The sequence below is a fragment of the Solanum verrucosum genome, unplaced genomic scaffold, assembly GCF_900185275.1.
Source record: "Solanum verrucosum unplaced genomic scaffold, falcon-dt-bn FXZP01000064.1, whole genome shotgun sequence".
NCBI classification, from domain to species: Eukaryota; Viridiplantae; Streptophyta; class Magnoliopsida; order Solanales; family Solanaceae; genus Solanum; species Solanum verrucosum.
This window is the reverse complement of record NW_026020144.1, coordinates 714925-839725: the sequence shown is the minus strand read 5'-3', so window position 1 is coordinate 839725 and position 124801 is coordinate 714925. Positions and strand designations below refer to the sequence as shown.

General features: G+C 33.8%; 16 protein-coding genes and 1 pseudogene across 20 annotated transcripts; 8 read left to right on the top strand and 9 right to left on the bottom strand.

Annotated features, from left to right (window-relative positions):
• Positions 1-445: 445 nt before the first annotated feature.
• LOC125827925 (mechanosensitive ion channel protein 8-like) lies at positions 446-4980 on the top strand. The gene is made up of 5 exons (XM_049507256.1): positions 446-2188; positions 2835-2958; positions 3346-3639; positions 3727-3929; positions 4399-4980. The coding sequence occupies exons 1-5, from the start codon at positions 465-467 to the stop codon at positions 4682-4684; spliced, it is 2631 nt and encodes an 876-aa protein (XP_049363213.1). The 5' UTR covers positions 446-464; the 3' UTR covers positions 4685-4980.
• A 4125-nt stretch (positions 4981-9105) lies between these two features.
• Positions 9106-10698, top strand: LOC125827952 (uncharacterized). Its single transcript, XM_049507284.1, has 3 exons — positions 9106-9377; positions 9615-9879; positions 10275-10698. The coding sequence occupies exons 1-3, from the start codon at positions 9239-9241 to the stop codon at positions 10495-10497; spliced, it is 627 nt and encodes a 208-aa protein (XP_049363241.1). The 5' UTR covers positions 9106-9238; the 3' UTR covers positions 10498-10698.
• Positions 10699-11968: 1270 nt separating this feature from the next.
• On the bottom strand, positions 11969-14138 carry LOC125827941 (F-box protein SKIP23-like). Its single transcript, XM_049507275.1, has 2 exons — positions 12913-14138; positions 11969-11986 (listed from the first exon to the last, which is right to left on the bottom strand). Exon 1 carries the CDS (start codon positions 14123-14125, stop codon positions 12917-12919), a length of 1209 nt encoding a protein of 402 aa, XP_049363232.1. The 5' UTR covers positions 14126-14138; the 3' UTR covers positions 11969-11986; positions 12913-12916.
• A 729-nt stretch (positions 14139-14867) lies between these two features.
• On the bottom strand, positions 14868-17026 carry LOC125827931 (uncharacterized). 2 transcript variants are annotated; one of them, XM_049507265.1, is made up of 3 exons: positions 15744-17026; positions 15251-15657; positions 14868-15160 (listed from the first exon to the last, which is right to left on the bottom strand). In XM_049507265.1, exons 1-3 carry the CDS (start codon positions 16889-16891, stop codon positions 14994-14996), a joined length of 1722 nt encoding a protein of 573 aa, XP_049363222.1. In that variant the 5' UTR covers positions 16892-17026; the 3' UTR covers positions 14868-14993. The 2 variants fall into 2 exon arrangements, with proteins under 2 accessions (XP_049363222.1, XP_049363221.1); XM_049507264.1 differs by having other exon boundaries at positions 14868-15657; positions 15744-17025.
• Positions 17027-21549: 4523 nt separating this feature from the next.
• On the top strand, positions 21550-24421 carry LOC125827889 (lysine histidine transporter 1-like; annotated as a pseudogene).
• Positions 24422-25115: 694 nt separating this feature from the next.
• LOC125827888 (uncharacterized) lies at positions 25116-26384 on the bottom strand. Its single transcript, XM_049507229.1, has one exon. The coding sequence runs from the start codon at positions 26382-26384 to the stop codon at positions 25116-25118; it is 1269 nt and encodes a 422-aa protein (XP_049363186.1).
• Positions 26385-27810: 1426 nt separating this feature from the next.
• LOC125827887 (uncharacterized) lies at positions 27811-29155 on the top strand. The gene is made up of 4 exons (XM_049507228.1): positions 27811-27983; positions 28069-28311; positions 28453-28685; positions 28959-29155. Exons 1-4 carry the CDS (start codon positions 27811-27813, stop codon positions 29153-29155), a joined length of 846 nt encoding a protein of 281 aa, XP_049363185.1.
• Positions 29156-38376: 9221 nt separating this feature from the next.
• On the top strand, positions 38377-42816 carry LOC125827940 (probable alpha-amylase 2). Its single transcript, XM_049507274.1, has 12 exons — positions 38377-38421; positions 38550-38700; positions 38987-39024; positions 39210-39336; positions 39443-39669; positions 40429-40574; positions 40707-40819; positions 41306-41394; positions 41655-41777; positions 42038-42073; positions 42250-42348; positions 42434-42816. Exons 2-12 carry the CDS (start codon positions 38667-38669, stop codon positions 42623-42625), a joined length of 1224 nt encoding a protein of 407 aa, XP_049363231.1. The 5' UTR covers positions 38377-38421; positions 38550-38666; the 3' UTR covers positions 42626-42816.
• A 10161-nt stretch (positions 42817-52977) lies between these two features.
• Positions 52978-57475, bottom strand: LOC125827932 (rop guanine nucleotide exchange factor 1-like). The gene is made up of 5 exons (XM_049507266.1): positions 57038-57475; positions 56252-56368; positions 55626-56164; positions 54242-54595; positions 52978-53589 (listed from the first exon to the last, which is right to left on the bottom strand). Exons 1-5 carry the CDS (start codon positions 57324-57326, stop codon positions 53239-53241), a joined length of 1650 nt encoding a protein of 549 aa, XP_049363223.1. The 5' UTR covers positions 57327-57475; the 3' UTR covers positions 52978-53238.
• Positions 57476-61913: 4438 nt separating this feature from the next.
• Positions 61914-68169, top strand: LOC125827929 (uncharacterized). Its single transcript, XM_049507262.1, has 12 exons — positions 61914-62113; positions 62443-62662; positions 62798-62998; positions 63115-63185; positions 63409-63571; positions 64754-65350; positions 65896-66276; positions 66907-66982; positions 67073-67136; positions 67263-67401; positions 67490-67603; positions 67756-68169. The coding sequence occupies exons 1-12, from the start codon at positions 62001-62003 to the stop codon at positions 67819-67821; spliced, it is 2205 nt and encodes a 734-aa protein (XP_049363219.1). The 5' UTR covers positions 61914-62000; the 3' UTR covers positions 67822-68169.
• Positions 68170-68171: 2 nt separating this feature from the next.
• LOC125827961 (uncharacterized) lies at positions 68172-76033 on the bottom strand. The gene is made up of 15 exons (XM_049507294.1): positions 75827-76033; positions 74114-74472; positions 73767-73887; positions 73396-73510; positions 72612-72775; positions 72407-72478; positions 71401-71469; positions 71232-71312; positions 71032-71151; positions 70843-70917; positions 70648-70728; positions 69711-69784; positions 69568-69628; positions 69357-69412; positions 68172-68520 (listed from the first exon to the last, which is right to left on the bottom strand). Exons 1-15 carry the CDS (start codon positions 75974-75976, stop codon positions 68436-68438), a joined length of 1683 nt encoding a protein of 560 aa, XP_049363251.1. The 5' UTR covers positions 75977-76033; the 3' UTR covers positions 68172-68435.
• Positions 76034-76798: 765 nt separating this feature from the next.
• LOC125827934 (L-ascorbate oxidase homolog) lies at positions 76799-81799 on the bottom strand. Its single transcript, XM_049507268.1, has 8 exons — positions 81530-81799; positions 81320-81429; positions 78975-79245; positions 78397-78499; positions 77953-78298; positions 77500-77862; positions 77323-77401; positions 76799-77243 (listed from the first exon to the last, which is right to left on the bottom strand). The coding sequence occupies exons 1-8, from the start codon at positions 81665-81667 to the stop codon at positions 77031-77033; spliced, it is 1623 nt and encodes a 540-aa protein (XP_049363225.1). The 5' UTR covers positions 81668-81799; the 3' UTR covers positions 76799-77030.
• Positions 81800-88731: 6932 nt separating this feature from the next.
• Positions 88732-89295, bottom strand: LOC125827958 (uncharacterized). Its single transcript, XM_049507289.1, has one exon. The coding sequence runs from the start codon at positions 89239-89241 to the stop codon at positions 88906-88908; it is 336 nt and encodes a 111-aa protein (XP_049363246.1). The 5' UTR covers positions 89242-89295; the 3' UTR covers positions 88732-88905.
• A 2056-nt stretch (positions 89296-91351) lies between these two features.
• On the top strand, positions 91352-103840 carry LOC125827927 (ubiquitin-like domain-containing protein CIP73). Of its 3 annotated transcripts, none has more exons than XM_049507257.1 (18): positions 91352-91598; positions 95162-95313; positions 95633-95750; positions 96711-96815; positions 96929-97053; positions 97146-97214; positions 97468-97617; positions 97711-97780; positions 97858-98012; positions 100319-100483; positions 100566-100637; positions 100753-100876; positions 100999-101172; positions 101338-101489; positions 101580-101729; positions 102590-103174; positions 103256-103411; positions 103493-103840. In XM_049507257.1, exons 2-18 carry the CDS (start codon positions 95185-95187, stop codon positions 103553-103555), a joined length of 2562 nt encoding a protein of 853 aa, XP_049363214.1. In that variant the 5' UTR covers positions 91352-91598; positions 95162-95184; the 3' UTR covers positions 103556-103840. The 3 variants fall into 3 exon arrangements, with proteins under 3 accessions (XP_049363214.1, XP_049363216.1, XP_049363215.1); XM_049507259.1 differs by having other exon boundaries at positions 101017-101172; positions 103493-103781; XM_049507258.1 differs by having other exon boundaries at positions 91399-91598; positions 95129-95313; positions 103493-103781.
• A 1457-nt stretch (positions 103841-105297) lies between these two features.
• Positions 105298-108059, top strand: LOC125827943 (alcohol dehydrogenase-like 7). 2 transcript variants are annotated; one of them, XM_049507276.1, is made up of 9 exons: positions 105298-105368; positions 106039-106175; positions 106261-106307; positions 106525-106850; positions 107030-107112; positions 107192-107332; positions 107480-107575; positions 107656-107820; positions 107900-108059. In XM_049507276.1, the coding sequence occupies exons 1-9, from the start codon at positions 105314-105316 to the stop codon at positions 108014-108016; spliced, it is 1167 nt and encodes a 388-aa protein (XP_049363233.1). In that variant the 5' UTR covers positions 105298-105313; the 3' UTR covers positions 108017-108059. The 2 variants fall into 2 exon arrangements, with proteins under 2 accessions (XP_049363233.1, XP_049363234.1); XM_049507277.1 differs by lacking the exon at positions 107480-107575.
• Positions 108060-108256: 197 nt separating this feature from the next.
• On the bottom strand, positions 108257-113778 carry LOC125827886 (neutral ceramidase 3-like). The gene is given in 9 exon segments (XM_049507227.1): positions 108257-108835; positions 110544-110713; positions 110823-110886; positions 111269-111394; positions 111493-111751; positions 111858-112293; positions 112617-112733; positions 113179-113387; positions 113471-113778. Coding segments are annotated over 9 exon segments (2268 nt in total).
• A 2715-nt stretch (positions 113779-116493) lies between these two features.
• LOC125827951 (phosphoprotein ECPP44-like) lies at positions 116494-118103 on the bottom strand. Its single transcript, XM_049507283.1, has 2 exons — positions 117603-118103; positions 116494-117101 (listed from the first exon to the last, which is right to left on the bottom strand). Exons 1-2 carry the CDS (start codon positions 117852-117854, stop codon positions 116724-116726), a joined length of 630 nt encoding a protein of 209 aa, XP_049363240.1. The 5' UTR covers positions 117855-118103; the 3' UTR covers positions 116494-116723.
• Between the last annotated feature and the right edge of the window lie 6698 nt (positions 118104-124801).

The window sequence follows — 124801 nt, the reverse complement described above, 5'->3', positions numbered from 1 at the left end:
TAATTCAGATCAAACTATAGAAATACAATATATTTTACGTTCATACAAGATTTGAAAAACATACTCAAATTCTATTTTAATACTATGTATTAAATACTATTTTTCTGGCTCGAACTCGTGATCGCAAAACAGAGATAGTAGTAATAAAAAACTCAATAGTGAGCATCCTCACGCATCCCTACTCGCGCAACTGTACGGTCTCGATTCACCAGTCTGATTCCTCCATTAATGGAACGGAACACAAACTCAATTCTCTTTCCGTTTCGTTCCAATTTTCAAAGTTGCCAACTTTTTCTCTCGTCTTCTACCAAAAAGCTCACTTTTTTATTCACGCACAATAAAAACTCAACTGTGTTAATCTCTCTCTGTCGCTCTGTTAATCTCACCGCCATTGCCGTATTAAAATATTCATTTGTTTCTGACTCCAGTTTGTACTGATCCTTTTCTTTTTTTTCCCTGTTTTAATGGAAAAGTTGAGGTCTTTCAAATCTCTGTCTCCAGTTCATCATCTTCATCGTGCTAACTCTCCTTCACATCCAATAGAAGAACGTCAAAATTTATTGAAAGAAACCCCAATACCCAGTGTTTCTAGTATGGGTTCTCAAGCTATGGATGGAACTGAGGGTAAAGAAGTAGTCGTCAAAGCGAATATCAGAGAAACCCCAAAAACCTATAAAGAAACAGAGCTCTCTTCTTCTTCATCTTCTTCGAAAACCCAGTTGAGTAACAATGCCAGTACAGATGAGAGTATACAGAATAAGGTATATAGAGATTCCAGTTACGATTTCTCTAACGATGCAGCAATGAAACGCATGAGGGATAACAGCAAAGATTTCGACTTCGTAACGGAATCGCCATTTTCACAGCCGTCTCCGTTATCTAGGGTGGAAGAAAGCCCCAACCACGGCGTCCTTACGCCGAGGGAAGTTCGGGTTTCTTTCAATGAGAAGCTTGCCGGTAACGGATCGATTCGCCGGCGGTCCAATTTGAGTACTGGACCGGGTTTACAAGATGAGGTTGTGCTCAGTACCAGCTCTTCATTTAGGAGAAAATCGAATCTTTTAGCTGCTACTAGAACAAAATCGAGGTTAATGGACCCACCTGAGCAAGATCAAAGGTCACAGAAGATTACTATGAAATCTGGGATTTTAGGGAGAAGTACTGAATTTGAAGATGATGACCCTTTTTCAGATGAGGATTTACCAGAAGAGTATAAGAAAATGAAGTTTAATTTATTCTCTGTTCTTCAGATGGTGAGTTTGATTTTGATAATTGCGGCTTTTGTTTGTAGTCTTACTATTAGAAAATTTAAGGGGAGGAGTATATTTGGGCTTGCATTGTGGAAATGGGAGTTAATGGTTTTAGTGTTGATTTGTGGAAGATTGGTTTCTGGATGGGGGATTAGATTGGCTGTATTCTTTATTGAGAGGAATTTCGTGTTGCGTAAAAGGGTGTTGTATTTTGTGTATGGATTGAGGAACTCAGTGCAGAATTGCATTTGGTTGAGTCTTGTTTTGATTGCTTGGCAATGTATTTTTGATAAGAAGGTTGAGAGTATTACGAATACGAAGGTATTAAGGTATGTGTCTCAGATTTGGGTGTGTCTCTTGTTGGGAACATTCATTTGGTTGCTGAAGACACTGTTGGTGAAGGTTTTGGCTACGTCGTTTCATGTTACTGCATTTTTTGATCGGATTCAAGAAGCTTTGTTTACTCAGTATGTGATTGAGACGTTGTCTGGACCGCCATTGGTTGAGATTAAGATGGAGCTGGAGGAGGAGGAGAGGGTTATTGCTGAAGTGCAGAAGCTTCAGAGTGCTGGGGCTACATTGCCTCCTGATCTCAAGGCCAGTATATTTCCAAAGAGACCGATTGGGACTCCACGGAAGTCCACTGCTGCTGCTACTCCTAGGAGTCCTGTATTTTCGAGAGCTGCTTCAAGAAAGGAAAAAGAAGAACAGGGAGGCATAACTATAGATCATCTACATAGGCTGAATCAGAAGAACATTTCAGCTTGGAATATGAAAAGGTTGATAAATATTGTTCGTAAAGGTGTGCTGTCAACTTTGGATGAGAAGCTTGAGCAGTCAAATGGCGACGATGAAGCTGCAGTTCAAATCACAAGTGAGAAACAAGCAAAAATTGCTGCCAAGAAGGTTTTTATTAATGTGGCGAAGCCTGACTCAAAGTAAGTATCGTGTTTAGGGGGACGGTTAGAAAGTGATTGATTCACGTATTAAAATCAGTATAAGTAATACCATGTTTGGTAGATTTTAGTTGCTACTTATCAAATTCAGCACACCAAGTATCGCATTTGCTTACCAATTTACACTCCCGCATAACTAATACATGAATACGTTATAAGAGAATCTATGTATTATTTTATGCATGTTAGAAGATGGAATAACTAATAAAGTACATGAATAATTAAACCCTGCATAACTAGTACATGAATAACTAGACTATGCATTACTATTACTTGCATAACTCTAACCATTAACCAAACGACCCCTTAAGATGTAAGAGTTAAGTTCCTTATTGTATCTTATTTAGCATTTTGTTTGCTGATTTAACGAGATAAATCATAGCTTAATTGTTTTGTTGATAATCTTCAAGTAGCATAAAGTGGAAGTGCAGTTTAGATGTTTGGCTAGATGTTTCCTTCTAATTTTGTTGTATGGTTTCATCAACTTGCTGCCCTTTAAGTGCTTACTTTTATGTTCATGCTTATTCCCAACAATTCCCTTTTACTTTTACCTTTTATGACCTTTCTGTGGCATCTAATTTTCGGATCTAATTGATTTACTTATTTTGTTGTTTATCGCTGCCATCAGGTTCATCTATCTGGAGGATATAATGCGTTTTATGAGAGAAGATGAAGCTTTGAAAACAATGCAGCTCTTTGAAGGTGGAACTGAAGCCAAAGGAATTAGTAAACGCGCGTTGAAAAATTGGGTGGTGGGTATATGGCCAATTTTCTTCGATATTCTCTTTCCTCATATATGCAATCCCTTCTTTTTCTTTTTCCTCCTTTTGGTGCATAATGTTTGTTGCAAATTAGTTATGGAGTTTTGAGAAGCTTATATTTCTCTTATCTCCAAATTTCAGGCCTATATGCATAGGTTATTCACTTTTACTGTTCATTTTGGAGATGTTGTGTTTCCGAATAAATTGCCTCTAGTTGAGTAGCTGTGTAAAACAAAAATGAACTAACAGTTGTGAAATTTAGCAACCGGGCAGAAAGGGGAAAGCACTATTGCTCAAAGTTAGATTGTGAAATAAAGATTAGGACATAAAGATTTCTATTTCTAGGTGATTCCTATCTTTGATCTTTATTCCTTTCAGGTGAATGCGTTTAGAGAACGGAGAGCTCTTGCTTTGTCTTTGAACGACACAAAGACTGCCGTTAACAAACTACATCACATGTTGAACGTCTTAGTAGGGGTTATCATACTGGTCGTCTGGCTTCTTATACTCAAAGTTGCCACTACACATTTCCTGGTCTTTATGAGCTCTCAGGTTCTTCTGGTCGTATTCATGTTTGGAAACACTGCCAAGACAACATTCGAGGCAATCATATTCTTATTTGTGATGCACCCATTTGATGTAGGTGATCGTGTTGAAATTGATGGAGTTCATGTAAGAAATTCTTCCACAGTTATATAGATCATTGGATAACATTCTGATTTGTATATTAAAAGACCTTTTCTGATGTTTGTATTTCAGATGATTGTAGAAGAGATGAATATATTGACTACGGTTCTCCTGAGATTTGATAACCTGAAGATCACATATCCCAACAGTGTCTTATCTACAAAGCCCATAAGTAACTATTATCGCAGTCCAGACATGGGAGATGCAATCGAATTCTGCATTCACATCTCAACTCCTATGGAAAAAATAGCATCGATGAAAGAGAAAATAACAAGGTATATACAACTATTCATCTTCCGTTAATTTTTTTTAGCTGTTTCCTTTTCGTATCTCGAGTTATAGTGGTTGACTTGCTCTTTTATGATACTCAACATAAGAATGCACTCATCTTAGTAGTCTGTCTACACACAAATCAGCTATCCTTACTCTTTTTTCGGAAATATTACTGTTGGTAAAATAGACGCAACAGAACGCCTTTTTGACTTGCCTCTCAGCTTAAGCAAGAAACTAATTACTCCGCTTTTAATTTGTTTTTCCTTTTGAGTTCGTCTAAAAAAGGAGGTCTTTCCTTTTTGCAACTCTTTAATTTCAACTTTCCACATCACATTCTTAAGCCACATGATTCAAAAGTATCTTTTAATTCCTAAAACTCCGTACCAAGTCAAAACCAGACAAACAAATTGAAACCAAGCGAGTAATATTCTTTTGTTATAATAATTCATGGTTTGGCTTCTGGACTGTCAGGTATATTCAGAACAAAAGTGATCATTGGTATCCAGATCCCTCAGTTGTGATGAGGGATGTTGAAGACTTGAACAGGATAAAGTGGTCGGTATGGATTTCACACACAATGAATTTCCAAGACATGGGAGAGAGATGGGCAAGGAGAGCTCTTTTAATTGAGGAAATGGTTAAGATATTCAGAGAGCTAGCTATCGAATATCGTATGCTCCCTCTCGATGTCAATGTTCGTAATATGCCACAGATATCATCGAGCAGAGTCCCTTCTAACTGGTCTCTTTGTGCTTAATCAATGATTGAAACGTCTACTCATCTGATAATTCTCACCAGAGACCATTGAAGAAAGGTGTGTTTGTTAATGAAAGCATTGTAAACTTGAAAATTGCCTATGATTTCAGATGGTAAAGTAGTTTTGATCAGTCAATATTTGGCGAGTTAATGTACATAATGAGCTGGTCTCTTTTTTTAGTTGAAAATTTAGGAAGTTGACAGTGAAATTCCATAGAAATTGCCACAATTATGTAGTTATGAGTATCTTAATTACTTTTTATTATCTAATCTTAAATCTTATAATTGTCCTTAGAATTGCTATCTTTTTATAGTTTTATAATTGTCACCATTAGCAATTGAACTTTTGCCTAGCATTGCATAACTTGTGGGATGTTATAATGCGGAAATAAAACAATTTATGCCCCGTGATAAATACGGGGGCAGAAATTAAAGACCAGCACAAAATAGGAGAAGTTCAAAATGATCCATTAAATGGATTGGGAATGTTGAGTGGCTCAATCTTTTGACGACAAATTGATATGGATGATGACAACGATGACGTCTTTCTGCTTTATTAAGGTCTGATGAAGGATGTGTAAAAATTAGACTGCTATACATTCCCTTGCTTCTATTAGGCAGTTTCTCTAATCACATGACTGTAAATAACAAGTATACCCTGTTTATATGACTGTTAATAATTGAATATTGATATGTCTTATCTTGGTTGGGTCTTGAATCTTGTGATTTTCATTATGGAATTTGTTTGGATAAGTGCCCTGTGCTTATTGATGTTTTGCATATACGTTTGTGCTGCTGGGTTGTATATATGTGATGAATTTATTCCATATTTTCTCGCTGAAGGATATCCTCTCTATGTTGCTTCGTTTGGACTAGGATGTCAAAATGCCAGCCACTTTTTGGCTTTTGTTTTCATGTGCTTACTAACTCTGCAAGTTTCTTTTTATTATTTACCCTATGGTTGGTTTGGGTGAATAAGGTGGTCCATAGGGGGGAAGTAACAGAGATGGTTACTTCAGTACCCCTATAAGAGTCAGAAATGAGATAAACTAGCTGCATGATTCCTAAACTAGATTGTTCCTACCCCTTTCTCCCCTTTTGGCTTTATTGAACAAACAAAACGTTTTTGTACCACTGTACTATCATGCCAGAGTTTATGTTTTTGCTGGTTCATCTTGACATTATATTCCTGTTGTGAACTTGGGAAATCGAGTAGTAACTTGGTTGGAATGAAAAGCAGCTATAGATTCAAGGGCTGTCAACCTTTTGAGCTGGAATTTATTGTTTTTCTTTAACAAGCAAGCCAGTGAGCATGACTGGCGATGCGATGTAAGCCAGTTGGTTTTGTTGGGGAATCTTTTGGATAAGCAGCTCTAGAACCTTGCTTGATTTTGGTTTTGATTGAAGGAAGTGTGTTGCTGGCACTTCATTTGAAGGTCAGATAGTGGCTTTTCCTACTTACCACTTAGGTGACTTGGTCTGAGGTTTAGGGGCTTATCTAAATGGGAACCTAGGGGTTCAAGTGAACACAGTAGCTTTTACACAAGCTTTCTATATGCATTACGATTTCACTAAATATCCATAAATATTTGAATGTGGATACAACTATTATTGTATAGTAACTTGAGGACGTCGTAGGAACCTATAAACTTAAAATCTTGAATTCGCCTCTGCAGTGAGGTTAATGGTCCTTTGCACTAAGCTCATCCTTACTGTTACCATAGGAGCAAGAGAAGCTGATTACTAGGATTGAACAACAGGTAAATCCCATAGTTGGCAGTTGCCTCTGTCTAGTCTATTAAATCCTGCTTAGTTGTGATGAAACTAGTATCGGGCCCATAAATAAAGCCCACCCAATGAATTTGGGCTAGCTGGAAAAAGTGTTCATGCATGGTAGCCCCCCTAATGTCAACTAGCGTTTGATCAGATCTTCAAATATTTTCAAGTTCTCGATAATTGACTTGGACCAACTTTGGAGACTCTACTTACAAAATTTCAAAAGTTCCAAGTAAAATGCATGTCCAAACATAACTTTGAAAACTCAAAATTTCAATTTTAAAATCTATAGTCATATCACATATGAGAACTCAAATCGAAATAATGTGTCACTTGTTACATTGCTCATAAACTTATTATTCTTTTTTCATAGTTGAACTATATTTTTATATTCTTGACCATGACACTCTTAGCTTTGAAAACATAATATATGTGTTGGAATTATATTCGAGAATCACTTTTACTTTTGCTTAAAAAAATAAGAAAGGTATCCATATCTTAAAATATTTTCATATCAAGATAAGATGAGATACAAGGCCGGTGGACCAACTTAGCCAATCAAACCAAAAACTTTGTGCTTTGTCTTAATTCTAATATTTTATTTTATTCATTTTGCTTAACCTTTTTCTTGTGCACATTTGGATAATATTGTTTCTTTAAATTCAAAACTAAAGTGAATTTTAATTAATTAGGTTAAAATCTATTGTTTTCATTTGACTAAAAATTTAGTCAACTCTGAATTATTGCCAAAATATAGAACAAATAAGATATTAATATGTGGTAGGTATTACTAAGGCTTCATGATTGCATCATCTTCTCAATCAATTTAATTTATTTTTGTATTTTTTGTAAGAAATTTATTATAATGAAATATGTTTACTCTACATTATCGCCCACGTTTATCTTCAAACATCATGACATCCGGCCCATTCCAACAATAATGCAAAATAGATGGATTGGTAAAGTAAATATACATCAAAATATTGTCGTGAAATAATAAATAAATAGTATTTCATCTTTAATTAAAAGTCTCACAATCGAATTCTGATAATGACTTGCCTTTAATATGAAATGCTTAAATGAAACTTTTCAGCAAAATCTAAATTAGTCGGACTTCAAAATGAACAGTACTGCCCAGAAAACTGCAAAAAAACATAAGAAAGATACTATAGTGCTTATTTCATGGCTTAAGAAAGAACCTATATGAATATACTTAAAAATATGAACACTTACAATTTATAAGTATAATTCTTTCCCGAGGGTCCATTAGTATCAATAAAAATTTTAAAAAAATGGCTCTTCAAACGTCAGAGGATCAACTAGTTATGGCCGTTTCATTATCCTTGTCCCTACTCTTTCTATCAATATTATTCAATGATATATGAAAATAACTAAAGATAATCGATAAGCATTATATCTCTCTCAATCTATTATGAAAAGGGCCAAGACATTAAAACCCCGTGGGCCTTACTTTGTTTTTCTCTTTATTTTTAATCAGACATTTTGCATTTTTATAACCAAAAATATACTCAAAGATTGAGAACCATGAGGTTTCAGGTTCAAATCACCATGTGATTCTTTCCATTTGTTCCAAGTTTGAAGGAAAGAGTTTGTGGGAGGTGTGCGAAAGCTGATCCGGATTGCGGGATCATTAGAAACAACAACATGCAGAAACACATACACACAATCTAAGAATAGGCATAACTACCTGTACGTTGTTGCTAATAATTAATTTGAGCCAAATGATTACGGCAAAGCACTGAATGCAAGATACATATCACTTATTATATGATTCTTTTTGTCATTTAACTATATTTAGTTTAATTGTAATTTATACATTCTCTCTTTAAATTGTATATAACTCTTTACGTTTGAAGTACTTCAATGCTTACAAGTTATAAAGCTATGGAGGAATGGGAAAAGACAGAACTCAGAGGATCTTTTCAGCTTCTATCATTCCCATATTATTATTATTATATAGAAAAAATCCAAGTAATCTCTTGTTAAATCATCCAAAATCTAGTGTGAGACGTGGCAGATATAGTAAGCTATTGTCAGCTGCCTCAAAGTCCCAGAAAAAGGAAGATGCCTTAGAATATACCATCCTCTCATCAATCGGTTTGGCTCTAACCTTAAACAGATAAGACACCCCATGCACAAATTATTAGACCAACCACTCCCTAGAAGGTAACTTATCCTTCCATCGAACCCAATAGATTTATTCCATTTCTTATGCTATATAGTTGTATTTATATCATATTAAAATTAAATATTTACTAACTATAAATTTAGATCTCAATTATTGAGATTTTTAACTCATTGTTGTATAATTCAAAATTCATAAAATCTTCTGTCTTTGGTAGCGAACAAATGGGCTATAACACAAAATGATTCATTAACTATTGAGTCAAAACGAATTAACTAGTGTAATCCAACAGTCAAAGTGCAACCCAAATCTAAACGCACAAAATAAATTTTGGAGATTGAGAAAAAGGTAAATTTGGATGAATATTAAACTAATAATTAAGAAAAATATTTTATTATTTTCAAATAAATAAGAAAAAAACATTTAAGACGGATAAAGTTATAACCCGTTATCACTTCTACCTGCTCCTATATAAACTTGCATTTTGCAAGAAAACACCCAAACCAGACAGAATGAAAGCAATTCTCAACTACCCCATAGGCCCCATACTCTTTTTTAAAAATAGGAACCTGTAGTACAAAAAACTGTTTTCTATCAACTTTTTTTGCCTAAGTGGTCTGAAAAAAGAACACCATGAATTCTCAAGCTTCTTTGATGACCATCTCCCTACCAGAACAAGAAAAACTCATACACAAACTCCAAATCTTCAAGATTCAAGGTAAAGATAAACGTGGATGCTCCATCCTTTGCGTCATCGGCAAACTTTTCCCTGGTTAGTTAATTCTTTGCTTTTTCTATGTGTATGTGTTTCTGCCCGGCTAAATCAACCCAAAAATACTCTTTTAACATGATGTGATACTGTGTATTTTGGGAAAATCCGCACGTTTTTCACCAAAAAATGGACATTTATCACACCATTAAGAGTATTGCTACTTTGTTCTCACATCTATCATATCTCTCTTTGTTATTCTAATTCTGATCTTTTTAATTGTACTGGTTAATTTATCAGCAAGGATTGTAAGTGTGGAGGCAGTGAACAAGTATCTACAAGAGAAGATATATCCAAGTTTAGAGCAGAGACAGTTCTCAATAGTGTACCTGCATACAGGGGTTAACAGAGCTGAGAATTTCCCCGGAATAGCTGCTCTCCGGTCGATCTGTGATGCTATGCCGGAAAACGTGAAGAATCATCTGAATGCTGTTTATTTCCTTCATCCAAGCCTACAGTCTCGACTCTTCCTTGCGCTTTTCGGCCGGCTCATCTTCACCGGAGGGTAATTCACTTTTCATAAGTCACTATTCATTTCACTTTCTTACAAAAATCATAGATTTACGGTCAAGATTCTGGTGGTACCAAACTTCCAACTGCCCATTTTCCAGCACTAATCACGGCTATCATCTTGATCCACATGTCTAATTGAACAACTTTTAGAGTAGTAATGAAGAGTTTCACCTACTGCCATAAAAGTAGTATAATACATACAACGGTCTTTGAAGACCTGCCAACTTAAAATACTGAATTGGAGAAATCCCCTTTTATTCTTAAAGGAATACCCCATACTAGATAATAGAAGGTTCTGAAACTAGCAGACTATACAAATCGGACCAATTAGTATTACTGCAGTATTGTTTGATTTAGCTGACTTTAAGAGCAATCACTTAATTGCAGGGTGTATTGGAAGATGAATTATGTGACCAGGCTAGAGTTCTTGTGGGAACACGTAAAGAGAAAGGAGATAGAAATACCCGAGTTCGTGTATGATCACGAAGAGGAGCTGGATGACTACCGTCCGATGATGGACTATGGAATGGAGGGAGATCATCCAAGGGTTTATATTGATTCTACTGTTGAACCTGCAATTTCTATGTACTCAATGAGGTGTATTGCTTAGTTAAAAATGAGGAAGAACTGTTTTAAGGTGGGTCTTAGATGGGCTGAACTGATAATGTTTGCCGGCCTCTTAGGCTACTATGTTTTATCTTCAAGCATTACTAGTTTTACTGTTAGAAAAGCTGCAAAATGCTTAGTGGTTATATGTCGCATTCCCAATTCTAGGTTTTGTTTAGACTGTAAAACGAAAAACCAAATGAGCATCAATAGATTTTTTTTTTTTTCTTTCGACGAAACAGCAAGAGATTTAATATTCCGGCTTGTAGCTGAACTCAACAACTCTTTCTATCATTTCCAATGGACAAAGTGTTGTTTCCTCATTTCTTCTCTAAAACCAGCAATATATTTTTAAGAAGCAGATGTTAGGAAGTGGTTATGCATATACTGAACATTGGAGGCTTAGCTAAGTGGTTATGCATATACTGAACACGAAAAGGCATCCCTTTAGGATCATTTGGATTCCAGGAGACATGAGAATAAAATTGAAGCACAAGGCAGTCAGAGGCAGATGTCGCATGTTTGCTACAAGTTCAAGCGAACCCAACATTTTGGACACATAGAGTATATCTATATGCAAGAATTACTAAAATTTCAATAAAGATTAAATTCAGAACCAAATACCAAAAGGGAAATAGGTTCAATTGCAAGATCTTAAAAAGAATCCTCAACTGGAAACGCACGACTTCTATAATGTCTTTGGTCAATCCATTTGGTTAAAGTCAATTGGCATCGTACTGATACCCACTTGGCCGCTCCCAAATAAACACAGACAAGTTCTAGGCTATCTCCAATTCCATCAGTTTTCTCCAGTGACTGTCTTAAATTGCGGAGAAATATTCTTATCAATGTAACTATGATGTAGTAACATTTTTAATCTACAACCTTGCCAATACAATCATTCTATTTTTCCAAAATTCCAAACATTTCACAAGTTAGTTAAAATAAGTCACCCATAGGCTATACAGACTTAGCTTCTGGTTAGTTTACTCATCTGAATGATACTCTTTCTGGTTAGTTTACTCATCTGAATGATACTCTTTCTGGTTAGTTTACACATCTGTATGATATTACAAGAGTAGACCTCCAGGCCCTGAATCCTAGCTAATGTTCCGTTCCAGCTAATTAGTTGTTCACAATAAAAGTGAAGGTATTTACAGAAACACAAAGCAGATGCAGTAAGATCATGCAATTACATAGGAACGTTGCAGGCAAAAATATATATGTTGATACAGGTTTATTTACAACACATGAATATTTGATTAATAGGAATGTTGCGGTCACCCAGATAGCATCAAGAAAATGTAGGTACATGTTTACTTACAGCACACCACTAATTGATAATTTGCATCTCATGTACAAATTAATTCCATCCATCAAATTGAACTCTGGCCAGAAAAACATATTCACAAACCACCTCAATGGAGGAATCCACCCAAGATCCACTGCAAGTCTGCAACAAGATAGCAGCATGATTCAAAAGGTATTATACACTGTAAGCAGAGATCAAAATAGAGGATGGATGAACAGGTCTATTAAAAAGTTCCTTCTTTTACCTATTTTCCTAAATCAACTTTTCCCCATCCAAACCGTAAAAGAACAAAGAATTTAAGAAACATATGCATTTATGCAAATTTCAAAATGACATGTTCATGGTAGAGCTAGAGATTTCCATTAAGTTTGCCCAGTTGTTGGAGGGAAAAATTGGAAATCACATGAATTGCCTAATCAAAGAAAAACAGACAGATGAAACATCAGATAACAGTTACCCAAGAAGTTGGAATAACTCAATATCAAAGCCCTTTTGACATGTAAATTAACTTAATTCAGATAGATGAGTATCAGGACCCACAATTACAACTGAATAAAATGATAACTGCTCAGTTCTTTATGCATAATATAAACTTAAATTTTTCTAATAGGACTATTGCAACTGGTATTACTTCATCTTAACAGAAGACTCTCTATATCTAGCATATTCACAACATCAACACAAGCTAATATTCTAGGCCGAAGGAAGCAATTTATTTGCCATGAAACAGTCAAAATGTATTGTTTCATTGGGGAATAACTAACGCTCATCGATGTGTTGTCCCTAAAGTCTCTCCTGACTGCAATCTTATTATTGGCACTATAGGGTCTTTCAGTTGTATTGGAGGTACAAATATCTCCATACAAGTTTTAAAGAGTAAGCTGTGCGCAGTCTATTTACACTTAAATTGAATTGTGCTTCATCTATAACTTCAAATATCTTATAATCGATCCAATCAAGCTTCTGGTGAAATTCAAGAAGTTGACTGTTAATCTCTCTAGAGTTGTCAAGAGAGTAGTACAATATATTACATCAGTGACCAGACTAGAAATACAGTTCACAAAGTAAAACAACCCAACATACACAAAAAAGGATAGGCAGACTTACATTGTCAACATGGATTTGGAGTGAACCAAATTGGAGGAGGCCAACGAAGCACAGAATGTGAATTGCGAGGACAGCAGGACAACGCTTCAATACTACCATCCGCTAAATTGTAATACCCTAAATCATGATTTCCATCGACACCATCATAGTTAGCCTCACAATAATCATCAGTAAAGTAAATCCTGTTTCCTTCACATCCAGGAAAATCAGAAGCCGACAATGCCAACGAAGAATTTTCTCCTAAAAACAACATTGTCTCACCCAAACTGTTAATCTCCTCCCACTCACACCTTGGTCTTTCTAAAACCAACCTAAAGACACAAAATTCAACTGTCTTATACACCACATCAAGCTGATGATACGCGGCGTCAATATCAAGCTCCAAAAATCTAGTCACCAGTAAAAACTCATCATTTGTTTTGACCAAATACTGCATATCACCACCATTTTGCTTAGGAGTTTCAATAAACGAAACACTAGGTGTGTCACCACTAACATCACAAACTGCAATTTCTCCAGATTTATGAACAGCATAGAACAATCCTTCAAAATAGATAACATCCTCATCGTAAAACCGCGCATCATCGATAAATTTCCATGAATGTTCTCCATTTTTGCAGTAAGCAAGCTCACCTGTTTCATTAAGGATCACCATCGTAATAAAATTCAGATCACGTGAAGGACTACTAGAAATGACAGCCTTCCTAATAAACGAATCACGCATTTCTTTCAAATTACGAGCGTAAACCTCGCCATGAGGAGATCGGAGGGTAAATTCCCGACCGACGCTATAAAAATTGAAATTCACCACATTAGGAAATTGAGAAACCGGTGGAAGATTAAAAGTTACTTTTGTAAGTGGATTAATAACGAAAATTGACGGCGATTCGTCGACGATGATGAGCCAGCCATGGGAAGAGCCGCATCGTCGGCGGCTGTTTGAAGCCTCAGGAAGATTGAGGAAGTGAACCTTGTTGTCAACGAAGTTGAAAAAACCACGCCGGTTTGACTGGTTTTTTGGGAGCATTAACCATGGGAGTTGACATGGTAGGTTTTTGGGAGTCGCCGGCGTTGAGGAACGCCAGCTGGGACAAACTGCCCGGAAATGGAGGTAGTCACGGAGGTCAATTAACTTATTCACGATCGTGTCCAGAAGCTCCGGTGGAAGTTCCGACCAGTCATTGTCAACCGACATGGTTTTAGATAATACCATTGAAATATATTAGTGATAAATGCCCCCCAAAAAAAGAGAGAGACTTGATATATTAACGCTTTAATGAATATATTATCTAGCGAATATATATGATGTACGCATAAAAATGTATATATTAGCTTAGGAATATAAATATTTTTGGTTCAATGTCAACTTAATTAGACAATTGTTACTATTATTTTATTATTAATTAGACAAAACAAAACAAATTTGTAATCAAGTGATGAACCTTTGATTTTTCATTCAAAATTATCAAACATTATCTGCTTGAGGCATTTCATTAATTAAAATCGAAGAGATTTACTCCAAAAGTTCCACGCAGCTTCATTTATACAATGGCATGGGAGGATAGGGAACTTACATCTTACCCCTACCTGTTCGAAAGGCTGTTTTTAGAGATCCCAATTCGAATATCACATTATCAAAGTAGGTATGAAAAAGGTAAATAACAGTGAAGAAAACAAAACAACTAATAGGGAAATATTAACCATCACATAGCAACACAGAGGAACATACAACTATATAAAGTTTGAACAACCATTGCTAATAGCTACTTCAAAAGTTTAGCTTGCCATGTCAAATTATCAATGTTTAAATAAGAACATGTAATTTGCCAAATTACAGTTTGTTCACTTCAGCAAACACTAAAGCGTATTGCTTCACTTTGACCATAACATTTGAAGCACTATAACAAAATTAACAAAGTTTCAAGATTTAAATTTTGACATATCCTAGAAGGATCAAGAGCTTTCTCTGTCTTTGCTCCATGGAGTTCCCTTGAAAGAATAGAACACCATATATGATAGAAGTAAAAAGTTTACATGATATTGGTGCACGAGATGCACAGAGTTGTTTGATAGAGCATAGCCTATGAGTTGACCAAATCAGCATCGTGCCCTGCCTCACCATTCTTTGCATCGGTGCTCTCACCATTGTTGAGAGCAACTAAATCAGCCTCAACAACAGTTTTAACAACTTCTGAACCATCACCAGCAGAATTAACATTACCAGTGCTCTCACCATTGTTGACAGCAACTAAACCAGCCTCAACAACAGTTTTAACAACTTCTGTACCAGCACCAGCAGAATTAACGCTATCGGTGCTCTCACCATTGTTGACAGCACCTAAACCAGCCTCAACAACAGTTTCAATAACATCTGGACCAGCACCAGCAGAATTAACATTATCAGTGCTCTCACCATTGTTGACAGCACCTAAACCAGCCTCAACAGCAGTTTCAACAACTTCCGGACCACCACCAGCAGGTTTAACAATATCCACAGCACGCAGATCAGGGTAATTACGATGGTTCAGGGAATGCAGCCACACAGCCATTGTCCCTTCTTTTTGTTCTGTCGATGCAATATGACTATAGATATACTTCATTTTGAATTCTTCTGCCTCCTCTAAATAAGCTTTCAGAGACACTTCTTCATGAGTGTCCTTCCACTTACTGTTATATGAGGTGAAAAAACATTCGTCCAAATACAAACCAACCTCAGGCGCCATGGGAACATTGATGTTGACATCCCTGATATGATCAAATTGTATCAGATTAAACCATGCTTACCTACTCAAAACTTAAAAACAGAATAACTAACAAAGAGTAACACATACCTTCGGAAGGCAGTTACAATTAACGATTCAGGAGCACAATTTCTCATGATAGCTACAGCAAGACCAATCATTTTACGGATTTGATGAAGCATGAAGCTCTGACCAACAACCTCACACTTCACAAAATCAATGCCATCAACATTAACTACAGTATTTGCATTAAAGGAAATGATATATCGCTTGGCAGCAGGGTCATCAGCTTTTGTTCTAGTTGTGAAATTGTGAAAATTATGAGTTCCTTCATAGTACTTCAAAATTCTGTTAAATCTCTCTTTTTCTTTCTCTCCATAGCAAAACACACTCTCTTCCACCTGTTCTTCCATTTTAGCATTTTCATTGCTTCCTTCAACTTCATCATTCCTTTCTTCAACCCTCTCACTCAAAGAAGCTTCATTTTCAATTACCATATTTGTATCAGTAGTCGGATCATTTGCATTAACTACTGGTGCATCAACAATAATAACTGACCGAGTTATTGGATCGAAAACACGTCTACCCATTACTCCAACGACTTTACGACCCCTTTCTGGACAATTTAAACACTTAACAAGCTCTTTTTCAGATCCTAAACTAGCTAACACGCTTTCTCTATCACGATGTGCATATGGATCAAGAGCAAAAACAGGAACCAAATACACATACCTACGCTTATCACAAAACTTCTTAGCACTAAACGCATTCGTTACACGTTTAAACCCAAAGATCCGGATTTGAGGAACGAGAATGGAGTTAAGCCGATCAATAAAACCAGGCGGATCGACGTAAAACCGACCCGAAACAACTTGACCGACGGCGCTAACGCCCTTATCAGTACGAGCAGAACGAGCCCACTCGTACTTTCTGGGTTGACATTTATCATGGTCAGGCACACCACCTGCTTGATAAAGTGCTTCTTCTAAATCTCCTTCGATTGTTTTTGCTCCAGGATTCTTCTGCATACCCTGATATCCTACTCCACAGTAAGCAAAGAATATTGCTACTTTCCGGCGCTTGTATCTAGGTTTCCTCTCCGGAGCAGAACCATCTCCGGCACCAGCACCGGCGCCGGCGGCGTATTCTTCGTCGTCGGAAGTAGTGGTGGTGGACATTTTCAGCTTTTTGGGTTGTGGTTCTTCGGTAATTGATGAAGGAACTGGTTCTTTCTCCATGTTTGATTTCAATAATCAGAGGGAAATGGAAATTTGGGAATGAAAGAGATGGTGGCCATTACAGAGCAATTTGTTGATTGGGGATTTTATCAAACCCTAATAAAACCCTAGAACCAACTGCCCGGCGCCACGATGGATCTGAAAATGGTATGCTGCTCCTGATTGTACCATTTGAATGGACTATAGTACTTGGAGGATTTTGGAAATTAAAAAAAAAAGGGGATGATGCTAGACATTTTGGACATACAAAAAAATGAAAAATGATATTTAAATCTTTTAAAAAGAAATGATATTTTAAACAAACTTTAGAAAAAATCATATTTGAAAGTCAAAGTTATCTTTTCTATATATGAATTTAATTTGCAAAAAGACTAGAAGTAGCGAATAAAAATTCACTTTAAAAAATTGATCAAAATCACTTTTTCAAATTTAAAATTTTTATCTATAAAACAAGTTACAATTTGATCAAGTAGTATCATGATTCAACCGACATAGACGAAATTACATTAAAATTGGGGAGGAGGATTGAGATTAGTTAAATATAATTGAGCATGATGGTGGTTTATAACTATAACAAAAAGTGAAATGATCAATAATTTAGGGTGTTGATTTGAAGAATATATATGAGCCAAAAAAATAAATCAAAGATATTTTTAGATTAATAGATGGATGCGGGGGGGTGTTTAGGAAAGGGTGTCACGTGACATTGCTTTGTCCGAAAAAAATTGCTAAATAGGTATATGAAACAAAAGCAAACTTAAAGGGTATTTATATTGTAAGTGACACAGCTTGAACAAAAGAAGTGCATAGCATAGTTGGTTTTCTGCTGAGATTCCTTAGGCTAGGTCGCCTGTTCTATCCTCCTTAGCCTCATTTTTTATGTTTTTTTTTCTTTGACCTTCTTTGTTTAGTAATTATTCAGTATTTTGTTTGTATAAACAAATATTTAGTATAATATTCTCAAGGAGATTAATTTGAATACATTTCATAAAAAAAAAAAAACTCATCGATAAAAATTATAATGTGTTTTTTTTTTTAACAAAAAGATATATGGTTTATATTATTTTATTTATTTTCTCATTTTAAAAGGTGACTTTTATGTTTTTTTTTCTTTGACCTTCCTTGTTTAGTAATTATTTGGTATTTTGTTTATATAAACAAATTTTAGTATAATATTTTCAAGGAGATAAATTTGAATATATTTCATTAAAAAAAACTCATCGAAAAAAATTATCATGTGTTTTTTATTTTCTCGTTTTAAAAGGTGACACTGCTTACGAAAAATTCTGCGTACGCTACTGGATGGATGAAGATTATTTGTGAACCATTTTCTATATGTTGAGATATTTATATTCCTACAACTATCTTTTGAGATTTTTCTACTCAAAAACAATATAATTACGAACAATTTAAAATAAAGATGCGTTAAAATAGATGAAAAATTCAAAAGAAAAGGAGGAAAATATAAATAACTTCTCTCCGAGCACGGGGTCAAGGCCTAGGCGTCGAGCCAAAGAGCTTAACCGTGCTTTAATAGTTTGATTAATAAACTATATTTTTTTAAAAAGAAAATTATTAGAGTACATACATATTTTAGTGTAGTTAAATGGGAATTAAATCTCATTGTCCTTTTACATATTGAATATAAAACAGAGATAGATATCTTAGATGAAAATCAAACAAACTTTATGTAGAACATTACCTAAAACATTGATCACGAAAAAGAGAAGAAAATAATTTTAAAAAAGAAGAAGCAAGGAGACCTAATTAAGCTACTATTGGGAGGAGGGTCTTTATATAAGTTCCAAAAGGACGTAACTTGATCATTTGTGGGAGTAGAACATGGTTGAGGGTTTTATGATGTAAATCATAAAGAAATAAATGTCTATCAGACTTTATGTAAAATACAAATAGACCGTCTTGGATGTAGAGAGGTTTCATGGACCAATGCAGATATTTGGGGTTACGGCCTGGACCATAAGGAAGTAGATTGATGTTATATGTTTTGTTCCATGCCCACTTTTTATAGTCATCCAAGACCCATATATCTAGTGCTAGTGCAGGCTGAGAGGCAAGCAAGTGACAGAAACACAAATTGTTTTCCATGACTAAGAGAGTCATCATGAATTTATGCTCATTGTCAAGGTGGGAGACGTTGCAAACAATTCCAGGATGAGGTTTAGCATAGATTTGTTCCTTATCCATTTTAAAAATGATGATACCATTATTCTCTTGTGTTATGGGGTTCAAAACATAATAAGTGGTAGGACAACATGTATCATTAACAAGCAGAATAACTCCTTGACATGAGAATCTAATATGAGGAGGGTGTCCCGGGTTTGGTCCTCGGTACTTTTTATTATTCACCATAAGCTTAGGACGGAGATAGAGATTCTGGATCTTGAGTGGTTTAGTCATATAATTAGTAACATAGAGTTTTTTGTTGCGCTTTTCATGATCAGTAGTACTATCATGGAGAGGGAGCATGGGTCCTCTAGCTTTAGCTTTATTGAGATGTAATGTCATAAAATCGCGTGATGAGATCAAAGCTCAAAAATAATCCCATTTACTTTGACATCTAACAAGGACTTGTATCGGAAGTCTATTCAAGATATCAATCAGGCAAACGTACTGATATAAAGCCTTCCTCCTCCTCCTCATCATCACCTCTGCATAATATTGAAATAAATACTTGTCTCAAGCATTCAAGTGCCATAGATCGATACCTACAAGAAAAATATTATACTCATTAATAATATACGACATGATTATCAATTATTGGGGATAAAGAACTTACAAATTGATCCAGAGAGGTTTGAAACCAACTGAAGGACTATAAAATTACTAGGAGTTTTTTCATATATATATACACAACTGATTTCGGTTTAACAATTCTTTTTCTTTGAGAAACAAGTTCAAAATGGTCCTTATTTCTTTCAATCGAGCAGTTTTAATCTAATATGTAAGTGGAAAAAACAAAACAACCCATATATGATTTATGCAACGTTTTAAAGCAAATTTCTCAAAATCCTAATCAATTATCGAAACATATATATTAGGCAGCAAATCCAAAACGATCCATAAATATATACTTTAAAAATATTAAAGTATCTTACCACTAATTAAAAATTTCCTACCGTATATTGAGCAACATACATATAGATACATGTATTTTTGCTACCATATACACTAAAAACAAATCAGAAAAGATTCAATCACAATTCATATTTTAATAATATACTGTATTAATGTTATATTTTATAGTGTGTGTATATACGTTTCCTTGTGCAGCTAAATTTTAAGGGATATTTGAAGGAAAAACACATATTTCACTACGATATTTATAATTACTACCTATATTTTCAAAATATTACATATCTTACCACTAATTAAGAATTTCCTACCATATATATTGAGAAATATACACTTAGATTTGCTACCAAATATACTAAAATAGGGGGAGAGAGACGAGCAATATTGGCGAGGAAAGAGAGCAAGATTTGTATGTATAGTATTCCAGATACATGTGTATCACATTCTACATGCATATGTATGTATCTGGCGTGATTAATATGTATGAGTGTTGTATCTAAGTGATTAGCTCCTAAACTAGTGAGATTTATGTAAGTTCCCAATATTTGAATGCCTCATAGCTAAGTGAAAAAGAAACATTTTTTAGATTTTTCAATTAAACAAAGATATTATGGTGTAAATCATTAAAAATATTGTGTGAGATAGGGTGGTGCTAATTGTTAGGGTACAATTTTTAAGATTAAACATCTAAATAGGAAATTGTTATGATATATATACTATTAACCATGTGGTTAGAATAAATATTGATAAAGATGAAAATGAATCCCATGGTAGTTAATGGGTTTGCAATTCTCTCTCCCCCACACACCCCACCCCACTCCACTACCAATTAAAATATGTTATGCTTATAATATTCAAAAAGTTATTTCTTGTATTTTTACTGAAAGAAGGAAAGATTGTTAGATACAAAGTTTAAAAGGAATAGATACATTTAAAATTTGTTTGGATAAACTTATAATTTTTGGTTTATAAATTAAAAATCATAAGTTAGATATTTTATATATTTAACTTATTTTATCTTTTTAGTTTAAAAATCTAGTCCACAAGTAAAAGTTCATCATTTGTTTTGACCAAATACAACAGGTCTACTAAGAGGTGATACATTTTTCCTCTTAACATAAAACAACAAGTCAGCTAAGTTGATGGCATGACACGAATACATTCAGAATACCCTTATTTTTGGTCAGTGTATTAGTATTACTCTTCTTCTTTTATAGGAGTATAAGTCAATAAGTAGTGTACGACCACTGCAATTGATAGTTGTACAAAAAGTAATATGTATTGTACTATAAATTGACAATTTGCTTAACACGTGTATTGCTCTCAATACGCAGCTGTTTATTTTTCTTTTTAAATAAAGGTTACACGTGCTTCCTTTGGAATATTTACTTCAATTTTCACTTCTTCTTCCCTCTGTTCTTCACACAGTGATTCTCTATTTCTCTTTGTTTCTTTCATTCATCACTTTTAGTTTTCAATTTTGCATCTCACTTTTCTTTTGTTTCAGAATAATTTGTATGTTATTTTTGGATTTTTAGTCGGTCGTTCGTGCTTTTCTCTGGATTATGACCAACAAGGTAAGCTTTTCGATTTTGGATTTTGGTCTGTCTCTTTCGATATCTTATCGTAGATGATATTATTTAAATGTGAGATTTAAGAGGATTGTAATAGATTTTGTTTTGTGGAATGTTTTCGCTTCTCCTTAAGATTGATTTGAAGGCTACTGTAAAAAATTTATGCCTATTTTGCACATGCATGTATTCATCCATTATTTGTGGCAATGTTGTAGCTATGGAGAAGAATACAATGAATAGAGAGAGACTGTGAAAAAGTTTTCAAAGGTCAGTAATTAATGTATTTATGTCCTGTTTTAACTTACTTGTGATCTTACAATGAAGTTGGTTGGTAAGTTGATTTGTTCTAATTTTGGAGATTTTACTGGAAAACAGATTAGGCTAGCCGTAGCGCGGTATCGAAGCTGATGGAAGTCGAGGTGAGAAGTGAGCAAGGTGAAGAAGAGTACATCATTCATAGTCACCGTGAATCAATTAATTTGTATTGTTAAACATGATTTTTCCACCCCATTTTCATTGAGCTCCATAGGAAAACGCATGGTGAAAAACATATCCTCATTAAAATACTGAGGAACTTTCTAAATTTTTCGTGTGAAAACACTAGTATGTTTTTCTCTCACCGATTCAATTCAATCAAACTATCTGTACATTTTTTAATGACGAATTTCAAGGGGAAATAGTAACTTTAGTAGTGATTTTATCCAAAGAAGTTCCTTTTGAGCATTTTAGCTGTGTATTTGTGTGATAGATATATTTGAAATTATAGTTGGAAGAATGACCAACTTATATATTTTTACCTAATTTGGTGATGGCTGGATTAAGTTTTGATTGATTGTTTTAAGCTAATTGTGATTTGATTGATAAAAAGATTGTGATCAAATAAATTGAAAGCAAAAGACCTTATTGCATTGAAGTCTACTATTTTTTAAACCTTACATTATGTTAATTACTATATCATTATCTCATTTCACATGTTTGTTTATAGCTTTACAGTGTCATATTTGATATTCATGTTTACTCATGGAGCTAGGCACCTTTGTACCCAGCACTCAACAAATAGAAAAATTAGGTCTGCCACAAATTTTGAATTCTCAGGTGAATGGTGCAACTGCAAAGGAGACCGTGTTAAGATTGTATGTATTTCTTTCGATTGCAGTGATGTCTCTACTTGATTGTAAAGAAGGAGAATGAGCATATAAGAACAAAGTTCCAAGCACTAAAAAAAGAATATGTACGTTGAGAGTGATTAGCAAGGTAATTAAAGGAGCCAGAAGCAACCACATAGGAACTTTTGAGTGTGCCAAGTACTATTCAATAGCACTACTAGGGAAAGGAGGAGATCGCTTCAATGCTCTCCCCAACGAATGAGGCTACGTATATAAAAAGAGTTTCCATGCTCTGACGATTTCAATCTGGTTTTTTATAAATAAATACAAAAAAATGCTTGGCCTATTATGTAGGAGCTTGCTAGGCTCTCAATCATTTTCAGCAAATTTTTGGACAATTCTTTATGTCATATATCAATTTTATTTGTTCAATTCACTTTTAGAAAATGAGGCAGATCTGCAGAACAAAAGACAATTTACGAGCGTAACTTCTTCTAGGAATGCAAAATGGTGGTGTTCAACATTCCACAATATTATAACTATGGTTGGAACCGGTCTCCTCAATCTTCCTTATACTATGTCTCACCTTGAATGGTACGTGTTCGTTTATAGAGATTTATATGTCCATATATAGAAAATAGAGTGTAACTTGGGGCTTCTATTATGAAAAAATCATTTATTTTGGATGTAAATCAAATTTTATGGGACCTGGTGTGTTGGTGAATATCTTGGATTATAACTTTGTACCCTTAATATCAAATGATTGAGATGCACAAAATGGTCCCAGTAAAACACACTTCTATATATATCATGAGTTGGGCAGTATGCTTTTGGGAAAAGCGGTGCCCCAACAGGTAATTGTCGAAGTTGGCGTTGACATTGTTTACTTGACGACTGCGGTAAAATCACTCAAGAAGGTCCATTATTTAGTGTGCATACAAGATTACACAAATATGAAACTTAAACACTTCCTCTAACTATTTTGTGCTCTCTCATTTTTCCAACTTAGATTCTCTATTTGGTGCGTCTTTGGTGGCTGTTGTCATGTCCTTAAGGTATCCAAAATTATTAGTACTGCTATTTATTTTCCTTTCTGCCCATTAATAATATTTAAGTCCCGTCTTTCTGACTATTGTATATGTGACAATTAATTTAGTTACTCTACAATTGGCTGAGGGGATTCAACTAAGCGTGGAGCTAGACGTGGACTATAGCTACTCCGCTAAAATCAATTTGCGAGTCGTTTTCAACTTTTTCACATTGAGAGATGTGGATTTTGCTTACGGTGGTTATAATGTGGTGTAGGAGATTCAAGCTACAATCCTTTCAATGCCAGAGTAGCCTTCCAATGGACCTATGTGGAGGGGGTGTCGTAGTCGTTTACTCACCAAGTTTAAGGTAGTTAGAATGTTGCTTGACTTGAGCTTCAGTTCATCCTTCTAATCAAGCTACTCTGCACAAGTTCTACTTCTGAAATTATACGTGCAATCTCTTTATTACTGAAAAATTGGTATAATATATTTACTTATATAATCTATAAATTATGTTGTAAAATTAAAGGTAATTGAAGTTGAATATTTTGTTGCTGGAAAAGTGTAAAGGAAATATTATGCTCAAGTAAAAGCAAGGTATTTGACAAAAGGCCAAGAGGATCTATTTTTTAATGTTAAGCAATTTTGATACAGATCCAAGAAAGGTACAAGCAGAAAAATAAATGTGGAAGAGAACAATATGCTTATAAGAAGAGTGCAGCGTAATATTGAATTACATGTATTAATTCTACATGTAGGCAATAGGAACTGAGCCAGTACTTATTCATTATCTTTGTAAAATATATATTAATTATATATGTGAATATATATACTTGGTTTGTGTAAGGTTTATAATTGACTTGAATGTCTGCTTGGCACGAGAGGATAAATTTTATCAGTTCACAGAAAGTATCCGAGATCTTACACATGTACACTATTCTACCATGATTAGTGCGTGAGAGAGAGGGCATCAAGCTTTGCATCTACCAAAATATAGCAAATGCAATTTTAAAATATCTCAAATGTTGGGCCGTGCCTTGACCCTCTAGTTTAATTAAAAAGAAGCAAAAAAAAAAGGGTGCTGAACAAAATCAAGTTTTATATAATAGATTTTTCTGATATGTAAAAAAATAGCTTTCACTGGATCTTAGTTGCAGTCCTTTTTTTCTATAATAGTGTGTTTGAGCCAATTTTTGCACACCTCTTGTAGTCTTACTACTTGTCTATTCAAAGAAAAAGTGGAACAACAACGAATACCAATGAATATATCTTTTACATATTGAATATAAAAAAGATATAGATAGATACCTTAAATGAAAATTACTTGTATAGAACATACAAGTGTAGAACATTACCTAAAACATTGATCACGAAAAAGAGAAGAAAATAATTTTAAAAAAGAAGAAGCAAGGAGACCTAATTAAGCTACTATTGGGAGGAGGGTCTTTATATAAGTTCCAAAAGGACGTAACTTGATCATTTGTGGGAGTAGAACATGGTTGAGGGTTTTATGATGTAAATCATAAAGAAATAAATGTCTATCAGACTTTATGTAAAATACAAATAGACCGTCTTGGATGTAGAGAGGTTTCATGGACCAATGCAGATATTTGGGGTTACGGCCTGGACCATAAGGAAGTAGATTGATGTTATATGTTTTGTTCCATGCCCACTTTTTATAGTCATCCAAGACCCATATATCTAGTGCTAGTGCAGGCTGAGAGGCAAGCAAGTGACAGAAACACAAATTGTTTTCCATGACTAAGAGAGTCATCATGAATTTATGCTCATTGTCAAGGTGGGAGACGTTGCAAACAATTCCAGGATGAGGTTTAGCATAGATTTGTTCCTTATCCATTTTAAAAATGATGATACCATTATTCTCACAACTAGGAGGAGGATCATGTGGCTTGTTTTTATTCCTTTGTAAATCATAGTGCATGATCCAATGCAATGCTCCATTAACAATTGCTGGAGATCCTTTCTTGTATCGAGGAACCAAGTTGACACTAGTACCGCGTATTTCCCTCCAAGTCTGTGTCTTGAATGTATATACTAAATACTGAGCTAAAGAGCCATTAATTACTTCCACAGAAAGAAGTTTGAATTGATGATCAACTGGACAATAATAAAGAGCACATAATAAATTGTGCGACAATTGATTTGTACGTTGTACAATAACTTCCTCTTGTGTTGTGGGGTTCAAAACATAACAAGTGGTAGCACAACATGCATCATTAACAAACAGAATAGCTCCTTGACATGAGAATCTAATATGAGGAGGGTGTCCCGGGTTTCGTCCTCGGTACTTTTTATTATTCACCATAAGCTGAGGACGGAGATAGAGATGCTGGATCTTGAGCGGCTTAGTCATATAATTAGTAAGCACATAGAGTTTTTTGTTGCGCTTTTCATCAGTGGTACTATCATGGAGAAGAAGCATGGGTCCTCTAGCTTTAGCTTTATTGAGATGTAATGTCATAAAATCGCGTGATGAGATCAAAGCTCCCAAATAATCCCTTTTACTTTGACATCTAACAAGGACTTGTAGCGGAAGTCTATTCAATATATCAATTATAATACAATCAGGCAAACGTACTGATCTAAAACCTTCGTCTTCCTCCTCCTTATCATCATCACCTCTGCATAATATTGAAATAAACACTTGTCTCAAGCACTCAAGTGCCATAGATCGATACCTACAAGAAAAATATTATACTCATTAAAGATATACGACATGATTATCTACTATTGGGAATAAAGAACTTACAAATTGATCCAGAGGGGTTTGAAACCAACTGAAGGACTATAAAATTACTAGGGTTTTTTTCATATATATACACACAACTGATTTCGGTTTAACAAATTCTTTTTCTTTGAGAAACTAGTGCAAAATGGTCCCTTGTTTCTTTTAATCGAGCAGTTTTAATCCCAAACAAATCAAACCATATATAGTTTATGCAACGTTTTAAGGAAATTTCTCAAAGTCCTAATCAATTAACAAAACATATATATTATGCAGCAAATCCCAAATGATCCGTAAATAACTCTACCAATTCCAATAGATCCCTTAAAACACTCAATTTAATTTATTCCCTATTCTTTTTCTTTTTCTCTTTTTTAGGTAGGGTCTTATTTTTTTTATAGAAAAACTACATAATTAGACATATTTTACTACCATATATATACTTTAAAAATATTAAAATATCTTACCGCTAATTAAGAATTTACTACCATATATTGAGCAACATACATATAGATACATGTATTTTTGCTATCATATACACTAAAAACAAATCAGAAAAGATTCAATCACAATTCATATTCTAATAGCATACTGTATTAATGTTATATTTTATAGTGTGTGTTTATACGTTTCCTTGTGCAGCTCAATTTTAAGGGATATTTGAAGGAAAAACTACATAATTCACTACCATATTTATTATTATTACGTATACTTTCAAAATATTACATATCTTACCACTAATTAAGAGTTTTCTACCCTATATTGAAGAATATACACTTAGATTTGCTACCAGATACACTAATCTCGTGACTTGTGAGCATTTGACTCTCTTCCTTCAACTGATTTTAAACAAACTTTAGAAAGAATTATATTTGAAAGTCAAAGTTATCTTTTCCGTGTATGAATTTAATTTGCAAAAAGAGTAAAAGTTGCGAATAAAATTCACTTGATCAAAATCACATTTTCAAACTTAAAATTTATCTAAAATTCACTTGATCAAAATCACTTTTTCAAACTTAAAAATTTATCTATAAAAGAAGTTATAATTTGATCAAGTAGTATCATGATTCAACCGGACAAAGATAACGAAAAGCGAGCAGAATTCTGGAGACAGTGAGCAACAACAACCATACAACAATATTAGTAATGAAGATTTAGAAAAACCTGGTACTGAAGAGGAAGATAATTTGGCTGACCATGACATTTTAGAAAGTTTACCAACTGATGAAATAAAAAATCTCAAGGGGACACAATTAGTTGTTGAACTGAATCGGAAAATAGTTGAAGAACAGGTTGCCCAATCATTTGAAGAGATCTAGTGGTGATCAAAATTGCAAGAACATGGAATGGCTGCTTGAATAACTACGGAATGGTTGACCTGGGGTTCTATGGCTCAAAGTATACTTGGTGCAATAACAGAAGACCAGGTAAACAAATATGGAAAAGACTGGAAAGACTCTTTATTAATGCTGACTGGAACCAGCCATTTCAGAATAATAATATCGAACATCTTGCTAGAACGGCTTCAGATCACAGACCTTTGTTTATAAAATTCTACAATGACCATCATGCCCACGTTAGTTATTTCAGATTTCTCAGTCTTTGGGTGGATCAACCTGAATTTCAGGAGGTTGTACAACAAAGTTGGAATGAAACCATTGATGGCAACCCCAATGTGGATCTTACAGACTAAGTTAAAGAGACTTGGAAGGAAATTGAGCCAATGGTCTAGAAGTTCACTAGGGGACATACATGATCAAGTCATAAAACGGGAAGCAAAAATCCAAATGCTGGAAGATATTGATCTAATGTATAGCAATGATCAAGGCAGGGAAGAACTCAACAAAGCTCCCAGTGAATATACTAGATGGTTGAGTATCCAAGATACTATGTACAAGCAAAAGGCTCAAATCAAATGATTTGAAGAGGGAGACAATAATACTAAATACTTTCATGCTATACTTAAGAGCAAACGGAGGAGACTACAAATCCAAAAAATACAACATAATAGGGGCAAATGGGTACACAACAGCGATAAAATTGCTAAAGTGGCAGTAAGGCACTTTAAGAAGTTGTTCAACCTGCACAATCCAAATTCCTATGGCAACACTCTGGACTACATCAATTCTTGCATTACTGATGATGACAATGAAGGGCTTATTAAGTTACCAGAGGAAGATGAGATCAGAAATGCAGTATTTGACATGTCACCTGCAATCTGCAGAGCACCTGATGGATTCAATGGTAAGTTCTATCAAAGCTAGTTGTTGGAACATCATCAATGCAGACATCATTAATTTTGTGCAGTTCTTCTTCAAAGGAGGTAACCTCACTAATTTTTTCTCTCATACATGTCTCATTTTGATCCCTAAAACTGAATCCCCATATACCTTCTCCGACATGGACCTATTAGTCTTCCTACCTTCTCTAATAAAATCATCTCCAAAATAATGGCTGCTAGACTAAATCCTCTTTTAAATTCTCTTATTTCTGATAATCAAAGTGGTTTCATTAAAGGCAGACTTATTACTGAAAATATATTATCAGCACAAGAAATTGCTCAGGATATTACTAAGTACAACAAAGGTGGTAATATAATTATTAAGCTAGATATGTCTTATGATAGGATGTCTTGGTCCTTCCTTCATGCTGTTTTGCTTAAATTTGGTTTTGCCTACTACTTGGGTAGATTGGATAATGAGATTGATCAATGATGTTTGGTATTCGATTATAATTAATGGTTTTTTTACCTCTTCTCAAAGTTTAAAACAAGATGATCCTATATCACCTTCCTTGTTTATATTAGGTGTTGACGTACTGTCTAGAATGCTAAATAATTTGACCCACAGCCCGGATTTCTATCCTTTTTTTATGAACAAGAATTGTCCCATTATTACCCATCTGAGTTCGGAGCCAAAAGGGCAAAAGAATTTTGCCAAAAATTACGAAAGGGCAACAAAATTGATTTTAGAACCAAAATGGCAACATTTTAATGCCCAAATTAACGCCGTCCAAATCAGGTTAAACTCAGCAAGGCTCAAAATTCTATGCGCCTTGTAAGGCGCACCGCTGTCAGCGTCTTGTAAGACGCACGGCGGCTGTGCCTTACAATGCATATTCTGTTATACTGAACATTGGAGGCTTAGATTAGAGAGCTCTCGCGAAAAAGCATCGCTTCAGGATCAGTTGGATGTAGCATGCTTGCTACAGGTTCAACCGAACCCAACATTTTTGACACAGAATAAATTTCTATATGTACGAATTACTAAAATTTCAATAAAGATTAAATTCAGAACCAATTTCCAAAAGGGCAATATATTCAGTTGCAAGATCTTAAAAAGAATTTTCAACTAGAAACACACGACTTCTATAATGTCTTTGGTGATTCCATATGGTTAAAGTCAATTAGCATCGTACTGAAAGTGACTTATTTTCTGAAACCTGCTCCCACATAAACACAGCCAGGTTCTAGGCGATCTCCAATTCCATCAGTTCTCTCCAGTGACTTTCTTAAATTGCAGAGGAATATTCTTTCCGATGCAACTATGATGTAGTAACATTTTTAATCTACTTAGTTAAAATAAGTCACCTATAGGCTCTATGGACTTAGCTTTCTGGTTACTCATCTGTATGATATACAAGAGTAGAACTCCAGACGAGAGCTATATTCCATTCCAGCTTATTAGTTGTTCACAATAAAGGTGAAGGTATTTACAGAAACATAAAGCAGAAGCGGCAAGATCACAATTACATGGCAATGTTGCAGGCATAAAAAAATATGTTGGCACAGGTTTATTAACATCACATGAATACTTGAGTACTAGAAATGTTGCGGTCACACAGATTGCATCAAGAAAATGTATGTACATGTTTACTTACAGCACACCATTAATTGATAATTTGCATCTCATATACAAATTAATTCCATCCACTCACTGGAGGAATCCACTAAGGTCCACTGCAACAAGAAACAACACGATTCAAAAGGCATTATACACTGTAAGCAGAGATCAAAATAGAGGATGGATGAACAGGTCTATCAAAAAGTTCCTTCTTTTACCAATTCTCCTAAATCAACTTTTCCCCATCCAAACAGTAAAAGAACCTTTGCCAAAAAAAAAGAATTTAAGAAACATGCATTCATGCAAATCTCAAAATTACGTGCTCATGGTAGAGCTAGAGATTTCCATTAAGTTTTCCCAGTAATTGGTGGGAAAAATTGGAATTCACATGAATTGCCTATTCAAAGAAAAACAGACAGATGAAACATCAGATAATGGTTTCCAAAGAAGTTGGAGTAACTCAATATCTAAGCCCTTTTGACATGTAAATTAACTTAATTCAGGTAGATGAGTATCAGCACCCACAATTGCTACTGAATAAAATGGTAACTGCTCAGTTCTTTATGCATAATGTAGCAAAACTTATTCTCTATTTTTCTAACAGGACTATTGCAACTGGTATTACTTCATCTTAATGGAAGACTCCTTATATCTACCATATCCACAACATCAACACAAGCTAATATTCTAGGCCAATGAGGCAATTTATTTGCCTTGAAATAGTCAAAATGTGGGTTTCGTTGGGAAATAACTAATGCTCATCAATGTCTTGTCCCTAAAGTTTCTCCTAACTGCAATCTTATTATTGCCACAGGGCACTATAGGGTCAGATTTCAGTTGTATTAGAGGTACAAATATCTCAAATCAAGTTTTAAAGAGTTAGCTGTGCGCAGTGAATTTTCACAAAGGTGAGTTGTGCTTCATCTATAACTTCAAATATCGTACAATCGATTCAATCTAGCTTCTGGCGAAAATCAAAAGTTGATAGTTAATCGCTAGTGATATCAAGAGAGTTGAACAATATATTACATCAGTGACCAGACTAGAAATACAGTTCACAAAGTAAAACAACCTAACATACACAAAAAGGGAGAGGCAGACTTACATTATCAACATGGATTTTGGAGTGAACCAAATTGGAGGAGGCCAACGAAGCATAGAATGTGAATTGCAAGAATAGCAGGACAACGCTTCAATACTACCATCCTCTAAATTGTAATACCCTAAATCATGATTCCCATCGACATCATCATAATTAGTTAGCCTCACAATAATCATCAGTAAAGTAAATCTTGTTTCCTTCACATCCACGAAAATCAGAAGCCAACAATGCCAACGAAGAATTTTCTCGTAAAAAAAACAATATCGTGTCCCCCAAACTGTTAATCTTCTCCCATCTTGGTCTTTCTAAAACCAACCTAAAGACACAAAATTCGACTGCCTTATACACAACATCAAGCTGATGATACGCGGCAATTCAGGGCCGGCTCTATGCTTTCAAAAATAAGGCCTTTGCCTTAGCCCCCAAATTCCGGGGCCCCAAATTTTTGTCAAAGAATAAATTATGTGTTAAATTTTTTATAGAAAAATTAATTATTTATGATAAAAAGTATAATTTTTTTAAAAATAAATTATTTTATCCACTTTAACATCTTTTGTACTTTGTTAAAAATAAGAATTAACAGTGAAAAGTGTTGAACAAAGTGAATTACAAATTCTTTTTTATTTCTTTTTAAATTTTAGTTTCAAGCATTACTCTAAGCATATTAAAATGAGGTATACCAAGTCATCAACTTTTTGAGTCAAATTCTATGATTCTAAACTTCTAACTCTTATCTTTAATTAATATTTATCAACTTATTACTTATATCATTATGTTAACAATACATATAATAATTGTCTCACTTAAAGGATGTTTTTCAATGTTGAGTTGATAAAATCTTACCTAAAACTAGTAACTCAAAAAACAATATTAAGTACTAATAATTTTCATCTTAATAGTGTAATTTAATTTTTTTGAATAAATACGTATATGAAGTGTATTTATATTTTAGGCCGCAAATTGAAATTTCGCTTTAGGCCCCCAATTACGTTGAGCCGCCTCTGCGCGGCATCAAAATCAAGCTCCAAAAATCTAGTCACCAGTAAAAGTTTGTCAGTTGGAAAAAAACGCCCGGAAATGGAGGTAGTCACGTAGGTCAATTAGCTTATTCACGATCATGTCAAGGATCTCCGGTGGAAGTTCCAACAAAAAATGGTCAACCGACATGGTTTTAGATAATACTATTGAAATACAACAGGTCTACTAAGTTGATGGCATGACACGAATACATGTTACTTGTACGTTCAGAATTCTAATTAGGAAAGTATTTTCCTGACAGAAAACGACACATAAAACAGATTATAGCAAAACAGAACATTTGAAGGTAAAACAGATCATGTTTATATAGAAAAGTAAATGGTAATGACATATAAAGGACTAATAAATTAATGCCAAGAAATATAAGCATAAGAGTTAGACAATGTGATAGTACACGACATTCTGCCCTCACAGGAGAGGTTCATATTATCTCTAAAAATCAAATAGGTATGAAATCATTTAGCAGCCTCAGCGTGCGGTCTGAAGCATTCTATACTCTACTTAACACAATCCTTAAATGATTTTCTTAACCCTGTCATCTGTAGATTTACATTACAAAGGGAGTATTATAAATAATATATGAGCAAACAAATGAACTTATCAACAGGAAACACTGGGGTGATCAGTGGGAACATATATAGTTCCCACATCTTGAACAGTAGAGCCAAAATCACCAAGATAAGATTTGACTTTACTTATCAACAGGAAACTTGAAATAAGTGAACTGAGGCATATTATCAAACAACTTAGACGCACAATCCACTTTAAAATTTAAGGCATAAGCATTGTTGATATCTTAATTAATTGGCTATAAAGATAAAATTCATCAAAGAAACACATTGTATGTGCAAATCAACCGGTTTGTAAAAAGCTTAGCTAGAAAATATATCCAAAAGAGTAGAAAAGACATACCAAATTGTGATTACTTCTAGTTCCCAAAGGAAGAACTACTCAGAGAAAACATCATAGTGAAGTATAAGAAGAAAAAGAACAGATTCCGATCTAAATTTTTACTCGTACAATTTAAATTGCGCTTTGTACAATTTCTTAGTGCTGCATTCGTCCTTCATCTGTGGCTTGTGGGTTATTCTCTCTTTATTTCCTTTTTTGGAAGAAAATATTTATACTATTTTTATTCTAAATTCTCTCTTTATTTCCTTTTTCGTTTGTAGTTTTACGTGACAAAACAAAGTTCCGTGATTTTAGTGGCAAAAAGAAAAAAAGTTTAATGACTATTTATGAAATTTATACTAATAAAATATCATATAAGTGAGGTTTGATTAGAAGTTCGAACGATGTGTAGATAATATTTTATTATATAAAAATTGTTTTTCAACTAAATTTCGGCTCAAATAAAATTTATAAAAATTAATAAGAAAAGTTAAATAGTACTCTATTAAATAGCCAGGTAAAAAATAGTGGAGAAATTAAAATAAAAACAAACAATATAATAACTAAATAGAATTGATTAACTCGATATTTTAAAGTTTAAATTTGAGTAATTGAAAATTATACAAAAAATAATATAAATGGCAAAACAACTTATTTGTAAATTGAATTAGCGCGACATGATAGAATTATGTTTTATTAGACATTTTTTATATAATCTTTTTATTTTTCTTTGCTGGTGTCTACGAGCACATATTAGTGATATTACATAAGTTAACACTTAATTATTGTTTTTTTTTTTAAAAAAAAAAACTATATACATTAACTTCAAATGGTTAACTTATCTACGTAATTGAATACTTGAAAGTATGCACAATATTCCTTGCAGTGTTTTAAAAGATTCTGTTGGGACTCGCCCTGGGGCGGGACTCTAGCAAAATGCCCTGATACTCAAGTGTGAGACTTAGTTCTATAAGACTTACGCCCTAAGCACCGGACTGTACACACTAAGTACGCTCAACTCCTAATACTGAGGCTCGCCTAACAGATCTTAGACAAATTATGCGTTAAAATCTTTATTTAACATTGTTGACCCTCATAATTCTTGAATGAATGAATGAATGATACTTCATAATTTTTTTAATCTATACATATAAGAAGATGGAGAGTAACTCAAATAACAAGTTGTAGTATCACATCTTTACTATTTGATAACATTATGAAGGTGATTATACATTACGTAACATTTCTTTTAAAAATATGTAACGAAATTTTACTTTTTAACTTATCATTGATCTTCATGGTTTTGTCATAAATCTCAAATTTATCATATTTTATATAGCTATTTGAAAGTAATTTTATTTTTACTCATCATTGAGTGATGTTTTTATTATAATACTAGTAAGTTTTATTTATTATTTTCTTCTAGGGGTGAATTGTATAATATAATAAAAAATAAATTAGAAATAATGATTCTTTTATTATTAAAAAGTTAAGATATTAGATTATTTATGCTTGTATAATAATGTTAGAAGTTTTATTTTCTACGAGTTTCTTTAATCATGTTTGTAATTATTTCAAACTTTGATGTATTTTTATAATTTTATATTATTATATGCGAACAACTTTAAGGAACTGCATATGACTTAAGCCCTTCCGGCCTTCCCTAATCACCATACTTTTTCCATCTAGCTCAGCTCTACTTTTATTTTTTCAAAGCTTCAAATACTACTTTATGATAAAGTTGAAAAATGACGTCATATACTTTTGATTATTGACTTCTTCTTTTTTAATTTATTCGGAGGAAACTATGCAATTCAGATTGTTTTTTCTTCTTTGCAAGAAGAAAATTATGTTCTATTCCTCAAAATTCTTGTTTAAAAAAACCCCATAATTTATGCAAGGTTTTAAGAAAAAATTTCAAAGTCCTAATGAATTAACAAAACAACCTATGCAGCAAATCCCAAACGATTCATAATTAACTCTAGCAATTCCAATAGTTCCATTTAGGGGTGTTCATGGTTCGTTTGGACCGGTTATTAGTTAAAATCAAAATCAAACTAATTTAAATCGAATTTTAAATTTCTAAAATCAAACCAAATCAAATCAAAAAATAACCGTTGGTTTGGTTATCATCGGTTTGGTTAGGTTTTTCCGGTTCGAAAGTAATAAGTTTGTTGAGAACATATGCATCTCGATAGACACAAACACTTAGTACATGAATAATTCACAAATAAGCTATTACACATAAGCTATTACACGAACAAAGTGATTCATCCAATGTACCAAGTTTCAAAAACTAAAAAACTCATTGTTAGTAGTATAAAATTGGTTCAATATTCAGGAGATCTCAACATCTATCTTATCAATAAACTTTTCTATAAAATTACACCTTAAAATATTGAGAAATTATTTCTCAAAAAAACAACAACCAATATTTCATAGTCAAAATTAATCAATTACCATCTTCTTTAGCTTGAGCTTTAAATTATTCAATGTTGCCTTAGAAAAGTTTATAAAGAACAGAGAAAGTGTGATCTTTAAAGTAATGAATATTGAGGGATTTAGGGTTTTAATAGTTGGGCTAAAATTTAAGTGTTTGACTTCAGAAAATAGTAAAATTAAAGACTTGAGTTAATTAAATTTATCAAAATAATTTATTTATAAATAATTATAAAATTTATATATATGACTTCTCTGTTCGGTTTGATTATTTTTGCGGTTAATTTTCAGTAAAATCAAAACCAAATCAAATAATATCGGTTTTTCAAAATTTAAAGCCAAACCTAATCAAATCAAACCAAATATTGATTTTTTTAATCGATTTAATTCGGATTGCGAATCCATTTGATTTTATAACCATGAACAACCCTAGTTCCATTAGAACACTACTTATTCCCTATTCTTTTCTTTCTTTTTTTTGGTAGAACGGTTTTTCTTTTCACTCCAAAATTATGGCTATTCAAACACAATTCATATTCTAATATGTTACTTTGGTTCCATTGAGTACTTTCTATTTTATATGGTGATTAAGAAGTCATTAATAGATTGATTAAATTTACTATTTTATCCTTTATTCATATCAATGCACATAAAAATAAGTTAGAAAAAATATATATAGAGTATAGGAATAGCTAGTATTGAAAATTAATTCTATATTAATTTAGCAGGTGATCAAGTAATTGATCTTCCCTCTGCCTAATCTCCCAAAATAATTATTTTTATGAATTCTTTATAGATGTAGAAAAAACCTCAAATAAAATAACTGAGTCAAAAATAAATTGGAAAACCAAAACCAAACGAAATTTTGATTTCCGCGTGAACAGTGCTCGTCCAAATTATGCGCGTCTTCAATTGTTGCTGCCTGACACGTGCCGACAGGTAAGTTTCCTGTTACAACTCTAATTCTCCTTTCAATTCATACATTTATATATTACTCTATTATATTCAATTTAACTCATTAAACGGAATTTTGATTTCCGCGTGAACAGTGCTCGTCCAAATTATGCGCGTCTTCAATTGTTGCTGCCTGACACGTGCCGACAGGTAAGTTTCCTATTACAACTCTAATTCTCCTTTCAATTCATACATTTATATATTATTATATTCAATTTAACTCATTAAGATGTCTGTTTGTTTTTTCTTCTTCAATCTTTCATATTTAATTCGTTTTAGCTTTAAACTTTTTCAACTTTACTCCAATTTAATCCTACAAATAAAATACACTATTTAGCACCATTCATAAAATTCATACTCAAAAAAGACAAATATAAATAATAAATGTAAGACAAATAATGATTAAAATATATATATTTTTTTGGTCTCACATCCCTCATAATTCTTGAATGAATGAATGATACTTCATAATTTTTTAATCTATACATATAAGAAGATTGAGAGTAACTCAAATAACAAGTTGTAGTATCACATCTTTACTATTTGATAACATTATGAATGTGATTATACATTACGTAACATTTCTTTTAAAAATATGTAACGAAATTTTACTTTTTAACTTATCATTGAAGATCATTGATCTTCATGGTTTTGTCATAAATCTCAAAGTTATCATATTTTATATAGCTATTTGAAAGTAATTTTATTTTTACTCATCATTGAGTGATGCTTTTATTATAATACTAGTAAGTTTTATTTATTATTTTCTTTTAGTGGTGAATTGTATAATATAATAAAAAATATATTTTTAGAAATAATGATTCTTTTATTATTAAAAAGTTAAGATATTAGATTATTTATGCTTGTATAATAATGTTGGAAGTTTTATTTTCTATGAGTTTCATTAATCATGTTTGTAATTATTTTCAAACTTTGATGTATTTTTATAATTTTGTATTATTATATTATTATACTATATTATAAATTAAAAATTTAAAGATCCATAGGGCTTACACCCCACGTCTCGAGGCTTACGTCTATCCCTAAATTAAGTAAAATGCTTCGCCTCACGACTCCGCCTTTTAAAACATTGATTCCTTTCCTCGTATAACTTGAGGTGAAAATATTTAATAAAAACACTTCTTAATTTGTTTATATGTTCAATTGAACATGTCCGTGAATAGAAAATTAAATTAAATTCAATGACAAATTTAATGATTTGACACAAAATTTACGAAAAAAATATCAAAGTATAAAGAAATATTCTTTTTGAAATGGATTAAAAAGAAAAACAAAACAAATAAATTGAACCGGGATAAGTTGGTTGTTTAATTGATTATTGATTATTGATTATGATCTCAATTTGACATTTTGCGCCCTCTTTCGGCCGCAATTCGTATGAACTGTCACTACGCCAATGGACAGTCGCCGTCGTCACCGCCACCGCACTATTCTCGACGCGTCGTCTATCTCCTCCACCCCACAGCCGTCAGTTCCAACCTTCCAATGAACCGTTGCCATGTGTCACTGCCTATTCACCGCGAAACATGGATATCACTGACGAACGATTTCGGAGCGGAACGAATCCAGAAAATGGATTACTTTCTATAAATTCCTCGAATCTCAACTACATTTCATAAAAATAAAGTTAAAAATATTGTTTCTTTTTGTATTTCTGGTTTATGTGGTGATCGAATTTTCAATTTTTTTACTGGTAGAGATTCCTACTTTTCTTCAATTGCAATTCTCCTTTTTCCGTTTCACGGTTGAGAATTTATGATTCCTTATCAGAGGAATCGATCCGATTTGACTAATTTCACTTTTCGTCTGTATAAATACCAGAGTATCTAGGTTGAGGAACGTAATTTCAAGCTGCGATCGGCTTTTTCCCCTGAACGAGCAAACACAGGTTGTGGGTTCGAGTTAGCAAGGGACGTCTAATCTCAACTACAATCCATTATGGGGCTTGATGAAAGTCAGCAGTCTGATCCATGTAAGGTTCTCTTTTCCTTTATATATGCTTCATAATTGAGAAGGAAGACGGAGATTTGAACTTAATAAAGGCGAAGATTTGAACAAAATATTTTGGTAGTTCATTTAAAACTTTACCAGTTCTAAGAGTAAATGATTGGGATGTGCATGCCCTATTTTCTGTTAAGACTAGTATAATTCCTTACATGACGAGCTCTAGCAATCACTGTATTTCATAAGACTTAGATTTTTGAAGGGGGATTATACTGATGAATGCTAACTGAACTATTATTTTCATGTGCTTGTAGTGGTTGTGATACGCAATGGAAAGGAGATCATATTGCAGGTGATATTATCTTTCAAAGAATTATTAGTTTCATATTACAATTTGTTGAAGGCTGAATGTTGATGCATTATCCGTCAGAACAATTGTTTTGAACATAAAGAAATGGAAAATACAATTGAGAAGTAAACATTGATCAGTGTCAATTCTGTTCATAAGTAGAAAAGTCTTATATATTGTCCACGCAGGCATTCGACTGGGAATCTCATAAACATGATTGGTGGATAAATTTAGATACGAAAGTTCCTGATATTGCAAAGTCTGGTTTCACAACTGCTTGGCTGCCTCCGGTGTGTCAGTCATTGGCTCCTGAAGGTTGAAAGTAAAAGTGTTTAGTCATTTGAGTTGTTGTCTCTGCGCTCTTTCAGCTTCTCTTTTGATAGTTATTAATTATCTTTTGTGTTGTTGTTTTTCATCATAGGTTACCTTCCACAGAACCTTTATTCTCTCAATTCTAAATATGGTTCTGAGGATCTCTTAAAAGCTTTACTTAATAAGATGAAGCAGTACAAAGTTAGAGCGATGGCGGACATAGTCATTAACCATCGTGTTGGGACTACTCAAGGGCATGGCGGAATGTACAACCGCTATGATGGAATTCCTATGTCTTGGGATGAACATGCTATTACATCTTGCACTGGTGGAAGGGTAAGGATGCTGTAACTGAAATCTTGCTTCAAGGATATGCAGCTTTAGACATTTATTTATCCTTTCATCTGCATCTACTTGATCATAGAATTAATGAGTACAATTTTCTCTAGTATATGATGTTCATTTTTCGTGTACACTTTTATTTTTGCTAGAGTGGCATAGATGATAGATTCCTCTCCTGGAAATGAACCACCTACTTCTATTCGCCAAGCCAAGATCAAGAAGCTCTGATGCTAACATTAGTTAACATTAAGCTTGGTTTAATGTATTAACCTTACTAAAACTTATGATTCCTTCAGTAAGTTTCAAATAATTGGAAGTAAATTAGATAAACCTTATTTTTTATCTTCCTATTTAAGAAGACTCATTTTGATAAATTTTCAGTATTAAAATTTAGAAGAGTTGTCCCCTTTTGCAAATTTTGCTGCCTATTTTTACATATCGAATATCAAAGACTACAACTTTGAGTTAATAGCTTGAATTCATGTGGCTTCAGTTTCAGGCTACCTTCACCATTAGTTCTTTTAACTTCTGGAATTCAGTGTCTAGTATTTTGAGTGGTTTATACTCATCAGTCTAATAATTGGTGTTCTGTAGTTTAGCTCATTTCTGCAGCGAATGAACTTTCAGATAATCAATTGAATGTGATGTCTGAAAATAGATATTATGGATAAGTGATTTTTTCTTCTTGCATATTTTCAATTTCCAAGTAAAACACCTTCGGAGTATACTCTCATACTTAAGGATATCTTCCAGGGTAACAAAAGCACTGGAGACAACTTTAATGGAGTTCCAAATATAGATCATACACAATCCTTTGTCCGGAAAGATCTCATTGACTGGATGCGGTGGCTAAGATCCTCTGTTGGCTTCCAAGATTTTCGTTTTGATTTTGCCAAAGGGTAAATGTGCACTTGCTTTCTGAAGTTCTCTATGTACCCCTTTCCCTCCAAGGCAGGATTTCCATTTTCTTTTCGTTTGTTTGATGTCTTTCCATTTGCAAAGAGCTGAGATTTCCTTTCTCTCAACTTTAGTTATGCTTCGAAGTATGTAAAGGAATATATCGAGGGAGCTGAGCCAATATTTGCAGTTGGAGAATACTGGGACACTTGCAATTACAAGGGCAGCAATTTGGATTACAACCAAGGTATTATGTGACTTAGATATATTCACCTTTCTAACAGTTGGCGCCATCAATGTTGAATTTCTTTAAGCAAGGAGAGATGAGCAAGTTTTAGGAATGACCTTTCGAGACAAGAGAACTTATTGATGTGAAAATCTGTCTTATGCTGTGTCATAATTAAATGTCTTTAAATTCTTAACCATCTAAGTTCCATTAAAAAAAAGAGAGAAATTGAAGGACAAATAAAACATCTGCAGACCATATGAAGTGCCTCAAAAAAGTCAACTTCTGAGGTAACAGGAAGCTACATATCTTCATCCAAGTTTTACAATCTTATTAAATCATCAGTGTTGAGCTACAATCTACATAATGTGATCCAAGTAGTTGACAATTTCCATGTATCTAGTAACACAATGTGGAGGCAGAGCATATCCATACCTTGGTTTCCCCCTTCTGTAGATATCTTTGTTCTGTCTATATATTAAAGGTAGCTTTATTTGTTATATGCAGATAGTCACAGGCAAAGAATCATCAATTGGATTGATGGCGCGGGACAACTTTCGACTGCATTCGATTTTACAACAAAAGCAGTCCTTCAGGTATCCATTTAAACACGAGACTCTAGATTTATTGACTATTAAACTTAAGATCCTAATAAAAATGATGGGCCCTTTTCATCTGATATTAGTATCAAAGACTACACGATTTCAGGTCAAATTTAGTAATGGTAGCAAATCCAAATGAATTTTGATGACATGTATATTTCTTGTTCAAGTTATTTATTCGGAGATTTGTCTGTGACTCAGTGAGGATATACCAGAAAATAGTGCTAACCTATATTATGTATATGCATTGACAGGAAGCAGTCAAAGGAGAATTCTGGCGTTTGCGTGACTCTAAGGGGAAGCCACCAGGAGTTTTAGGATTGTGGCCTTCAAGGGCTGTCACTTTTATTGATAATCACGACACTGGATCAACTCAGGTTCTTGATGTTGTCTGATTTGCATCTAGCTGATTATTAGTCTCTGCTTTGGTTTCGCTGCTTCATTTCCTATGATGCTACATGACCATTCTACTGTATGATTTCGTTAATGCAGTCGCATAGGTTATGCAATTCATTCATTTGATCTGTTTTTGAATTTAGCATCTTGGATCATTTACTCTCTTTGATATTTTTCTTATCACGGAAACTGAAATATTTTCCCTTGATTACTCAACTAACATAATGAGCTCACCTTGTAGGCGCATTGGCCTTTCCCTTCACGTCATGTTATGGAGGTATTTCCAACATCTATCCGTCACATTTAAATGCTCGACTTGCGAGCTTATTTCTACTTCTATATTGTATTCCTCAAGTTCTTCTAGTTTACATATTTCTCCTACTATACAAATGTTTAGATCTTATTTTTCATGATCATCTTTTGTGCAATCTGGTCTTATACTTATCACTCCAGGGCTATGCATACATTCTTACACACCCAGGGATACCATCAGTTTTCTATGACCATTTCTACGAATGGGATAATTCCATGCATGACCAAATTGTAAAGCTGGTATGTCAATATCTATTAACTATTGACACAAATTGAGTGAACAGTCAGAGTTGGACGATCCTAATGTTTGAAATGTATGTTTCAGATTGCTATTCGGAGGAATCAAGGCATACACAGCCGTTCATCTATAAGGATTCTTGAGGCACAGCCAAACTTATACGCTGCAACCATTGATGAAAAGGTTAGCATGAAGATTGGGGACGGATCATGGTGCCCTGCTGGGAAAGAGTGGACCCTCGTGACCAGTGGCCATCGCTATGCAGTCTGGCAGAAGTAATCTTGCAGCTATTCCGTTACTTAATATATTAGTCGAAATATATATGTTTTAAACCCGAGCACCTACTTCTAATACTAGATCCGCCTCTACAGGCTTGGATGGAGTGATGAGTTTTTTTTTCCTGTTCATTAGACATTGCAACATGGGATGTAGTTTTGGTAATAAAAGTGTTCTTGATCAATGCAATGTAATAAGGAGGTTTAGGTTTATTTATTCAATTATCGTTTGGTAAGACGGAAGAAGCTATTTTCATGTCACAAGATCGAAGGGTTATCTTTTGTTTCTTATATAAAAAAATGTGGCAATACTCTGCTATTTACTAATTTTCTACCCGATTTCTCGATCAGTATACCTTCCTATCTAGGATCGTTTAGTAAGCTGAAACTTTGTCATGTCCTATCTAAGCACCTTCCCCAGTTCTTCTTCGACCTGCCTCTACCACTTTTAATTCATACTATAGTCAGTCTCTCATACCTTCGTACTAGCGCATCTACAAACCTATTCTTCACATGCCCGAACCACAGGTTTGCTTCCTTAATTTTGCCATGAACGCCACTCCCACCTTACCTGTTTAGCTTCGCTCCTAACCTTCCTTCTCCTAGTATTCCCTCACATTCATCTGAGCATCTACGTGAACGTTCTTGACTAGTCAATACTCTGCCTTATACGACAATAGATACGAAGGTACCCAGAAATCACCTAATGACTGTTTAATTGAAATGAAGGGATAACATGGAGTTGCGTCGAAAAAAGAGAGATTCCTCACATCACATCATAGCAAATCGTCATACATCTCATGATTTATATCTTGAAAACTCAAAGCCCCTATCAACATCTCAAAAAAAAATAAAAAAATCTCTTTTATCATACAATAAATAACCCAAAATTATCATTATATTTTCATATTTCTCCCTCGTGTCTTTATCACGTGATGCACACTGTTTTAAAAAACATATCATCCATCATTTAATTAAAGTTGGTTTTTTTTTAGTCCATAATCATCTCCCCTAGCTTCTATTCCCAATGTCTTTTTACCAATTTACGTTATCTATAGGAAAACTCAACTTTATTAATATTCACCTTAATCATAATTTACCTAGGGTTAAAAGTCAAAAATGTAGAAGGTAGGGTTGAAATTTTTTTGGTTTACTTTTGGTTGAAGGAATAATTCAAAATTTCAACTCAATAGTATATATATATTCCAAAAACAAAAAGTACATAACCTCAACTCTAGTTTTTCCAACTATTAACTCAAATGATTGACTACCAAGCGATGTAATGAGTCTAACGACATAGATAGATAAAACTTCTCTATTCTTAATCAGATATTTCATTCGAATTATGAAATGAAGTTTATTTTCATAAAAAGTGTTTTAGCCTCTTAATAAGCCTACGTGATACAAATTCGAATATTAGTCAACCCAATAAATTTTCGATTAACACACACAATTAATAATAATAATTACATGCATAAGCAAATATTTCTCAAGACATACAAATTACAATTACATGCAGAGTTACATGATCATGTTGTGTCTTGAAGTTGAAGAAGATGCTCTTAATTAAATTAATCAATAATATTGTTCAATTACTATATAGAATCATTAATTAAACATAATTCATTATTTCCACTGCATGCATGGTTTCTTTAAATTAAGGCACTACCTTTTAGCAAACCCCTAATCATTATGTGCACTAAATTGGTAAGATGATCTAAATCATACGTATGATTATCTTATAGCAAAAAATAAAAAGGGGGGGGGGGGGGGAGGGGGGGAGCACTGAGCTGGTAGATCTAAAAATACTATTTGTCTCTTCTTGTCAAAGACGAACTATAATATAATGTAATCTATGAATCCACATAAAAATTATTAAACTTTTATCAAAATTGGATATATATTTGATCGAAAATTTAATTATTATTATATCAACTTGAAAAATTGTTATAAGAAAATTCAAAATTTTAAAATTCTGAATCCATCTTTATTTCTTAATTCGTCATTCAACAATCTCTCTATGTATATATCCAGAAAATGACTTTGAAAACATTGATTAGTTAAACGAGATGCATTTTGGTGAAATTAAAACAAAAAAAGACTCATTAATATTACCAATAATAATTAATAACTATTCTCATTAATGCATATTTTTTTTGTTTATGCAATAATATGATAGTTCTAAAGTTTAAAATACAATTATATTAATTCACAATGTACTACTTTAATTTTAACTTAGAGAACTTTGCGTCAAAGTTATTTATTAATCAAAAGAATTCAGCATCAGGACCTGCAAGAACCCCAGTAAATAGTAGAGTGGGTACTTCATAATCATGAAAAGCATATGATATATTTTAAGAAAAATTATATGATTTATTTTGTTTCTTACATTACTAAATTAGGCCTACATTACAAAGTGATTTGTTGTAATTGACAATTTTTTGAAGAAGGAACGTAACACATGTTATATCTAAGGCGATCGAATTCTACATGGAGATAATATTATTATATACATTCACAATATATACATATTTTTGGATTCGATGAAAATCACGTAGCTTAAAAAAATAAATTTATAAAATCTAATAACACATGTCATGAATTTAGATGGTTCTGAAATGATGTTTTTTTTTCCATCCGATGTCCCACTAAATCTGGATTTGTGCCGAAAAGTCTCACATTGGAGTGTAAAGTACTCACAAAGACGACTCCATACACAAGGAAACTTAAACCTAAAACATTTTGATTAAAAATGAAGAAGTACTTACTACTCCCCACAACCCACTACAATTAATAGAGGAAAAAGGCAATTTGCATGCTGAACTAAAGTGGAGGCACTTCATAATATCATAAAGTGAAGAATTAATGGACCAACAACCATAAATAATTATTATACTAGTAAGAAAATCCATGTCTAAAAAGTTATATAATTAAAGTTTTTCATGTCACCAAAATTGCCTCCCCAAAAAATTAGTAAGTACTGATTAATTTCAAAAGGTCAAAATCTATTTTCTCCAAATGATACCCTTTTTATTGTGGTAAGCATGATGCTAGGATATTATCAAAACTATACCAAAAAAATGACATTTTAATAATTTTGGGGCTAGAAGGTGTGGATCTAGAATTTGAGTTTACGAATTCTAAAAATATTTTTTTCCTAATACAGGCACATATAATAATTTGATTAAAATTATTGAATTTTATCAATTTGCTAGCTTGAACGCTAACTCCAACCCTACTTGTGACAAAAAAATTTTTGGTATATTAAAGGCATAAGGTAAGGAAGTAGAAAAATAAATATTTGTATGGTCAGACTTTCCTATAATAATTCTCCTCAATTATAACATTTTATTATAGCGATGAACTTTTTTTTTTTTGAATTATTTTTCATGTATATTATATCATACCCTGTAACAATATTTTCTTATAGCAACAAGCAAAAAAACAATTTAGACAAACAATACCATCACAAAAAAATAAATTTTTTATTTTTTTATTTTTTGTATTATTTTGAGGTTAAAAACTCAAAATGACTTAAATATCCCAATGATTCAATCATGGCTCTATCTGACAAATGCCAACTGGGTTATGTAGTAGACCTTCAAGAAACACTTAAATGGCTTAATATTACAGAAAGTAAAAGAGAGAATTAAAGGAGAAGAAACAAATATGTCAATTTCAGGTGTTGCCCTAATACTTTACTGCTCCCGTCTCTATTTATTTGTCAAATATTTTTAATTTGATTTTTTCTTTTGTATTAGTCATTTTTGACAAATTAAAGAAGAATAATTTTATTCTTTCTATTATACTCTCAATTTATTAAAATTGAGTTAGTATCTTTAAAAAATATAGTGAGTAAATATGCTTAAGACTCTATTAATTAATATGGATAAAATAATAAACTCATTATACTAATCATTGTTTTCTGAATAGGTGTGTTAAGTTAAAACTTGACAAATAAAAAAAGACGGAAAAAGTATCATACTAGTGTGTACAAAAGCTGATCTATTTAGTTTTTTCAATAGATTCGATATTCGTATTAAAGATTTTACAAGGAAAGAAAAAACTTTTCTAGTGACTAAAGAAATTTAACCGTAAAAAAATATTATTATATAAAATATTAATCTAAAATTATTATAAAAACTTATAAATTTCAATTTTGAATACATGTGATACTGTATATTTGGAGTGGGCTTCTGATTCCCCTCTTTGTGCTTCATGTTTTGCAATAAATAGTGCACCCAAATAAAATGAGAGTTTGGTAGGCTGCTCTTTTCAAGGGTGTTAATGGGATGGTATATTCCACATCTACCCTTTTGTTTATTTTTATTTATTCACTATTTTAAAATTAATATTTATTTTTATTTGTTTTAATTTAGAAGTTCTTTACTTTTAGTATATCAGAAGGCAGAGCTTAAAAAATAAGATTTTTTTTTTTAAAAAAAGGGATAATTTATCATTATATATACCTGTTTTATCTTTATTATTAAGTATTAATTATTTCTAATACATTTCCAAAATATAATAATTAGGACTAATCATATAATAATTACTCTTTTATTTGTTACCTCTTTTAAAATGTGTTGTTATTTCAAGGCTTCGTTTTATACCATATTTATTTTAGTTCCAAACTTACCTTATACGACATCAAATTTACTAAAATAAATTTTGAAAGTCATAATCTAAATATTTTATCACTAATGATAAAATAAAAAAATTCCAAGTACATAGTGAAATTCGAATTACTAAGAAGAGAGAGCTGGTATAATGAGTGCGACGTATCACTCGACAAAAGGGTGGAAAAGGATTATTACTCTTTCGATATTTTTTATTTTTTACAATATAGTAAATTAATAAGAAAATGTGATGTTGGAAAATGGTTTTGACAAGAGAGAACACTGCAGTAAGGTGTGAAGCAATATAATTGAAGTCATTGACCATTTATTGGCTCTCTTTTCTAAATTCGTCAAAACTTTATCACTTGTTATTCAAAAATAAATTTTATTTTTACTTATTTTTGAAGTTATTTGTCTAAAATATAAAATTATACGTCAATTAATTTGAATATCATGATAAAATACTTATAAATATATAAATTTTAAAATAGACGAAGAAAAAAAATATTTGTTTTAGCAGCCGCGCATATATACTTAAGATGCCACCTCCAGTGACCGACTACCTGCCCCACAAACAAAATCTGTTAAATAAATAATGATATACTTATTATTTCATCACAAATTTTATATTATAGGTAATCCACAATTCTATATATCAAAAGTTAACCGACCAAAAGTTTTGTTATATGGTGAGTAATAATAAAAAGTTATTATGCGGTATTTAATAATGAAACTTGTTTTTTTTTTTATATACCTCAAAAACATATATCGATCTTTTGCCTTTGAGTATCATATATCCTATTTGGGGACACAATAATCTCTAATTAATGTGCCTACTCATTATGGGAGCATATTTTTAGATTCGTAACTAAGAAGATTTTTACTGTGATTTATTATTAGGTTAGTAATAATAATATTTATCTCTTTGAACATTGAGTCTAGCCCTAACACCCAACTCCTTTTTAGTCCTATAATAAAAGTTTAAAATTATTTTCTGAAATTTATATTTATTTATGATATTTGAACAAAATTTCAACTTCAATTTGACATATTAATAATAAAAGGTAGTTCAATTTCATGTTTGTGATTTTACCTTTTTTTAAAAATTAAAATTTGATTCATAAATTTATATTTTATAAAAAAGGATTCATATTAGATATAAATAAATTGTTTGTACCATACGAAAGAATGGTATTAAAGAATAGTCAGTTCTTCTAGGGTTGATTTGTTAAATCAATGAATCATTATAAAATTGCCTCTATGTCCATGCATAAGGAGGCCGCCCTAGCGGGCTGCGATTTCATAAATGAAATTGAAACGACGTTCAGGGTATGGCATAACATAGTATCACAAACAATTATATTTTATAAAAGAAATACAAAAGTATATGATTTATAATGTGATGCCTTATGATATTTTCATATTTTATTTATGAATTATAGTATGATAAATATTATATAGGAGTTGGATTTTTTTTATTAACTTTCATAGATTGCTAGATATTTTACAAATTTCAACAAAATTTTGACTTTAACTCTTACGTATTCAAATAAAATTTCAATTTCAAATCAACATCATAACAAGTTAGGTGTCTTGAAAGGAGGGGCAAAAATCAGAATAAAGAGAAGAATGAAACATCCAATCTGATTTATGATCTCTCCCCTTTCCTTTTCTCAAAAATACCATTTCTCTCTCTCTATTAATTATTTTTTCAGCCACCATCTTAAATAGTGCTCAACTGCCCCTCTTTTGAAACTATATTATTATTATGAGTACAGAAATTAAATAGTGAGTATCGCAGATTATTGAGAGACTACAATCTTGATTTTCATGAAGATTTCTCAAAGGGTTCCTTACATAGTTCTTTGGCATTCTGTCCACCTCCAATTAGCTTCATGATCTTCTATTTATTTTTTTTAGAAAATTATAATTTATTATTTAGAAAAAAAAAATGGAGGTGGGCATACTGTCAACAGATTTGTGTTGGTTTCTCTTTGTGAAATCTTCTTGATATTAATTGAACAACAGATTTTGTGTTGATAGTGATGATGATGATGATGGCTCTTTAATTTTTTTGGAAATTCCAGAGGTAATAAAAAGACGAATCTTTATATTGTTTGGATTTATTAGTTTTCTTCAATTTGATTTTTTTTCTTGTTTCAATCCTCAAAAGACACATTCTTGATCCATATTCACTTTGTATCTTCTAAGTTCAAACTTCTTTCTTGCAATGAAATTGATAAAACTAACAACATATTCTTGATCCATCAAAAACCCTATCTTTTTTCATATTAAGTTCTTCATTTTGTTACATTAATTTCTAATCTTTGCTATACTTATAATTACTATATATACCTAGAACTTTTTGTTATGCATATTTGTTCCTTTTTGAAAAAGATCAATTTAGCACTTGTTTGGACTATCCTTGAGTTGTTGTCGGTCTATCAGAAACCACCTCTCTACCTTTCAAGGTATGTACAAGATCTGCTACGTACACACCAGACTCTTCGGACTTCACTTGTGGGATTGTACTGATATGTATGTACCATATGTTGTTGTTGTAATTAAAGGGATCCAGAAAAATGGAGGATGTCTCCCATTTTAGAAAATAGTTAGTTTACTTGTTATTCCAGTACTATTTGTATCAAACACTGATTTGAAAGTTTTGTATTTATGTAATATGTATGTTGCCAAAGGATGGTTCTTTAATTTGTTGTGTCATTTCTTTTGGGTATGTAATGTATACTCCTAATTAGTAGCTACAATCTTTAGTTAATCTTTTGATAACTTGCTAATATCGTGTTTTAGAGTTATATGCTATCGAGGTAATAACATGACATCCAAATCAAAGAGCGTTGGATGTGTACGTAACTAATTAATTATTTGTCCATGCCACGATGATAGTGTTATTTATATCTGAATAATTGAAAGACAATTGGGTCAAAAATGTCATGGACGGTTCGTTGGTGAGATCTAGTTTATGGGATCATTCATGGACTAATTGAAATCGACAAGCTATATCTCAAGTCTAGCATGAAAATAGTAGTAGTAGCTAGGTTTTGACTTTGGATTCAATAATAAAAGTGCAACGCTGTCGTGTGCTACAAGTCATATTTTTAAGTGAAGATATGTAGAAGATCACTCTCATTATATTTTCTGCCTAGTTAACTAGCCCTCGAGAATTTTTCGATTATTGAATCCGGGCTTGGATAGTCGGTGATGGTAAGGGCGGAGCTAATTAATACTTATCACACTCTAGTTCAAACTCGATATATATTATACATATAATAAACTCAAAATCTATAAACTTTGAATACAATTGCAATGAGCATGCACAGTGGATTAATGAAGAGGGAGAGGGGAATAGCTAGGCTCATGATTGATGTCTGACATTTTCCCAATAAATTATGGCAACTTAAAGTTTCTTTTTCTACGCTCCTTTTAAAGCGGGCCTAGGACCTACTTTTTGTTACATGGTAATAATTAATAAACCTTCCTATATGGTGTAAAATAAGTTTACGGCAAATCACATGGGAGAGGTAAATCACATTAGGCAGCATTGAGCTCGACCGAGAAAACATGGGGAATTTTGAACTTGAGATCTAAAGATCATCTTCTCAACCAAATCTTTTTTTTTTTTTTTTTTTTTTTTTTTACCGTGGTTTCCGGGCGTCGCTTTGCGAACCCGACTAGCTGTACCCACCGGGTCCCGCTGTTTCAAGGCGGGTCCACCACGGTTAGTTTCACGGGGCCCTGGAGACGCGGCCGGTTTGTAATGCCTCCAGTGGCCCTGCTGGGGCTCGAACCGGCGACCTGAAGGACTTTGTCCCAGGCCTTTACCAGCTGAGCTACCCTTCAGGGTTAGTTCTCTTCTCAACCAAATCAACCACCACCTTTGCGGGTTTTGTATTTATTGTTGTTTACTTAATACTTATAGTTAACTGTGTCTCTTTTCCAAGTTCATAGACCTTGTCAGTTAATATTGTCCTTAAAGGTTACCTACTAGTACTAGTACTGCAAGACGAAACTGCAATGAATAATTTCTGTTCTCACAGTAGTAATGGTACCTTCTTCCCTACGGCATATTTGATGCATCAATTAATTTCTAGCAACTCCCTTAGGTGTACTTAATGAGCATACTAATACAAAACATCTAACCATAAATGCTCATGGACTTTTTTTATTTTCAGGATTGGAACTCGAAATTTTTTGATTATGAGTGGAAGAAATCCATCTATTTCACCACATCCTTGGCGGTTCTTAGGCAAAAAAATGTGTTTTTTGCTTCTCCGTGTAGATTTTTGCAAATTTATTTGTGTTCTTTACTAAATTTAACTTATTCACCAATAGTTCTCTAATATTATTTTAATGTTAGATAAAACAAGAGCCAAGGGTATTTCGGAAACAATCTCTCTACCTCCACCAGATAGACGTAATGTCTGCATACACTCTACCCTCTCTAACTACACTTGTGGAATTTTACTAGGTATGTTGTTTACCGAAGATAGAGCAAGTGTGACAAATTTCTTCTGATTACCCTCCCCAAGTTCCCATGTTTTCCTCTAGGAAAAATAGAGAGCAAGCAAATGGAACTTTGGGTATTTCACTTGTATAACAATTATAATGATGTTGAAGGGAAGACAATTGGTTCTAAAACTCAAAATCATTTCAATACTAGAACTCATGACTTATGACATCCCACTCAGTTAAATGATGTTTGTGTTATCTTTTTACTTCAAATGCGAAGAATTTTACTCTGCCCAATAGATATTTAATGATGCTTAAAATCTCCCATTTCTCTAAGCCCAATTGGGTCCCAAGCAAAAATGTATTCGATCCCTTTTGATGTAGATCGTAGGGATAATTATTTCTATGTTATTTTCTTATGACTGGGAACACCAACTTATTTTTCACTGACATTTTGAATATCTATTCATAAGCCAAGGTTCTATCGGAAACAACCTCTTGACCTCTGAGGTAGGGATACGATCCATGTATACTCTACCATACTCATACTCACTTTATAGGACTACACCAAGTATATTGTATTTTAAATATTTGTTCGACAGTTCAGTTGAACAATTCATAAATGCAATGTCACCAAGCCCATTTTTTTTCCATTCAGAAAAAAATGGATTGTTAAAACTTGAAATGTAAATTGTGCTCATAGAAGTTAGGATTTTAGAACTGATCTTGGCGTCCCAATTTGTTTGACATCATTTGATCCCAGTGTAATTGCCCACAAACCAAAACCACACATGAGAGATAAACTGTACTAAGCAAGTCCTATGCCACAAACTCGACCGAGAAAGCATGCAAGAGATTTCGAACCTTAGACCCCCATTTGAAAGATGCCTTGCTCAACCAACTCGGCCACCCATGCGAATTTTTAGCACTACTTTATGAATATAAGTACCCTTCCTTGGTGGTTCATAGAGATCCCTTCAACCTCTAGGCACTGGAAGAACATCTCATTGTAGGCAAAGTTGGAAGTTAAATTGACTAGGAGAAGACCATTATATTTGCAAACAAAAACACATTTTATCTTAAGATACAGAATTTTAAGCCTCGGCTAGAGTGGTGAGGACCCAATGCCACAGCCTACAAGAACAACCTTATTGGTTATGCTTCAATAAAACAAATTCAGTATGTTTTTTTACATAAGGTAAAGAAAATTACCCAGATAGTTGCGTTTATTGGATTATAAGGTCCAAGTTTATATGGATATCATACAAGCTCTTTCTAACAATATACAAATAGTTGTCCAAATCCAAAATATACCTTCAAGAAATTATCACAGTACCACGTCTAGGATGTTTGGATTGTGCATTATCTAGATACTTTGAGTTCCAGCTAACTACCCAAAGAATTAGACTGATGTTGGAATAGCCATTATCTTAAGTCTAATGACCCCTAAATTTCTAGAACTGATAAGCATCAAAATCGCAGTCAATTGTCATTGTATTCTACACCTACTTGGCACTACCATCCTTCAGATTCCTTAAAAACTGAGTGCTTTGTGTTTCTCAGCTCGTGGGCTGCTAAGAACTGTATGCCCAATTGAATGAGCTGTTCTCTCTGGGCTTTCAGCTACTATATCCAAGGAAGTGAAAGCTTTTGAGGAAAAGGGGAGAGACTTATTTCGGGCAAAATTGGAAGCACAAGGAACCTGATTCTGTAGGGACTGCGCGTTAAAGAATCCTCGCTGGTCGAGCATTGCTGCTGACTCTTCAGCTGCACGCCGCCTTGTGGCATCATCTACATATAGTAGATCTTCAATCCTTGCCATCAAGTTAAAGGCCAAACTCTCCAACACTCTAGAGTAGCTCTCAAGGATTGAATGTCCCACATCCTGCATACATGAACATGAAAGTTGCAGCTCAGTTTCTTTAATCCTGATGTAATTGGGAACTTTTTGTAACACATGAACTAGACACAATAAAATAAAGTGTATTCATGCAGCACGTTAACCTACGTTAATAATGGCAAACAGTTTTATGATTGTCCTTCTAGTGACCTTCTATATCAAACAAAGGATGACCATATTAACTACTTTAGGAAGCAATTGTTGCATATATATAAGCTTTCAATGTTGATCATATTGCAAACATGAGAGAAGCTTTTGAGGCTTCATGCAAATATCAAATAAGATAATTGTAGCATCGACCCTTTTTTTTAATAAATTTTCATAAAATTGTGGCAGCAACCTTTAAAGGTTAATGTTTTGTGATCTTGTTTTTCAGGTTATACTTAGAGAGAAGGGTTATAAGCCCCATCAGGCCCCATGTTCGCCAACTCGAATAATAGCTTCAGAACTTTTGGTGTCTGCAGTGATCATCTTCTGATTACATGGAATAAGCAACTTAACCAGGCTGTTCAACTAAGTTTGGTGATCAGCTCCTTAAGCTTTTAACCGTTAATAAGCAAAAAGCGACTTGAAAATCTGGACATGATGGCAGTGGTCACAAAAAGCAAAGCAGTAAAGAAGACGCTCATGAGTATACCTTGTTATACTGAATCTTGGTCATGTCCAATGCAGTTTGTGGAAGGCCGGGGAAATTTAGCTTTAAGTTCCTCAGTAGGTTCTCAGCTCGCTGTGACAAGAGTTGATATCTTTCCACAAGACCAACAAGTCCCTTTACCGTTCCACCCCATGATGATTTTCCAGATTTTGACCGGTTCAAGTTCTTCTTTTCACATTTTTGCTTCCATACATGCATAGCAGCTTCAATTCTGTTTGCAATCTCCAAAGTCGTATACTCTGATGAGAGATCCAAGTAATCAAAGAGGCACTCGGGAGAGAAGTGATCAGCAGTAATATATCGGTGGAGAATTTCCCCTAGGGATGCCTTCCCACTCTGAGAAATTACAGGCCAATGATGAATTAAACAAAAGCATGTCTTAAAGTTTTTAGAGAACTATGGAAGAAACAAGATATTTGGGGGAAAATTCAATAGCAAGGTTTTTCGAAAAACCAAAGGGGTGAGCACACAACAAATAAAAATCAGAGATTATGAAGATATTGGAAGACTCGTCTTTCTAATGTTAGATGAAGCATATATAAGTTCCACATCAAGATGCTCTATTTCTGTTTATAACCAAGAAGTACTTAATTACATGAACAAGTGACCAAATTTGAAAAGATGAAGAAAAAGAGAAAATGGTATATACAGCCATTGACAATGCTAGAAAAATAACTTAGCTGAATTCATAGAATGAAGTAGTGTACATTAGTTCATTATGTAATCAGGGTTCCAAAACCAAGTTCAAAGGAGATGGAGGGGGAACAGAGCTGAAAGATAATCGGGACAAGATTAATCGTGATATTATGCTGATTCAGCAGAAAAGATCTCCGAATAAAATTTGCTAGCGGGCAGTCTTTATGAAATTGCATTGTACCAGAGTGCCATAGCCTGGACATATACACTAGGAACTGATTTAAATCAAAAACACAAATCCAAGAAGAACAGAAACAGTGGATTTAGCTATCTGTATGCTCATCAAGCAGTCCAAGTTATTGGTTTGTCTGACAATGCAAAAATCAGAAATTGAAGGCATGCTTTACTATGACAAAGAACTATATAAAAGAAGTGGTAGAGAAGAAACTCAGCTGCACCCACGGTATCAGAGGAAAAGATTATCATGCCACGGACGACATGAAGCAGGGTGGACAATAATAAATGGAAAAGAAATGGGACAAAATTGGAGATTGTACATAATAACCTTGGAATAAAGATACGGTGTGCCTAGAAACTAATGAGTCACTGGTCTTTCTTGCAGATGAATGAAAATGACCATATGAGTCCAGGTAAAAAAATAGCTTATTAATTGATAGGAAAGAGAAAAAGGCTATAAAAGATAAATCATTTCAATTGTGAGCACACTTACCTTTGGCAATCCCTCCAGGTAGTCTTTTGGTACTTCCATTTCAGATAGTGTGCTGGCATTGATCGCCTGAGCTGCCTTGAAAATTTGATTTGTGCATTCCCTACACTGCCGCAATCGTTTCCTTGTCTCTTCTAACAGACCTTTAGGTGGGACCTTTGGGAATGGTAGCCACCACTTCTCTTCAAGCCTACTGGAAGGTCTATGAGAGGACGGGGAACAAGGATACGCTTCAACATCTTCTCCATCAGCGACCAGTATCCCTCGGTCGACATAATGAAATTCACAGCCAGAAAAGGCATCCAACATGCCAATTAGCATCGCATCTAGCTTCTTGAGTGCTGGAAGATTTACATAGAGGTCTGACCGTGGTTGAGTGACCATAACCTCAAAAGTCCCACCACCAGGAAACTCTTGCTCAGAAGGTACAAGTTCTACTATTGAATCACTCACAGATAGAAGCCAATCCATCTCTCGACACCACATCGATTTCTTTTGTGGCGCTAATGACTCCAACTTCCATAGTTCCCCGAAGACTGTAGCTGCAAGTGGAATGAGAGAATACACACAATGTTAATCCTAGCGAAATTTGCCTGAATCTCATTAAAATGTGAAGTGAAGTGACATACCAGCTAGATTAGTGATGGCATTGGAGATGGCGAAAGCAGTACAGACCCCTTTTCCTCCTCCAGACATATCTTCCCCAAGCAGTAGTTTAGCAAACCGCTCTTTCATCAATTCAACTTCTGTAATCACAAAAAACATCGTTCAGTGCCTGATGAAATCAGGTAAAATTATATTACATAAACACAGAACTTATTGACAAGAGTTAAATTAGTCATAACTGCAACAGCTGGCATCCTTTCTAATCCATTTTCAGCCTAAGAGAACTATTCAAACGCCTACACTAAATCACAAGAAATAACATTCTTCCAACTTCCAAAAAAGGTCATTAACATCGATAGCTACCTTAACAAGCAAAACGATGTGGGTCTCATTTTAAGATAACTTCTCTTAAAATAACAGAGAGAGGAAGACTCTCTAGGCTCAACGCATATAAAAGTTCATCTGGAATAACTCAATTCTCCTACATGATTTACTTCAATGTATTTAACATATAAAGAGACTTTCTAAGCAAACTAACAGCCTAAAATTATGTAACAATGAAAATCGTGCCATTGAAATCACAGAAGGAAGACAAACAAGCCGTAATTAGTGTTGAATTTCATGCTCTAGGTAACAAACAAAGACGCATTTCAACATGTATACATTAACAAGCTAAAAATTATCACTATAAGTTGCATTATAACTTGCTTAGTATGCATAATTGCCTACTTCAACCAGACGGTCCAAAAAACTGCAGCAAAAAAGTTACAAAATCACACAGAACACAGCAGAGTAAGCAAATTACGCACCTGTTAACTCGATCTCAGGCTTATTCGGTTTCTCACCCGGAATGATGACGTGTCTACCTCCGACGACCGGCAACATAACAGTAGGCAGTTCAGCGAAACCGGAATTGGAGTTGAAATGCAGCGTAGATGAAGAGGATAGAGAAGTGTAAGCGTCCTGTTGACGGCAAGAGAAAGTACTCGTGCTACTACAAGTTTCCGATTCGCTGATGTCAGCACTGAGACTGTAACTGTCGTCAAAACGCTCACTCTGCAAATCGAACTCATCGTCGGTCGACGGTGCACTCTCCATTTTTCCGGCACCGGCGATTAGAAGTGAATTGTGATTTACAACGGGAAAATGTGATTCGTGTGATAAAGCGGAATTATATAATGGAGAATTATGGAGTTTGCTATGATTGTGACGGAAGAATTGTTGAGGAAAGTGGAATTAAAGCAAAAGCGTTTGTTATAAAAGCAGCTGACATTTTATTTTTCCACAGCCCACTCACACTCTCTTTAGATGATTGTTAGTTCCGCGAATTCATTTTACTTGTCATATTTTATTTTACAAACGTCTAATAAATATTTTTATTTACTATTAATTATATTTTTTTGAGAAATATCAAATAGCAAACTATTAATTCAAATTAAATGTTATAACCACAGTTGATTTAATTGTAACCCGTAGCAAATTGTTGTCATTCGCCTCTCTCCCTAAAATTCTCGCTCGCCACTCTCGTTTTATCTCTGGGAGTCTCTCCCTCGGGCCTCGCCTCTCTCAATTTTATACAATCACAAATGTATAAAAGGTGTTTGTGTTTGTATAAAGTGAGAAAACTATATATATACATATATTTTCGTTCGCCTCTCTCCCTAGAGAATCTCGTTCGCCACTCTTACTCGCCTCTCTCACTTTATACAAACACAAATGTATAATTTGTGTTTGTATAAAGCGAGAGAAAATTGTATATACAAATACAAATATATATATTTTTGTCATATACACTTATAATTATACAAATACAGATCTTCTCCTGCTCAGTTTTTTTTTGTCTTTCTCTCTTTTTCGCTTTATACAAACACAAATTATACAATTGATTATTTTGTATATATATACTGAAACATATTATACAATTAATCTTTTGTATATGTATACCAAATATACATATTAATAGCCATAACAAACATAAAATTTGCTATGAAGCGCAATTATATAAACTATAGATATAGCATACAATTATAATTTTTGTGTTTGCAAAACCTAAAATTTACTCTATTTCTTTTGCACCACTTTAATACTTATTTGTATTTATGATTAAACATAAAAGTAAGAATAAATGACTAATTATATCTTAATTTTGTACCTTGACAATTATTTTAAATTATCCGTTTTTAGTCAGAATGATGAGATTATTATTGTTTATAAGGTATCATATGATATGGTATTGTGTATGGTGTTTGATAGATTATGATATTTTTCATTTATATATAAAGTCACACACCAGTAACTTTAAAGAATAAAATGATATTTTGATTGATTTAAAAGTTAGTCAAATCTACTTTTAAATCAGTGTCTGATAAATATAAAAATAATTTAAAATATATTTTTTATTTAAACTAACACAATATAATACAATAGGTAACAACCATCCAAACACATTGTTATTAATATAATAGCACTCAAAAACCATAGGTTGTTAAAATATAATTCACTAAGTCTGATTAAATCAGAATTTGTGCATTATAAGAGTTATTTCTGATGTTTCAATAAAATTTTATTTGTTTTTAGAAACTCGTCTTCAAAATCTCTAATTAAAATAGAAATATTTCGAACTATTCCATCAGAATCGGCAGGTTGTTATTAGTTGTTGTAATGAAAGTGATCATTGCTATTTCATACTCACTTTTTTTCAATGTGCATCACACTTTTTCATTCTCAAAATGGAACGTTTGGTTTTGTGGAAAGCATGGAGACCCTACAATTCACATGGTATTAGACATATTTTTGTTTAATTCGAGGAATGACAGTATTTAGTGGCGGAGCTAGAGTAACGGAAAGGGTTCATTGGGAAAGTATATTGTATATGTAAGATCAAATTTGACATTTACGTACAAATACTACACGTTAAACTTCCTTGATATAATTTGAGAAATGAATTTCTTTGATGAAAATTCTGACTCCGCACGAGTGTGATTGAAGGTTTTGAACTTAATGGCAAGGGGTTTGCCAGAGTAGGTGTTGCTATATTTAATTTAGTTTGGTGTTTGTCCCTTCTCTTCTGGAGTTTCAGACAATAAATCATATTGGTATGTATGCCAAAATAGCTGCCAAGGCTAATTAATAGTGTCATTTATGTGTGCAACCTACACCAACAACATTATATTGATGATGATGAATTATTATTTCTTCTTCATCAAAAATTTAATTTGCACTATAAAGTACACCCCTTCAATTAAACTATATAGGAGTATTCAATTACTCACTTTATTTCATATTACTCGATCACATTTATTTGATACAATTCTTAAATAAAATTTTATAGAGATGTGTATATACTTTGGATTTTGGAATTCTATTTTTGATTACTACTCCGTGTTCATTTCTTTTGTTCACTTTAAAATTTACACTAACCTTGAGAAATAATGATTAATATGAGTATTTTATCATAATACTCCTAGCTAGTAATTGATATAAAGTCTTAGGTCTTGAAAAAATGATTTGAGAGATAAGTAATTAATGTTGAATTTTTTTTTCTTTTAATATGTTAAAAGTGAAAAAAATAATATTTTTAATATAATGGACGATTAAAAGCGTGAGAAGGAGTACTACTTGTATAATTATTTAATATTAAAAGTAGTATAAGAAAGAAAAAGAAAATCTCCTGATTTTTATTAAAATAAATAAGTAAAAAAAATAATTTTATTATAAGAGTCTAAGTAAAATATAACGTAGGATTATTTATTAAGCGTATGTGATTGGCACATGTACAATTTAATTTGTATGCAAAGTTATGATATGAATGCATTTTAACTATCCAGCAAACTTACTATTATGAAGAAATTGATTTATTTTTAGTATAGCAAAAGTAATTTCGAAAACAATTTTTCTATATTCACAATATTTAAGAATTTTGATTTGTTTTTAAAAAGAAAAATATTTTCACACTAATTTCATATCATGTCTAAACAACTAAACGAGATCTTAATAAACAACCCTCATCTGTTTCAAAAAAATTATTCTATGGAATTCCTTCTTGAGTCAATTTCTTCTCTTCTTTTTCGTTTTGATTAAGAAGGGGAAAAAAAATATAAAACTAGTTAACATGTTTCACATACACGAGCAATGTGCATCATATTGTTTTGTGATTTCACATTTAAATACTGATATGACAAAAGCTAAATTATCCATGGGTGATGTTTGCACCAAATCAAGAAATGTTGACTCAATAAAAGCATTAGACACAAATTAAGGATAAAATACACATTAATTATAACAATAACATATACTATATTATTTCTCAAGTAGAGCCTGAGATAAAATACGCATTAGTAAATCATAATTAAGTGACATAACTTAGGTACTTTAAGGTCGTTTCTGATTAGTAACTAAATTATTTATGTATTAAATTTTGCATAAGTAATATCATATTTAATAAAATTAGGTATAAAATTCAACACATTTGATTTGCAATTTATAGAAACATGTATAACTAGTATATGCTAATTTATCAAGGATTCTATATATTATTGATGCACGATTCTATGACTTGCACTGTTGCACAACGAATAATGGTATAAAATCATAAATAGCTTCACTCTCTGTATTAGCTCTCGCCGTCGCATATTAGTCGTTCCCTTTTGCCTTTATATGCCCCATAAAGAATCGTAAATAAAAATAATAGTTTTACTAATTTACTCCTTAATAAACATTTTTTAGAATTTTATAAATTTATTTATACTTTCAAAAGAATTAATTATACGAGTAAAATAAGAAAAAAATAAAATTAATTCTATCTTGATTTTATAAAGAAATTGACAAGTACTCCCTCTAGTCCATATTAAGTGAATTTTTGAGTTTTTTTTTCAATGTTAAAATTAAGTGATGAATTGTTCAATATTTTAGAGAGTTCTTGAAAATTTCTTCCATTTTTGTCCTTCATTTACATTTTCTAGGTGAAAAAGTTCAAGAGTAGTTTGAAAATAACTAAAAGGGCAAAAGTGGAAAGTTATGTTTAATTTATGTCCTAAACTTTTTTTCTTAATAAATGCTTATTACCTCTCAAATTTCCTTAATATGGGCTAGAAAGAGTAATTTGGAACAACTATTTTTAGTAATATAGACAACTAATATGAGTAGGAGTGACAAATGAGCGGGTCAAGTCGAATATGAGTCGATCGAAAACGAATTAAATGAAAATGAGTAAAATACTCGACTTGACTCATATATATGAGAAAAAGTATATACATCTCCAACGTGGGACTTTTCAGTGCAAATTCAAATTTAGTCTTGCTCTAATATAAATACTGAACATCGGATGAGAAATTCAACAACCAAAAAAAAAATCGAAAACACCTACCAAACTATTAGTCGGTGCTTAAAATGTATCCGTACGTTATTTTATTTTATTTTTCTCCCATGAAATAAGAGACGATCTTGTTACGATATGGTCAAAGAATCTGATGAAAATTAAAATGAGTGTCCCAAAAAATATATGGCGACATAATTCACAAAATGACAACATTTTTCCAACTTTTTTATTACTTTTCCGCCAAATAAACCATTCAAATTTAGAAATCTTCCCAAAAATGTTCTCATTTTGTTTATCAACTCCCGTCATCTCAATTTTCTCAAAATTGCAATCTTATATATACTGGTAAAATAAGCAACGTTGTTCCCACGTCAAAGATTTCGAAAAACACCCTTTTAATTCACGTTAAATAACGCTTTTTAATTTCTACGAGAGGATTTTTTTTTTGGAGAGAAATGGGTTCGCTTCCGGCTATCGATGAGCCGAGCTGGACATACCCATTTGCTCGTCGTGATGCATCTGTCGTTGATAACTATCATGGTGTCGATGTTTCTGATCCTTATAGATGGTACGTACGTACGTACTTCTTCTGTTTCATTTTATATGATATTCGTTTAATCTTAGTCTGATTGAAATAGAATGACAGTATGATACATCTCGTTTAACTTTTAACTTTAACGATATTATTTTACCTTGAATGTCATGTTCTTGTAGCTATAGAAATGTCAAATTTTAGGTATGGCATTTTAATATTTTGGATCCCTTATTCATATGTCTTGTTACTTAACATAATTTTACTATTCATCGAATAGTGTTTTATAAAATGAAACAGAGTGGGTATAACTTTGGAGTTTTTTTTTAATTATTATTTTGTGTATTTTAACGTTTTCTTTTTAGGCTTGAGGATCCAGACTCAGAGGAGACAAAAGAATTTGTTGAGAAACAAGTGATTTTGACTGACTCAGTACTGAAGACTTGTGATACAAGAGAAAAGATAAGGAAAAAACTCACAAAATTGTTCGATTTTCCCAAGTATGATGTTCCTTTTAGGGTGGGTGATAAGTACTTCTACTTTCATAACACGGGCCTTCAACCTCAAAGAATTCTTTACGTTCAGGTTCGTAATAATAGTTTAATTTTAATTTATACATATCCTCTATTATACTCTAAGGTTGTTCACAATTGCCAATTAACAAGTCGTTTTGTATTTGTTTCTAATTTTATTTATATGAATTGTGTTTTGATATTTTAGGATAGTTTGGATGGAAAACCAGAGATATTGCTTGATCCAAACACACTTAGTGAAGATGGAACAGTGTCATTGAGTATATGTGCAATTAGTGAGGATGCTAAATTTTTAGCATATGGTATAAGTTCAAGTGGAAGTGACTGGGTGACTATCAAAGTTATGAGAGTGGAAGATAAACGCGATGAGCCTGATACAATTTTATGGGTACATTCTTAGAATAAATGTATAATATCTCGTTTAATTTTATATATATGCTGACAGTATAAAAAAACGATACACTACTATACCATTTTGATTGTAATTTTGTTCTCTTTAATTAGGTTAAGTTCTCAAATGTTAGCTGGACTCATGATAGTAAAGGATTTTTTTACAGCCGTTATCCAGCTCCCAAGTAAGTTTTGATGGGTTCCCTAGTCGTATTCCTTATGTATTTACTGAATTTTTCAATATAAATATAAGATACGCCCAAAAGTTACTGGATTCCCGTGAATTCCATCATATAAGATATGCACAAAAGTTAGTTATGTACTTTTTTAAATGACCTGATAATGTAAGAAAATTTCGACTATTTTGGTGTATGGTTAATTCTAAAATGTGGAGATATTTCTTTTCAGAAACGGCGAAAATTTGGATGCTGGAAGAGAGACAAATGCAAATTTTCACCAGCAAGTATATTATCATAGATTGGGAACTGATCAATCTGATGATATATTGTGTTGGAAAGATCCAGAAAATCCAATGCATAGACATACAGTTTCAGTAACTGAAGATGGAAAGGTAATTAATTACTTGTTAATTCTAAATTAACCTTAATCTTAATATAAATTCAGCTTTCATAATTACTTATCGCGATAAAAATAATAATTAATTATCACAATATATGGAATTACAACTTCTTTTTTCTCTCCCACCCTACACATATGGCATCCAACACTACAGTTATCAATGTTGACAACACCAACCGTCACAATTATGATAATCCAATTCAATCTTGCTTCACAACTTCCTATTAAAATCAATGGAAGCCATAACTTCTCTATCTGGAAGGCATAATTTTCTATGGTCATACATGGCCACGACCTCTACGGTCATCTGAACTGAGTAGATCTACTCAGTTCAAATGACCATAAAGGTCGTTGCTCATGTATAAGCACGGATAATTGTCCCTTCCAGGCAACGAAGTTGTGACTTACATTGAGTTTAACAGGAAGTTGTGAAACAGGATTGAACTGGAATATCGTGTAGTTGTGTTTGTAGTGTCGTTGACATTGATAACTGTAGTGTTGGAGGCAATTTGTGGACGGTGAGAGCGAAATCAAAGCTCTGCTGCCATAGAAATTAGTGCCACAAATATGTTAATGAATTAGATGTAAATTTTATTGAAACAGAAGCAACATTTAAATACAACTCCAAGGGAAACAAAATTCCTAAGAGAACTCCTTTAATAAAGGAGAATTTAATTCAAATAAAAAAACTACCCTTAAAGTAAGGAACAAATATACTGATAATTACAAATCCCACATTTTAAAGAGGTTTACCTGTTAGTAGATTTGGTTCATCTGCAATATTAGTCCATGAAATCATGGACTGATTATTGACATGCTCATTTATTAGCTCATTCTGTAGAAATTTGGGCTAATATTTAGCCTAAATTTTGTCAAAGCATTTTTTAAAAAAATATTTCTTTATTTGATATGTTATATATAACCATAATAAAGAAAATAGTAATTTTATTAGGTAATAAAACATTAAAAAATAGTAACAATTAAAACTTTGCAAAAATTGGGCGGGTTGAGTTTCTATCCTCTTTTTAGCCCATTTCAGTCCAACACAATTCAGCCTAAATATCTGTTAGGCGAGTCAATAACTTGTTCATTTATTAACTCAATTCATTTTGACCTGCCCAAAATCAGCCCAATACGTCCATTTGACACTCTTAATATTCCTTTCGTTTTGCAGTATGTTCTGCTATACATTTTCAGGAACTGTGATACTGTGAACAAATTATACTACTGTGATTTATCTACACTGCCAAATGGCATTGAAGGTTGCAAAGGCAAGCGCGACGACGCGCTTCCCTTTAACAAGCTTGTCGATACATTTGATGCCTCGTATGATTATGTTGCACATAATGGCACTATTTTCACTTTTCAAACTAACAAGGATGCTCCAAAGTACAAATTAATCAGAGTAGACGTCGAAAATCCTGATTTTTGGTATGACATAATCGAAGAGGACGAAAAGGATGTGTTACAATCAGCTGTTGCAGTTAATGAAAATCAACTTGTTGTGAGTTATTTGAGAGATGTGAAGAATGTTCTGCAGTTGAGGGATTTGGAAACAGGAGAGTTGCTGCATCATTTACCTATTGATATTGGCAGAGTATCGGGGATTTCAGCTCGTCGAAAAGATGATTCTGTTTTTATTGGATTCATGAACTTCTTGATCCCTGGATTGATATATGAGTGTAATCTTAAAGGTGAAGTTCCTGATCTTAAAGTATTTCGAGAAATCGTCGTGCCTGGATTTGATCGGACAGAGTTTCAAGTTAATCAGGTGAATGAACTTTTGCACTTTAGACAATTTATGTGATGCTTATGAGTAGGAAAATTACCTTATACTTGACTATGTTGCCCGTGTATCCGGTAGAATCTAGTAACTTTAGCTCAAACCCGTATTCCTTCCGTTTCAATTTGTTTATTTGGTTTTGACATGACACGGAGTTTTAGAGTTTAAGAAAGTAAATGAGATTGTTAGAATTTTATGGTCTTAAACTAACGTTATGTAAAATGTACCAAAATGCCTCCTGTAATGTTAAACATGTCTTGAAATAGTGATTGCCTTGTATGTTCTTGCATCCCTCTTTTCGTGTTGTTAAATCCAACTGATGTTACAACTCTGTAATACAGTGGCGGAACCAGAAATTCTAACAAGAAAATTCCGAGATGCAAGAATGTTGAGAACTAAAAACAGTTTATTAAACCACCTTTGTTACCATAGTATAGAAGCTTCCTCTGTGTCAACCGGATTCAACAATTTCTATATACGGAAAAAAAATTGTTTTTGACCGTTTGTTCTTGTTAACGGGGCTCCATTTGCAGGTATTCGTGCCAAGTAAAGATGGTGTCAAGATACCTATGTTCATAGTGTCTAGAAAGGGTATTTCTCTTGATGGATGCAACCCTTGTTTATTATTCGGATACGGAGGATTCAATGTTAGTATTACACCACATTTTTCTGCTGCTCGTGTTGTGCTCGCGAAGCATTTAGGTGTTGTATTTTGCATAGCAAATATTCGTGGTGGCGGAGAATATGGAGAAGAGTGGTACAAAGGTGGTGCTCTTAACAAAAAGCAAAATTGCTTTGATGACTTTATCTCTGCTGCTGAGTATCTTGTAAGTGCTGGTTATACACAGCCACATAAGTTGTGTATTGAAGGTGGAAGCAATGGTGGCCTTCTTGTTGGAGCCTGTGTAAATCAGGTATTTCAGATATTCGTTCAAAGGATTTAACTTATATACACCAATAGTCTTGTTTTACCTGTTGTGATAGGTAACATAAGACGTTTTGCAGTTTATGAGTTCATGTTTGCTATAAAAGTTACTTGTAGTTGTCTTTTAAGTGACCTAAAAGTGTAAAATATTAAAAATAGGTTGTCGGTGTATATTAGTTAAGCTCTTAGTTCAATATGTCTACTTTTGCTTTTGTTGCATTCTAGTTAGTGGCGGAGTCAAGATTTTTACCGAGGTTCAAAATCTTAAAAGTAGTAAACGCACTAAGGGCATGACCTAGTGGGTTGAATAATATGGTGTCGCAAGTTCAAATTCCAGTCGAGGCAAAAACACTAGGTGATCATAAAAACCTGACGCCTGTGCTAGTATGAGGTAGCAGGTACCTCGTGAAATTAGTGATACCCTGACCTCACAGTTAGCGTACAAAGAAGCCTAGGAATCAACATATATAGTAGATATACATTATAAAAAAGACCTATATATGTAGTGTAATTTTCCGGTGAAGGAATGTCAATTTGACTCCGTTGGATAACTGTAGCTCCTCCACTGATTCTAGTACTCATGATTCAGTGTTAACTTGTGTGAACTTCATAATTGCAGAGACCTGATCTCTTTGGCTGTGCTCTTGCTCATGTTGGTGTTATGGATATGCTTAGATTCCACAAATTCACTATAGGTAAGTTTTTTCTTTTTTTACATTTATATTTTACTACTATTTTGGTTGTTGCTTCTGTTATGTTACAATTTATTTTCCACTTCTCATTAGGTCATGCATGGACCTCTGATTTTGGTTGTTCTGATAAGGAGGAAGAATTTCAGTGGCTAATCAAGTAAGTTTTTCAATTCAATTTTGTTCTATGCTGCTCGGACTCTTCAAAAATATTGTCAGTTGTGCATTTTTGGAGGATCCGACACGTGCAACAACATTGAAGTTACTCATCTAGTTTTCTCTTCAGGTATTCACCACTGCATAATGTGAGTAGGCCATGGGAAAAATCTGCCAATTTAGCATTTGTTCAATACCCTTCCATCATGCTATTGACTGCAGATCATGATGATAGAGTTGTTCCATTGCACTCATTAAAACTATTGTCTGTAAGTTACTAGTTAGCAAAATCATGTTAAATATTAATTTTACATTGTCAGTGCATATAACTTAACTCCATCGCGACTTGTTCTGCAGACCATGCAATACGTCCTGTGCACGAGCCAGGAGGGAAGTCGGCAGACCAACCCTATCGTTGGTAGGATCGAACGTAAGGCTGGTCATGGATGTGGACGTCCAACACAAAAACTTGTAAGCTTCTTACCAATAATCATTTCTTTTACAACCTCGAGGGCTCGGGTTGATAGTAGCCGTGGTAGTAATGCCTCAGTGAGTCCAACTATAATGACCCGAGGTGCCGATTGGGAAAGTCAGATTATTGAAACTTTACTAACATGTTGCAGATTGATGAAGCTGCAGACAGATATGCATTCATGGCTAAAGAGTTGGGTGCTGCTTGGGTTGAGTAAAATTATGTTTGTACAAAGCTAGAATAAGGAAAATAGTGGAACACAAATAAGGTGGTCAGATTTTGATGTCCTCACAGTTGGTGCTTCATCACCCAATAAAAGAAATCTACTTACAAAAGCAGAATTCTCGGAAATAACTACGCCTCAGTTCCAAACAAAGGTCGTCTATTTGGCTCGAGGATGCATGGAAAAGAATTTTAACAAGATGAACAACTCATATAGGATAACCATTGATGATGCATTCCAGAATAATGATGTGTACATAATATTCATGTGAAAGGGAAATTGGGATATTTGGGTATTACCTTTCCTCTTTTGTTGACAAAGAATGGTTAAATAATACTCCAACGTTACAAAAAGAATGACATAATTTCTATATTTAGAACAATTAATTTTACACATTTCTTTTTACCCTTAACGAGAAGCGTGTATAGCCATACAAATGTTATGGCATCAAAATTACGTATTATGATCAACTGATTTTGCAGATGCTTCATAATACATATTAAATAGTAGAAAATCTCATCTTATGATGCATACAAAATGTTACACCAAAAGAGGGATGTAAAACTAATGTTCAAATGCAAATTCCTGGATCCAAGATTATAGTTCTTTCATTCTTCCTGAAAGCAATCCATTTTCACATCCGTAACATCAAGTTGCAGTATCTCTGTTCTGCAACCAAGAATTGAACCGATACTGCAGCACACAAGAAGGTTTGTAAATTTATGGTTGAAGAACTGATAAGTAGACCAACATAGCAATATAATTTAATACAGTTCTAATTGTTGACACCAATCAGCAGGCTCCTCATTCAATCCGTACATAATTCAAAAATTAGCTAAAGACCATAAATGCAAATGGTTCGCGAGTTAGCTTGCAGCGATTTATCCCACAACCCTGTAACTAATTATGACACTAGATGATGCACAAAATGTAGAAGATTATTGCGAAATGGTGAACTATTCCAGCTTCTACGGAGCTGCCGTGGTCAATATATGCTGCTACTGTCAAACAGGCGTGGTTACTTCATCATTGAGTAGTGGAAGGATATAAGTTCTCCAATGGTTTAGCTCAACTTTACAGGAACTTATCCCATCCCAAAGGGGAGAGGATCGGTTTCCTATGTAGTAACCGAACCTTTTTTTTGGGATAAGTGTGTGTGCAGTAATAAAATTTATTGAGTTTGAACCTATCAAATAAAATTGAGTTTGACCATACTATCAATGCAGAAAGAATGTCTAATACTTGCTAATTGAGGACCAAAGTACTAACTTCTTTTGCCAAGGAAAATCAATTACTATTATTCCTACTCCCTGGTAATTTCCTCACAATGATTTCAGCAGATCATAATCCTCTCTATGGTCGCACTAAGGCCCCTCAGAGTACAACATTTCTGGGGAATCTCTTTTTGAGAAGCATTATTGGGGAAGCATTTAACTATGATAATAAAGTAATTGAGCTAATAAAAACCATATAATGATAAAGGGAGAAGCACAATGCTAAACAAAAAAGATAACATCACAACTTTATACCTGGGTTGAGTGCGACCAAAATCCCCGTGAACAAATTCCTTGATATATGTCCCAGCCTGTAAAAGACAGCTGCCATTGCATTATGCTCTTTCACAACAATTATGAAAGAACTCTTTAGCCCTTATGTAACTATGCTATTTATCCGCTTATTCTCTTTCCCCAGAAAACATAGTTAGAGAAAAACGAAGTAATGTCCACGGTAGATGGTAACCTGGGTACACAGATGCAGTAGAAGATATTGTGAGCTTCCAGATACCCTCTCCACTTGCATCCTGTCACAAGAAACAACACTAGTCATGATTGATATAGAAGTAAACCCATAGTTGTTAGTCTGTTGCTAGAAATTGTTCATACCAATGTATAGTTTTCTCTCTCTCCAATGGACTTCGGCGATGAAGAACCCTTATAGGCGTTTTTTGAGCAACTTTCTGAAGCCCAGAGAAACAAAAAAAGGGGAGAGATAATGAAACATATTATTAGATAAGATGGTGGCGGATCATCCCTTAACAAATTATCAAATCACACACAACTACATTTGATGCTACTCCCATGTTTAGTAGTAATTTAACACTCATAATTGAAAGGAGGGGATATGATATATGAACAATCATGCCAGGCGCTCCAACAGTTAATAAAAGCTAGTGCTCCATGAAAATATAAAATGTATTCTTTTCAAAGCAAAAAGAATGCACACTTAGTTTCCAATTATGATATGCTAAAAGGTAATCTTAGTCTTAGTTGTTTATTTCAATATATTTCTGATATATTCTTTTAGGGTGTATTCGGTACGGACGAAAACACTTTTCAGAACATATTTTCTAATTCACATGTTGGGTTAATCAAAAATTTTGGAAAACATTTTCTCTAGAAAATAAGCTCCTTAAAAATGAGGAAAATGACTTTCCTAATGAAAGTAAGGAAAACAAGTTCCACAAGTAACATTCCACATTGATTGTGGCCTGCCTACCCTCCCACACATCTCATCTTCACCCCACCCTCATAGCCCCAATCCCGAACCACCCCACACCCCCATCTCCCATAGTTTTGTCTTAGATTATATATAAATGCTTTTAGGATGATATATTTTGCTTACGTACCAAACCGAAGAAAATAAGTAAGAAACCCATTCAGTTTCCTAGAAAATATTTTCCAGTTAAAACATTTTCAATCCTACCGAACACACCCTTAATATATGTCAGAATGTATTTGTGATAGGTTTATCGCAAAATTTCACAAACGATTAGGGATTCTTCAAACTCTTTCCAGTAAATCCAAATAGAGAATTACTCACCAATTCCGTTAGTGATGATATAGTTTGCAAATCTTCATCACTGACAGGACGAGAAATCCACACCAATGCAGCGTACTGCTTCTGTATTGGATGGAAAGAAATTTCTTATGAAAACATAGATGGAAATAAATATGTTTTTAAGCAGAGATCTGCTGGTAAATAAGCTAGTACTAGCTCAAATAGCCAAAGGTTTACCTGCTTCTCTGCCTCTCCTTCACGCATGAGGTCCCACCCTTGACTGCCTACAGCTCTAAGATTTTTAACCTTGACCTGATGCAAAATATGTAAAGACTGTTGCATATATATTGGGAAAATGATGTGGTGCAGTGTGCTCCACACTCATTTAAGTTATCAAAGACAGCTTAGAAGTATTAACCAACTCACGTATTGACTTTCTAGACTATTAATTTTCTTCTCTATTTCTTTTATGAGCGCTTCAGAAGGGACTTGGCGTGCATTTTGTATCTCTACCAGAAAAGGACGGCCTGTACCCAGCATCCGAACCTGAGAAAGGTAGTGTTGAGACTAGAGGATCAATAATCATCCAATACTTATGGGTCTGTCAGAAACCAGATCTTTCTTACATCAATGTCCTCCCTACCGGCAGCATGAAACTTATAATTGTCACCCTGGAAGATAGGAAGGATGGCCCCACCTATTATTTCCTAAGAGAACATTCAAAGAAGGGTTAACAATTATAATCCCAGTAACTACCGACAACAGAAATTACTACAATAAAGAATAGGGAAATACCTCAACGGATGCTTCTCCCATTCGTTCATCATCAATAACCCAGCGTGTCTGGCTCACATTTCTTGAATACTGCAGTAAAGGCACATTCTCTTGTTTTTGGTGAAGTAATTAAATTGCATTAGAATGCAGTAAAGGCACATTCTCAGTTGGTTAATACTCCATCAGAGCAACTTTTTAATTGGACTATGGAACTAAGAAGGGTTGATCAAACATAAAGTTTGTGATAATGAGCAAGAAGCGGAATTCACAAATATAGATATAACCCTTCTCAGAAACAGACATGAGATTAGTACATGGGCTTGCTTGCTTCACATGTCCAATAACAGTGGGGAGACCAAGATTGAGCTGAGCTGACTAATTATAACCTACATCTCCAATGGTAATTTAATAAGTTAAATTTGAAGAATAAGCCACCTTCCACAATTTCAAAATTGTTAACAGATGTATAATGTCCTACATCAGATATATAATGGTATTCAAAGGGATAATAAATGTTCCTAATCACTACACTTATCCTAGGTTTTGGGTTGGATGATTACATTCTTTTACATATTATCATAGTCACCTGATTTGCAGGGGTTTCTAAAAGTCGTGAGTTACTCCACTCAGTGCCTTAAGGTGTCGGGTACATGTGCAAGCTATTGGTTTACAATGTTTAGCCTACAACAATGTCAAATTGTAGTTAATAGTCAAATGACAGAGCATTTCACTGGCAATTAAGATTTTCTCAAGCAACAATCTCCAATCTACATACATTCTATGAAAGTCCTTCACATAGGATGATTTAACTTCTCCACAACATTTTGCATCCTTCTTCTAGTCTTGTTACACCTATTTGAAGTACAGAAAGCAGCATAAATACTGGCGATAATGTTTTGGAGTCAAAAAACTAAATCGGATGCAAAGCTCAGAATTCAATGATGACAAACAGCCAGTGGTGCTTATTCATGGGGTTTAGCAGAGAAGTATATTTACAACAAAGCTTTTCAGGTTGAATTTGCTATACCTTAAGATATCTCCCTCCAATATATGTAGAGCTTCTACAGCAATGAATGGTCAGAGAACAAGGCTTACCTACCTGAAAAAAATCTCACTAATATGATAGAAAAATATGTACATTGAATAAACTTCAAATAGAGTGAATAGTTACACTGCTTAGATAGGAGTTCCATCATACGAAGTGCAGAAAAATAAATGAAAGTCCACAATACCTTATCTAACTGAGCCATTAAGTTATTACAACTGATATCTTGGGCCTCCTTGGGACAAACTTTAGTCAGTCCATCTCCATCAACAATATGACTATCAAAAGACTCAACATGGGGAGTAACAGATTCCCCAGTTGTCTTGAGGTCACCAGTGAAACCTGCTTTGTCTGTCAACGATCAGTTAATACTTTCTATTGCACCCAAATAAACTATGGGATGACAACCCAGCAACATTTGATCCAGCAGATATTATGGAGCACAGATAATCAGAAAATGAAGAGTACAGAGAGAATACTTGTTCCACTTTAGCAATTAGATCCAATATTCAAATGCAGGAGAATAGAAGTCACAATTCATGGATCTGTATTTTCCTTTTGTTTTAAAACTACTCTTTTTGATACTGATACTAGAGTTTTCTCTAGACAGCATATGAATATGAGTATGAAAGGATGAATGTGCTGGAGGTACTAAATATAGGCAAGGGAAAGAACTGGAAAAACCTAAAGCAGAAGACTTTTGACGTAAGCTTCGTAGAGTACACAGTCAAAACATCAGAAGTATCATCTGTTTACACCATCCTAGCATATGATTAAACTAAATATTGTTCAAAACAAGAGAAAAGTGAAGAATGCATGCTTATCTATGCCTACCTGCCCACAAGACAACTATCACCATTGATAGTGTCTCAAGGGTAGAGACACAGTAATGGGAAACAGCAGGTAAGGTACCAAGTATTAGAAACTTAAAATCTCAAATGGGAAAAAAGCATTTTGACAAGATAGCATGCCTGTTTTCCTCCTTTTATTTCCTCCATTCCCTTCCTGAACGTCATCTCTTGATAATGCATCAGAATGTGAGTATGTTAAGCGAACGCGAAAAGAACTTTGAGTAGATTTTACACCCTGCAAACATGAACAACCCATTACATTTATATCCTTTATTTTACAGGTTTATATATTGAGCAATCAGCACAGCGCATTTCAGTTAGAACATTTGTCCCCAATTGACTTTCTCAATTTCAAGGTATCTCATACCATATATATTCACACCAAAATGAAAATTAACAATTATTACCAACATAATTCTAATCCCATAAAGTTTCAAATATTGATATTACTGAAGAGGTGCAAAAGAGATCAGAAAAGAAGATTTCATTACCAACAATCTTTGTAATGGATTTATCACTAATAGTTTCAAGATGTCTTTTGTAGAAATGAATTGACATTCAGCCTTCTCTTGGAACCAAAGTTCATGGCGGTACTTATTTTTCATATACAACCTGAAAACAAAATATATTGGAAGGTATTCAAATAAGATAGGCATATATATATATATATGGAAGTTAATGGTGGAAAACAAAAAAATCCAAGTATTAGTTTCAGATCGAAGAAAGAAAATAATATGCAGTCATATCTCTTAGCATAAACATTTTGGAGGAGCATCTGACCCTCCTATCCAACGTGAATGAAATTGATAAAGAAATTCACGAGACTCTAAAATCTTACCAAACTGCTTGATCATTTTCTGTTACAGCTGAAGGTAATGAGACTTCAAGAGAAAAACTATCAATTTGTTGATATTGTTGCTTTACAGGTTCAGAAATTACTACAGCAAAGTCATCGGCACTATACTTTTTTAATAAAGTTCCAGTATCATCATAATAGAGAAATTGCAAAATGCCTAAGCAAATTTTGCAAAAGTTTGTCTCCCTTGATCGTTCTTGATGTGATTGCTCATTAAATTCTCCATCTTTCTTTCTCATTACATCTTCTAAAATATCACACCACTTTGATATTGAGAGTGAAGGATGTGAACACATGAGTTCATGAAGTCCAAATAGTCGAAAAATGCATCGAACACATGCCTAAAATAAAATAGAAAAAACAAACCAAAAGAAATTTTTGAGTTGCTAGATTAAGAATTAATAGAAAACATCTTCTACTCATTGACTAGACAAATTAATTACAGATGGATGACCGACCATAGTCAATAACCAGATTACCTTCACCAATTATTCACTTCTTTCTTTAGAGGAAGAAAGTTTCGCATAGTGCAACAAGCCACTTGACATGGCTTTGAAATTACAAAAAATGGACTTAATTCACCAGAAACCTACTTTTACAAAATACTCTTACTAAAGCAAAGATGTAGTTTTGGTCCACCAATACATTAATGTTCAAAAAATTCAGTCATTTTAGTCTTTTTGCAAACAAAACAATAAATTCAATCATTTCGTTTTCCACCCGTAATGTTCTTGCAAACCTCTCTACCAACCACAAGTTAGGACCTTCCAAGACCTATGCACTTGAATGCACCCTGGAATGCAAGAGGTTAGTGCATGTGTTGGCGGCAGGGTGGATTGCAGTGGATGGGGGGAGCAGGAGGGTAAAATAGCTTATAAAAGTTATCCTCAAAAGCCTTTTATAATCATATAGGTGAAAGTATAGAATTCAATGCTCCTCTCATCATTTCCAGAAAGTGCAATGTTCAACTATGTCAACCCACCTTGAAGCTAAGATATCCCGTGAATAAATAAAAGGAGAGGGATGATGTGGAATTTATCAAAAGACATGTTTTTTTTTTATAATGGTAACTGTATCAAAAGACATGCTTAAACCCTCCTGCTATAACGAAGAGGGAATCAGTAGTAAGAGCTCCTTATCTCCCAATTCAAATAATGTACTTACTCAAATAGCTCTTTTTCTGTGAATTGAAGCTGAAAGTTGCCATGTCATATAACATGAATAACTGATACTTGAAGTAACACATGGATACAACTTCTAGAACCTCAGTACATTTCATACCCAACCTACTCTACGAAAATGAAGATTCACTGAGAAACTTCGCATCCCAATTTCTTTACTAGTGATTCAGCTTTCTATCGTATATGATCTAATTAAATCTCGAAGAAGCTTGTAGAACGAATTCTAGCTCGAAATAACTCTAAAGCTAACACTTCCAAGACATTTTCTTTCTCTTCTCCAAACAATCCATAGTTTCAATGAACTACACTAATGTACTAATAAAGGAATATCTTTGTGATACTACAAGAAATTTTAAGTTTTTATTTGATAGAATTAAACTAAACATTCAAAAACAAAACTACCAAGTTAGATTTATAACAAAATCTAACTCAAAAGCATACAATAGAAAGTTCAACTCTTCTCTAAGAAACAAAATTAATCGCTTTATAAAATATCAATAAAGAACAAACGCACCCCAATGGACCATAAATCTTTGACGGCGTTCACTGGCAGCGCATGGACGGCTTCGCGTAGAAGACGTAGTTTCTCCTCCTCCGCCGCAGCTTCAGCGGAACTCAAGTGCTTGACGCCGGTAACCTCCGCCGCCGCAACTTCACCCGCCATCAGGTAAATTAGGCGACTGGCGGCACTACTTTGAACTAAAATAAATTGCACTTTCTCCCTTTTCTTTTTTAAAATAACTTCCTGTTATTTTTTTTTATTTTTTTTTGAGTAATGCTTTAAATTTTGATTTTCCAAAAAAACAAGTAAATTGTATTTTAACATACTTTAATATTTTGATTTGATTTAAATTTAGAGTAAATTTCACTTACTCCTCCAAACCTTTAATACTAGTTGGGAAATACTTCTTCCGTTCTTTTTTATTTGTCACAATTTTTATTTTGACTTTTTGCGAGTAAAAATGATTTGAACATTGATCAATATTTTAAAATATATTTTTTAGTATATTGATATAAGAAAAATTGCAAACTTATAATACTTCTTATTGAGTTTTTAAATATATAAATTTTAATTTTAAAACATCACATTTTAGTTTTCATCATAATGTCATTGGCCAACTAAAAGTTGAACCTAAATTCAACTTGCAATAGTTGTAACGTCATAATAAAAGTTCATAAGCCTAAATGCTCATCAAATTTGGGACCAATATGGTTGAGTTTCAACAACGCTTAACTGTCAATTTTTAAATGCATTTACTATGAACATTGATTAGCTTGTAAGTTGAGACCTACAGAAAGACTTATTGAAACTATTTGAATATACCAAATAAAAAGTGAAGAGAATAGGTTAATCGAGTGAATCAGGTCGATAATATCACTTTGGTTATGACGAAAGGAAAATAGAATCTAACTTTTCAACGCGAATTAAAATTAGTCAGAGTATTAAAGGCCCAAAAGAATGTAAAAAACATGGAATCTGGCAATGTGCATACGATAATTAAAAATGCATTTCATTTATCATAATTTAAGGTAACTACAACAATGAGGAAAGAACCAAATATAATGTTTTTGTGGAATTGAAGAAAGAATGCGACCTTGAGCTAAGGTCATTTTAGCAGCTAGCAGTAATAGTAGTAATAAGGCATTACTTCTAAACTCAAATAATACAAAGGATTGTATAAAATTAAATTATCCTCTACTACAATTGCAGAATTTGCTTAAAGTGGTCGTGTGTGCCGATTAGCCACCTTGCCACAAAGACGAGCGCCTCTTGGAATTGGATATTCGTCTCTCAATGAGGTTGAGTCTGTGTAAACTCTCACGTATAGTTGTTGTCCGAGGTACTGTCGTGCCCAGAATTCAGTCCTTAGGTTCCACATTCCTACATTGTCCAATGCAATGTATATCGCGGTCCATGACATGGGATAGACCTGCATTTTCACATTTAATCGCGTTAGTTTAACTTCTAAATAGACTTCAAATTCTGTTTTTCCTCTGTTTTGTTCTTACCTGAGTTGTGCAACGTGAAACCGCATCACGAAGGTTGTATCCGTTCCTACTAGCTTGAGTCCACTGGCCTCCATCCATCCTGCATTTAACATTGGAAAAAATCAATATCAAGAATGAAATAAGGTGCATATATTAGAAAATCTCCAGGCAATAGTAGTGAATTTTGTTCTAACATACCCTACAACCCAAAAAGAGTAGCCATCAAGATGCCAGCTCTGAACGATGTCCTCATTGTTCTCGAATATAATCTCAACGAATTTCCTGTAATCAACACCTAGAACAGACGTGTCTTGGTAAATTCCTCCACCGGTTGGGGAATCAGGTATGCTTCCAACTCTGAATCCACCAATCTTGAAGTAGTCGAGTAGCTTTAGAGGAGTATCAAGTGGCACAAACGACACGCTATTGACAGCATATCTCTGTTTGCCATTCACTTGACCAGCAGAGCTAGCAAGTCTGATGGTTTTAGTTGTGTTGATCATACCATAATGGTATGAACCTTGTGGGTTTGGCCTTGGTCCACTTGCTGACAAGTTTGTCCTATAATAGACAATCAATGTTTATCAGCTACTTTTTAATCAGTTAAACTTAACGCGTTCCACATATGAGCTAATTGAAAGATGGACATACCTGATGGAGCGGGCCTGATTAAGGGACCAGTCGATTTGGATGGTAGGTCCACCAGGAGGAGGACCGGAGACGGGGGTGTTAGAGCTGCTATAGTGAAGTACAGCAGTGGTGGTGAGGACTGGAGTCGTAAAACGAGATGAAACAACAATGTAGTGGTCTTTTGCTTCTTGATTAGCTGTAATGAGGACAGAGTAGGATTGCCCAACATGAACATCAAGTGAGGAATAAGTTGTTTGCAATGTGTGTGTTCCCTCTACTTCAACTAATGTCATTTTGTGTCCTTCAACGCGGAAATTCAATGAATTTTGCAATCCAACGTTTGATATCCTCAATCTATAAGTTTTCCCTATTACAAGAAAAAAAAACTCACAGTTAGATTTTCAGAAACGTCATGACATAAGACTACGAGATGTCCTTAATACATCGATTCATCGTTCTTTTTACCTTGATCGACTGTGAATGTAACACCATTAGGACCACGACCGTTGATGAGAATGCCATCAGGAAAAGGTAACTTCCTGCCTCCATCAAGAATTGTTTTCAAGTCCTGTATACAACGAAATTCAAATAATAAATAACTTTGAATTTCTATCACAAAACTCAAACTTATAAATCCACATTTTCTTTTCAAAACAATAATCATAGCCCTTCAGTGACAAATCTAGAAATCACATGACTCTGCTCAAAGAAAGTTTTTTGTTATTGATGACCATGGTTGTCCGGCCGTCCGGCCAGTTTTCACACATCTCGACTAATTTCACAAGATATCTACCATTTTTTTTTTTAAAATGTGCACTTTACAGTTGTTGTCTACTAATGGGCCCATATTTGGGTCAAGGACAAACCCAACAAACAATGGCCCATGACAAAAAGCACACTAAATTCCAAAAAAAAAAACTAGCCACTTTACCTTACCGACACTCTTAAGACATTAGTGATTAGACAACCCTAAGGTACATGCAAGTGTCCCTCATCGTTCGAATTTAAACTTTTATATACTGATAGCGTAAAAAATTAATTACCGTGTGATTCTTTTTGTACCAATCTCCAATGAGAATCGTGTAATCGTTTGCAGGGTCCGGGAAAGGGACGGGGATTCTAGGTCTGCTGAGAATCCTAATCCCTCCAAAACCACCAGCAGCTTTGTGGAATGCAAGAGATGGGAAGTAATAGAAACTCCCAATTTGATCCTTCACTTGTAGATTGAATGTGTTATTTCTCCCGGGGGGTATTGGGCATGTTGTTCCATATACTCCATCTACAAATGAGTTTCTCCTGTTCTGTACTCCGTTCCTACATGTATATTTCGAGATGATAAGACGTTAACTTAAATTTTTAGATGAGATAACTCACAAAATAAACTACAATATACAAACATGCAGACGTTTTAGGTAGGAGAAATACTATTTTCATTTTATTATATCGTTATTTTTAGTGGAATAAAGAGAACAAATATCAAGAGACAATAACCTGATTTACCTAATATTTTAAAACTTAATAGTTAATACTATACATTAATTAATATAAATATTATAATAAAATACTCATATTAATTATTATTTCTTAAAAGATAGTATGTAAAATGCAAAATTAAATATGTACGAGTAAAAGTGAAGTCGCTTTCGACTATTTAAATAATTCAATGGACACAGAATTTGCAGCTACTTTTCACATGGATTTCACATGACCCACCGACTAGTTATATTCAATTTAATATTTTCAACATTTAATCATTTGTTCAGCAGGCCCAACAAAACCATGTGATTTTGATATATTATCAGAAATAATCTTATTTTTTCCCTTACATTTCATATTCAAAAAATTTACTGAATTTAACTATTTAAACTATATAGTATAAACAAACTAAGTGGTATAATGCTCTTTATCAACAATTTTTTTGGCTAGGAATTTAGAGTTTAGACATTGTATGGGGTGTGAAATATTGATCTCTTTTAGGGCCTTAGATAATATTATGAGTTAATTTTTAAAATTGTGTTACGTCTTTGGTTACCAAATCTGAACGTATGGGATTCTTATCAAAGTGAGAACTTTTGATCAAGAGTGACTCAATCTCAATCGTCTTATCCCGATACGGGATCAGATTATTGTTGCTTATACATAACATAATACTCCGTTGTCTAGAATGTCTAATTGGAAGACAAGTTGCTAATAATTATACAGCTGGATAACTAACTTATTAAGCTGCTGCCCAAAAATAGCTAAAATTTGATTCGTAGAGTGTGAATTTACAAAAAGCCACGAAGATTCCGACGAGACTTGCAAAATGTTGATGTCAAACCCCATGTGGTATTTTTTTCTATTCTTTGTCAGTAGAAGCCAGCAATAGTCAAGTGGAACTTGTCAACTTGTCGTCCAAATCTTACCTAAGCCACAAAATAAATAATTCCAATACTAGTTTCTGTGCACTTTGCTCTTGTTCCGATTGGCGTTACTCAGCTTGAGGATTTTTTGAAAATTGCTTTCTATCTAAATCATTTTATTCTTACTTATGAAATTACACGAGATTTATTGTTGTAAGTTTACGGTCACCGAATCATTCAATTCTTAGATCAAATCTACGAAACTGTTGTTAACATGTATGGCACACTTCATCTATTTTAAACTTATTCACTAGTACTACTATAGTTTTTTATTTGAAATGACGCAAGAATCAGCTAATATGAGAAGGAATCAAAAAAGGAAAAAGAAAAAAGGACCCCTGTATATCAAACTATACTCTGCTTTTGCTCTTTGAACAAAAATGCCAAAATCCACGTTAATTATTAAGGACCTTTTTAGACCAAATTGGTAACTGATGACACATTTTTATTCAATTTCACATGACATTTTTGACTCTTTAAAAAATGTAGATCTATACAGACATCATTACCACAAACTAGAAGTAGGTACACAGTACACACTAACATGTTACATCCACTGATCTCGAAATCTTCAATCTGCCTCTTGTACTAAAAGGGCGATAAACAAAGACAAATTCATGATCTAGAGCCAGTTTGTTTTAAAATATTTTTATCTTATTAACTGCATACATTTTAAATCTTTTCACTATAATTTGTTCAGAGCACAAAACTTGCCTTAAATCACTTATTATAGTGAGATCTGACTCCAGAACCATATTAACCAGACAGATACTTAAATACAATCTGCCCAAACCAATGCACTTGCGAATTGTATAACCCAGAAGCAAACTGCAAATTACCCAAAATTTATTCCTATGTAGCTATCCTTGTTTGTTCAGAAATTGATACAGTTAAATTTATCACGAGTCTATCAAATGTGATAAGTGATCTTCAACGTAATCAACGCACTAAATGTGAACAAAAAAATGGAAGTTTCAGTGAATTACCAGGAAAGTAGAAAAGGTTCATCCAAGCTGTTGTGGATATTGATAACGAGATTGTCATTGGTGACCGAGTTGATATCAGGACCAGGAAACTGGCCATTAATCAGAATTCCCTACACAAACATAACATAAATTTCACCGTTACATAAGCATATTGATCTAATAAACCCAGATCCATATATAAAAAAATACATTGCATTTACAGAAACGAACCTGTTGAGGAACTCCGAGAGGATAAATAGTTCCATAAGTGACATTCCAATCGAAGTATCTATAAGGATCTTCTGCTACAACAGAATTCCCAATTAATACCACTAAAAACACCGCTATGGCGAATTTTAGCGGCAACATTTTTTTCTACTTTACTTTATGTTGCACTGCAATTTGCTATAATAAGAAAAACAGTGTGGAAATAGAAGGATTTTAAAAGAAGAAAGAATGGGTTCTCGAACCAGAGTGGGGGTAGGGGTGGGGGAGGGTAATGGGGTAGGAGGGAAGAATTAAAGTGAAAGGGCATGGCATATTTAAAAGCGCTGTACACGCTTTATTCTCCATTTTCAAAATTTACGGTTTCGATTAATTTGAATCGTCAGATCATATTTATAAAACTATACTAAATATGTAATGGTTATTGCTGATCGATTAAAAGAGAAATGTTTCATATCAAAGACATTTTTGGACATATAATTTATCTATTACATGTGTTTGGAACTAAAATTTTGGATAAAACGATAAAATCTCATTCATCTCCCCATATTTCGATACGGTCGGCAAAGACTATCTTCTACAGGAGTATTAATTATTTGGCCATTAATTGGAGTAAAAGTCAAGTTAAAAGTAGGGAATGTGGCCCTAATAAGTAAATAGTAGTTGTCGTAAAAAAAGAGAGGGAAATATTAGTGGAATTTTTTGAAATTAACAACTGCACGTCTGTAACTGGGAAAAACCAATAAATATATGAAAATTTTAATGTGTCGGTGCCGGGGTCCACGCGGCACTTAAACAGTATAAAAACTTTATTATATAATCATTATTATTGCATAAGAATGTTATACATGATTACTTTCTAATTTTATTTAGAAACTAAATAAAATTAACTTTATTCATTAATAATCAATGTGTATGTTGAATTGGTTCGAATATTATCTGCAAATCTTTGATTATTAATGATTACTAATATAAGTAAGTATACATTTTAGTAGTTACAACAAGTGAATCTTGATTCAAATTAAATTACAATATACATTTTAATTAATTTGAATTATTTTCTATTTCGATTATAGCAAAATTAGGAGAGAGAGGAGAAGTGCGATGGATGGAGCCATCAGAAAGTGCATGTGATGAGTTAAAAGGTATGGGGATCCACCCTCATCTCCCACGTCCTTTCAATATAATACTCCACTTACTGTATCTCACTTTTCCATGATTGATTTGCCGGGCTAAAAGACAATATGGAATTACTTGGATGGTGAGTATTTTTATTTTTAATTTAAGTGTCGTGACTTGTGAGTATGAGTTATCAAGGGAGTAAAAGGGGAAAAAAAAGTAGCTAGTAAAATATTATCTTCTTCATTTTAATTTATTTATCTTAATTGAAATTGATATTTAGTTAAAATAAAAAATATATAAAACTTTTGAATTTGACTATTTTAAAGTAAAAGTATGTTATCAAGTTATCCTTTAATTTTGTGATTTTAAATATATTATGCAGAAAGTGGAATACTTTAACTGAGTAATGAAAAATTATTTCACAATTTCAATTAAATATAAATAGACACTTATATTTGTATAAAATTAAACAAGTAAACTATGCGTAGTATCCCCATTTTGCATATTTACTCATTTCCTTTCTACGGCCACTACCTTAACACATCATAGGCCAGCCACTTCCAGCTGCCATTTTTTCCTCTCCAATAAATAATATTCACAGATAACATCATTCAAGCAATTATTAAAATGCCAAGTTTACTGGGGGTATTTTTTTTATTAATGTTGTTCTCCCACTGCCCTCCGGTCACAAATTAAACAGGGATTTATAATACTTTTGATCAAAATAATTCGATATTCAAATTTACTGATTAATCAGACTCAAAATTTTTGGCTATGTGATGTGGGACCCGTGGATTGAAATAATACTATTAATCATTTTTATGAGGTTATTTATCCTAAGTTCGAGTTTTTTGCTTTATAGCAAAAGAAAATTCAAAGATTTAAATTGCGATTAGTTTTACCTATAAATTTTTTAGCCACTAGATATATTTATCGAAATCTTAAATATATAGATTTTGACAGTGCAAATATTCGTGAGTTCGAATTAACGTGCTATCAATGTGCTGCCCCTAGTTTATAGTAAACCGATTATTAAATTAAAATATTTTCGGTTTTGTTAGTGCTCACACATGCCATAGAGTGAATACATGTGAAGAATTTTGAGAAATTGCCTCAAGGACTTTTATAATTGGTCTAAGAGGTAGGGTTGTTCCAAATCGAATTTGATAATAAATGTATATTTGTATCATTCGGTAATATAAAGTCCTTGACTTAGGACTTAATTTTATAGTACTTTTATTTATGATTGTTTCAAACTTCTGGCTATTCTACAAACTAGTCAATGTTTGTTTTTGAGTAAGATATAATTTTTCAACTCATGTACATGACTCTTTTGGTCCGTCACTTTTTTCTAAGTGATTTTTAATATTTTTTTGTGTCAAACCTTAATGATTAATGACCAATAAATTGATATCGAACTTCAAAACCAAACTGAACGGATAAATCGAATTGAAGAACTTCAAAATCGAACCGAATTGACCGATACACAACCCTAATACTACCAAACGATAACCAATTAGTCGAATTAATAAACTTCAAAACAAATCGAACTAATCAATATACATCTCCATTACAAATCAATAGCCGATAAATCGTACCAATAAACTTTAAATCATAACCAACCGATATGGAGCACTAGAAAAAGGTCTGACGTTGAAGATTGTACATATAATAAAGTTTCACGCATTTGGCATACATGTTACTGTTAGAAAAATACTAAAAATACCCAAAGAGACACAGATAGTAAACCTTATTCTAATCACGTGTGGATTTATTGGAAAGATACAGGGAATATAATTAATTGTCTTTCTATTTAGACAAATACTGGCTGGATAAAAAAAATAAAACGAATCTGTACATGTTCACATGATAGGTAAAGAAACAAATACAGTTAACTATATTATTACAAAAAGTTGAACTTAAAAGTGCACGTAATGACGCTATGGACAAATATTTTCTTTAAACCGAATTTCAATCTTCCAATAAGGACAGATGGATATGTGATATTAAATATGTCTGAGTGGTAAAGTTAATTTATGAAAAATCATTCAGTTTATTTATTAACTTAATTTATTTGATAAGTTCTATTCAATTTATCTAAAAGTTAAATTGATTTGAACTAAATGAATATATAGATCAAATTTGATCTATGAGATTTTTATATATATTTTTTTAATCAAAGATCTATCAGAACAACGTCTCTATCAGTACCATAGTGGTAGGAATGCATTATATTAAAAGAATAAAAAATAAAAAGATGATGAGTTTGTACAATGATTTAATTTGCAAACAGTGGACCATAGGGCATTGATTTTGTAGAGACTTTCAAGGTAAGGCAATATCCAAGAAACTTAACCATGTAAATGTATTATAAAAAAATGACCAACTTTTACAAATGCCACCAAATCCCATGTGCCATAATTGCAATCACCATTACATGAATTTTTAGCTATGCTCTTGTAGAAACGAAAAATACACAAGTTGTTTGAAAAAGTCAATTATACACTTTATTTCAAATGGAACTACTAATAAGATATCAAAATCTGACTTTCATAACGAGGTAACTCTATCCAATGGTGGATGCAATTTATGTGATGAATTTAACTAAATCTAATTTTTTTCTACTGAATATAGATCTCCATGTGAATATCATAAAAATAATAATCAATAATATAAGATTTGAAACACGCGATTATAGCTAAAACCAAAAAGATTATGAGTTAGACCCTAAAATTTAAATCTTAGATTCACCCAAACATAACTTTTTTTAGAAACACACGATTAAAGCTAAAAGCAGAAAGATTAATGAGGCTTGGCAATAACAACTAAAAATAAAGAAGTAATAATACACATGTTTGCTTTGCTGTAACGGCAAAGGTAGGAACTGGTAAACAGAGATAAACATTAGCTAGCATTAGTCAAATGTTTTGATAGTACCAGGACCCAACTTGCCGCGATCAGTGGCCATGTTCGTGTCCTTGTCTGTCAAAAAACTAACATGCCAATCAAAAGAAAAGAACTTTGGACTCATGCTTAGACAGCCATTATTAACAAGAAGAAAAAAACATTATATACGCAGTATAGTTCCACAAGTGGGGTTCAAAGAAGGTTGTGAACAAACTTTATCATTACCTTTTTTCTTGTGGAAGAGTTGTTTTCGATAGACTCTGAGTTAAGAAATGCAAGAGTGACTAAGATCAACATCAAAATTGACATGTTGATGATTGTGTTTGATTTAATAAAATGTCTAAAAGATATCCCCATGGGACTAACCGACACAAGGCGCAAAGATCAACAACCTAGAGGGCATCTATTACTGAACTTATTGAACACAGACGTTTTAACAAATTTCATGTGGTGTGACTGCTATTGTATTAAAAGGAACACGAAAAAGAAAGGATTTATGGATAATGTTACAGGCTTACAGCTTAAAAAGAACTGTATACAAGTATTGGGGAATTCTGCCCCAATACTAACTCCATGGGGTTTGATTTTACAACAAAATGACCCAAAAGTTGTCTACTTTTTTTTGGGCTGTGGGGGGTAGGGTAGGGGGTAGTACTACACTTTTGGTCTCAAAGCCAAGAATTAACTGTTTACTATGAATAATGAATCTAATGTCCTGATTTGAATGAAGTTGTGTCAACAATCTTCAACCGAGTTGCAGCATTAAGCATGCCAATTTGGCAGACGGAAGAACAACTCCATTTCTAGAACGACATCCCAAGAATTCACGTTCATTAGGAATGATACCACATCATCTTTTCATGACAAATTCTGGATTTCCATGCAAAAATGCCAGCTATACGCCCTCAAATGGTTCTTAGTCCTTAGAGGCACAAGTGGAATGGATCTCTGCTACCTTTCAGCTCATCAAAAGGAAAAGAGGAGGCCTTCAAGCAATCGAAGTTTAATCCAGTTCCCAGAGTAAATTAAGATCATGCTCTTTTGAAGTCAAATTCGACTGAACTATGTTTTAAATAATGAAGGATACATCACTAATATATCATAGCAACTTGTAAAACCTAATCTCTCATAGTCCCTTACTCTCTCGCACCTACTCAACCAAGCAGAAACAACAAATTGCATGCGTCAAAGATAACCCAAAAGATAACAGCAATTTAACACCAACTAATGTAAGGAAAGAAAGTAGGCATTGCAGTAATCATAACAGCTAGAAACAAGTAGCCAGGAGCTTTGTTACTTAAGGTCTTCATGATGGATATATAAAACAAAAAAATGATGGATGTAAACCATGGAATGGAAACCACGGGCTCAGACTGGACAGTAAGCCCCAGTACTTTGGTAAGCTACTCAACCCTTTCTAGCCCCAGAGCAACAAAGACAACTACCTCAAACACACAAACATTTTCATGAACTTCCTGCCCTCCTAAGTTGGATAAAATGTCTGATTCTCTAACCATCTAGCTACCTTAGCATGACATCTACCTCTGGCATGGACCTCCTGAATTAGCTTTATGAGTTGCTCCACTATTCTTTGTTGTTGCTGGAAGACGCTAATGTTCCTTTAATCCTTTCCATCCACAGATGGTAAATGGCAGCAGCAAGTAGCATCCTGTAAACTTCTCGACCACTCTTTTCCTTAGCATATGTTGTAGCCCATGATAGTTCAAAGTCCCACTCTCCAGGCACCCGAGATATTCCAAACCAGTAAAGAAGTTTCTTCCACACATGAGCAGATACTGAGCAAGCAAATAAGAGGTGAGAGTGGCTTCATCAGCCATAGTACACAAAGGGAAGCTAGGATCCACAACCATCCCCCATTTTAGCAATCTGTCCCTGATATATAATGTGTGCAAAGCAGTTAATCTCAAGATGAATATCCATCTAGGTGAACCGATGTTGTTGCACACCAACCTTCTGAAATTCCCCCCTGTGCTTCAACTAAACCTGTTTGACTGAGAAATGCTCCACCTCCTTTAATTCAGTCATGCTACCCCAGTTTCTCCCACATACTAGATCAAGTGGGATTCATAACACCACTCTCCAGCCTCTTGTTGGAAAGGTTTTTTGGAAACATCTTATGCAACTTTCATGCTAAGCAGAAACTCGGATACATGAGATTTCCACACAAAACCAAAAGCATCAGCATGCAAGAGGCCCCAGCAAAACAGATAGATAGGGAGGAGTCTGCATATCTAACTTAGCCAATAGTGCATAATTTTGAAAATTTAACTGCATACCGAATTCAACATGTAAACGGTGTTGATCTTACAACAAAACATAATCATCAATTACGATGAGCTAGTTGGGAGGCTTTTAAAAGAAAAAACATATTTATGCAATATTTTTTATGTTAAACAATGGTGGTGTTCGGGTCAGCTTGATGCACACCTTAACTAATTCACTACGCACTTGCTACCTCCCACCACACTTACCAAGTAACTCAATCTGCCAACACTTAGGCAGATGGGAAGAAGTCAGCTACTGTCCTCTATGTATCCCAATACCTCAACCAACCAAAAGCGCCACGGAATACTAATATAAAAAAGACGATGATCACCGATTGAAATGATGTGGAAGGATATCCTAGTTGAAAAACAAAAAGGATAATCAACCTGATGATCATTTCAGAAATGCTGCAATCATGCAAGATACTCCAACAAATAAAGGCTTTACCTTTTAGGTATATTATTAGAGTTTCTTCACTCAGCTGAACTATCAACTTGAATACATCAGAGCTATTAAACCTTGGTGGCACCAAACCAACATTTATCCCCGTGAAAGTCTATGAAAGAGAAGTTGTGATTTCCAAAGCATGCTACTATGGATGCGATATGGTGTCTCGGGGAATCTCATCATTTAGAGAACTCCTAGTTTGCCTTTGAGTGGAACTTGACAGAGCGGAATGGATAGGAAGTGGTGCATAGTTGATTATAGTCGAGTAACAGAACAAAAGGTTGGCATTCTGTAGATGCTACATAATTCATACATTCAATTCAATGTCACCTGCTGTTGCAATCACCTAATAGAATTAGGCAAAATTGTTCCCTTTAGCAATTCTTTTGAACAAAATATACCATGTAACAAATTTCCAAAAGAAAAACAGTAGATTAAAAGACCTCAGAAATGAAAAATTAAGATATCTGAAGATACAAGGCTTCACATTTAACACTCAAGGTCAAGATGAAGTCTACAAAATCCAAAATTCTAAAATCTATCAATTCTGCTAAAATTGGACATCCTATATCAGATATATATGAAATACAAACTCAGACAGAACAACGAACTCAACTGTTTCAGCTTTCATCACCAAAGAGGCGGCGAAGGCGGGAAACAAAGGCACCAGTGGGCTCACTAGCAGCTTCAGCAAGTAGGCTTTGCTTGATATTGTTCATTCGGTGAACAAGGCCTTCTTGTTCTTCCTTGAGCGCAGCGTTATCCTCCTCGAGGTTGTTTATGCGGTACTTTTGCCCAAGCGATCTCACACTCAGAAGAAGAATTCCTGTCATGGCGAAGAATTGTAAAAAGCTATCTTTCCTCTTCATTGCGTTTGCAAAGAAACCTAACGATCTCTTAGGGTTCTGATAACCGCCGGAAGCGGCGGAGCTCGACGGTGGTGCAGGGATAGCCATCACGGGAAATTGACTTCGGCCGGTTTACAAATTCGACTCCGGTCCACCAAACGCCGGCGGCTTCTGTGCTACTAGTTATTGACTGTATTGGGATAAAATGGAATTTATTATTAGTCCTTTAAGAAAAGCATATGAAGCATTTGATCCCTAAGGTGAAGTTTTGTGCCACTTCAGTCTCAAACTAGGAAAATAGTGTTAAAAATGGAGGGAGGACTTTTTCTTTTGGCCCTTTTAGTATGCTAACTATGAGCTCATACACTTTTGGTACAAAATTCTTTTTATTTAAATTTATTTACTTATTGTAAACACCAATTCAATCTAAATTGAGTAGTGCATTATTGTTATTGGTAACAAAGGATTTTATCATTAATCAAACTAAACAGTCATTACATAAGGTGAATATAGTGTCTGTCATGTCCCTCTTATATACAGAAAATAATAAAAATGAGGATATTGAAATACAACAATAAGCTTTTAAAAATATATATGCTTGATTGGTACCTTTCCTACTTCATGCAATCGTTAATTAAATTTTGATATAAACGATATATATTTAAACAACATGTCAATGATTTTATTACAATCAATTTTGATTACTAAGGTGTTAAATTGTTTTATAAAGCAATTTTTAAACTATGAAGCAAAGCTAGTGCTTCCATGTAAGTGATAGTGGCGGAGCGGACCCACTTGGGTTTACTCGAACCCGTTCGACAAAAAATTACATTGTATATATAATGTAAATTTTCTGATTTATGTAAATATATTAATTTTAAATCCCTTTATAAACAGGAAGTAAGTTGTGCATACATATATCTACAAATAAGTGTGTCATGAGAGATTGATTTAAATTTTTTGAGTTCAATATTTAATAGATAACATATTTGATTTTTTTGTTATCACGTTATCGTTTTTTAACAGTTTGAAGTTTTTTTATTAATGAGTTAGCATGTCTACAAATCGATAACCAATGAGTCAAATCGATAAACTTCAAAACATGACGAATCAAACGATACGCCTAAAATGCGTGTTCTTTTTCATGTTCCTATATTTTATCCTCAATATTGTCAAATTATATATATATATATAAACCATTAGACTTGACTGCATTACTTACATTTTTATATACATATGAATAGTGAAAACAAAAAAAAATAAAATACGAAACACAATAACAAAAAGATTGAATAAATAATGGAGAAGAAATATATTAATTTTTTTAAAAAAGTGCTTTATTTTATATACATATTTGGCTACTCAAGGAAGGTTTCCTTTTATTTTTGTTTGGAAAATGATGTCATGCTGTGTATATTTCATTCATTAATCAACTATTACATAATCAAGATTTCATCAATGACGAAATAAAAATTATTTTGTAACATTCAATGCCAACTCATATACTTTAGCTTTATATATGCATGTTTATTGACATATATAGTAGTATAAAAAAATGTTATTTAGATTGGTTCAATGCATACAAGCTGGCCACAAAATCACAATAATCTGTATAAATAAATAATAATATTACATTATATATACAATATATAAAAGAAAGTAATAAACTTGACAATTCAATAACATTCTTTTCTTGTACATAAAATATTTCTTAATTAATTTTTAATACTAAAAACCAAAAATTTCAACGGTTATCCAATTACAAATTTGATCCGTTGGATCAATAACATGTTCAACGAATCGAAAATTCATTGTTTAGTAATAATATATCTTTTTATATGCTACTTATTTATTAAATACTATCATATGAGATTTGATATTGCTTACTATATGATTTGATAAGCCTAAATTCGTGTGTTAAATAAATAAATTAATTAGAAGTAATATTTTTTAGATATTATTATATAGAGTGCGATACTTAATTTGATTTATCAAATCAAAGATCTGAAGATTGAAATTCAATCATCATTTAACTCGTGCAAAACTAATACCCTCTTATATAGAATGATATATATCATTTTTACCAATAATATCTTAAATTTCTCAAAACAAACATTATCTCGAATTAATTTTTATTTTTATTTTAAAAAAAGAAAGAAAGGAAGAAAAGGAAACAGGCAAGAACATCAATGTGGACTTTAAAGTGGACTCGATTCGATTGTGGTGACCCGAATACCCATCAACCCATATCCGTTTCAGCTGGAGCTCTTGTGGCGTCGCGGCTACAAGCCGGATAAATAAATTCTAGATCCTTCTGGAATGTTATAACGAGCTGGCAAATATTAGATTCGACCCGATTTCCCCTCCGGTTCACATTACGTCATTCAGCTAAATCTCTGGCCAAAGTTGACACCACTCACTCTCCTTTGCTCCTTCCGATCTCAATCTCCGGCGAACTCCTGCTTGTAAGTTTCCGTCGTTATCTCTCCGGCAGAATCATGCTATGATTTTTAATCTGTTGAAAATCAATCGTAAATTAGGTTAAAACTGTTTTTCTATAGTTTGATTCGTATGAATAGAATTATAAGTTTATTGCTCTCTTGTTTGCGTGATGTCTACAAAGTTTTGATGGTTGCTAGTCAGTATTTGCCGTCAGTTTCCTCAACATTTTATCCAAGAAAATGAGGGAAAAAAAGATTAAGGTAATACATATCAATCATCTTTCAGATTTTCGCTGAACTTTTCATTTTGATGAAGTAAGTAGATTCATTTAAAAGCATCAAGAAGATGCAAGCTTTACAAGGATAGCTAAGTTAAGCTCACAACACTAAGGATTTGTAGCTAAAGTCGAAATCTTGCTAGTAGGTTTCCATTGTTATCTCTCCGGCAGAATCATGTTATGATTTTTAATCGCAAATTAGGTTAAAATGCTTTGTATAGTTTGATTTGTATGAATGTTCCAATCTCAATTTTGTGTATTCATTTCATGCTGTTATTGCTTTACAAGCTAATGTACGCTCTTGTTTGCGTGTTGTCTACAAAGGTTTGAATTTTGATGGTTACTAGTCGTCAGTTTCCTCAACTTTTTATCAAAGAAAATGAAAAAAGATAAAGATTAAGGCAATACATATCTTGCCGAACTTAAAGCTTTGGCTGTTGTTTGACCTTATGTGTAGTATCATTGAGGGTTAGAAGTTTGATTCCACTTTTGGATTTGAATTACTGGAATCTCATATGTGCGTTCATGTTTCCTTGATGTATACAAAGTTTTGATGGTTACTAGTTGGTATTTGCGTCAGTTTCCTCAATATTTTATCCAAGAAAATGAGGGGAAAAAAAGATTTAAGGCAATACATATCAATCATCTTTCAGTTTTTTGCTGAACTTTTCTTTTTTGATGAAGTAGAATCATTAAAGGCATCAAGAAGATGCAAGCTTTACAAGGATAGCTTAGTCAAGCTCACAAAAACAAGGATTTGTAGCTTCTTCCTAAACTATAGTGCTAACAACATCCAAGAAGAGTTCTAAATTATTTACAAGGGTCAATGTGGATCAGCTGAAAAGGCTAACTTAGACATCTGCTTCGCAAAAGTTTTCTAGAAGTTGAAACTCCATCAAAACATCGTTTGTTCCTCTTGTCCATAAACACCAAAAGAGAGCACCAGGGATCATCAGCCAGATAGCCTTGATGGCTTTGTCAACTTCCCAAGAACTCCAACTTTCAAGAGCATCCCTAATAGAGAAAGGTATGACCCAAAAAACAGCAAAACATATTCCAAATGTCTGATGCAATTGGGCAGTGCAGTAGCTAGTGGTAGACACTTTCTGTGTGCTTGTGGCAGAAGTAGCATCGGTTGGCAAGCTGGAATTTCTTTTTGGAGAGATTATCCTGTGTGAGGCTTTTTTTACCGAACTTAAAGCTCTAGCTTCTGTATGACCTTATGTGTAGTGTCATTGAGGATTAGAACTTTGATTCAACTTTTGGATTTGAGATACTGGAATTTCATATTTACTGCGACTTAGCCGATGGAAGCTGTATTCATATTTATCACTTGGTTTTAGGTTTGATTCTGGGGAAGTGCTGTCCCATCACCATTTAGATATTGCAATTCCACATAGCAGATCACATGTATAAGATCAACAGGGCAGGTTCCATGGACTAAAAGATATTGTAGGAGCTCACAAAGGTCCATTTATAGGTTAGGCTATCTAGCCTATAAACCATTGTAGGAACTCACAAAGGTCCATTTATAGGTTAGGCTATCTAGCCTATAAACCATTGTTTAGATATGTCAATAACTCATAAATGAAGTCCCAGCTGAGACATAAATGTTGAACATTTACTTATAAAAAGATAAAAGTTGAACATTTAGGGATTATATAGAAAGTACCATTTCAAATGATTGTATTATGAATTTACTAGTCTTGGTTAAAGATCCATTGTTTCGTCTCTTGAGAAGCAAAAAAACAAGATTAAAGGAAACAAGCGCTACAGTATTGAAAAGGAAAGCATAACTAAAGAAATGGCGTAATTTCTTTCTCAAAAAAGAAATTGTCGGCCATGGTTATAAATTGCAAACTTAAGTTGTATGGGCACATCATATGGTGTACCCTAGTTTCCAAACACAATTGGCATGTTGGATAAGATTTTACTGTCTTATGACCTGAATAAATTACTGTTTAATATCTGCTGCTTTTTTCTTGACCTGTGAGAGTGAAAGTTGTGTTCAAGGGATTGCCTGGCCTTCACTGAAGTCCAAAACCAAGTACAAATATGCTGAAAGTTGAGCTATAGAAAAGTGTGTATGAAGTTACAACAATCAGTTTGTTCTCTTAAAAAGCTATTGGTAAATGCCAAGAGAATCCCCATCTCCTATGGGTTTGGTTGAACAACAAAGGTTGTGAAATGTGGAATGCAAAATGTGCCATGTTTTGTATTTAAGTGGAGAAGAGCAGATGTACAAGCCCATTATCCCCAAATTTTCTCGGTCATAATTTTTTTTTGACAATAGAGTCCACAGACCATGCCACTATATTTATTTCATTAGTCCTTTGTTTGTGGTTCTGTCCAAATCTACATATTTATTTGCCACAAATATGCCATCATTAACTTGACATGAGTGAAACGAGGATGCATCTTAAAAATTCAAGTGTTGTCTACAATCAAAGGCAGAGTGGAATTTGAATGGAAATAAAATTATTTTTTTTAAAAAATAATAAATTTGAATGGAAATAAATCTTGCAGGAGGGAATGGGAGGGGGTGAGAGAAAAATTGGTTAGTGGATTTTTCTTTTTTCACATAATCTCAGGTAGGTTGGGGATTGATGTTCATCTCGGGTTTTTGATTTACCGGGCTTCAACGTTCGCTTGTTGCTGGTTTTACATCACTGATATTCTTACAGTACGTACAAAAAAAGATTTGGGCTTCACCTTGGTATTAAAGGATGTGCAAAAATATTCTTCTTTGCTTTTTCCTGCCTGCGAAATAAGTTTCTACATTGTATTCATTTTCTGGAACTGCATTGAGCTTTTGTGAAGTGAACAGCTCCTGGTACTGAATTACAATTAACTGTTGTATCCGATTCATTCATGATTTTGCCATCCTTGGTCATTTTTAATGATTTCGCTTCTAAATTGTTTGAGTTTTAGTTTATTTTGCTTCTTTTTTGGGGTGGGTGGGGGTGAGGGTGAGGGTGCATGTGGGAGGGTAAGGTTTTATTTTGCTGCTAATTATGCTTTGTTGAATATTCAATCTTTGCTGCTCATGAATCTATATGTATGATTTGCGTATTGTTAACTTCTCAAAAAAAAATTAAAAAAAATGAATGATTCGCATATTGGCGGGTCTAGGCCTTCATTTAAATCTGTGGGTGGATGTTCTACCTTCCTGCCAAGGAGTTTTGGTTTTGCAGTTGCTCCTTAGTGATAGTTTGTCTCAACTATTTTGCATGGTGCTCCATAAATGCTTACCATCCATCAGAGTTTTCTCTTCAGGTAGTTGTTGTTTCATCAGAGTTTTCTCTGCAGGTAGTTGTTGTTTCTGAAGTCTCATGGCTGATCAGCAAGCAGTTGAAGGGTCAAGCACAAGTAATGATTCTGGTGGAAGTTCTGAATCAACCGTGGTGCTCAACATCAAGACCTTAGATTCCCAGACGTATACTTTTAGCGTGGATAAGAATGTAAATTTTGTTACTTACTCTGTTTCTGTTGCGAGTTATGCTGAAAAAGAGTATTTACTACCATGCTTATTCAGTTACATGTGGAGCTTTCTTAAATTTATGCTACTTCTGAAAAGTGATTTTTTCCCCTTTATGCTTGTCAGAAATAATATATTGAAACGTAGAGACCTTTTCTCGAATAAAAGCTTATTGATATGAAGTTAAATGTGGATTTTAGCACTTGGAATTTTTTATCAATCACATGCACTGTACTTCTCTGATACATTTCTTATTTGGAACTCATTGTCTACTTTACTTCTCTATCATATCTCAATCTCAGTTGCAAGTTTCAGCCTTGAAGGACAAACTAGCAAGTCAGATTGATGTCCCTGTTGAGCAGCAAAGACTAATTTTTAGGGGCAAGGTCTTGAAGGATAATCACCTTCTTTCTGAATATCGTATCCTATCAACTGAGGATTTCAAGTTCCCCCCTCATTTTGTGTCTGCAGTTCGAGCAGTCTTTGCTGGAAATATTTTCTTCTCTTCAAAATTTGTTGGTCAGAGTTTTCTGTTAGATGTTTGTATATGTGCATTTAGCTCCTTACATCTCTCTTGAGGTAATTTCCAGGATTTCACCATTTCACATAAGCTTGTCCTACCTTTTCTGTTTCAAAACTCATAGCTAATTTTTAAATGCTTTGAAATTTTCTAAACTGATTCAAAAAGAAGCTCTAACTTGTGGTCATTGAGGGTGAAGTACACTGGAGTTCATGAAAATATAAAAGGTTTGAACATAATTTGAAGTAGTTTTTCTTTAAACCGAAAACCCCTTCAAGTGAGATTACGCAACTGCCACAAACCTGAACTGGGGCATAGTTCGAAACTCGGTGGATAATGAGCTCTCCCTCTACTCTCCACTTAAATATTAGGCTTATTGTCTGCGGAAGGGCTCAAACTCATGATGTGTGCCTTATGTAGAAAGCAAGAGTAGGAATGAATCTAATGGAAAATTAGGTCTCTGTCTGCTTGGAATATTAATCTCAAGAGGGTAATACTTGTTGACTTTTGGTAATGCCACAAACCTAAATACCTCAAGATATCATATGCAACAAACCTAAATACCTCTAGATATCATATCTTTGCTGATCCTTTACCCTGGTCATCTAGAAGGGTGTCCATGTTGGTAAGTAAGCTTAGTGAGTTGTTTCCAACTAACAAATTGATTGGTTTCTCACCTCTTAAGTCCTATCATGTCTATGATTAATTTTAGAGAGTTATCTTTGACCAGCAGATTTGTTGATACTTCAATGTTTTGTTTACATACAACTTTACATGATTAGATGTAATATTTTTGCAAAAAATGGAGCCTCTTTCATCTACAACTTTTGGGTTTCTTGCCAAAGCTTAACTCTTTCCAGATGTGGAAAATGGGGACACACTACATTTAGTGCTGAGGCAGTCTCAATTGCAAGCTCCATCAGGTAGCAGCACTGGCGAAGCTACTACTAACAATGTTAACAGAGGTAAAGGCTTCATGATCTGAAATTTAGGCTCTCAGGTCATTTGGCTGATTTGTTAGTCAGACGGGTAACAAACAAGGGGTAACAAACAATCTTATTATCTTTGAGTATCACAGGACAAGAGCCTCAACCCACTGCTGGAGGCTCACGGAATCGTATCGGGCAGATTTCACACAGTGTTGTCCTTGGAACTTTTAATGTTGGAGATCCGGGGGAAGGACTTGTGCCTGATCTTAATCGGGTGGGTTGCATAGGAGTTGCAAGATTTTTTAATCACTGTTATTTGAGTTGATTTGAGAGAATCTTATAACAGAAAAAAGTCCAACTTTATAGGTTATTGGGGCAGTTTTAAACACTGTAGGGATTGGGAACATGACTGGTGGCCAGCTTCCCGGTGTGCAGGTTTTTTTCCCACCTTTTTCTCTTATCTTTCAGATCTCTTAGATTCACCTGCTACCTTTATATTTTACTGGAATTTCTCTCTATTGTGTCATTTGTGCGATGAGCCCTTTCAAGTTTCAAAGTTACAGGACTTTCACTTATATGGGACCTTTAATTTCACTGATGTTCACCTAGCAAGGTGCTGAAGAATTTCATTTCCCATTGTTCATTGCTTCCTCCCTTATCTTTGCTTGGTGGGTTGGTTTGTGAACAGGCCAGCGCTCCAGCTCCTCGCCCTCAAGGAAATGAGAGTTTAAGTCAGTCAGGAAGTCAGCAATCTGGACAGGCATTTTCTGGTCAATCTTTGCCGCAAGTAGTGCAAATTCCACTGGGGGCAGCAATAGCTGTCCCCTCAATTAATTTGGTAGAATGTCTTTCAGATATTATGTTTTTTCTGTCTCATGTTTTTCATGGCCATGTTTGACTCATTTATTTTTTTTCTTTTTGCATGTTGAAGCCCCTTTTGGATTCCTTGATCACACTTTCTGAATTCATGGATGGGATGGAGCATGTATTCTCACGGAACGGTGGGGATTTTTATTGTTTTTGCTTCTTCTCTTGTGGTGAATGGATCTCTGAAAGACTTTGCATTCTCTTACCTCAGGTTACCCGGCGAACCAGTCACCTAATAATGCGGGAGATCCACCTGCAGTACAGTTGCCTACACATGATCGTGGCTTATCGAGTCCAGAAGTGTTGAGCCTTGCGCTGCATCAGGCAGAGCGTCTCTTTGGTGGTCAAGTCATTGCAGCATTATCTGTATGTACCATGACCATAATATCTCTTTTTTTGGTATTAAGCTGTAAAACACTACCATTGAAAACAAATATTTGATACACCTAAAGAGCCTCTTGAGCCTTAACCATCCTCTAGGAAGGAGGTGTTAAGACAACTAGATCTCCAATCACAAGAAAAATAAACTAGTTACCTAATCCTTGAATCAAAATTTAACATCTATGAGCTCTCTTTGAACATTGTAACTATCCAATCCTCTCTCTGATCTCTTTTTGTATCTGTGCAATGGCAAAAGTAGTATTTACAATTGTTTGCTTCAACAGCTTCCACTTTCTTACTTGCCATGTGTAGTATATCATTGCTCCCCATGTAGCAGAAATTGTTTGCAGTGCCTTCCCTTGATCCATAAAATGATCTCCTTTTTATTATTAAGGTTCTGCCCCATTCCTGTTTCCTTTCCCTCTAGTATCTGCATGGTTTTAGTGTTACTGTTAAGAAATCAACTGGCAAGAAGCATCTTTGACTATGATTGATAGCAACATGTACTGTGTAATGCACATATTTTAGCTAATCCGGGCACACCGTATCTTGGCGGAGTTCCTAGCTTGAGCTTTTCAGTCTTGCAATTTTGCTGAGAGCTTGACCAGTTTTACTGGAGACCGGCTTTATTTTGTTAAAATCAAAGCCCTTGTAGGAAAATGACTATTTTTTGGCATGAAAGGACCAAAGTGCAAAACCTTTAAATCTTTATCAACAAAAGAAAGGAGGGGGAGGGGGTTGGGATAAAGTGTAATAGCTTGAATTCTAGCTTCCTCAACTGTCGCACAATATACCTACCTGTTATCATCCCCTTAAAGATCTTCTTGAAATTGTGATTAGGAGTCGTAACACATTGGTATAGGAATCACTGAAGACAAATGACCCTTGAAGGGAAGTCCATAAATAACAATTAATCTGGTCTAATTATATGGATTTAGATGGGAGGTAAAGGTTTAATTAGTTAAAATCACTTGGGAAGATGGAAAGAAATTACAAAGATGAGAAGATTGAGAGGAGCCTTGGTAGGGAGAGAGACGTAGAACCTGTTCCGAGGCAACCTCCTCTGTTTTTTCCATGTTAATATATTTCATTTAAGGAGGATGTGTTCATTTAGGATAAGTTCTGCAAGGCCCCAGAGAACGGCCTTCCTGATGCTTGTGAATTTCCCTTTGATAAATCATAGGCGGAAGACTAGTTGTCAAGTTGTCACGAGGAACCCCTTAATATAAAAGAGGGACAATGAGGAGAAGAGGGTATAGGTAGGTTTAGAAGAGTGTTACTGGTTTCCAGATCTTCTGGTTAGACTCTTTCTTATACAGAAGGGATATAGAAGGGTTGATCCTATCCATGCATATAAATGCAGGCATACAAACTTCCTGAGTTTTGGGAGGTTGAACTCTGCTCAATATCTGCTGGCTGCCAAGCCTCACTCAAACTGCTTGCAAGTTGGCTAGCTATCATACATTCACACTGAGACTGAACTTGCATTGTATTTGCCTATTCTTGACTTGATAGTAAAATATCAGTCCTTTGTGGTTTGATGGTATGGATCCATCTTCTCTGTTTGTTCTTTTCCTGGGAAAATGGAATTGCTATGCTCCGTCTGTGTTGAACCACTTCTTGACTCTCAACATTCCGGAGCTTTGATGATGATAGGTTGTCACCGTGTCTGGACTCAATAAGTGATTTACTTGATATAGTGCGAGAATATATCATACAGTGCTCAGACATATCTTTAGAGAGAGGTACAGCAGCTTTCTTGTGCTCACCCCTTGTACAACTGTACAAATTGTGTGTTGTATGATGTTCGCTAGTCTTCCACTGCAACAGCATTCATGCACAGGACCATATATATTGCTCTTATTCTCTATAACAACCAACTTGATGGCTCAAAATAATGTTGGTCCACAGTCCACTTGTGACACCAAACTGTGAAATCTTATAGCATTAGTCATTCCATTAGATGCAATGCGTGTGCATCCTTGCTCCTGCATTGCGTAGGAGAGTTCCTTTACCTTCTGGCTCTGATGGACTCCCTACAGTTGCTTTAAGTATCACTGATAAGATATCATAAATGATCATTGATAAAGATATGGTTCCTAGAATTGATACATTATTCCCTTTCTGCTCTATCTCACTGATGATTGCCCAACTTTTTACTTTCTTTTGTTGTCAACTTGCTCTTATCCAGCCGTCCAAAACGTTAGTTGCATGCCTTTTCTTTTGGCAAAGTTGTGCCCTCTCTATTTTTGTTCTCTGATTTTGTTTGCTAATCTTCTGCCACTTTGTAGCACTTTGCAGGGCAGTTGGAACGAGGAAGGGTCTCCAGTGATCCTGCATTAAGGGGACAGGTGCAGACAGAGTCTGTGCTAATTGGTCAAGTTATGCAACATTTAGGTGCCCTTCTATTAGAGCTTGGAAGGACGATATTGACTCTCAGAATGGGACAATCACCTGTATGACTTTTCCCTTCTCTTATTGGTGGTTAAGCATTTTCTATTAGTGCTTCTCTTACAGTTATTAAGCTGATATTTGCAGGCTGAATCTTCAGTAAATGCTGGTCCTGCTGTTTACATATCTTCGACGGGGCCGAACCCCATAATGGTTCAGGTTTGTTTGACAGATAAAAGTAGAGGGACTATGCTAGGATTGCAATCTGAAAAATAGGTAGATACTAGCTCCTTTTTTTTTTCTTCTCATGACTTGTTGCTCTTCTTCGATGTAGCCTTTCCCCCTTCAAACCAGTTCACTCTTCGGTAACTCAGCTGCTGTTCCACCTAACCCTGGTACCTTTGGCTCTCTTGGGATTGGTAATGCCCCAAGGCATGTTAATATTCATATACATGCAGGTATGAGAAATGTGCTAGTACAAAATTCTGTATTTCGCTTATTGTTTTTCCTTATTTTCTTGTGGAGCATTGCAATAACTGGGAGGAAATGTTGTAACCTTTCTAACAATGGGTGCTTTTAGCACCTATTACTTCTGCAGTTGGTGCTAGGTCGACCAATGGAGATGGAGCACATGGTGAACGTGGTAATGGAACTGATTCTGGCCAATCAAGGGTTTTGCCTGTTGGAAATATAATGGCTACAGCTGTGGCACCAAGGCCTGCTGTTATCTCAGTCTCTAGTATGCCACAGCCTGGTATAGCGCCACAGATTTATGTCCTAAAATAATCTATTATCATATCTGAACTTTTTGCAGACTCAGAGCTTCTTGTTAACACGTGTAACGTCTGTACTTTTTAATTGGATGATAATGATACAATATGGCGATATATTTTCTGAAGTGCTTTTCTGTATCATGAAGGCCAATCAGATGGCCCAAGTGGCCAAGAGTGCTCTACTGTGTCTGGTGCTGAGAATGATGTTAGCACTCAACTAGATGAGACATCTGCAAGTGGGATGAGTGTGCCTGAGCCTCTACCGGCGCACAATGTTCCCGGAAGAGAGGATAAAATGGTCAGTGCCAATAAAATGATTCCATGACCTATCTTTTTTCCCCTAGTTTGAGTTTGACATTCTAGACCTAATTAAACTTGTAAATGCCAGAGTCTTGGTCAATCAAGCGAAATGTCTCATAGTAAGCCAGAAGCTTCAGCCAGTGTAGGAAGAGCTCAAAGGTCTAGTCAGGAGTTAGGTAGTCCTGATGAATCCTCATCTGTGCCCCTTGGATTAGGGCTCGGAGGTTTGCAGCCAAAGGTAAGCAAGCTGTTTTGATGCTGCTTCCCAGATATATCTTTGATTATTTGATTTGGCTGAAAGATGGAGTGGTAATAGAGTACCTTCCTTTTTTATTTCCAAATGTAGTAGGCTTTTTAAAAGGACATGTGATAAGGAGTCATTTTCTGTTGGTACTAAATGAAATGATTTTGTCTGCTGAGTTTTGTAGTGTTCATGTACCATTAAATGGTAGGTCAAATTTTATTGTTTTACTTTCTTGAGTCCTCAATTTGTTTTTGTCCTTTTGTCTTGCCGATTGCTCATTAACCTTGCATTAGCATTCACGCCCTCAAGAGATTTTGGAAGTTGAATTTTATAAGTAGTAATAAATAAGCTCCCCCTCCCTATGAGACTTGTAGTTTAATGGTAAGAGTGCAACATATGATGTGTGGGTTTAAGCGCACATAACATGTTCGACTATAGCCTGGTAATTAAGCAGAGAAGGGTAGACGGATGTGCCCTTTATGCATTGAGTTTCAAACAGTACACTAATCGCCCTTGGGATTTCTCAGGCTTGGGTCAGTGGGTTTTAGTTTCTTCTGCTGCCTTGTTTATCATTTTCTTAACAGTGTCGAAAGAAATTGAGAGCTGGTTACTGCCCTTATAATGATTTTTCCCTAAATCTTAAACTATTATGTTGAATTAGTGTCTATGGTGGTTTATCAGTTTGGTGCAATGTAATTGTTGATCTCATAACTGAAGAAAAAGTCAGATTTGTGAATGTTCTCTGGAATTGTTTTAACCTTTCACGTAGTGAACTTTCTGTTCCTTGTACTGCTTTTCCAACTTTTGGTCCTGGGCTTGACATTCTTATTTCTTTTGGTGGATCTGCAAATTAGAGACGAACTAAGCAATCTGTAGTTCATGGAATTAATGCTGATGGTTCAACTAGCAGCAATCCAAATGAACTACCTCAAAGAGATGAACGTCAATTTTTGCAGTCTCTTGCAGCGCTTGCAGCCAGGGGAAATGAGCCTGCTATGCCCTCAGGGACACACTCAGATAGGGGAGTTATGGGGACTATTGGCACGGGAAACCAAAATGTTGATGGCCAATCAGAGATAGTGGATGCAATGTCTAGTGTCCTTCAGAGTCCTGCTTTAAATGGTTTGTTGAGTGGGGTTTCACAACAAACTGGGGCTGGCTCTCCGGATCTCTTGAGGAATATGATGCAGCAACTCACTCAAAGTCCAGCAATGATGAACACTGTTAGTCAGATTGCTCAGCAGATTGACACCCAGGATCTTGGAAGCATGTTTTCTGGGCAAGGTGGTGGTATGGACTTGTCTAGGATGTTTCAGCAAATGATGCCAATTGTCTCTCAAGCTCTTGGTGGCATCTCAGGTGTGCCTCAACAAATTCCTAATATTGCACAGAGGCCTGGTGAGAATACCGCAGTAAGACCAACCACTGAAAATGTTCAGGTTTGTTCCTGTTAGCTATTTATTTTGTTAGAATGATGTATTTGCAAATTAAGTTTTCTGTATCAATTGCAATCTTTTCAGATTGATCTTCATGAGGTTGCCCAAGAAATCGAGAACAATAGTCCACCTGTAGAGATTCTTCGTTCTTTGGTCCAAAGTACAGAATCTTTGCATCACCATGGAAGTACCGATGAAAGTCTGGCTGATGAACTGTCCATTGAAGAGAACCTAGCCGATGTGAGTAGCTGGATTTGTGATTTGAGTTTGGTGTTTGTTAAGGTCATGCATGGGTCTTATGTTTCATTCTCATTCATGCAGGAATTCATGCAGATGCTGCGTAATGATGTTTCTCAGCGATTCAAGGATAAAGAGGGAAAATAGGGAATATACTTAATTTTTCTTCTCATTTTCTGATATTGTTTCTACAGAATGCCCAGTTACCAATCATTTGGGTTCTCAAGTAGACAGACAGACAGACAGCTGATGTAGGGGGGGGGGGGGGAGCCATTATACTATTCCCGTGTGTATGTATGCCTAGGGAATAGTTAATCCAGTGGATGGGAACTGTATTTTCTATGTTTAATCAAAACAATGGTACCATTTCATTCTATCAATGTGTTTTCATAACTAACTTATAAAGCAACAACAAAACCACTGTAATCCTTCAAGTGGGTATGCGGAGGAGCGTGTATTCAAACCTTACTCCTAAGGTAGAGAGGTGGGTAATGTTTGAAGCATGCCCTAATCTACGTGCATGATTGGTTTTCTCCTCCATCATTATCCAGTTCAAGTGGGTATCTGTAGTACTCAATTGGTGCATGCATCAAAGGAGCTGCTACAACAACATATTTATTTAGTGTAATTCCTCATATCATGAATGCTCCTAAGCTCGACTTTTCTCCTATTTACTGTCATTTAGCAGTTTTTTAAGAACTACCTGTAATGGGAATGTCATCAGTCAAGGGAATATGAGTTGATCTAGGGATTGGTTGGTAGTGGCGGAGCTTGAGATTTTTTTAGATAGGGGTAAAAAAACATACGAAGCTAAAAGGAGTTTAGTATTTATCATATACATAAAAAATGATTTTAATCATATACAAAAAGGGTAATTAGTAGTTGTTAACGTTGTTTTTACATGGTTAAGTTATTTTGTGTGTATGTATGACATGTTAAATCCCCTTCGACTTCTTCTATTTATATTTTGAACCTCTCGAAGCGAAAATCCCACTCCGCCAATGAAACTGATATAAATTGTATTCAATATCTGGCTACTAATCTTATTAACTTAATGATAATTGATAGGTTTGTGTGGCGTTCATTAAAGGGATTATTGACGTAACCCTATTCAAAAGTAGGTTCAGCTAAGATAGGTTAGTCACGTTGTTTATTCTTAAATTAGTACACGTGATTTAAAGAAACGTAGATTAAGATGATCAAATAGTAATAAAATTGTTAATGTCAAATTGCTTAGTAGATGTAATTAATGCCAATGAAAGAAAATGAATAACAATGTGTCGATTGACAATATAAAAATAATTGAATAGATAAAGCTTGTTCTCTAACGTGGTTATAATCGTCGGAAAAGCAAAAAACATTAGTATTTAAAATTGCGTAGTTTTGATCAACTAGACAAAATATTCGATTGGTGCATGCAGTGGAGCAGTTGGGACATTAAAAATCAATGAAGCATAAGTTTAGTTTCAAAACTCATAAAGTAATTTTTTAGATAAAGTTTTCTAAACTTATGTGTTGCGAATGAAATATTATTGTGAAATTAGGCCAATTGATAACTAGAGACATAATTATTTTTATTTTTTTTTGGAATTACGAAATAAACAGAAGCAGATATAACAGGTTGTGTGAAGGCATAAGGCTGCCTATTACATGACTTGCCTAATTACATGAGTTGGGTCCTAAATTAATTTAATTTTTTTTTATACAAATTTACATAATCCACATTATAAATTGTACCAAAATTGTGTTTTCGGCTGAACTGATCATGATAGTTAACTAGGTAAAATTGTACAAGTAGTTTAGCAGCTATAAAAACTACAATTGAAGATGTAACAATTCACACAAAACAACAGAACAAAGTGACACTGACTTTAAAAACTCTGTTTTTTTTTCATCATTTTGAAAATGGCCTCAACAAAACAATATTTTTCTGCTGCTGGCAAGCCTATTCGTTGCAAAGGTATGTATATACTCTTCACAAAAATCTTCTGCTATTATCTTGAAACAACTCTGTCTATAAATAGCTACACTATACCAAAAATGATCTTCAGCGGAAATATATATTTTTTTAGAGGGCAATTAGTAGTGACAATTATATTTTAGCACTTTATGTAAATGCTGCTAAAGCTTGTAGTGATATTGGATCTAATGACAATTTACTAATGCCGCTTTAACATTCTTTGGTAATGTGCATATTTATTGCCGCTAGAGGTTATTGTTGTTAAAGTGCTGTGATGAATCCAGATATTTTGAGGACTAATTCAAAGGAACCCCTTCGTCGAAAATACTGTATATATAAGGTCAATTTTGTGTAATATATATATATATAGTAGATGATGAACACAGGTACTATGAGATCATATGGGTCCTACATTGAATATGAACAAGAAGTGATCCTCACCTTGCATGTAGAAAAAGGGTTTTTAGCATTTGTTGATTGATAAAGGAACTTGAAAACAATACACGGATTTTTGTTGATAAAAATTGCTGCTTTCTGTGTTGAATTGTGTACCATGTCAATGGTTAGATCAAATTATGTGACAGTTAGAAAGAGCGCACTTTTAATTACTTAGTTATATTATGTCTCAACACGTTATAAGTTACTGACTTGTGAGTCGTATGTGTTGCAGCTGCAGTGGCAAGAAAAGCAGGAGAACCACTGGTGATAGAAGAAGTGATTGTGGCTCCTCCTAAAGCACATGAAGTTCGACTCAAAATCATTTGCACTTCTCTGTGTTATACTGACATTATCGCATGGAGGATGAAAGTAAGGTTATTGGTTTAGCTTATCTCCCCCGTAGAATCACTTGTTTATTAACTTTTGTATCAACTGTTTTCTTGCTTCTTGTAAGGAATTTCCTGGCTGCTTTCCAAGAATCTTAGGCCATGAAGCTTTTGGGTAAATCTTACTTCAATTTCATTTTATACGAAGGTGTTTTGACTCTGACACGAAAGTTGTATCAAAAGTATCCTTAAAAGTTTTAACTATTGAAATGTATCGTTCTTTTGGAGCACACTAAAAAGGAGTGTATACATCGTTAAGGGGTTGATTCGTATATATGCACCAGCAAAATATGACATTTTGATCGACTTTACTAACTTTTACTGAATTCAAGGGTTGTCGAGAGTGTTGGAGAAGATGTTGATGAGTTAAAAGAAGGAGATTCAGTTGTACCGATATTTTTGCCTGACTGTATGGACTGTGTAGACTGTAAATCCAAGAAAAGCAACCTTTGTTCCAAATTCCCATTTCAAGCATCTCCGTTGCTGCATAGAGATGATACAAGCAGATTCACTAATGCTGAAGGAGAAACTTTACATCATTTCTTGTATATATCAAGTTTTTCCGAGTACACAGTCGTTGATGTTGTTAATGTAACAAAGATTGATCCTGAAATCCCACCTAACAGGGCGTGTCTTTTGAGTTGTGGCGTATCAACAGGTACTTTCCTCATTTTCTAATATTTACATGTTATAATCAACCACTCAGGTCATCATATTAATGTTGTTTGTTTCAATTTTCCTTACTGTAATCTGTGGTAATATTCGAATACATGAAAAAACTATGTAATAAGAGTTTACAACAGGTTCATGTTTGATATGATATAAATTAAACTTCAGGAGTTGGTGCTGCCTGGAAAACAGCAAATGTGGAACCAGGTTCGACAGTAGTTATCTTCGGTTTAGGATCAGTTGGATTAGCAGTAAGTTTCTCCTCCGACTTCTTCTTGCTTATATATGTCGGTTTCATGTAAGCTGTTATGCTTCTGGAGGATCTTTTAGGTTGCTGAGGGAGCAAGGCTCTGTGGTGCTACCAGAATTATCGGCGTTGGTAGGAACTCTGACAAGTTTGAAATAGGGAAGCAGTTTGGAGTTACTGAGTTTGTCAATTCCAAAAGCTGTGGGGATAAATCTGTTAGTCAGGTGGGCCTTTTATTGGTATAGTGATATTTTAAAAATAAGGTCTCCTTAAAATGTTGGATTCGTAATCTTGAAAATAAGACGGAGTACATACCTGTATAATGTAAATATGACAATGATTCTTATCCCATGCCAAAACTCTCATATCAGGTAATAATTGAGATGACTAATGGAGGTGCTGATTATTGCTTTGAATGTGTTGGTCAAGCAACACTTGTGCAGGAAGCATTTGCCTGCTGCAGAAAGGTCTCCCCGCGTAAATCTTGTACTAATCAACAATATAAACAACACAAATTTGTCTATTAACCTTTGGCTGTAATATGCAGGGTTGGGGTAAAACAATTGTTTTAGGAGTTGATAAGCCAGATGCACAGCTGAATCTTAGCTCCTATGAGGTTCTTCAGAGTCAGAAAACTCTCACGGGATCATTCTTTGGTGGTCTCAAACCCAAATCTGATGTTCCTATCCTCGTTAAACGTTATCTTGACAAGGTACTTAATCAATCTGCTAGAAAATTCAATGACCATACGTGAAATTAACCCTTGGTACCACATTTATGTGGCTTCTCAGGAATTGGAGCTGGACAAGTTTGTCACACATGAAGTGAATTTTGAAGATATCAATAAGGCGTTTGATTTACTCATTCAAGGAAAGAGCCTACGCTGTGTTATCTGGATGGACAAGTGATTTATCTTACTTCAATCTGTGCCTTGTTTTCAATAATTGTACCTCAGCTCTCAATAACCATTTGGTCTCGGGCTCGAGCCAAACTTAGACAATTTCTCAATATATGGATGTGATCATGAGTACGACAGATTATTACAGCAAACATATTATTGCAGATTTTGCAAATGTTCTATCTCAGAAATAGACAAGTAACTGAGCAGCACATTATTATCTCTACATATTAAAGAAACTTCAACTATCCTATGACACTGTAAAAGCACTAGATGCACCAGTATAATACGAGTTTGATGGTTCTTTCATTTCCTTTGTTGATCCAAAATGCCTTAAGCGATAAACGCCTGGACTAGCCTCCTCTGGTACTTCCCATTCAAGTGTAGCATAACCATAACTATTCACATCATCACGAGCAATACTAGTGATATTTTCTGCTTGCCATTTAAAGAACAAGCAAAAATCATCGTCATCATATTCAGGTAGCCAACTTTGGTGTTGAAGCATTTCCACAACAGCAAATGTGCCTTCAGTAAGTAAGTCATATCTTGGATTTGCACTCCAGAATGTTGCAATTGCTCTGTCTCCCTTTGTAAATGTTCCGGATTTTGGTACCATTATGTCTTGTTTAATATCGCCAAAATTTATTCCCGGTGGAGGTGAATCACCAGTAGGATCTGGTAAGAGACTAAGTTGAATTGACAAAAGGTCTGGTGGTGAAGGTCCTTTTGTAGTAATGTTTTCTCCTTTTGCCATAGATTCAGCTAGCTTCTTGAATTCTTGAATATATGCTGATAATGTGTGTGGACCGTATAGAGTAGACGCTGCCTGCCCAAGTTTAAGGGTGTGTTTGGTATGAAGGAAAACATTTTCCGGAAAATGTTTTCCAATTTTCTCATGTTTGGTTGGGTTAAATGTTTTGGAAAATATTTTCCAAATCAACTCATTTTCCTCAAATTTAAGGAAAATGACTTCCCTTCAAAACTTCAGAAAAACATTTTCCAAACTCTCTTCCAACTTCCAATTTAAAAAAAAAATTGTTGAAAAAATCAATTTATTTTGTCCCTACACTTAAACCAACCCCCCAACCACCCCCCGAAAAAAAATAAAATTTAAAGTTTGTTTTTAAATTCAATATTTTTACCCCACCCTCACCCTACTCCCACCCCCTACCACCACCCCTCCCAAAAATATATTAAAAGTTGTTTTTAAAAGATATTTCTTATTTCAATTTTTTATTTTTTAACCCCCACCCCCTACCCTCGCCCCCCCCCCCCAGCCCCTATCAGCCACCACCCCCTTCAAAGAGAAAAAAATTTAAGTTTGTTTTTAAAAAATATTATTTCATTTTTTCACCCTTACTCTCGACTCCCCTACCCATTCCCCCACCCACCCCCTACCAGCCCCCCCACTCCCAAAAAAAAATTTGAAGTTTGTTTTTCAAAAATATTTTCGACTTCAAAATTTCATTTTTTCACCCCTACCCTCGACCCCACCCCACCCCCTACCAGCCCCCCCCCCACCTCCCAAAAAAAAAATTTAAGTTTTGTTTTAAAAAAATATTTTCGACTTCAAAATTTCATTTTTTCACCCCTACCCTTGACCCCCCACCCACGCACCCACCCCCTACCAGCCCCCCCCCCCCAAAAAAAAAGTTTAAGTTTGTTTTTAAAAAATATTTTCGACTTCAAAATTTCATTTTTTCACCCCTACCCTCGACCCCCCCCCACCCACCCACCCACGCCCTACCAGCCCCCCCCCAAAAAAAAAAAAAGTTTAAGTTTGTTTTTAAAAAATATTTTCGACTTCAAAATTTCATTTTTTCACCCCTACCCTCGATCCCCCACCCACCCAACCCCTACCAGCCCCCCCCCCCCTCCCACCCCCCAAAAAAAAATTTAAGTTTGTTTTTAAAAAATATTTTTAACTTTAAAATTTCAATTTTCACCCCTACCCTCGACCCCCCCACCCACACCCTACCAGCCCCCCACCCCCCAAAAAAATTTTAAGTTTTTTTTAAAAAAAAATTATTTTTAACTTCAAAATTTCAATTTTTCACCCCTACCCTCGACCCCCCCCACCCCCTACCAGCCCCCACCCCAAAAAAAAATTAAGTTTGTTTTTAAAAAATATTTTCAATTTCAAAAAATATTTTCTACTCTAGTAAAAATAAAAGAAAATTTTCAAAATCATTTTCATTCATAAATCAAACACAAAAAATATTTTCTACTCACCAACCAAACATGGGAAAATAAGTCGAAATCCAACTTGTTTTCCAAGAAAACATTTTCCATGGAAAACATTTTCCTTCATACCAAACACACCCTAAATGACAATTGAGATTTAAGTTATATGCACTGACAATGTAAAAGAACAAATTTGGATACATACTTCTATTGTATATGATATGATAGTGAGAACTTTTAAGAGGTGTATGGTAACCTATTATAAGAGGCTTACTTTACTATAATTCGAACTTTATAATAAACAGATATATAACTTGCAAGTTATACATTTGTCCAAGAGTACGTAGTACCTCATATCGTTGTTGCTCGTACTCTTCAAAAGTGGTTATGTATTGTGAGTAAGCGTTGGTTAGGCCAGCTATGACAACATGAGTTTGGTCATCAAATTCGCCATTTCCGCTGCGAACTAGTGTCTTTTTCACTGCCTCTCTTAACCTACGTCCAGCCATTGTTGTAAATTCTGTACCACAACATGAATGTGTACAGTTTTTCTTAATAATTTTGAAATAAATTACTATATATAAGTATATGTCACAAATTTTATATTTAAAAACATAGTCATAACATACCTCCTGGCACAGAGAGAAGGATGAGTCTTCCTAACCTGAAAATTTGAATTGGAAGTATTGCTGGCTGCAAAATAATAATGAAAAAAACATCACTAAGTTTATTATATGACACATTGAGAGAAATCAAGAAAATTTCTTTATGTTCATACTTTCCCCGCTTTTTACAATAAAAATAACTTTAATCTTAATTTTTACAAAATTTAGCCAATATAATGGGTGTACTGGTTATACACCGAGTATACACTGGCAATACCTTCATCCTTAACCAGAGAGATTCGGTATGAAATTACATTTGGTAGGGAGATCTTTCCTTCTTAAATGAGAGTTTCTAGTGCGAATTCGAATTAGTCCAACTCCAAAACAGATACCAAACAATAGACAGGATCACAGGAAACCAAAGAAAAAAAAAGGTATACACTACTTTTAATTTTGTTGTTGGGCCTTACCGCCCAAGGATATGGCCAAAACATCTCTCCAGAGTCCAACAAAACAGTCTTGGGCTTTTGACAGCCCACTTGATATGGGCTTGGTTCTCTTAACACATCTCTTAATTTCTTCCAAAATGGATTTATCTGAAAATCAAATTAAATTTTCATCTTTAAAGCATAGTAATAATAGATTAATTTTAATTTTTTTTTCATGATTATAAAAAGATTAATTAATTTGTGACCTCAGTATCACCCTGTTGAAAACCAAAAACACCAGGCCCATCAGTAGTTCCAGCAGCAAATCCTGGGCCCAATGCTGCAGGGCATGTTTGGACAACCTTATTATCTTCTAATTGAACCTTAATATTTGTAAAATTAATATAAACATGTCGATAATCAATTTTCCCTGTTAATTCTTGTTTAGCAGATGTGAAAAGATCAACAGCCTTTTGAAATTGTCTTTTTCCAATAATCTTTGTACTCAATATTTCATCTGGATATCTGCAGACACATTAGATTGTAATCTGAAAGATTCATGAGTCGTCACAAAAAAAAAGAAAAAAAGATCATTTACTAAGCAGTTATCCCAAAAAGGGACGAGTCTTACCCAGGCCCGCGGCCCACACAGAGTTGGTCATTGCCATGACAAGAAGAGTGATTAAAATCACAAGGTAATCCACTGTCAATACAAAATGCTCCAACCACATTTGGACTCACATCTCCAACATTTGATTGACAAAATGCTCCAACAAATTTCATTTCTTTGTCTTTTCTCACCTTAAAGCCTTGACTTGTTGTATTTGTACAAGGTTGTCCTCCTGTAGGCTTGATTTTAGATGTTTTATTCAATAAATCTTGGTTGCTACCTGATAGGTTACCTGCTATAACAAATAAATATAATTGATGTGTAAAAAATTCTTTAAATTGATAGTTTATATAGCCTAAAGCAAATGCTTTTACAACAACGTAATCAAGTGAGATTTCACAAGTGGGGGTCGGGGTCTAGGGAGGATGAGATTTATGCAAACCGGTGGCGGAGCCAAGATTATCAATAAGGGGGTTCAAAATCTGAAAAAATAGACATACGAAGTAGTCGAAGGGGGTTCGACATCTACTATATATATCTAAAAAAATATTTTAACCATGTATAAATCATATAATTTTTCGCCGAAGGATCCAAACCCCCTAATGGTGGCTCCGCCACTGATGCAGACCTTACCCTATCTTGAGTAAGGTAGAGAGATATTGTTTTCGATAGACCCTTTCAGAACGGTTGAAATTATGAAAATATTTTTTTACACAAACAAAATTAATATTTTTCCTACCTAACACCTTAGTAGATTTTGTAGAGGAATTTTTGGTGAACCAATCCTCAAAAGGGTCATTAGGGTATCAATATTTGTATTATATTTAGATCTCTCTTCTTGAGGATTGAATAAATATGCACTTGGACTCCTGTTTATGCCTGCATTTTCTAGATCTCCTACATAATCATTCAAACAAAAAAGGACAATGTTAGATTCATGTAGGATACAAATTGCCATGTAGGGTGCCACATCGGACACAAGACATTCAGAATTAAGCTTGAGATAAAAATTACACTATATTTAGTTGATAGTATAAATTTATCATATCCCACCAAACTAAGGATTATTTTATCCCACCAGCTCGTAGGTGGAATAAATTAGTAAAAAAATTATAATTCTAGAATTATAATCTCGGAATAATTTTGTCAACAAAATTTTATTTTGCACAAGAGAGAATGAAAACTAATGTATTTTTTGAAAATTATTTCTTTAAGTCCTTTTAATTTTTCATATTTCATTAGATTAAGTCAACAAATGAGTCATAATTCAATCCATTTAAACTTGAGAGAATTACTAACAATTACTATTATATAACTATATGCATGATGATTAATTTGTCACCTTTGTTGATAAAGATAGAACCAGGCTTTAGATTGTCATGGGCCTGGACAATACTGAGCTTAATGGCAGTAACAATTGCCTCAAATGATTGTGGCACAAAGCCCAATGAAGTTACACTATATGTCACATATTGCAAATAACCTCCTGGACCAGCATGAGTATGTGTCCCACTTATTGCAACATTTTCTTCGCTATATATATTTCCATACCTTCATATATACAACCAAAAAATAATACTTTATAAGCTTCATGTCTAGTCAAATATCGTCAAATAAAATCATATGAGTCGTACCTTGACTTTAGTCGCTTGAGTACTTTGATTGTGACAAGTTGTGAAGCCATACCAGCATCAAGATTAACAAACACAAGCCTTGGACCATTGAAACTTTCAGCAACGATGAACGTCCTAGCTCGTAATCGAAAATGTATACCACCAGTAATTTGATCAAAATTACCATAACCCATCATGTTCACTTGTGAAGCTGGTCCTGTCATGTCATAACTTCCTAATCCTATTAAGTATTCTCCATTGACACTTAGATCTATTAGACAAAGTAAAAACAGGAAAATACGTAGTAAGATTTCTGTTTTTCTTCTCATTTTGTTCTATGAATGGAAATTGAATGGATTGTTTTTAGAATATGCACACGTCGGGTTATATGTTAGTGAACAAATTGGGAATTCCTAAGGAACTCTTGGATCTAATGTTGTAGCGGGTTTATCTTATACCAGTACTTTCGACGTGGAACATAAATTTATATGTAAAAATTAACTAAAATTGCGAAAAATAGTAGATATGAACTCGTAACTTTAAAAATATAATTAGTTCAATACTAAGAACCATGAATATTGAACCCGTAGAATTTAAATTCTGGATCTACCTCTGCGTCGAGGTTTAGATGTTTTGATTTTTTTTACTATGAAGAAATTTGGACTGAATACATTTTTGCTTAGGTTGCTCCGAACGTGCAATTTTGGGGAAGTTGTGTCTTGTTTGTTATATGTTGGAATTGTATGTTTTTTTGCGGCTTGAATTTTAGCTATTTGTTTTTCAGTTTCATTTGGTATCAAGTATGCATATATCACGGATTCAAAATTTGAATTTTATGAATTTAGTGTGGAATTTTAGTATTGTGACTCCGAACTCTACTTATTTCCCAACCTTAGCACTAAATCGCCCTCGGCCCTTTCCTTAGACTTTGCTAACGCGGAATGTTTTGTGCACTGACTGACCCAAATACTAAATCGCCCCTGCTTACAGCTCAGAGTTTGTGTTCTTTGCAGGCTTTTTAGATTAAGATGCATGAATCAATCTTTACTCATTATTTCCACCCTTTCCCCACCATTAAGCTACTCCATTTCATAGAATATGCACTTTACACTTTGGAAAGCACACACCCCATGCTTCTTAATTGCTTAACTTTACTCTTACAGCTCATGTCTCATGGGTGATGGTCCATGTTTCTTCAAAAGTTTATAGCTTGAATTGCAAGCTTGTCTAATCCATAAAGCCATGCTAACAAAAATGCTTTATGTGAGAACTTCTTAGGTGGAGTTTATACACTAACACAGTCAATATAAGTTATTTAATTGATATAGCACTATCAAGATTGCATATTTGCATTTTAATGATATGCTTTGGCTATATAAACATCTTTTAGATCAAGATTGCATATTTGCATTTTCAAGATGCTTTGGCTATATAAATACTCCATCTTTTAGATGATCTAATAGTGTAAGTGATGGTAGTTATTAAACTAGGGAAAAGGCATAAATTTCCCCCCTAAACTTATTATGAAAAGTTAGTTACACACTTAAACTATTGTGACGATTTATTACACACCTAAATTATTTAAAAGTGAATGTATTTCAACCTTGATGCATATGCAACCAGTCACATGATGAGAGAGTGTTTCACACTCGTGTCACATCATCACCATGTCACTGCCACATCAATTGTTTCTTCTTCCCTATAAACCATCAAACCCACCATTAATGTTGTCATTATCACCAAATTCACTTCTTCACCACCATAGATTTCACCACCCATAACCCAAATTCACCACCGGATTAATCTTCCACAACCATGACCATCATAGAAAATTGGTAACAACAATAATAAACTTAACTAAATTCACCATCGCAATCACATTATTACCATTGAAATTCATCACAATCATAACCATATATTTCAGCATCCACATCAAAATCACAAATTTCACTGTCATTATTGAAATTAAAAGTCATACCATCACTAATTTTTATTATCCATCTCCAAACCCACCACAAAAAATTATTACAATTGACGAGATCGAATGGAGACAATCCTTTCATGGTCGAGAAAATCAAAGGGGATGATAAAAATTATTACATCTGGACAAAAAAGTAAGATCTGAAATAATTTTCCAATTAAAATCTTAAAGAAAAAATAATAAGATGTCTTCCTCCATCACAAAGAAACAACCAAAACACCTGTGCCAGTAAAATAGTTACATTAAAAATATAGATTTAGAAGTCATAAGTGTATAGATCGGATATAGGAACAAAAATAGAACAACACAGTTTTCTAATAGATTTGAGAAGTGAAGGATCGTGTGAGAAATGGGCAGATCTGTAACTCAAAGTGCAAATGAAATTTAATCGGTAAGGGGGGAAAAGAGTGAGACCTGTATCTTACGTTTTACGAGATCGAGTGGAGAAGAAAGGTAGAATGACATGAAGGAGAATGGTGAAGATGGGGAAAAATTGACTTTTTTTTAACTCAAACGCGCTTTATTTATATTATATTTAATTTTATTTTTGCATCAGCTTTGAGGGTGACATTAAATTCAGTAGTTTAATAGTATAAGTGTAATAGATCGCTTCAGTAGTTTAAACGTGTAATTGATTTTTCGAGACAACTTTGGAAATGAATTTATGATTTTCCCTATTAAACTACTTCAAACTGTTTTTATGTGACATTTATAATTTGCCCAAATTCAAGTCTCGAGAATAAAACCATACAACTAGCAATTTATTTATTTTCATACCGTCCCATTTACTATCTATTAATATTTGATTGACTAATCCTTATATCGGAATAGTTGAATGATCAAATAATTTAGTAATTTCTCACAAGGGGATGAATCGAGAGAATATTAAATCGAAGCACAAGAATTTTTATCATCTTTTGCCATAATAATTTATCAAGATTTGAAATTATGATAACTCGATATGATTACTATACATGACCAATAACTAAAAAATGTCGTATATCAATATTTTTTCATATAACTGAGTTGGAAATGATACAACTAAACCATAAAACAAGAAGTCAAGGATAAAATCAACTGCATTTTACAAATCCATATTATCAAACTTCATACACATAAGGCACATATATGCACTTACATACAGAAATATCAAATACAGTACTAACAATTATCCTTCAAAATCCAAAAAAAACAAAGTGAAGGAAATGAAAAACACTTAAAACCAAAACAACATAGCAACACAATCATAACATCCCAAAAGTAAAAACATGAACAAATAAACATTCATTTAATTTAGTCTTTTTCCTTCTCCTTTTCCTCTTCAGTTTTTGAGTGGTATCCTGGTAATTTCTCCTTAATTTTGTCCAAAAATCCCTTTTTCTCCTTCCCCTCCGCCTCATGCTCCACCGCAGCCGGTGGTGGTGGTGGTGGTGCCGCCACTTCCTCCGTCTTCTTATGTCCTCCACCTGGCAATTTCTCCTTAATTTTGTCTAGAAATCCTTTTTTCTCCTCTGTTTCCTCGTATTTCTCAACTGGAACTGAGGTATCCTCTGTTTTCACTTCTTCCTTGTGATCACCAGATATTTTTTCCTTAATTTTGTCCTTCAATCCCTTCTTTTTCTTCTTCTTGGTTATCTGTCCATCCTCTCCAATTTCTTCCTCCTCGTCACTCTGCAAATCGATCAACATTAGTATGTCGTTCACTCAACTGATTAAACTAAAAATAGTCTCTATGTACAATATATCAATGATCACGTATAATTTATTCATACCTACTAGAAAAAGTAAACAGTAAATTTACTCGGCTGTTAGTGTGAAAACAAATAGTGTAAAGTATTAATCTCTATATTATCAAGTTAAAAGTAACCTACAATAGCATATCATGATTTTTTGTTTTAAGCCTGATATGGTGTTGCTATAAAAAAATAAAATAGATAAGTAACAACTATTGACTTTTCTTTATACATTTACAAATTTCTAATTATTTATAGTTGAATAAAATCATCGGAATAATATAACATGATCAAAGATCCAACGCTATCGACTTAATTACTTAAATTGAAAATAGTCAGCGGACAATATAATCTATGTGAAATAAATATGATCATGAGAAAAAGTATGTGTGTTATATTTATTGATTTGACGTAAACGGAGGATGAAAGAGAGACTTACCGAGCTACTAGAGCTGCTACTTGATCGATGAAGTTTCTTCTCTTCTTTCTTTTCCTCCTTGTGTTCTTCTTCTTCACTTACTTTAACTTTCTCACAAAACTCAGATGAAATTGCCTCTTCTTCATGAGCATGACTTGGTTTTGCCTCTTCTTTTTTCCCAATGAAATCAAACAAACCACGATCAGTAGCCTCCACGTTGGCACCAACAGTCTCTTCAACTGATGGCTTGTTCTGTTCGTACTGATCAGCCATATTTCTTCTTCTTTTTTTCAATCAAAGAAATTATCAACAACTTTAAGGTAAAGTGAAAGTTTGAATATTGAAATGATATTTGAATTGGATGTGGTTGAATTATGAGACGTGGTGCGCTTTATATAGCAATTACAAACACGGACGTTACGCTGATTAAGATTTTTTTATTTTTCGATATACTAATAAAAAAGGAGTTCAAACGTCTCATAATAAATAAAGAGTAATCAAGTACACCAAGTTAAACGGACGTCTACGTGGCCTTTTTTGCTCTTCACACTTTCCAGTGTATATCAATTTTATATACTCGCCATGTTAGCATGACAAGTGGACAAATAATCTTACTTATAGGTACGACTAAGTTGACGCAATATGTGATATTCTATAACAAAGGTTTGTCACTATTCTTCAGTTCAGCTCGTAAATTATTGCATATGAACGGATTTATTCCATGTATACCTGAAGAATAACGATATGAATTTCTCTTATAATACATTTATAAATGTTCATTTTGATCCAAGTAAATACTACTCTCTCAATCCTAATTGATTACTTTTTCCTTTTACACACTCTTTGAATGAGTATATATTGCAGTATAAGTTTTTGTTTTCTATTCGGTGACTGGAGCCGCTTTAAAGCTCCAAGTAAATCTGAATCGTATAGAACCCATTCAAACATAGTATTCTTAACAAAATTTTCTCCATATACAAAATTCGACCCATATAAATAATGATGTGACCATTCTCACAGAATAAAAGTTTGCTTACTCTATTAGATGACAGACGTGATGAAAAAGGATGTGTACATTAAAAAGAAGAAATTAGAATAATGTAGAGACAGACACACTGTACTCTTGACGGTGACAAACAGCCAATGAAATTCTCACACGTAAGATGACAACGCGTGAGGTCGTCCTTGTGGGACCAGATAGTGTCGGCCTTGGTTGGATAACTTTGTGTGTCGGTATTGGTAGGGTACAATGAACATGACACATGGCGCAATTATAGGGGCCAAGTAAACTTCGAGATCCCCAAATTAAGTTGATGTTTTCAATCTCATGTGGGGCTCCCATCTCCATTCATGGATCCTTGTCCATTTACTTAATTCTTTATTCGATAATTAACATCATATCTGTATTGAAACTCAATTAAATTCAAATCTTATAATGTAAAATTTTCTTAAACAAAAATGATTTCATGTTTATAATTTGAAATTGAAACTCTATATTATGAATGAAGAAGTATTTATTACTATGCTGCAATCTTAAGCATACGAGTTTAATTTCGCGAGAATATATATATTATAAGATAATTTAACATGGGACCCAAAGGAAAAAAAGGACAGGTGGTCGGTTTGACGTTTGGTATAATATAACTTTTGGAAAGAATGAAGGTTACAAAAAACCTTTTAAATTTTGAGATGAAACGTAACCATTTAAGTATGGTAGGGGTGTGCTGTTTAATTGGCCCTTTACTTTGCTTTCGGTAAGTAACGCTTTCATCAGATTCCAATAATGCCGTTTCCTTTTTTTTCTTGCTTTAATAATCTTAGCAAAACACGATGTGAGCATGATATAATAAGGAGTCGGAGGTTTGGGCTGGTGAGGGCTGGGATAGTCGGCCGGTCGGGTTGGGGATGCTGTATGAATGGTCGCGAGGAGATAATGAACTTGAAATATTATTTATCGAACTTGTTTTCTATATTATTATAAGAAAAGTCATTTTTCTCATTTTTCTTTAGGAAAATAAAATCTTTGAAAATGAGAAAAATGACTTATCTAATACAAAAGTAAAAGTTAGCCTCAATATTCAAGCAATTTAGTAGGAAATAAATAACAAAATGAAAGCTTCAAAAAGTCGCACAAATTATAGATAAGTAAAACAGTAAATGCACATAAGAATATGTTTCTAATTAGTATTAGCTATGCCTAGGAATATTGTCGACAAATTGAAACTTTGATATCAAGATTAATTGTTACTTTACATTTGTAATTGTTGCTTTGCCATTTTCGTACAACTGTGTCTTTTGATAAGATTCCATTGTATGAACATAATCAATCACTCTCTGATTAGACCCCCAAAAAAAAAAGATATTTCTTAAAGCAACGGTGCAATTATAATTTTTGTTATACGAATGTATGACACATATAAATAGTAATATAACTTTTCACTAAAAATAATTCAAATAAATCTCTTTGATTCTATCTAACTTCGCCCTGCTTTGGAGTAACCATTAGTCCTCTGTTGTCTAACAAGTATTTTTAGGATACCCAAAAAAAAGTTTTGGACTTTGATGTATTCATGTTTGCCACTAGTGTGCTAATCAAATCAAATTAAAGCATCATTACAAATTACAATCCATCTATCATATTTGCCATTTCGTAAGACTAGTTAATATAATTAAAGGGAGGAATAGAAACCAAAATATCTTGATAAAAGATAGATTCGTATTGGTTTATTGTTTTTGATTCAAACTATATATGCATAAATTAAAAATATTTAAATGTATATAATAATAATAAAATCAGATTAATTTTGAACCCACTAGTTCTGATTTTTGAAGTCGCTTCTAGTGAATTGTTATTATTGCTACTCGAATTTTCTTCTTAAACTCTGCTAAATAAAAAGAAGTTACACCAACACATTGCTTCAATAATTTATTCTCATAAAAAAAATCTATTGACAAAAAATGATTTGTACAAATCTTATCCAATATTATTGACTAGTCTAGACCCATCTAAATAAGTCATAATGTGATCTCTTGATAACTCTTGTTAGAAAAATGTTAGTTTGACAATTATTTTGTGTTTACATATTTCATAGTCAATATTATTAGTCCCACCTCTGAGATGCCATTATGGATAATAGCTAGTAGAGATGACTAATTATAATGATTGTCAATGTCAATGGTTAATGGATCACGTAATAATAGTGATTGATGACGAAAGCAATTCTGAATGGCCGATGAAATTAGTGAAATAATATATTTTTTAAAATTATTGATCATATATTTTAGTGATATTGTTGTTATAATATAATATAATATAATACAACACAACTATAAACAAACATTTCATTATGAAATAACGTATGATAACCATCCATCAAAGTGTAAGTAAATGATTGCAAATGTGTGTAAATAAATTTTATTTACCATTATTGCAACTAAAGGTCATTTAACAATTCATGTACTTTTAATATTCTTGAAAGACAAATATATGTGTAAATTATGTATTTAACATCCACAATCAATATTTTTATCAAAACTAATATTTTAGTTTGTTTAAGGACTCAATTTGTTTTGTAAGTTTTTTTTGTGTGTGAAAAATAAACCACACAAACATATTTGCCAAAAAAAGATAAAAAAATAAAAATAGTTAATATCTCAAAAATAGTTTAGGAAAGAAAATACGAAATTGACACTATTCCAAAGGAAATTAACTATGTGGAGTTAAACTTAGCTTTTATAAAAAGGAATCCTCATTAACTTTGATGGAAAATATTCATTTCAGAGATGCCTCCCATAAGCAAAAATTTATATTAATTGTCTTCACTAGTAATTAAATGCAACTAGCTTTGTGTACTAAATCGTCTTCAGAATGTCCAATTACTCTCTGAAGAGAGTTTTAGTGTCGCTATCGATATCGTTGAGTATATAATCAATCGCTGGACGAAAAGGTATGTCTGAACTTTACCGGATTGATGAATATCCCTTAGACCTAATATGGCTTCATTTAGTGCGGTAACAATTAGATCCTCTTTTGAATAATGGATGATATTCAAAAAAAATAATGATGTAATTTTGAAAATTAGATATTTATAATAATAATAAAAAAAAGGTCTAAAACACCCCACCCCCAATCTATCTCTGAAATTCCAACTACACACTTATTCATTACGAAAGTCTTATATTCGCTCCCTGACTGATGAGGTGGCAAAGAAAGTGTAGTTCACTCTCTTTAAGGTAAAAATAATAATTAAAACTTTAGATTTTAAAAGTATTTCTTAAATTTTATATTATAATTTTTGATTCTTCAAAAATCTTTATGTTTCTTTTTATTGTCTTTCTTCTTCTCTTCAACAAAGTTACATCGGCCCATTAGGCGGGCCTGGCCTAAGCCGTAAATTGATAGGGTTGGTCTATAATTTTTGAAGTCCATTTAAGAAAAGAGCTTTTTTATCCCGATTTGAATAAGTCTGTCGATTTGTGGGGCTTGAAAAATATGGATAAGACTGGGCCGTGGGTAAATAAAAATAAAATAAAGTATTAAAAATAACAAGAGTCTAAACTCAAAATCTATTAAAAGTTTGAAATATTACAATTTAAATACAAATTATGTTTATAAAATATGAAATACATAAAATAAAAATTTCTTAAAATTTCTAGGGATTCACTACATAGGCCATAGCCTATGGAATATTATCATAATTTTTGTGTTTTTTATGATCATTGAAAAACAATTAGGTTAATATTTCTATTTAGTTATTTATGCTTTTACTTGAAATCAAACTTAATAAATATAATCAAGATACTTTTATTTGTGTATTTGATTAACAAGTAGTAACACTAACGCGATGTAATAATCTCTTGTCGATATATATGATAATATTTTTAAATTATAATTTAATTTAAAAAATTATAAAAAATATACTTTTAAGAAAATAGGGGTGACACGGTAATGCCCATAGCCCACGTACTTGTGGGCTGGACCGAATATTTTTTGGTTTTTAAAAAAACAATCTAGTCAGACCCGATCCCTTCAAACTTCAAAGTTATATGGATTAGCCCCAATGAAATGGACCAACTCATATTGACTATTCTATTAGACTATGGGTATAAAAAAATTCATACCGATAAGTAAGATCAAATGAACTTGAATAATTTGAATTACAGTATCGTCCATAAAATACCTCTGATGCAGCCGCCCATTCAGAGATCGTCGTGAGGCTCGGTACCAGTGGGTCACCAATCTCGTCATATATATCTCCAAAAATAGATTCATAAATTGCCGCTCCAAAATCCAATTTAATTTCCACTCTTGGAAATGCCCAATGTTTCCCGCACTAAATTTCTTGTGAACTTTACCGGATTGATGAATATTCCTTAGACCTAATAGGGCTTCCTTTAGCGCGGTAACAATAAGATCCTCTTTTTAATTAATTTGGAAACCGATTTGATAAAAGATAACAAGGGATCCTTCAGACTTGGATGGGAAAGCAACACAATACCCCTCTACGAAATTACCCAAACCCCCAATTTTTAATATTAATCAAATTTTGACTGGATACCCACTTGCGGCTCCAATCAATTTCCTCCTCTCCGGGTCGGATGAATTTACTAATAATGTAACCGGAAGGAAGGAGACTGTCCTTTTTCTTATCTGAATAGTAACCAACTTTGTATACTAGATCGTCTTCAGAACGTCCAATTACTCTCTCAAGAGAGTATTTAGTGACGCTATCTGTATCGCTGAGTATATAATCAATCGCCGGATGAAAAGGTATGTCCGAAAAATAGAAATATTTTTAAGAACCTTCGAAACTCTTGAATATCCATTTTGGAATGAACGTCTTTGGAAACGATGGAAGGAGGCCTTTTGGTGAAACAAGAAGAAGGGTTTTGATTGGAAAATGGTTAAGAATACCCCGTTCATACATTTATTGTACCATGTTGTACATATACATAACATATGCTCCCTCCTTTGCCGCCTCCCCAAAACTCAATTATGTTCCTAATGTATCAATGGAGAAAATGATCAAAATAGTCCTTAATGTATACTAAAAGAGTATCATTTTGATCCTAGCCCTAAAAACTAACAGAAAAAATAAAAAACTTGTTAAACTTAACTGTGGGTCCCACACTTGGTGAACCCTTCTTCCTCCGTCATCATTTTCCGCCATTTCTTCTTCTTTCTGTTACCATTTCTTTCACAATTTCCACTGCCAAAAATCTTTCATACTTGCCAAAGTTTCTTTAAATTTTAATTGAACATTTGTAAGATTTTTATTTTCTATCTTTGTGTTCAATTTTTACCCTTTTATTTTAAAAATAGAATGAAAAAACAATGCTTGAAAAACTTACTAATTTTGAAAAAGTTAAAAAGAAAAGATAGCTATATCCGTCATAGATAACTTTAATAAGAGAGAATAACTAGTTACAACTTAAAAAGAGTTTATTTATGACGATCTTCTCATAGGGAAAATAGAATTTTTAGAGGGAGATGAGAAATGTATGTAATGTATATGGAGCATGACCTCAAATGGTGAAAGGAAAAAGTTAAGGAAAAGGGTGTGCTTGTGGTAATGGTGAAATAGCAGATTGTTGAAGAAGGGTCTCAATTGCAAGGGACCCACATTAAAAGTTAACAGATTTTTTTTTAATCTTTTTGGTTAGTTTTAGAGCTAAGGACTAAAATGATCATGATTTTGTATACATTAACGACTATATATGATATATATAGACGACCAAAATAATTTAACCCTTATACATTAAGGGCATTTTGATCATTTTCTCTGTATCAACATACCTTTGAAAAAATATTTTTTTCGCTTAAAATAATTTTTTTTTGAAAAAGAAGACAATTAAATTTTTCATTAATTGTAGTTACAAATGGTTATTTTATCTGCTTAAAATTATACTTAATTATTTTATAATACAAATTTAATAAAATATAGTTAGATTCAAAAAAAAGAAATGATTTTTTCTTTAAATATAATCAACTAAATAGATTAGTTTATATAATGGATATTTTTCAAGAAAAAACGATTGAATTTTGAAAGTTATATATTTATAATAAAAAATAATTGATGATAAAATATTTATAACTCTGCAATGAATAACATATTAATAAGATATATTATAAGCATTCCAAGCAAGAATCAACATATATAGAAGTTGGTAAAATTATCTCATTAGTTTCACAGTCCATGAGAGATTTAAAATGCATTTGA

Bases quoted from the DNA above. Each gene is read 5' to 3' on its own strand.
- LOC125827943 (XM_049507276.1), top strand. From the start codon at position 105,314: ATGGCCTCAACAAAACAATATTTTTCTGCTGCTGGCAAGCCTATTCGT. The intron at 105,369-106,038 runs GTATGTATATAC...TATGTGTTGCAG, and splicing joins CAAGCCTATTCGTTGCAAAG to CTGCAGTGGCAAGAAAAGCA. The intron at 106,308-106,524 runs GTAAATCTTACT...ACTGAATTCAAG, and splicing joins TTAGGCCATGAAGCTTTTGG to GGTTGTCGAGAGTGTTGGAG.
- LOC125827934 (XM_049507268.1), bottom strand. From the start codon at position 81,667: ATGTTGCCGCTAAAATTCGCCATAGCGGTGTTTTTAGTGGTATTAATT. The intron at 78,500-78,974 runs GTAATTAATTTT...CGTTGTATACAG, and splicing joins GGTACAAAAAGAATCACACG to GACTTGAAAACAATTCTTGA. The intron at 78,299-78,396 runs GTAAAAAGAACG...TTCTTGTAATAG, and splicing joins TACATTCACAGTCGATCAAG to GGAAAACTTATAGATTGAGG.
- LOC125827961 (XM_049507294.1), bottom strand. From the start codon at position 75,976: ATGGCGGGTGAAGTTGCGGCGGCGGAGGTTACCGGCGTCAAGCACTTG. The intron at 73,511-73,766 runs GTAATGAAATCT...TCATGTTTGCAG, and splicing joins ATCCATTACAAAGATTGTTG to GGTGTAAAATCTACTCAAAG. The intron at 71,470-72,406 runs GTATAGCAAATT...CCTTTACTGCAG, and splicing joins TTGGAGGGAGATATCTTAAG to TATTCAAGAAATGTGAGCCA.
- LOC125827932 (XM_049507266.1), bottom strand. From the start codon at position 57,326: ATGGAGAGTGCACCGTCGACCGACGATGAGTTCGATTTGCAGAGTGAG. The intron at 56,165-56,251 runs GTATGTCACTTC...TTCCACTTGCAG, and splicing joins TGCCATCACTAATCTAGCTG to CTACAGTCTTCGGGGAACTA. The intron at 53,590-54,241 runs GTATACTCATGA...TCATGTATGCAG, and splicing joins CCAAGATTCAGTATAACAAG to GATGTGGGACATTCAATCCT.
- LOC125827929 (XM_049507262.1), top strand. From the start codon at position 62,001: ATGGGTTCGCTTCCGGCTATCGATGAGCCGAGCTGGACATACCCATTT. The intron at 62,999-63,114 runs GTACATTCTTAG...CTCTTTAATTAG, and splicing joins AGCCTGATACAATTTTATGG to GTTAAGTTCTCAAATGTTAG. The intron at 63,186-63,408 runs GTAAGTTTTGAT...ATTTCTTTTCAG, and splicing joins AGCCGTTATCCAGCTCCCAA to AAACGGCGAAAATTTGGATG.
- LOC125827931 (XM_049507264.1), bottom strand. From the start codon at position 16,891: ATGGAGAAAGAACCAGTTCCTTCATCAATTACCGAAGAACCACAACCC. The intron at 15,658-15,743 runs GTATGTGTTACT...TGATCATATCAG, and splicing joins ATTGTAACTGCCTTCCGAAG to GGATGTCAACATCAATGTTC.
- LOC125827952 (XM_049507284.1), top strand. From the start codon at position 9,239: ATGAATTCTCAAGCTTCTTTGATGACCATCTCCCTACCAGAACAAGAA. The intron at 9,378-9,614 runs GTTAGTTAATTC...TTAATTTATCAG, and splicing joins CATCGGCAAACTTTTCCCTG to CAAGGATTGTAAGTGTGGAG. The intron at 9,880-10,274 runs GTAATTCACTTT...ACTTAATTGCAG, and splicing joins CGGCTCATCTTCACCGGAGG to GGTGTATTGGAAGATGAATT.
- LOC125827888 (XM_049507229.1), bottom strand. From the start codon at position 26,384: ATGGCACTTGAGTGCTTGAGACAAGTGTTTATTTCAATATTATGCAGA.
- LOC125827958 (XM_049507289.1), bottom strand. From the start codon at position 89,241: ATGGCTATCCCTGCACCACCGTCGAGCTCCGCCGCTTCCGGCGGTTAT.
- LOC125827951 (XM_049507283.1), bottom strand. From the start codon at position 117,854: ATGGCTGATCAGTACGAACAGAACAAGCCATCAGTTGAAGAGACTGTT. The intron at 117,102-117,602 runs GTAAGTCTCTCT...ATCGATTTGCAG, and splicing joins GTAGCAGCTCTAGTAGCTCG to AGTGACGAGGAGGAAGAAAT.
- LOC125827887 (XM_049507228.1), top strand. From the start codon at position 27,811: ATGGTTGACCTGGGGTTCTATGGCTCAAAGTATACTTGGTGCAATAAC. The intron at 28,312-28,452 runs GTTGAGTATCCA...ACAACATAATAG, and splicing joins CCCAGTGAATATACTAGATG to GGGCAAATGGGTACACAACA. The intron at 28,686-28,958 runs GTAAGTTCTATC...GTTTCATTAAAG, and splicing joins AGCACCTGATGGATTCAATG to GCAGACTTATTACTGAAAAT.
- LOC125827927 (XM_049507257.1), top strand. From the start codon at position 95,185: ATGGCTGATCAGCAAGCAGTTGAAGGGTCAAGCACAAGTAATGATTCT. The intron at 95,314-95,632 runs GTAAATTTTGTT...TCTCAATCTCAG, and splicing joins CTTTTAGCGTGGATAAGAAT to TTGCAAGTTTCAGCCTTGAA. The intron at 101,490-101,579 runs GTCAGTGCCAAT...TGTAAATGCCAG, and splicing joins CCGGAAGAGAGGATAAAATG to AGTCTTGGTCAATCAAGCGA.
- LOC125827940 (XM_049507274.1), top strand. From the start codon at position 38,667: ATGGGGCTTGATGAAAGTCAGCAGTCTGATCCAT. The intron at 39,337-39,442 runs GTTGAAAGTAAA...TTTTCATCATAG, and splicing joins TCAGTCATTGGCTCCTGAAG to GTTACCTTCCACAGAACCTT. The intron at 42,074-42,249 runs GTATTTCCAACA...TTATCACTCCAG, and splicing joins CTTCACGTCATGTTATGGAG to GGCTATGCATACATTCTTAC.
- LOC125827925 (XM_049507256.1), top strand. From the start codon at position 465: ATGGAAAAGTTGAGGTCTTTCAAATCTCTGTCTCCAGTTCATCATCTT. The intron at 2,189-2,834 runs GTAAGTATCGTG...CGCTGCCATCAG, and splicing joins GTGGCGAAGCCTGACTCAAA to GTTCATCTATCTGGAGGATA. The intron at 3,640-3,726 runs GTAAGAAATTCT...TTTGTATTTCAG, and splicing joins TTGAAATTGATGGAGTTCAT to ATGATTGTAGAAGAGATGAA.
- LOC125827941 (XM_049507275.1), bottom strand. From the start codon at position 14,125: ATGGTATTATCTAAAACCATGTCGGTTGACAATGACTGGTCGGAACTT.